This window comes from Capsicum annuum, chromosome 10 (assembly GCF_002878395.1).
Source record: "Capsicum annuum cultivar UCD-10X-F1 chromosome 10, UCD10Xv1.1, whole genome shotgun sequence".
In the NCBI taxonomy this organism is placed as follows: Eukaryota; Viridiplantae; Streptophyta; class Magnoliopsida; order Solanales; family Solanaceae; genus Capsicum; species Capsicum annuum.
The window spans coordinates 42,480,379-42,624,557 of record NC_061120.1 but is presented as its reverse complement, the minus strand read 5'-3'; the positions used below and the strand labels follow the sequence as shown (position 1 = coordinate 42,624,557).

Here is a 144,179-nt window from a genome sequence, read left to right as displayed (position 1 = left end):
TGTAAAGGATCCCTTCCATCCTTGGAGTTCAAGAAACCATTTTTTTAAAGCTTAGATAATCATGTTCATGTTGTGGATTGAAATTGTATCCATGTTGTTGATTTGTATGGTTTCCGTAATGGAATCTTTATGTATTCCTTTATATTATGTTAGTATGTGGATTGAGTTTTATGAAATTAAGTTGATTAAAGTATCCATGATGTAATTGTTTAGTATTCATGCCCAAGCCTATGTATATGCATCCTATGTGTTTGATAAAATGCCTAAGTGAGTAGAATTGTGTTTTATGACCCTTTGTTGATCTAAATGAAGAAATTAGGCTACAACTAGATGTTCAAAATGGCCCCTAAGCTAAATATCTATGTCTTATAGTTGTTTGACGGAATGCTTATGAGACTCGAATTGTGAAATTATGATATGTTTGAATGCATTCCTATCCATGTACAAGATTATGAATATCAAGTACTTCATGAAATCCCCCAATGATTGTATTGTGAATTGTGGCCTATGGTTATGTATTCAAAGAAGTGTCATGTCTTATTAGTTTTATGCTATCAAGTCCTGGGGGTACTTGTACCTGACAATTTAGCTGTGATCCTAGAGCCAACATCAGTTTTCAATATACTCACAGTTAAGCCATGATCCTTAGAATTCAGTCAGTCACATGACTTAGGAAAACTCAGTAAATTTAGTATTAGTCTAGTCCTTCACAATACTCAGTAATCTCAGTTAGTTATCAAATCTCAGTAGTATTCCATCAGTCAACGAAACTTAGTAAAATCAATACAGTTCAGTCAGTAACACGATTAGTGACAGCCCAAGCAAGCCTAGTATGAACTAGGAAATCAATTTAGTGTCTATTCAGTTGGGAGTAGGATTCAACACTGAGTGAACCCAGGGATGATGGCTCACCTATCAGCCAGTAAAGGGTGTGATCTTTAGAAGCAATCCTTGCATTCTAGAACTATGTAGCCAGTGTAGGTTGAGATTGATAGCCTAAAGGATATGAACACATGAAAATGGTTACTAAAATGTAAATTTCAGCAACCAAATAAAGAGAAAACAACACAAAGAATGGAGATGAAGAAGAAGAATGCTTGAAATTAAAGGATAGATAGAAAAACCCTTACTCATATTAAATGATTAGCACTAGAAGATGTTTCAAAATATTTAACACACCTCACAAATAAGAGTTCAAACCTTCCTCTTAGGTGACCCAAAGGAAACACTCTTCCTCAAGTACACCTTTCTTGCCAAATTATCAAAAACAAGTAAAACCCTAACTTCAAATATTCTTGGATGAATTTTCATATTCTAAGAGATAAAACTAGAGACTAAAGCTACACTATAAGATTAATATCCAAATTTCATCAAAGTCTAATGAAAAGAGAAGCAAAATGGTCTATTTATACTATTACATGCCAAATGACAAAACTACCGTTAATGAGCTAAGGGAATTGGGCACCTCTTGAGTGTTTCCTTGGAGTGAAAAATGTCTTCATTAACCTTCAGTTGAGGCATCTATTGAGTGCATAAGTTTCCCTCCTTCCTTCTCTTGACCAAGGCTTCAAAATACTCTGAACAGTCTTCAATTGCTTGCTAATTACGAAGCCTTGAGCCCTTAGATAATTCCTTATATTTTTAATGCTCCTTGTGCTTGTATCATCCTCTCCATCTTGAAGGAATTTGTCCTCAAATTCAGATCTTGCAAAAGAAACCAAAGAGAGAGCAGAGCAAACATACAATCCTCTTGGTAGGATGGTTAGTATTAGTAACACACTCATATCATCAACCCATGGTTGCTCACACTTGACATATACCCACATATCCTTAGTATTTGACATGAAAAGCTTAGCATAAATAAAACCAAAGACATGAATAGAATTAATATCAAAGATAAGGGAGCATGACCGGAAATTATAACCTTCACACCTCAAGAGTATTGCGGGGTCAAATGGGATCCAAGAATAAGGACTTAAGCCGAGATGGCCCACTCCTTTCCCTAGGTTACCAAGCCCACGATAATTTAAAGCATTATCCACCACTTGTACAAACACAATGCCACAATGAACAAGATATTTATAAGGGATTTTATCACACAAGTTCAAAGGACCATAATCAATATCAAGACCATCATTACTAGCATCAACACTAACTTAAAAGTTTTTAATCACACCCTTCTCATGTTCAAGTAGTGAAATAGTTTAAAGAGAAAGTTGATCATGGTACAAATTAAGGAAGATATTAAGAGAATAAGAATGTGCCCTTATGTCAAACATACCCGAACCCAACACACTAGAGGGCATCACAATATTTCAAGCTCAAAGAAGTGCATGGACTAGCCTTAGGAGTTTTGTTCACAACTAAAGAGCTACCAAGTAAAGAAGAATGCACTTTTAAACCCATCACCACCTCACAAGACACTAAATCACAACATTTTAAGTTCAAGGAAATTTAGGAAGTAGTGATGTTACCTTAGGTTAGACTTGGGCAGTCCACTAGTTTGGAGCTTTTGGCCAATGGTGCCTTTGGAACTCCCACATGTTTGGAATGGAGTTCTTTTGAATTGTACCTTGTAAATATATATTCTTGTACCAGCAAATAAGAAGAATCAATGCTAGGAAAAATGCTAGAACTTGGGTTAGTGAGTAACAAAGGTTCTTTGTGGACAAGATCCACAATCAAGCATTTTGCTTCCATCCTAACTTTACTACCCACAACTTCCCTTTTATTTTCCCTATTTTCTTCATATTCTTCTTGCAATTCACCATCTATTTTCTCTCCATGTTGAGGCTTGGCCTTATTCTCTTTGGATTCTCTTTTCTTCTCTTCTTTTACTTGGATGAAGGGAATTTGATTTAGTGTGGTTTGGAGAGGTGGTATCAGTTTTGGTAGTGGAGTTTGAGTTCTAAGTCCCTCTTGTTGGACTTGGTTCATTTGGGAATGTAGTGGTATTTGTAGGGTTCGGTTAGGAGAGGTTTGGGGTGGGTTTAGTGGTTGGTTTTGAGGAGCTCTTAGAGGATTAAGCATTTAGTGGAGGGTTTCGGGGGTTATAGTCATGGAAGAGTTATTGTCTTAGACACTAGAGGATGTATGGTAGGGAATAGGAGTAGAAGGTCGTGAGTTCCTCCTACTTTCAACACGATCAAGTCTTCCACTAAAAGTGGAAATTTCAGTCCGCATAGCATCTATATCACTCTTCATGTCTCTTCTCAAGGCATCATGACTATCTTCCATTCTTTGAGCAAAGTCTCGACCCAAGGCATCAATTCGAGCAATCAAGGATCTAATAGCATCATTTCCCAATGGTTAAGAAGTAGTACCTTTGGATTCCATGGAAAATGTACCTAAAAAGTGCAAAAACAGCAAGCAAACAACCTACAAAATGAGCAAACATGTTAGTTCAAAAGCCTCACTTTACTCACTCTCAATCTCACCTCATACTTGGCTTCACAAGCGTTGGAGAATCGGCAATACTTGGAAAGTTACTTGAGAGTTGAGAAGCTTTGACTTAGAATTGATCTTTTTTTGAAATGACTCAAAATAAGTGATGCACGAACTTGAACCAACAAAATACTACGACTTGAAAAATGAGAAAAGCACACAAAAAAACGGAGACACAAATAAACGAACACTAAACTAATTACCAACCTAGTAGGTACTTACTAGTTTGATAATTAGTGATAGAATTAACTTAAAAGAAACTATAATCAAAAGTTAGAAACTAATAAATCTACCTAAGAACTCAATTTGGCCTATTAGCTAGTGATGATGTGGCAGCTTGTGATTGGACGTTGAGTTTTCAAATTTTTCAACCCTAATTCTCAAGTCTTGGCCTAGAACCCCTTTGTTAAAGAAGAATTTCATTTGATAGGGAAAAATTAAGGTTTGAAAGCCTTTTTGGAGCTTCAAATGAATTCAAAAACAAAATGGTCCTCCTCTTTGTACTTGGAATGTACTTGATTTTGTACTTTGATTATTCCTTTCTCTTCTTTCTGTGGATGACAATGAATATGCCAAGGAATATTCATTCACAAACACTAAGTACACTATCTTTATTCTCCTTTTTTGGATCAAACACACTCTTTGAATATTCTTCTTTAGCAAGACTTGATGAACATGAAAGAACAAGATGAATATTTAAGAGTTGATCAAAGTTTGACCCCTAACCAAATGAACTGCAAATCTGATTTTTTTTGTAGATCTAGGTTCCTTAGGTCAAGGTGAGCTCAAATAATAATAAATCACAACCAAACAACGTCCACAACATAAAACCACACGGATCTAGCTTCTTGAAGCTTCAAAATGCCATAACCATGCTGGATCTAGCTCAAAATTGACCAAATCTGGTTCCAAATGTAGATCTAGACTCCCTAGATGTTAGAGAACAAGAATCTAACACAAGAAACCTTTAAAAAAAAAAGTAAAATATTGTAGATCTAATACTCTAAATTCGGATCTAACACAAGACAACACTTGACACCATTTTTTTTTGAATTTTCTAATTTTTTGACTCTTTTTTATTGAGATTTTCGAAATAAGAACACTAAAACCAAGATTTAGGGATGTTGGGACAACCCTAACCAAGGATCTGATACAAAATAATAGCCTAATGGATATGAACACACAAAAATGGTTGCTGAGATACAAATTCCAGCAACCAACTAAAGAGAAAACAACATATAGAATGGAGATGAAGAAGAAGAATGCTTGAAATTAAAGGATTGATAGAAAGACCCTTACTCCTATTCAATGATTAGCACTAGAAGATGTTTTAAAATATTCAACACACCTCACAAATAAGAGTTCAAACCTTCCTCTTAGGTGACCCAAAGGAAACACTCTTCCTCAAGTATACCATTCTTGCCAAATTATCCAAAACAAGTGAAACCCTAACTTCAAATGTTCTTGGACAAATTTTCAGATTCTAAGAGCTAAAACTAGACACTAAAGCTACACTATAAGATTCCAAATGTCATCAAATTCTAATGAAAAGAGAATCAAAATGGTCTATTTATACTATTACATGCCAAATGACAAAACTACCCTTAATGAGCTAAGGGAATTGGGCGCCTCTTGAGTGTTTTCTTGGAGTGCAAAATGTCTTCATTAACTTTCACTTGAGGCACCTATTTAGTGAATAAGTTTCCCTCCTTCCTTCTCTTGACCAAGGCTTCAAAATACTCCGAAAAGTCTTCAATTGCTTGCTAATTTCGAAGCCTTGACCCCTTAGATAATTCCTTGTACTTTTAATGCTCCTTGTGCTTGTATCAGAGATGTACTCCTACGAGTCTAGGAATTATACAACTCATTTGAGTTTTCCTACTATGAGTGGTTGATAGAATAGCACCCTGTCAGAGAAGGTTAACTCACAGCTTGTCTTTACCCGTGGCATAGTACTAATATCCTTCCAACTGGGATTACTGGTTAGAGCCCACTAGTTCAGATTTGGGAAATGTTGGTTAGATGATTACTTCCCACATTCTCAGTCTTAGTCTCAGTAAAAGAACTCAAATAGTTCTTCAAATTCAGGACTATCAGATATAGTCACTTAGTTCAGTACGAAACTCAGCTAGTTCCATCAGAATCGGGACTGTCAGACACAGTCACTCAGTTAACAGTATGTCAGTTATATGAAACTCATGTTATTAGTATTCAGAATCGGTAGTCAGTATTTTCATGATCTCATTTATAGTTACGTATTCATGCACATATTCTCACGTTCATATTATTTAGTCAGTTGGTAGTGTTCATGCATATGAATCCCATACATTCAGCCTACCTCACTTAGCATACCAGTATATTCAGACGTACTGACGCATACTTTTATTCTGTGCTATGATGTTTTATACCATAGGTTCGGACGCTCAAGTTCTCGATCACACTTAGATTCAAATTCAGCCAACACTAGTAGATTTATAGTGAGTTCTTATTATTCGAGGATAGTATGATTATTTCATTACTTTATTATTTCAATTTTAGTAGACAGAGTTAGTTGGGGACATGTCCCATCAACTCCACATTTTTTAGATAGTTTAAAGGATTTCAGACGAGCATGTTCAGACGGTTTATTTCAGTTTTGGTATTGATATACCATAATTCCAGATATTATGTTTTATCAGATATTTGAACTTTATGGCCTTACAACCTTTTATTTTGCATTTATACAATATATTATACATTTCTCAGGTACAGATATCAGTCATGGGTTAGCTTGTGGTCCTTCGGGGTCATGAGCACCGTGTAGCGTTCCAGATATCAGATTCGGGGCATTACACATTCTCATCCCCTACCCCCCTCCATTTTTTTTAACTTTTTAAAAGTTTCAAAAAAAAATTCTTAACCCCCCCTCTCCCCACCATCACGTTAAAGAAATAATTTTTTTACATAGTTTTTTTTCTAAAATAAATTTCAAATTTTTTTCTTATCCCACCCTCGACACCGAACCCCCACTCCACATACCCCCTCCCCCAAATTTTGTATAAAAGAAAATCAGATTTTTTCATACTCCACCACTTATCCTATTCGTTCTCATTATTTTATCTTATTCGTTCTCATTATTTTGTGTTAAATATATGCAAATACTTTTAGAATATAATTTTCTAGTTGGGTAACGAACACAAAAGATAAGTAAGAAATGACTTATTTTTCTATAAATATTTTTTTATGAAAAATATTTTCCTCTATACTGAACACACTCGTAGCATAAATAGAAGGTAAATTCAAACTTTGTACTTGTCGTTGGTGGCATGTCTCAAAATATCCAAAAAAAATTATTGCTATTAAAACTGATTATATTTATTTTGCTCTACTCTTTTATTGATTTTGTTATAATTTTATATGAATTTAACAACTTATTATATTTACATGACATAATTTGTGATAAATTAGCAAGAATATAATTATTTTAAATTGTTTTTATTAATAATTAATGATAAATTTTAACATTTATAATAATGAAGGACATTTTAGTAAACTTACCAGTTATGATATAGTACCATACCAGCAAATCGAATAATAAAACTATTATTAAAGAACAATTAATAATACGGTCTGTCCAAACATTATATCATACTATATTGCATAACACAATACTATACCATACAGTACCTTGCATTATGAAACCACCATCCAAACAAAGTGTTAGGATCCATTTTCCCATGATAATATTTTACTCCCTCCATTCAAAATACAAAAATAATTTTTGAATTTGTGGTCTTAAATTAAGGTTATGTTAGATGTACCAAAATATCATTTAAACATGTATTCTTAAGCATGCTACGTGAAATATTGATATAAAAGTGTTGCCAAAAAAGGAAAAGGTTCATTTCTTTTGAAACATACCAAAAAGAAAAGTAGGTCATTCTTTACAAAACGGATGAAGTATTTTTATAATTTTATTACTTTCAAACTCATCCATAATATAAGGGACTTTTTTGGAAATGGTGGGCTAAGTGGAGTTTCGAATCTCTGTCTAATCCATTAATAATTGAGTGTTGTCACTTAATCAAGAGTCTTCTTCACTTATGTGAAATTATTTTGTACTTTATTAAGTTAAAATTTAAAAAGTAATGCAAATAAGCTAATATGATGATAAAGTTATAATAATAAAACAACAATATATTCATTATAAATTCACAAGTAAAATTAAAAAGGGTAAATTACATAATACTATACATTAACTTATCATTATTATCTAAAATTCCAACCCCTTAAAATACTTAAATAATCTCTTCTTACACTTTCTTTTTCCAAAACTTTAGATACATCGCATATTCCCATCTTTCCCAGCTAAACCTCCTTCTTCATCATCATTCTCCTCCCCCCCCCCCCCTAATTTTCCTTTCTTTAACTATCACTCTCTAAATTTATCATAATTTCTACCATGAAACTCATCACCAAGCTCCTAAAAAAGCTCTTTAAATCCAAAAAACCTCGATCTGTTTTCTGATAAGATAATTCTTTATTTGGATCTACAACAACAACAACCTTTACCTCGTCTTCGTTCAATTTATTATTCACTCCAAAAAGTGTGTTACAAAATGACAAGTGAAAAGTAAACAAGGAAGAACTCGAGGCGATATTGACTCAAGTTGGAACCAAACCACTAAGAAATAAGGAAATATTATTGATAATGAAGGATTAGAGTGGATGATGGAAATCAGAGATTAGTCAATAGATGTTGAAGATGATGATGTTAATAGAGATACATAAATGATGTATATGTTACGAAAGTTCAAAGACACATACTGATGTTTCTTGTTGAAAAGAACAAAAATATACATCACGCTATCCTCCATCAAATGTACAAACGTTATGTATCTTACTGACTATTACGTTATAGATACATTAAAAAAAATCTTTGATTAAAGATAAGACAAACACCATGCATCAAAATGCTTTTTGTGCTATTGATACCTAAACTTGTATATCTAAATGTATCACTACTTATGTATCAGTCCATTAGTTTGGTACTTATGTAGCATGTGATGTATCACGAAGGAAAAATCAATATTTTTGTAAATATCAAAACAGTCGGGCTGGAATGTAATTAGTACTAGACAATCTAGATTTATATTGTTTGTCCAATTAAAAAATATTATACTATCCAAATAATTTTAGGCTATTAATATATATAAGTTAGAATTCAAGTTGTTTTCATCATTTTGAATTTTTACCCTTGAATGGCAAAGCAAATTTTGGCATCATAACTGCCAATGTTTCTTACTCTATGTTTTTTAATTTATGTGAGCCAATTACATTGATTATATAAGAGTTAAAAGAGAAAGAATTCTGAAACTTGTAGTTATTTTGTGTTGCTATGAACGCTTATCATTGAGGGTAAAATGAGAAATTCAAATTAAACTATTTTCAAATTAAGAAACAAATTATTCTTTTCTAAAGATTTTTTTTCAAAATGGTGTCACACAAATTGAAACCAAAAACTTTAATAGATAAGTAAATTTTAATGTGTTTGTGGCATTCAAGATTTAACTAGCTTTAAAGGAAACCACTATACTCCATAATACTTTCCCAAAATAGAAACAAAACTTACATGATATGGAATGATCAAATAAAATGATCCTTTCATCCTTATTGAAAATAATTGTGGTAACAGAGTAAGAACCTTGCTCATCATAAGTTATGGGACCAATTATTTAGCATGTGAGTGCATTAGACATGTACTAAGGTCATACAATACCCCTAGCACTAAGTTACATTGAAAGGGTTTACAACGATTAAGTTTCGAGCTAAGTTTAAACTAGGATCAACTTCAAACAAGCATATCTCCTACACTATAAAGATTTACAGGTCTAAATACCAAAAAAATAAAAGATATTTGAGTCTTCTTTCTAATGCATCTGACCATTCATTAATCTTCTTTCAGAGTAAACAATTATGACCATTTTACTAAACATTATCCAAGCTAAGAAGTTAACCGCTGTAATGGTAACTGATGTCTCCCAAACTATGCCCTTCAAGAAGATACAATGCGGTCACTGTCAAATTATAGTAACCCAACTAAGTTTTAGTTGATCCACATAAAATAGGTCAAATCTATCTCTTGAACTTGCTGAAGTAGCCAGAAGCGCAAGAAAGTACATTGGGAGGGGGGATTATAGAAAATAGTAAAAAGTAACAAGTCGTGAATGTTTTTAGTTGTAAATAATCTAAGATGAAAACTAAGACTATGTTCCCCTAGAGCCCGAACTCTGTAAGTTTCTCGTGCTCAATACGTCTATCTCACTGCCACACAAGCAGAATCTGATAAGATTCCAAATGACTTATGAATACTTTGTTAAATCTCAGCCTTCACCTTGAGAATATCAGGGTGGAGCCTTACAAAACCTTGCCTTTGATCCCAGTTTAACAATTACCTTATGGATCTCAAGTTATTAGACGAGTGTTGATAGCCTCGAACCACTATTGTAATCTTCTTTTCCCAATCTTAATCTCTATTCTGAGGACTATCTCGAATATAGATGGGTTCTCAGCATTGTCCATCACTAAGAAAACAATTAAGACGAAGGACATCACAATGCAAGTATAAACAATAATCTAGAAGAACCTCACACTTCCCCTACTTTATTATTCTGTTAGGGTTCCCAAAACCCTAGCTAAGGGAATTAGCTGCTAGTAGTTGCAAAAAAATTCATGGAATTCACTAAAGAAACCATATGAACAATCTCACCATAATTGAAGAGTAAAACCCAAATTCAAACTTATTAATCAACCAAAAACTAAGAACATGAGGAATTCAAAATCAAGTCAATCTTAGAATCAAGTATATATATTTGTGAATCGTGTGAGTGCATGAATTGAATAAAAAACATCAAAAGAGTATTTATAGAGTATATAAAAATCCTAGAAATCGAAACCAAAATGTACAGGGAAAACTAAGTCGGTGGCCATTTACGGGCAGTAAGTGGTATCTACGCCACGTAGGTGGCTATCGTAAGTCTAGTCTTCACTAATTTGCAACTTCTTCTCTTGTACTAGTACCTACAGGGTGTAAGTGGTACTTACATCCCATAACTTGCCTCATCATAGGTACCAGAAGACTTATTCCAAAATAAACTTCTCTGAACCTCAAATCTTTGAATTGGTACGGGAATTTACGGTGCCATAGATGGTACCTAAGGGCCGTAAGTAACCCATGGTAACTTGCAGGAAAAATATTTCCAACTTCTGATTCTCTAAAGTTCCATCTCTGACACTAATGACAAATACCTATACTACGTAAGTGTTATCTACACCACGTAGGTAACCTCATAGTTGGGATTTTTCTGCAAACTTGGCTCTTTTTGTTCATGTTAAGCTCCAAATCCTAGTTTTCTGCATAATAGAGACAAAAACACATCGTATCTATCAAAATAAACCTAAGTACTTGCATATTTTTTGGTTTTAAGCACCGAAAGTATCATGAAACTATGACACATTAACACTCTCAACTTAGAACGTTGGCTTGTACTTAGGAAACAAAAATACAACAAGACACAACATGATACTTAGCCAAGAGAAACTTAAGATACCTGATCTGAGGTAGATTTATGCACCTTAGTGTTGTTATCTATACTCATATATCTTAGTTTTGAGGACTTCGTGTGTGTATAATGAGTGGTTAGTGATATAAATAAGAATTTAAGGTTGAGAAAATAGTACTCTTAGCTTGAGCTATGTTCTTTTCTAGTTCAGCGTGTTGGATTCAATGGTGTTTTAGACTCTAAATTGTAGTGTTTGATGTCATAGAATGCTTGGTCAGTTTATCAAGATGATAAATGGATAATTCACAAGATAGAGTTCAAGTAGAAACAACACCACAAAACTTGGATTAGAAGGACAAACACATGGGATAAACATTGTGCAAAGTTGGACGTTTCGGAGTTATTGGTGTTCCATGCTGCCTAGATGCCACGTTAAGGTAGTGTCACACCCTTGGATGCATATAATATACAATTTCCAGTATCACACCATAATTAGGCCAATCCACACTGCCTAGACGGCGCAATATTGGTGTGGCATGCCCCTAATATTAATTAGACAGCTTTCTCCTCCTATAACTAGGACACTTAAACTCAATTGTAACAACCTCGGACGACCTTAGGGCTTCAACACATGATCAAGGAATATGAAAATAGGGTTTTTATCACTTTGCTTGATTTTTTATGGATTTTAACCTAGACCCATCTATTGTGATTATGTGCATGTCCATGAGCGGCTAAAAGCCTTTTTTTGGGGTAAACGCCAAGAACAAAATTGCTATTGTTATGAATTGAATTGGTTTTGGTTTTTTATCATTGTTTGTTGTTTATTTATCCTTGTTATCACTATTTTAAGGATCGGTGACCCTTATATATATGCTTAACTTTATTATAAACCCAGAAGGATGAATTATAGAGTAGAACATAGGATAGATAGAATAGGATTGTAATTTCACCTGAATAATGTTATGATTTGAATTTAGGATAGGAATATACCTAATTACCCTATTTGGTTAAATTTTGGGATAGAATATGAATGCATTTAACAAAGTTCTCACATCCCTACTCAATGATATAGTTGTGGGGCTATGTTAGATAATAGATTAGAGGTTCAGAAGGTTGTAGTCATAATATCGACCGCGTGAACAAACAACCACGATAGTTAACCTAACCTAAGAAGTTATATAGCATAGTATGCTTATTCGTAGTGCCTTAACCCTGGGTTTCTCCCTATTGATTGTTCAAGAATCATACTTTATCGCAATGTTTTAGTTTATGTTTAGTTGTACTTCTCAACTTTAGTGGTTACGGTTGTGCTTGTCTAATCTTAATAGCTGAACTGAAATTGGATAGTTTCTTAACACTAGTCCCTGTGGGTTAAATAGTTTTCTTTAAGGCCATTATATTACTGGGGTGGACCAGTACACTTGCGTGTGCGCTTGGGCGTAATAAGTGTTTGGCGTCGTTCTCGGGGACTTATAATTTGGCAACTGATTTAGTTTTAGTTTTGCTTTTTGATTTCGTGAGGTCTGTTCACTTGATCTTAGCCTCTTGATTTGTAGACATAGGTTTCAAAAACTAGTAAGTTGGCAAAGGATAGGGAGTTGGTTGAAACAGAACCCGAACCAGAGCAATGTTTACACCAATAAATGAGAGAAATAGTACTTCTCTACAAAATTTCTCAAATTCAAAAAGAGGAAGATCATCCTACACCTATAGTGGAAGATCCACCAGCTGGCAGGACCGTAAGCGAAGTGGTAATCCTACTCTTAAACAATGTGACCTCCGCTATTCGAAGACCCACGACCGGAGGTAGATTTGGGCTGAAACAGAACATGGTGCAAATATTGCACAACAACAGGCAATTTATCGGCTTATCGTATGAGGATCCATAGGTTCATACCCACTGGGGTATCTACTGGTTATGTGAGGCTGACACTCTTCCCTTCTCAGTTTTGGAGAAAGCTAAGAAATAGTTGAATGTTGAACTGGCAAGTTCTATCGCTACATGGGATGACTTGGCTCAGAAATTCCTTATCCATTTCTTCCCATTAGGTAAGATAGTGAGTTTACGTAGTGAGATTTTAAGGTTCAAGCAGAAGATGGATAAGAACCTTTATCATTCTTGGAGGAGATTCAAGTCTCTACTTCGAGACTACCTATTATGACCCAATTTATGAGTCATGGTGGCACCTACTAAATCCCGCAAATGGGTAAGCTAAAACATAACCCAAAGCTAATGCAATGGGTTAATTTGTTGAAAAATACCTAAATTAGGCGAATTTCAAGAACACAATATATAAATAAACCAAATATTCTAAATAGATGAAAACAGTTAATACAATATACCATCCCATGACCTGGTAGAGCCAGTACAAGAGCATCTAATAATAATAATAATACAACTCAATGTTCAAAGATAGTCAATATATCTATCTTGACTCAAAAGAGTAAATATAAAAGATAGAGAAAAATAGGCAACTCAGACTCTAAGAGCTCACCCTATCTCCAAAATCAATTACCACATGAAAATCGATCAATAGTGACAACTAGTGCTCAAATCTGCACCAAAAAGGTATAGAAGTGTAGTATGAGTACCAAAGCAATGGTTACTCAGTAGGTATCATTGGTTGATTGAGCTAAATTATATTATAAGTATGATAAATGCAAGATAACATAACTAAGTCAAGAAACATAAGCAAACCTGAATCATCTTCAATACCACTGTCCATAATCAATAAGTAACCGTAATAATAACACAACGCAGCATAATATCCCACAAGCAATCATAAACTATAAAATTGCTCCCATAAGCCAATTGGTGCAGAAAAGTAAATAACTTATCACAGTCTCCCATATGCCTGGAGAGTACACTCAAGGATAGAATAAAGAAATCAACCAACATTATAACTAACCTTCAATGTCATTTAACCATATGTTCCACAATTACCAATATTTCATAATGTACCTACATTCCATAATGCTACCAGTATTTAACAATTATTCACTACATATTCGATAGTATCCATTTATTAGATAACCATAATTTATCAACTAGTCATTTTACTACTAAAGTCTATTTATGCCATGCCACATTATAATCATTTCCTTATTTTTCGGACTTAGCCAATTTTCTACCTTCAATATCACACCCCGATATCATTAATCATGAGAAATATATCATCATAGCATAATATGCATATTCGGACTTGAATTGATAAATATAATCAATAGCAAGACTTGAACCAATAAATAATCAATAGTCGGACTCAAACCAATAAAAATAATCAATAGCCAATGTTGAACTGATAAATAATCAATAGCTGGACTCGAACAAGTAAACAAAATTAATAGTCAGACTTAAGCCGGTAAATAATAAACTACATTATCATCTTTAGAACTCAAAATGGATATATAAATATAATCAACATTATAAATAGTATCATCAACATCCATAAATAATAGCATAATCAATAAGGGTTAGTTCCCACATTAACCAACATAACCATCAAGTATGAAGATTTCTCAATATTACCTCAGTACATATTTCTAAGAGTCTAATAAGCGTACAAGGTTTTACCAATGATAACATGTGTCATAGCCTAAAGTTGTTTAAAATTCCACTTCTAATCCTCGAGTACCATTTTAGGCAAATTTCTATCCGAACTACACTTAAGGTATCTAATATCCACTTTTAGATGTTACTCGATCTCAATTAGCCCTAAGATAGGAAATTCTCCCTAATATGAGCAACGAGGTCAATTATGCCTAATTTGAGTAATCTAAGGCATTCTCATACCAAACATGAGGAATAAAGTTCAATTCACCAAAGGCATAAAGAAACAAGCTAAGTGCTCAACTATACCATTTCAATATGGCCTAAACGGTCCAACTATCCTAAATCTTGCATTTAATCAATCCAACACCTAAAACACGTCCTAAATCTAACACAATATTATATGAATACTATGAAATAACTTGATCTAATAAAGGATAAACCTAGCCTACATAGACACCGAAGAAAGCTCAATGAACCGCTAAAGCACCACTTTTCCCTTTTGAGAATCGTCATTAAGATGCCAAGCTATCAAAAATACATCCCACTCATCAATACAAGAATATCGACATCCATATTGCACCATTGTGCTTCAGGTTTGAAAATCACCTCAAAATCCCATATGGGTCCCGCTTATGGAAATTGCATTTTTAAAACTATCCCAATATTTATAAAACTCCAGGAATCATTACTCTAAAAAATTGGTAAAAACCAAGCTAAATTGGGGATAAAATCAAGCCCTAAAGGTTTAGGGGTTTTGAGTAAATAATCAAGAAATTTCACCAAAAAAAGGGTGAATTTTTTCCCCAAATCATAAGTTAATCGCAAAAATAAATGTTAATCTAGCTTCGTAATCTCTAATAAGCTTCAATTTTAAGCTCTCGCATTATTTAGGGTTCTTAGCTCTAAAGGGAGTGATGAAAATGGCCAAAATCATGGAAAAGAGGTCCTTTTATACCCATTCTAGGTCATTGACAGTCGTTATCATGACCTTTTGCCTCGCAATCTCACCATCTCTAGTCTTCCATAAGACTCATGATTGAACACCCCTTTGTGATCATAGCATCTCTTCTACAAAGAGAGTCGTGATTGTGGTCCAAAGTGTCACTATTGTGGTGCACCAGATTTTTTAAGTCTAAAAATAGGGTCAATCGGGTGCTTGAGATTTGTTCAAAATCTTGTATGCACAAATGAAGTGTGTAACCATACCAAATTTGATGTTTCAGACTCAATGCTACAATTATATTTTCCATCTGAGGTCATTTCGACCAATTATGGGTTCCACACCATATTTTAGTTTTTTAACTTTTTGACCAATAGGTCAAAATGAGCTTGGGTGCCTCGAACCCTAAACTAAGGGTCTACCTATTCTAAAATCGATATTCCAGAGCTATTGGCATAGTCAGAATTTGCATACATGATTGTTGTGCTAAATTTTTTTTCCAACGGTCATTTGGAACTAGCAAAGACTTCTAAATAGGGAGTTGACTCCTACAGACAAAGGAATTGCCTGATAAATGAACTGTAAGTCCCGGCAAGTCAGAAATAACTCGGGGCAGGTATGGAAAAGCTCTAATAGAAAAAATATGCTGAAATATGGAAAATAGCCAAAAGGATCATTACAATATCCACTACTAAAAAAACTTTTGTCTGTGAAAGTTAAGGATTAGGATATACTTAAAGTCTCAAATAGGTGAGGATACCGGGTATGCATATTGCTCTCGATCTCCCAGGTAGCCTCCTCCACTGGGTGGTGCCTCTACTAAACCTTAACTATAGGAATCTCTTTAGTGTGCAACCACCTGACATCACTAGACAAAATGAGCACTAGTTTCTCTACAAAAGTCAAATGCTCATCTAACTGGACTAAGTCCCATATAAGCATATGAGAAGGATTAGCAATATATCGCCGCAACATAGAAACATGGAATATCAAATGAACAACAACAAAATCTAGAGGTAGAGCTTACTTATAACTCACCTTACCAATTATGCGAAGAATCTCAAAAGGTACAATATATCTAGGGCTAAGCTTACCCTTCTTCCCGAACCTTATGACACCCTTCATGGGCGACACACAGAGAAATACACGATCACCAACTCTAAATCTCAAGGCACAAGCCTACAATGTGCATAGACCTTTTTCCTGCTTTAAGCCTCTCTTAACCTATCCTGAATTGCCCTGACTCTATCTAATGACTCTTAAAGCAAATCAGTACCATGGACCCTAACCTCGGACGTGTCAAACATCCAACCAGAGAATGACATCTCTTACCATACAAAGCCTCAAAAGGTGTAATCTGAATACTCGAATGCTAGGTGTTATTATATGAAAACTTTTCCAAGGCTAAGTGCTCCTCCCAATGGCCTCCAATATCCATAACATAGTTACGAAGTATATCCTCACGGACTAGAATAGTCTGCTCAAACTGACCATCTGTCTACAAATGAAAGGCTGTAATAAAATCCACATGAGTGTCCAAATCCTCCTGAAATGCTCTCCAAAATCTCAAAGTGGACACAAAACCAGTCTAAAATAATAGAAATAGCCACACTATGAAAACGAACTATCTCACAAACATAGATATGGGCTAACCTTTCAGCACTGAAAGACATCTTAATAGGAATGAAATATGCTAACTTGGTCAAATGATATATGATAAACCAAATAACATTAGAACCACAGGAATTGCGAGGCAAACCACTAACAAAATTTATGGTTATCCACCCCCATTTCCACTCAGCTTCTGAATCAAACTACCTGGTCGCTGATGCACGGCCTTTACCTATTGACAATAGAGACAACGAGCTACAAACTTTTCCACATCTCTCTTTATCCTAATCAACTAATAATGTTTTCTGAAATAACTTTATATCTTGGCTGTGCCGGGATAAATAGAATATGTGGAGTTGTGGGCCTCATGCAACATCAGTAGAGTTAAGTCATTGATCCTCGAAACATAAATATAGCCATAAGAGTCAGGTACTGCTGTTGCGGTCTTCTAATCGTGATTTTGGCAGTCAAGAAAAAATCATTCAACTGTGATCTTAGAAGTTATCCGCGATCACGTAACCACGGTCGCAGCCAGACCCATATGATCGCGGCTTAGTAGAACAAATTAGCCCAAGGGAAAAACTAGAAATGCACATGACTAATCCCAATTTTTACAAAAAGACTTAAACCCTAGCATCATGTATCATATTCTATCTTCCCCAATTTTTAGGTTTAGCTCTTGAATTGATAGCCTCCATTTTTGGAGAAGAAAATATTGTATAACTTTTGGGTGAAGAATACATTGGAGACTTTCTAAATGGAAGATTAGCTCACTTCCATTGTTGATTTGTGGGAGTGCCAAATTTTAAGTAACATTCACTGAAGCCTTAATAAATCACTTCAACGAAGATTATGGGTATATCTATGCTTATTTATCTTATGTGTAGCTAGATATCCCTCTTGGGGTTGTGTGTAAATAGGGGATAAAGTGTGTATGGGTTGTTATTGATTAAGTTCTATTTAGTAGTTCATGTTTATGGGTTTTATCATTGCTACGCTAACTTGGTTGGGTTTTGATAGGTCAAAGCCCCAAATACCCACATGGGTATGATGAGTGAAGGCTCCATGCTCTAAAAAACACGAAGCCATCTTTGAAGAAGGGTTTTGCGTGAAGTGTAGGAATCCATATCATCCTTGAATGAGAGATGTGGATACCAAAGCAATGATAGACAATTGTGTGTGTATTTTGATAAATTTTAACTACATTAGACATAAGGGTGAATGTAAGATTGATTATACCATGGGTATCATCCTAGAAATAGATATGCCTAGATTGAGGTTGTGGTTACCAATTGTTGAAAACACCTATTAGGTATTCAAAAGAATAAATGGGTGAAAGTTTGATGTTTTGTTGAAAGACTCACAACAAAATCTATAACGAAACTTGCCCATATTTGACATACTAGATTGATGTTGATTACTAACATCCACATATCTGTCCCTCAGTGCTGCATAATCCCAAGATCCGTTCATACTTGTTAAAACTCTAGTTATTCGTAGCCCCAAATTTATACTAGAAAAAATCCAAAAGATACCTATCTCCCTCATTTTTACCTTCTTGTAACATTGGTTTGTATTTAACTTGTATATATTATTTTGAAGTAACTTATTTTCCACTCATATTGTTCCTCGTGGATATGGTACCGATTCTAAAGTTGGGTAAATATATTGACAACGGTCGCCTTGCACTTAAATTGATGTGTAAGTTACGCTTTATCACATAGCAGTTACATGCCCATTGTTACCACAAACCTCCCACCAACCTACAGTCTGTTAAATTTCATTGACTGTGGCTACAGGCTATATAACCCCAACTTCATATTGCTTATCTTATTTTTTAGTGCAGAAATTTGGGAGGAGATAGTAGTAAATTGGTGCACCTCCAATACACCTGCAACCTTTTTTGTGGAATTTCTTGAGTCCGAATGCCACTCGAGATTTCCTTATGTAATCCTGTTCAATAAATTATAAAGCTTATCATAAGTCAGCTCCACAGATTGACCACCTGCAGCTAAATCTTGCAAAATTTTTGTGTTATGGCCAAGTGCCTTAACAAATGTGTGAGCTAATAACAATATTAGACTATTGATAATGTGGAAAATCCTGAAGAAGAGATTTGAATTGCTCCCAAGCATGATATAAATTATCATTTGGATTTTGTTTGAAGCACACAATCTCACTACCAATCTCACAATCTTGCCAGATGGAAAGAATCGGATAAGGAATTTTCGGACTAAGTCATCCAGTTTGTGATTGAATTTGCCGACTCAGCATCCAACCACTTTTTCATTTCCCCTATTAGTCAAAAGGGAAATAGTGTCAGCCTTACATAATCAGTTGACACGCCCTTCAGGATGAATATGTCACTGATATCCAGAAATTTTTGCCGATGGACTTGTGGATCTTCATGTGAAAGCCCTATAAACTATCCACTACTGATCAAAAGTTGCACCATGTTCTGTTTTATCTCAAAATGTCCTCTAGCAGCCGGGTTCTAAAAATGGGAGGTCAAATTGGTTGGAAGTGGGATTGCCACTTCGCGAACTATCCTGCGGGCAAGTTATTCTTCATCCATGAGAGCAAGATCGTCTTGTTCCTTGTGAAAATGTGAGAATTATTGGGGAAGTTATGTTTCTCTCCTTAATTGATGATGTTGTTGCTTAGGTTTGGGGTTCAGTTCGATCAATTTTCTATCCCATGCTAGGCTACTAATTAGTCAACCTATTTACTGTAAATTCAATACCAAAGAACAAGCGTAAAGCACCAAAGAAATCTACAAAGTAAAATTAAAACAAAAATAGTTTCAAATTTACAAGTCTCCGGCAACGACGCCAAAAACTTGTTGCGCGCAACCTCACACGCAAGTATATGTGGTCGCACCAAGTAATACAGTGGCCTTAAATAAAGACGAATATCAATCCCTCAAATACTTATGTTAAACAACTATCCAATTTTAATTTAAATATTGAGATTCATTAGCGCAACGTAACCAAGAAAGAGTTTGATAGTTATAACTAGAAGTAAATTAAACAATGTGTAAAAGTAATGACTTTGGACAATCAGTGAATAATGACCAAGGGTTAAAGCACTAGGAACAGTTATACTATGCATTCAAACTTCATCGATTAAGTTATTTATCTTGGTTTATGATTCACGGGGTTGATTTTATGATCATGGTCTCCCAACCTCTAACCACCTATCTAACTTAGACCCACAACTACATCATTGAGTGGAAATGTGAGCACTAAGCTAAACACATTTGTATTTCATCCCTTAGTGAACCAACAAAGGCTTCTAGGTATATCCCTATCCTAGATTCTAATTCAAATTCCTTATTTCATAAATTAATAAGAATCTTACTCTACTTACCCCACGTTCTATCATTACATTCCCTCTCCCGAGTTCACAAAGATGATAATAAGTATACTCCAAGGGTCACAAATCCTTATGCTATTGGTAAAAAGGGTAAATAAACAAAAAAATAGGATTAATAAAGAAACCCAATTCAATTCCAAGCAATAGCAATCATGTTCTTGGCTTTAACCCCAGAAAGGGGGCTTTTAGCCGCTAATAGACATAAGCGAAATCAAGTTATATGAATAAATGATAAAATTAGAAAGCTAAAGTAAAGTTATAAAAACCCTAATTGAAGTATTTTCCAACCCCTCTAAAATTTTCAAGGTCGTCCAAGGTATATAACATCAAGTACAAGTGTCCTATTTATAGCAGGACATATAATTGTATTTTTTCACTAGGCTGCGTTGTAGGGATAATATTGCGCGTCTAACTGAACGACGTGCCCTTATACTTTACACCCACTGTATTATGTCCCTTAGAAAGACAAACATGTATGTAATAATCCTTGGGACCTTTTTTATGGTCCTCCACGCGCCCTGAACTTCGAAGAGGTTCAATGGACGTCAAATTGGGTTTTGTGCTTTTGTTGATCCATTTGAAGCCTTTTTGTGTTGTTTTTACTTTATTTGAAGCTTGTATATCCCTCATATATTATTGTAATCAGATAATAAAGCATACTATATAATTAAACACATCGTATTAGAGCTCAAAATAACATAACATCCAAGACGACAAACTAGAAACTTAAGCTAAGAATACTAGTTTTGCCCCTTTGATCTTAAACTTGGTGTTGACTCTTGGCTTGATTCAATTGTAATTTGAACACTATAAAAAAGTTTTTCCACACATAATTACACTATAAAACCATTAATAACTCATTCAACACATTAGAATCCATTGCGATAGACTAGAACATCACCTAGCTTAAGCTAGTAAAACTAGTTTTCTCGTCTAGACTCTTAATGATCAATTTGAACCCAAACAAGTTTGAAAACACCTTTAAACATTGTAATCACATACATATACACTTAGATTATTACTTATATCATCATTAATACATAAATAGCACATATTTTCCTCAAAAAAAGGCTAAAAAAACCAAATAACAACACTAAAGTGTAAAAATACAGCTCACATCAGTAGGCTAGGTTGTAAGTCCTTGAGGCTAGTTTGTCAACAAAGCCTCAAATAAGTCACTCATTGACCTGATCGAGTACCTAACTAATGTTTCAATTAATTCCACCCAACACCTCAATTGGGTATCCCTATTTCTAGGATGATACCTAAGGTATAGTCAACATCATGATTACCCTTATGTCTAAGATAGTGAAAACTAGCAAACTATGCCCATAAATTATCTACTATTGCCTTGGTTCCCAGATTCCTCTTTTAAGAGTGAGGAGGTTTCCAAAAGTTCCCCTAAATCCCTCTTTTAAGTACAATTAGAGCTTTCAAGAGTTTGGAATTCTCACCCACAAACCCATGTGGGTATTTGGGGTTTTCACCCACAAATCCCAACCAATTTAATCAAGAAATAGTAGAACCTATCATAAAAAAATAGCATATATACAAATTAATTACAACCCCCACACAATTACTCCCTATTCTAGCATAATCGCAAGAGGAAGAACTAGCTATACATAAGAGTAATAAGCAAGGTATACCCAAAAATCTCTATCAATTTGATTTGTTGAAAGAAAAAGAGAAAGCAAATTTCAAGTTTTGGGATCCAACAAATCTTCAATTGAAATTTCCAATCCTCCACTTTAAAGCGACTCTAATGTATTCTTCACTTAAGAATTAGTACAATAGTTGTCTTTTCAAAAATTGGAAATTAGATGGTCAAAAAATTCAACAAAAATCGGATTCTCCTCTATGGGATAGGGTTTGAGCCTCTTAAGAGAATTTGGGAATCAGCTGTATGCATTTACAAATCTGCCCCAAGGCATTATCCCGCTTCATTGCGATCACTGCTTCCTCGACCACGATCAGAACTCGTGTTCACGGTATGTTAACCTGTCTTGATTGGCCGCGATCGCGATAACTGAGGATTGTTTCTGCTCTAGCTCTTCCAGCTACACTTCTTTTCTCTCTTTTGATCCTTTTTAGATCAAGTCCACATCTTTCCATCTCATAACCTGTATGCCTATAAAATGTGAATGTTAGTGCATTTAATCACACATATGTCTCATTTATACACTTTAATCATGGTAATACGCACGAACGTTGAGTGCAAATAAGTGGTGAATTTAGCACTCATCAATACCCACAACTTATTGCTTTGCTTGTCCTCATGCAACATTAATTCTTACCATGAGACAATGGATATTTATGACTGAATTTAATGACCCAATGATCACAATTACTTTAAACTTAGTTACTACCACAAGTAGCTATTCAAACATGGGAAAAGTTATTCTAACGACACCCCTCAACATAGAATGTGATCTTTCAAGGAAGCAAGAGACTTTAAAAAACAACCATGACACAATCACTAAAACTCAAGAAATGACTCTCTTTTAACCTCAAATACAATATACTCCTTTTTGGCTCATTTTGCGGGAGATGGCAAAATCACCCACCTCGACTTGTTTACATGCCTCTTCACAAGAAAGAAAATTCCACATACTAAGTCATCAATTATGCAACAAGGACTTTAAGTGTAAAACACTCTCTCTCTTAACAACTCTCAATACTAATAAATTTCATGCCATAGGCTTTCCCCTATTTTCAATCGCCACTATAATGAAAATACTTGGTTAGAAATCACGAAGGGATTTTTGAGCTTGTAACATACATTAGGGGTAGGGTAGGATATAATATAGGAACAATAAGGCTATAACCTCCTTGAATATCTACATCACCCTATTCTATCAAACTTTTGAACATGAGCCACTTTTTTTTGTTTTCACTTTTTACACATATGACTACATTTATTTCCTCGGTCCATCCATTTTTTTCTTTTCTTTTTCTTGCACCCTTTGTGCTTCTCTTTCCTTTTTGGATCTTAACTTTTTTCTTATTCATTTGTTCTCAGAACTTAATTTTATTAGCATACACTTACAACTTTGTGGCCCAAAGTTTCCTCTTCCAATTATCACCACCCCTAACTTAGGCTTTTAGCCTCAAGTTGCAATTGCAAGTTCAAGTATGGTAGGGTTCAAAAGAGGGATAAAAATTTAAAGGCTCATGGCTTGCAATATGTTTGCAATGTGTTTGCCAAATAAAAGTATAAAGGCTCAAAGTGGGTGCCTATGGTGAACATCTATGCAAGGGTAGGCCTTTAGGCTAAAGTGGACTTCCAATGTCACAAAGATGACCTAAGATCATTTCACCAATTAAGTACAATCAAAATTAGCCTTGAGACAATAACGAGGTAAGTTTTAGATGGTACAATTACACATGAGATTTGGAAAAATAAGCTCACCAAACATGGCATGAAAATTCACCAAGGAGGCTCAATTGCACCTTCTGCTAGAGACAAAAATGAAGTATCAACCAATTTTCACAAACCATAATTTTTGGAGTCACAAAAAGAGAAAAAGAATTGTTACAAGGTTGATCATAACCATGCCCTCGATTTTTGAGAAAAATTTAGATGGAGGAGGTGTTTGCTTTTCAATTGCACCATGCATAATTTGCTAATATGGCATCAAACTAAGCCTCTAGCTCACATTGTGTCTTTCATACGGGCAAACCAACCATATGGATACTCAATTTTTCCCATACGTATGAATGTGATCCAAAATCTAAAATGCCATAGGCACTTAGATTTCCCCTGCATTTATGACTTTGATGCCACGAGTACTCAGACTTTCCCTACATCAAAGCTCAAAACCCAATTACAATGCTTTTTTCTTAAGAATGTTGTCACCTAATATATCATAGGGAAAATTTCATCCAATATCATCATAAGTAAAATAAAGATAAAGTAAAACAGAAAATCTAAAAACAAACCAAATAAATAATCAATGAAACATGGGCACCATCAGAGTGCCCAAGTGTAGCAACCAAAAAATAGAAAAAAAATCATCCAGAACATCATCAAAAACAACCTCCAAAAACAACAATCAAAACATCCCAAAATATCAAATTAATACAACTCCATGGCCAAGCACCCCCAATAAAAAGGAAAGCAGGGTCCTCAATGCATAATGAATATAGCACAGTAAGGAGAAAAGGGTGCTCCCTAAAACATCATCAAGAGCTTCTCTCTCCTATAGACTCTGCATTATTTCCATCAACATCAACACTAGACCACTCGATAGGGGCCTCATCACCACTCTCTATCGGGAAGAATGTAACTTCTCACAGGGTTTCAGGACTTTCTATAAGCCCTTAACACCTTCCACATCTTACTAAAAAACTTGTCTCACTTCTTATCCCTCTTCTTCATATTTATATGGGAGTACCAAAGCTCTCTGTGAGACTCTTCCAATGCTGAGTATACCCTATCGAGTCTTGTAACGGTGATGCTTTGTGACTCTTGGTCCTTACAATATATCTCATAATCTACGCGATATAAATAAGAGTGATGCTTAGTGAAGGGCTTTCCTAGCCCCTGAGGAAATCCTGAAACTAGCTCCTTGATGACCCTAATATCCACATTAATGTCTTTCAGAGGCCCAGCAGTGGATTTTCTACACGACTTTAACTCCTCAGCTGTCGACTTGCCCAAGTCAATCTTTCTCTTTTTGTTCTACTCGGGTGCACCCTCACCCTAAATATTTAGTAGGAAGATGTGGGGGGTTTCACCTAGGTATCTGTAGGATTCTCTTCTACTTCGGCCCTCCTGCATAATTTAGTAATAAGAGAGGGAAAAAGAAGAAGTGTTCCACCCTTACTCTTGAAATGCCTCTATTCTGAAATTATAATCTGTCCCACATTCAGAGCAATGTTAGATAAGATACATGCCACCATCCGAGCTCATATATTAGTGATAGCAGTCAAATATGTGCATGGAAAGACCCAGTTACAGATGATATTTAACCAAATCCTAACCTTTTTTGTGAAATTATTTAGGGATATCCCTCTCTTGGTGGCATCCTTGGGAACCTCTTTGCCAGGGCACGGTATGTTAGCTATCCAGGTCCCTGTCCCACACCCCTTAGCTTGGAACTCAATTATATCTGCATTTGGGAGAACATATAAGACATTAATCTACTCGGCTCCAAAATGCACCTCTTTTCCCCTAATTTTCATTATTGAGTTTCAGAATGAGACTACATAAAGATTTGCATAGAACTCTCTTACACAATGCTCATTAGTAATCTAGGGTTCCAATGCAAAGCATATCCACCTGGTAGCAATAAGCCTATTGAATAATTTTGGTAATTTCTTCATCACTTTATCCATGCAAATACCCCTCTACGGGAGTAGCTTTATCTTTATGACGTCACTATAGTAAAGGTGGTGACACTCTAGAGCCATGAAATAGATATGGTCATAATCTCCTATTTTATGGCTGAGTATCTATAAGCAATACAACATAGACCATCATTGGCAGTTCCACACCAAAACCATGCTAGGTAAACCTTATAAACTCTTGGGGAAGTGTCATAGTTGGTTGTGGGATGAAAACTAGACATGCAAAATTTTTGGTCTCAGCAGAAAACTACTCTCAGCTGTAGCCATCTCAACCCTTGACCGTGATCATGATACTATGATTGCAGCCCCGATGAACAAAATTACAGTATCTGAAACCAACTTTGACCAGATGTTTTACTTTACAAAATATCCAATTCCATCCCTAATTTGTGTTCTAACTAACCATAATTGTCATTCTTATGGAACTTAAACCCTAAGTGCATAATTATGCTCTTGAAAAGTGAAGAAATCTATAATGGGTTTATTGGAGCATTCAATCAAATACATGGTGAACACACTAATTACAACCTATTTATACCAAATTTTGGGTACTCAAGACTTCCCCATCGGTGTGCATACCAACTACAACAGGTAACCACACAAATAACCACACAGAGGCATAGATTTAGCATAGGAAACAATATTTTAGGCCTATTCTTACAGTAAAAATTTCAAGCCAACAAAATATGTAATTAAAGGGAGTTAAAACATATATCGTAGAGTAGGATGCAAGGATGATGCAATGAATTACTTGGATGCACAAAAATTTTGAACTTTTGGGTGCAAATTTGAGAGAAAAATGGAGAATGAAGTGTGGGGAGTTATGGGCATCCAGATGGTCTTTTAAACTTATTTGGCAGTGATCGCGGCAATATTTATGCAATTATAGAAACTCAACCACACAATCATGGTGACACAGGACCACGATCGCAGTACCTAAGACCAATTTTTAGGCCCTCTACACTCCCCTACTCAATCCAACATACCATACTTTCACACTTTCCTTTTTTTTAATGTCAATCAACACTCCTCATAGCACTATTATGCATACATAAATATAAAATATACTCTCTCATACTGAAATAAAAGGATACATGCCACTTTCATGGTATGATAGGTTGTTTCCCATATTTTGTGGCAAGACACCACTCCAACTATCAGTTGTGTTTCCATTTAAAAGATTTGAATCTCCATCCAAAATTTCACTCACTATGCATTGAGTGGTAAAGTGACAGAAGATTCAAGTCTTCCAAGATAAAACATGATAGAAATAAGGACATGGAGCAATACCTTCTATCTCGACAGTTTGAAGACTTGAAGTTATTACCTAATTTCACATCAAATTTTAGATTCAGCTCCTTAGGTAATGGTGGGAATAGTTTACTAGTTTAACATTGAAAGTTGAGCTCCTTGGCCTTCAAATGCAGGGTTCTTATATGCTCTTTTGGAATGTGAAACTCAAAAATACAGCGATGGTGCTCCTTCTCTCCAAAATCCATCATTTTCTTGGGTAGGTGGACTCGCATTACACTCATAAGGCACAATGTTGAAAAATGGTTTGAATGAGGTCTATCCCTTAATTCTGAAATTGCATCCCTATCAGCATTCTTACCCTGAGTTAGGCTAGAGTCTTCGAAAGGGTTATCTTGGGTTCTTCTTTTTACTCTAGAACCATTTTCTCAATTTTTACATCTTTAACTATGTTAGGTTTGGTTGGTTGGGAAATCACCGAGGACTCTTCGCTACTAAGATCATCATTTGCCACAAAGCTTGGTTTTTCTTCTGGATCCTTCTCATGTCTAAAAATAGGCAAGGTAATGGTATTTAAAGGGTTTGTTTCCTTTTCTATTTCCACTATCTTGATACTCTCCCTTTTAAATGCCTCATTAGATTAATACAAGTCATGCATGTCCTTCTTCAATGTAGTTACTCGATCCAAAAGAGTTTGCAGCATTTCTTAAAATATTTTGTACCTGACATATTGTTCTTCCTTTATTTCATCATGGTACCTATCAAACTCATAAGAAGAACTAGTATTTGGGTTAGCATAGAAAAGGGAGAGAGTATTCATATAATCACTCCATTGCCTATCTCACCTACCATATAAAGAATAGTCATACTCTCAATAAGATCAAGATGGTAGCTCGATCTCTCTCCCAAGAGCATATCTATAATCTTTCCAAAAGTGGGGTCTATCACAATATGGACATGGATCATCATGATAGGATTTCCAACTACTAAAATCATATTTTTCCCAAGATTCCATAGTGATAAGAAAAATAAAATAAAAATCTACCTAACATAAGAACAGAACAAAATCGTAAACAAATATTTATAAGGTTGAACCCAAGCAAGTAAGCTAAAATTCCAAATTAACTCAATAACCAAATTGTTCCCTAGCAATGGCATTATTTTTATAACGCTCAACTTACATGTCAATTTTAAGTGCAATACGGTCATAGTTAATATAATTACCTAACATTGAGTTGGGGTAGAATCCATGAGGATTAATGTAAGTGGAGAGTAATTACCTAACATTGAAGTTACTTGCTAAACTCAAACCTAAGATAAAAGTAATCGGGAGATTTTAAACTTTTCAAAGATATGATTATTTTTGAACTTCTAAAGGACTAACTCGGGGCTATGAATAATTAGAGAGTAAATAATTAGAAATAGATCTTGGGATTATGCTTTCCTAGGGGAAAATTATGCATGGAATCTTGATAATTCAGTGTAAATTCTAGTTGTTAGTGATGTGGTAGGCTATGCTGTAAGTCCTTGAGGCTAGTTTATCAAAAAAAGCCTCAAACATGTCACTCATTGACCATTTTGAGTTATTAATGAGTGTGTCAATTAAATCCACCTAACAGCTAAATTAGGTATCCCTATTTCTAGGATGATACCCAAGGTATAGTTAACCTCATAATCACCCTTATGTCTAAGATAGTGAAAATTAGCAAACTATGCCCATAAATTATCTACTATTGCCTTGGTTCCTATATCCCTCTTTCAAGGATGAGATGGATTCCAATAGTTTACCTAAATCCCTCTTTAAGGATGATTTGAGCTTTCAAGAGTTTGGAATTCTTACCCACAAACCCATGTGGGTATTTGGGCTTTCACCCACAAATCCCAACCAATTTAATCAAGCAATGTAGAACCCATCATCAACAAATTAGCATATACACAAATGAACCATAACCCGCACACAATTACTCCCTATTCTAGCATAATCTCAAAAGAAAAAAGTAGCTACAAATATGAGTAATAAGCAACGTATACCTAAAAATCTCTATCAATTTGATTTATTGAAAGATAACGAGAAATAAAATTTCAAGTTTTAGGATTCGAAAAATCTAGAATAGAAACTGACAATCCTTTACTTGAAAGCTACTCTAATGTATTCTTCACCTAAGAATTAGTACAGTAGTTATCTCTTCAAAAGTTGGAAACTAGAAGGTGAAAAAATTCCATAAAAATCAAATTCTCCCCTATGGGATAGGGTTTGATCCTTTTAAGGGAATTTGGGAATTAGCTGTGCACATTTACAAATCTTTCCCTGAGCATTATCCCGTTTCACCGCGATTTCTGACACTTGTTTGTAATTGTGGCTATCACGCCTGCAATTTGAACTTGCAATCACGATATGTTTACCTCTCTTGACTATCCGTGATTGCAGTGCTCAGTCCATGATTGCAGTAATTGAGGCTTTTTTCTTCACTAGGTCTTCTAGTTGCACTTTTCTCTCTTTTGATCCTTTTAGCTCAAGTCCATATCTTTCCATCTTATTACCTATATTCCTATAAAATATGGATATTAATGCATTTAATCACACATATATCTCATTTATACACTTAAATTATGGCAATGGGAATGAAGGTTGAGTACAAATGAGTGGTGAACTTACCACTCATTACATACTTCTTTGGAGGTTAGTTTTGGGCGACATGAATTATTTGCCTTGATATGTTCATGATGGTTGTTGTGTGCCTTGTTATTGAATTCATGATTATATGACTACCCCCATGGTTTATTTCTGTTAGTAGTGGATATAGTAGATCTGTATTGATATTTTCTCTCTATTGTTGTGCTTTTAGGTTTGAGTCCTATTTACCTTGGCATATTAGCCTTCTTATGGCCCTTGAGTTGTACTTACTATTAATGTTCATTTTTAGTACCACATATTCAGTATATTGATGTTTATATTGATGTCGTTATTACTGTCATTGCTTGTTGTTATTGATCCTTATTGGGTATCTATTTAGACTAGTGATATCTAGTTAGAATTCCATTCCTTTTAGTTCTTATTTGTTGACTTGAGCAGCTATATCTTGATTTGATTATTTTTTTCTATAGAAAGATGAGGTTGGTTGTTTCATCTTTCGTTGGCTATGCTTGATTTATTATGGAGCGGACTATAGTATTAAAGATAGGTTGAACTTTTGTGGCTCTATTATGATTTTAGAGTTGGATATTTAATTATGTTACCCATTCTTGAGTTTGGGATTCTTAGACAAGCCTCCTAGGTTGCAAAAGTTTCTGCATTGGATACACTTCTCTATTTAGCCCATTTTTTAGGTTGACTAGTTTAAGGTCTGTTCTATGCTTATTTTTATTTCATCGCCCGATAGTGGTTTTGATATTAATATCGAGGTAACCTTGATTCATCTATTAAATTTATTAGATTCATATCCTAATGATGGTTTTCTCTTGGTAATAGGGAGGAGTTTAGATGCACCTTTCTTACCATGGTATAGTTTTCATATAAAGTGGAGTTAGAGAATTATAGGTAGTTAGTCTATCTTGTGATTACTTCTTGAGTGGGAAAATTGAAAATTCTTTATCTTGAATTACTTGGTTCTTTTCTCTGTAGTGGTCTTAACCTTTACATTAATGTCGAGATTGGTATTTTCTTCCTCGGTAAGATAATTTATGGTTTGTTGGAGTTATGATTGTCCTACTTGGGCAGATTCAGGAAATCTCCATTTAGAGTTAGTTTAGCTTAAAGAGATTTGGTGGAGTGCTTCTCCTTGATAATATTTGCCTATGAGTATTCTTTGCCAAGATGGAGTATTGGACTGGTTACTTTTTGGCTAAAGTTGCATTTCTCTAAGAGGCTAAAGTTTTTGATATTACTAGCATGAGTTACATCCTTGGGAGTTTTTAAGCATGATTGATAGTTCATGCTTAATTTCTTTAGTTTTAAGCATGTGATTTATCATTTATGGTGATTGTGTTCTTCAACTATGTTTTGATTTTAGCTCGGTATGATTTGGCTCAGATGTATTATATTTAGATACTAAGGTCTATTTGAGTAGTTGACATATAGACTTATTGACTCAATTTTGAATTGATGCCTTGAAATGACAAGTTGGAAATTATGATAGATTTGGAGTATAAATGCCTACCCATCTTTAGCTTTGGTTTTGGTATTTAATATCAAATGATTTAGCCTTGGGGTTGAGATATCAACTTAGAGTTGTAGAGGTTGAGTGCAACCATTGTTTTAGATTTGTCTCAGTTTGAATTTTATCTATAGGCTGATTGACCCTACTATTAGTTTACCTATTAGGCCTTCTTAACTTTGGAGGGATTATAGTCAATAGGTATTAAGGTAATAGTCCTTGGATTAGATATTGGTTCCTTCATATCCTTGGATCTTTAGTTTTATTTAAAAACTTTTGATGATATAATCAGTGGGAGTAGTATACTTGATTTGCATTCCACTTGGTTTTATTCTTGATTGATGGAATATCCTGTAGTGGATCGTTTAGTGATAAGTAGTAGTTATGCTTTGAACTTCTGAATTTCAATTTCAATTACCATCTGAATTAACTGTAGCATTGTAAAAGATTGCATTCCTTGATTATCTCTATATTTGTTCCCAGATAGCAACTTATAGGCTTATTCTCATATTTGCCATACAAACTTCCAGTGAATCAGCTTTAGTTCTTCGAGTTCTCTATGATGAGATTGCGCAAATAGGACTCAAGTGATTTTCCTCATATTTTAGAGTGGATAGTAGGGGTGGAATGGTAAGGGAAGGTTATATTTGGATTTAAAGTTAGTTGTATAACCCATGCCTTGGTTTGCCTTTGGTTGGAATAAGCCCTTTACTGGATTATGCTGGTGTATCAGTGTGTGGTGTTTGGGATTTGTATGCATCATTATTTTTAGATTAAGTTAGAGGACAGTTGGTGGTTAAGGGTGAGTTTTGGTTGTTTGGAAGTGAATTGATAGAGCTGGTTGAAAAAGAGATACTTGTGGCAAAATCACTTAGACGTGTTCTCTCTATGTGGAGGTTATCTGGGAAGACATGTTCAGAGCATGTAGGCCACGTACCTCATCCTTTTGAGCTTTTAAGATCTTTCTATCCATTAAATTTCATGGACGAAAGTCCTTTTAGTAGTGGATATTATAATGACCCTGTAGGTAATTTCCTAGATTTGCATGCGTTTTTGAGGTTTTAAGCCTTCCCACAATGGCTACAGGTCATTTATGACTTGTCATAACTATCGGTTTGGTGATCGGATAGTTTATTTGGATATTAGGCTCATTTCCTTATTTTGGAGCTTTCGCTGTTTAGGAATTGGTCTTAAACCAAAACTCCTAGTAGATGACCTTGATGAAAATTCTGATAGCTTCATCAGCTCCCGAGTGTCAATTTTAGGCTAGGTGAACTCTTAGTTTGAGTCCTAGGGCACCTATGTTTATTTTGACCTATAGGTTGAAAAGTTAAGATATTGGAATTAGGTGTGAGACCCACATTTGGTTTAAATGACCTCGGATAGAAATTGACTATGCCATTGATTTTAAAACATCGAGTTAGGTGTGGTTACATAGTTTGTTTGCATATACTAGATTCTGGATGAATCTTGAGGGCTTGATAGATTCCAAGTCTCAACGGTCATCAGGTGCAGCTGTTATTGCAAGCCAAGGGAGATGATTGCAGTACACTTGTTAGGAAAGTTGTTGCGACGTGGAAGAGATGTCACAGTTGTGACAAGTGTGGCAGAAGGAAAATAGTGTGATCGTAGTGCATTTTAGTGATTGTGACTTGTTCAGCCAGTCGAAGAATGGTGCGGGCATAGGTCTGAGTCTGTGATAGTGGGACCCGAGTACCTTATATGGGACCCTTAATTTGCAAAACTAGCTATCTCCACCTATGTCTCGAGATCCTAAACACTAAAGACTAAGATTAAATGGGATTGAAGCTTGTGGATGATTTGGGGAGGTTGTTATGATTTTTCTTTGAATTCTTGGTAAGATTCCTTCAAGTTTTTGATAAATTCTTAAAACTTAGGAATTTTAATTCCTAAACTTCAAGTGTTAATTTGAGACCCGATTTGTGTTCCATTTGTTCTCAACTTTTAAACACAAATTCCTTATCCTTCAATGGACCTTGTAATGGGTCCAATTTTTGGACTCCATTAGCTGCCTTCGCAGGAGCATTCTTGACCTAAAATTTAACCCGAACTTTAATATAGAAATATAGATCTCATTTTACTCTTAATGATGCGTAGATTAAGTTTGATAGCTTAGTAGAATTTGAGATTGTGGAATGAAGATGATCAATTTGGGCATAATTTAAGATTTACAATTTGTCTTTGAGGTAGGATTTTATCTACTCTTCATCATAATATGATGTGTTTTATATGTTGCATGTGAATGAATACTAAGATTATGGGTAGACTACCATGACTTAATATTGATTATTGAACTTTAGGGATTAGATGAGGGGTTTGACCCCTAAGGTGAAATACTTACAATCTTTCTAGGATCTTATCACCCTAGGTTGTTAATATATTAGTTATAGTCGAGACTAATAAATATTTAAAAAATGCCTTTTATATTACTTGGTGGATTGTTATGGTTTTCCCCTAATTATAATGTTATGATTATGTCGGATATACATTGGGGACTAAGACCATGATTATAATGTTGGAGCTATTTTCAGATATATTCTTGGGCTGGAGGACATGTTCATGAACTTGATTGCTTGGGTTTTAGGAAGTATGACATCCTTGTATAGAAAATGGTCATGGTTTATGGATATATTGAAACACCCTGAGTTTGGACCCTTAGAAATTTTCCTGAGTTTGGGCTTTCTGATTATCATAAAACTCATGCTTACTTGTCATATGATATGGGTATTATTTAGAGGTCTTGGTGGTAGTTACTCAGTGTTATTTTGGGTTGTTTTCTGTACAAGGAATGACAAGACACCATAGGAGTCGTATATACATGATATGAGAAGTATAGTGCCAAACCATTTGTTGTTCATTGTATAGCCTTAACATTCTGCTTAAGGTACGACTTGAAGGGTACTAGTCATATAGTAGGGAACAATTTAGGCTAAGTAGTCGTATGTTGTACGGAATGCGGTGTCAAACATTCTGATCAAGGTATGAGTGAAAGGTACTACTCGTATGATATAGGTACGAGTGGAGGGGTCAAACCATCCACACTGGTGGAAAATTTTTATAGTTTAAGTTGGGGATCTTCTAGACAATCACCCTCATAAGTTATTTTTGCCCCACGAGTTAAAACACTCTTGGGACTTCATTAACCTACTATACCCAAATAAAACACTCTTAAATCTCTCACAATTTCTTGGTTTTAAAAAAGTCTAGGGTTTCTTCAAGGTGGTCAAGTAAGGCTTTCAAGGGTGGTTTCTCTCCGTCTTATTTGGTATCTAAGGTATGTTACTACTCCCTCATTACTAGTTAAACTAAAATCATGTTTATTTGAATGATTCTAATGGTGATATTGTGATGATGTTTGGGTTTAGATATCTATGTTGGGGGTTTTGGTTATTCTTGGTTGGATAATGTTTTCCCATGTCTTTCTTGTTGTTTTTATGTTATAATGGTGGTTAGAAACATGTGATTGCATGGGAAGGGCAAATATGCTCTTGATTTTGGTTTAGGAAACTATATGCCCTCAACATGTTTGTTAAAATGCTAATGAAAATGTTTTGTTACATATTTTGACAATCATTGAAAACCTTGCATTGCATAAGATGGCAATAGAACCTAAATTGGTTTAAATGATTTTAAATGGATTAGAAAGGCCATGGTGGCCCTGGCTTGGTTTAATTAGACTACTTGTAGGGTACATGGGAATCCCCTAGGTATTGGCTAATGACATTTCTTTCAAGCTATAGTTGGTATGATGATACCACTTCATAATACCTTGGTAATAAACTTTGGAATTGGTGGTTTGGTTATGTGCTAAAGGTTTTAAATTGGGTAATAAGCATGGGTCGTGATTGCTAATTATAAAGGTGCTAGTCCAATGGACGGACACTGGAAAATTTATGTTCGCCGATATGAGGGTTGGTCGTGGTGACCATATATTTATGGGGTACACAGGAATCCCCTAAGTTTATACTTGTATATATGTATCATGAAGGGCGAAGCTTACATCGGAATCCCAGCCCCTATGATATCTCTAATTTATATGGTTATATATACTGGGGCCCATTTAGGGGGTAACACTAGACCCATATAGCTTATGGGTGATTTTAGGTTGGTCAAGCTACACATCCTAGGTTAAAGATTTAAATGCATCATAAACTCGGTTCCCTTTCCCAGCATAATATATATATGTGGATGAATGTGATTGCATTTGGATATTTACTTTGGCTTTGAATAATAGCATTACTTAATCCTTATTCGGGAGTACATGCTAGCATTCATATACTAACCTGTCTTCAGGCGTTGTATCCCCACGTAATTTAAGAATTGGCCATACTACTCCTCCTACTCAGTGACTTAGATATGGGAATAGTATTAGTATCAGACCGAAGTGGTAAGCTTCCATACTCTGAAAGAATCCATTTAATATTGTGGATATCTTTCCATAATTTTGGTTATTTCTTGGACTTTGGTTTTGGATATGGTTGGGGGCATGTCCCAACCAGATGTTCTTTGTGTTCGATTAAAGGCTTTGTGTGACTAGTATGTGCATGGGCAGTGTTGGTATTGGTGTCAGCCTTGCCATTGGTATTGAGGCTGACACTGGTTGGATATTTGATTGGATTGTTGGTTGGTATAGTTATGAATTTTATTATTGTCTTTGATTATTTATTTTCCTATTTTGTTATATGTTCGAAATTCGTCCAACATAGGATGTTGGGCAGTTATGGTTAGGTATTAGGGGTGGTTTCTAGTCCCGATTGGACTTGAGGCACCCGACATAACTAGGCCCTGGTTCTAATCTTGTCAGATTGATATCAGAGCCGTAGGTTCATGGTCAATTAGGAGTCTTACAAATCGTGTCAAGTAGAGTCTCTTTTAAGGATGTGTAGCATGCCATACTCATAAGGGAGAGACTACAAGGCATTTATGAATATTTCTCTTTCTTGTGTGTTGTTTTCAAGATATAGAGTCAAAGGTCCTGAATTCTACTCTAATCCCTATTTGTTCGCCTTTTAGATCATACCTCCTCGATGATTTAAAGATCATGGAAACTCCTCTATCCTAATTAAGGACAATGCTGATGGAATCCATTCTACTTATTGGGTCAAAACCTGATCTAGGGGTCCAATTATTGATTTTCCTCCTGGAGTTTCCTTGGTTCCCTCTAGTCCATCTAAAACTCCCCAAGATAAAGTAACGAACACTGAGTTTTGTCAGTCCATTCATATGTTGGCATAGTTGGTAGCTTCTTAATCTGAGCATGGTGTTCTTGCTACTCCATCTTCTGAGGGCACAAGGCTGGCAAGTTCATGAGGTTGAACCCTTCAACCTTTACTAATGTTTCGGTGGAGGATAATACTTAGGGCTTTCTACATGATATGGAAAACATCTTTCGTGTTATGCATGCAATAAATATAGAGGGTGTGGAGTTTTCTTTCTACCAACTAAAAGATGTGGCATACCAATGGTACGAGGAATAGGATCAGTCAAAGGGTGACGGTGATGAGTCAGCTCTATTAGAAGGTTTCTCTAATTCTTTCCTAGATAGCTTCTTTCCTTAGGAGTTGAGGGAAGCTAAGAAAGAAATGTATATTAGTCTGAATCAAGGTAAGACATCTGTTAAGGAGTATGCCTTGAAGTTTCACCAGTTGTCTCAGTATTCTCTGGAGACGGTATCTTGATTCGAAGATGGTTTCTAAAATAAGGGGTAAAATAAGAAAGATTTCTTTTGGCTTGTCTAGAGAGTTGATATTGGAGAGTAAGTTTCACTTGTTAATCAAGAACATGGATATGTCCAGGTTAGTTATGTACATACAGTAGGTAGAGAAAAAAAAAGTAGGCTAAAATAGGAAAGAGGCAGGGCAAGAAGTGCAGGTTCTTTGAGTATAGTGGTGGCCAACAGCAGAGTGGCAGGTATGGTGGGAAATGGCCCAAGAAAAAGTGGGGAAATTCTGAGTCTTACTTGATGGCTAGTTCTCACTACCCAAGTGTATCGAGTGATAGGTGTTTCCATGGTGGCGATAACTTTAGGGAATAGAGTGCCCAATCTCAGGCTAGTGGGGCTCAGTTAGCTCCATCATATCCTTTCTACAGGTTTTGTGGTATATTGCATTGGTGCTTCAGTGATAAAAAGAGGGACAGGTGCATCAACTGTGGTCAGCCAAGGCATATGCTTAGAAACTATCCTATTAGTAAGGTTGCTTTGGGGGCGAACAAAGTTCCAGTTGCTTCATCATCAGGTCCAACATAAAAGGGTGCTCCATCTAGTTTTGGCACTGGTCATAACTATTTTTGTTCTCTTTCTACCTAATAGGAGTCCGAGGCATCACCTGATATCGTGACTGGTATGTTGAAACTCTTTTCCCATGATGTGTAATTTACTTAATCTGGGGTTCACTATCTCTTATGTGATCCCCTTTGTGGCTGTGCATTTTGGTTTTGGTCCTGAGTTACTATTTCTACCTTGGTAGGTGACTTTATGATTCCTAGAAGAGTATATAAGAGATGTGTGGTATTTTTTGGTAGTAAAGAAACTTTGGTGTATTTATTTGAATTAAACATGGTGGATTTTAATGTCATATTAGGGATGGATTGGTTTCACTCATACTATGCATCTCTAGACTATCGTACCCGTAAGGTTGTCAAGAAATTCCCTAATGAGCCAGTTATTTAGTGGGATGGTGAATCCCTAGCTCCTTAAGGGAAGTTCATACCATATCTTAGAGCTCGGAGATTGATCTCCAAGGGGTGTCTCTATCATCAAGTCCAGGTTAAGGATTCTAACACGGATGGTACTTTTTTGCATTTCATCCTTGTCGTAACTGAATTTCCCAAGATCTTTCTTGTGACATTCCTAGTGTTCCTTCAATAGGAAGATTGAGTTTGGGATGGATCTTATTCCAGAAACTCATCCAATTTCTATTCCCTAATATAGAATGGCTCCAACTGAGTTGAAGGAGCTGAAGGAACAACTCAAGGATCTTTTATATAAGGATTTCATCTATCCTAGTGTGTTCCCGTGGGATGCACCGGTGCTGTTCTTGCATAAAAAAGATTGTTCCCTTCGGATGTGTATTGATTATCAACAGTTGAATAAGTTGATGGTAAAGAATAAGTATCCTCTTCCAAGGATAGATGATTTGTTTGATCAGTTGCAAAGTGCAAAGTTTTTCTCTAAAATATATCTTCGATCCGAGTATCATTAGTTAACGATTAGGGAGGTGGATATCCCTAAGACTTCCTTCCCTACTCAGTATGGCCACTTTGAATTTCTGGTTATGTCTTTTGGGTTGACCAATGCCCCGATGGCATTCATGGATTTGATGAATAGGGTCTTTCGTCAGTTTCTAGATTTGTTTTTCATTGTTTCTATAGATGACATTTTGGTGTACTTTAAGAGTGAGGTAGATTATGTGAATTACCTATGCATTGTATTGCTGACCTTGAAAGAGTAGTAATTGTATGCGAAATTTTCAAAATGTAAGTTCTGGTTGAACGTTGTCACTTTTTTGGGTCATATCATTTCTAGTGAAGGGATCATAGTGGATCTACAGAAAGTAGAAGTGGTGAAGAAGTGGCCTAAACCCACAACTCCAATTCATATTCGAAGCTTCTTGGGTTTAGCTAGTACTATAGGAGGTTTGTGGAGAGTTTTTTTAACTGTAGCTTCCTGTTAACTAAGTTGACTGATAAGAAGGTAAAGTTCCAATGGTCTGATGTGTATGAGGAGATTTTTGAGAAGCTCAAGGATAAGCTAACTTTGGCTCCAGTTTTAACTTTACCTAAAGGAATTAGTGGGTTTGTGGTCTACAATAAAGCATCCCGTGTGGGACTATGTTATGCTTTGATGCAGCATAGAAAGTTAATAGGTTATGCCTTTATACAGTTAAAGGTACATGAGAGGAATTATCCAACTCATGACTCAAAATTGTTAGTTGTGGTGTTTGCATTGAAAATCTGGCATCACTATTTGTATGGGGTGCATATAGATATCTCTGGTCATAAGAGCCTGAAGTATGTGGATAGTCTTAAAGAGCTTAGCCTCAGGTAAAGGAGGTGGTTTGAGCTTCTCAAGGATTATGACATGAGTCTTTATTACCAAACAGGTAAAGCTAACGTGGTTTTTGATGCTTTTAGTAGGTTATCCATGGGGGTCTAGCTTATGTGGATAAAGAGAAGCAGGAGTTGGTAAAGGACATTCACCGCATGGTTAACCTTGGAGTTTGCCTCTTAGATCCGAAAATAATGGTGTGTTGGTGCAGGAAGTGGTGTGGTTATCTATTGGTGCTGAGATCAAGGAGAAATAGATGTTACATCTTTTCTTGATGAGAATCAAGGGTGATGTAGGTGGTCAGAAGGTGATGGCCTTTGACATTAGTGGTGATGGTACTTTACGGTACCAAAGAAGGTTATGTGTTCCTTATGTAGATGGTTAGCGTGAGAGAATCTTGGCTGAGGCGCATGAGTAACGCTATGTTGTGCATCCTGGTTCGACAAAAATATATCATGACCTTAAGGAGATGTATTGGTGGAACAATATGAAAAGGCATGTGTCTTATTTTGTGGCCAAGTGGATGGTGTGCCAACAAGAGAAAGATGAGCACATGAGACCAGGAGGATTGTATCAAGAGATTGAGCTTCTTGAATAGAAATGGAAAGTGATCAACATGGATTTTGTTATTTTTGATTTGTTTTGGGTCATCATGGATAGGATGACAAAGTTGACTCACTTTTTTCCATTGAGGACTAACTTCTCGGCTGAGGATTATGCAAAGTTATACCTATAAGAGATAATGAAATTTCATAGGGCACCTATTTCTATCACCTCCAAGAGATAGATTCTGGTCCACGATTTCATTAATATTATTTTCTTTGGCTGTGAGAGATTCTGACCCTTTCTACACTTTTATAATGATTTAGTCCCAAAGATTACATCAGGCAATGGATTTATGGATTCACACTCTTTTTACGCACGACTTAGGTCTGTACACCTATTGTATATCTAAATACACATCTCTCCAGTATGGGACAAAAGAGGATGATGGTATTAGTGATTTAAATTTTGGGTAAATCCTAATAATTGGTGATGTTTATGATATTGATTATATATTTATCGATTCAAGTCTAGAGATTAATTATATATATATTTATCAATTCACGTCTAGAGGATAATAATGATATTGATTATATATTTACTGGTTTAAGTTTGGATATTGATTGTATATGCACCAATTTGAGTCTGGATGATGATTATGATATTAACGATAGTATGATGGTTGGTATTATGGATTATATTTGGCATTCATACTTGCATGTGCATCGCATAGCACCAGTATGCGCCTATATTTATCAGGCTTATGGGGGTTGCATAGATATGGATGATTAGTATGGCTTGTGATGTATTGTATGTTGATACAAAATTTTGAACCTGGGGCAGTGGGAGTTCGTGAAAGGCTCAATTAGGCATTGTTTGTCTAGTCTAGACAGTTACTCACGTTGTCGTTGCTATTGCTATTATTGTTAATATGATCATTGTTATAGCTAATTTGTAGCAGCTTGGTTAATGATCCAGCATTGAGATTTGAGGTATGATTATAGATCTTTTACTTTATAATTATATTATTATTCATGATTAGATGAATGGATTAAGAACCCTGAGTATATGCAACACCCCAGATTTCTGTTCCTTGAAATTTTTTGAAATTTTATCCTCACTACCTAGACTACAACTCTCCATATGAGTCGTAAGGAGTCTTGGTAGGTCTTAAGGACCCAATCGTAGTTTGGATAGTATGTTGTCTTGGATATTCTTCAATGGCTACAATTAGCGGATTCGAGTCATAAGACTCAAATCGAGTCATATTGTGTCTTCTGTAACCTAATTAGTGCGATGCCCAATTGTTTCTTCTTTGACAATGACTGGACCATACGATTCATAATGACTGAGTATGAGTCGCATGTATGACTCGTATCCAAGTTAGTATTGGTGATCGTAGACACTGTCCAGACTTTGGGTGGGACATTGCAAGTCAAAAGGTGACCCTACGAGTCGCAGGGTCACTCGTAGCGACTAGGTGGTCAATTTTCAGTCTTTTCATTAAGGGCATTCTTGTCAATTTTCCTTTTCCCTTACTTAGACCCCACATCCATAAAGCACTCAAGGGAGTTATTTCTCATTCATAACATAATCTAAACACACTCTCTTCTCTCAAAACTCTCTACAGTCAAGATACTTAGGGTTTTAGAGAGGTTGTTCATCTAAGGGATCAAGGGTTGAATTCTATCCATAAATCTTGGTATTTCAGGCATGTTAATCTTCTCAAATTCTCAATTTATGAAAATCATGTGTTTTATATGGTTTAAACTGTATGGATTTGAATATGGGTTTGATGTGGTTGAGGGTTTGACATGGTTTATTCTTAAATTTTTTTCCCATGATTCATTATGCATGGTTTATACTTTAATAATGGGTTTGAACTTGTGGGGTGCATGGTAATAGTGAATAACTAAGGGGCCATGATTTTCCCCAAATTGATATTTTTAGATTGGAATTGGTTTTGAATAATTGTGTTCCTTTAGCCCACTTGTGTAAATGGCTTTGAATTGTGAAATTGTCACTTGGTTTGACTTACCTAATTGTATTGAACAAATGATTAACCAATGAATATGGATTTTGAAAGTCTTTTTAGCTAGATTTGATTTACTAAAAAAAGGGTGGTCGAGGCATTCCCCTAAGTTAATATGATTGTTATGGCATAGAGACAAGCTTAAAAGTGCAAGGGTATAAGATACCCATGGTGTGCCTTGAAGGTTGGTTCATTGGTTAATAAATGGGTTATATGAAACTTGATTTAAATTAGGCTTAATGGGTATTATGTAGCGATGCCATGAAGTTGTGGGTATTAAATGACTTACACTGGAAATTCATGTTTGCCGACGTGAGGTTTGGTCTTGATAACCTATGTGCCTAGTTCACACTATTGATATATTATATCTTGGATTAACGTGGAGTTGGGGCATTCCCTGGGATTTCTTGATACCTCTGATTCATGCGGCTAACACGCACCAAGACATTTAAGCAGGAAAGCTGAACCCATATAGCCTATGGGTGTTTGTTTATGATGGTTGACCTATATAGTCCAAGATAAAGTTTACTTCATGCTAATCCTTGTTCCCTGTCCCGGTATGACATGTTTACATATATACATATGATTGTGTGCATTGGTTTTGAATAATTTTGAAATGTGGATCATGGCATTATTTTACTCTTTTTCCCTGAGTTATATGCAAGTGCTTAACCCACTAACCATATCCGAATGATATATCCCCACATGATGTAGGCACCAAAAATACTTTTACTTTTCCTGTGCAGTGTTAGGTGGATTAGCTTAGGTCATTAGTCATTGATGGTGAAGTGATGAGCTTCCATTCTTTGGAAGACTTGATCATTTCATCAGTTTCCTTTCTTGGAATAGAATTGAAAAGTTTACATCATCATTAATATTATCATTGTCATTGTTAGTGTCGGGGAAATCTCTCGACTTAGATTGGGTTTCGGTATTGATTATAGACTTTGTAGATATTGTTGTGGACTTGGGTGGTTTCGATTATTTGTTGTTGGATATTTAGTTATCTTGTATTTCTTTGAGATTTTATATCTTATCTTGTTATATGTTCGGAATTCAACCTCTGTTGGTCATTGTGTTCAGTTTGACTAGGCAACGGGGGTGTGTTCGGTCTTTGATGTACTTGAGATATCGGTCACGGTCAGGCTTTATTTTAGGTTATGATAATTTACTAGTACTAGTTCCTGCTATGATTATGAAGTCTAAAGATGCTAGTCTGATGAATTAAGTTGTACCTTGAATTGACCTCATTTATACATATATGTATATCTATTTATATGTAGCTATGGTATTATCGTATATCCCTTCCTTCCTTTATTTATTTTGATTGAATATTCATTCCTTGGCCTTGTATATTTTTATATATCCTTCTTTCTCCCTTTATTCTTATATTGGTCGGTGATATATGGTATAGTGTTTAGATCCCTGAGTATGGTTAGTATAGGATAGTTCATCCTTAATACTTCCTTAGCCTTGTTATGTTAAGTTAGTGGATATGAGTAGGATAGTTTGCCCTTCCTATCTCACAAGATTTATCATGTAGTTGCTGGACATTTGGGTTTAAACTCCATTTTTGTTTATATGTTGTTTATATTTGCATTATCTTTGGAGCTCAGTCGACAGAAGCTTACTAAGTACTATGTGTTTGGTACTCATACTACACTTTTGCATCCTGCAGATCATAGTACGGGTTACCGTTATTGTTGTGCGGTTCATGCGAAGCTAGGGTGAGATCTTGATGTTCGGAGTATTAATTCCCTCCCTATTATGTACTAACTAGTCACTATGTTGCATTCAGATATGGTCGTATCTGTATATTCATTTATTACCTCATTTGTATCTTTATTATTCTAGAAGCTCTTGTACTGATTTCACAAGGTTTTGGGATTATCTTCTGTATGTTAGTCTTTTATTACATATGATCCGTATTCTTCTCTTCATGCTTTTAATAGTCCGTTACTCGCTGTTCTAGACTATGTATTGGCTTGCCTATTGGTGGGTTATAGCAGGCACCATCATGACCTGAGAAATTGGGTCATGATACTGGCTAAGCAACTACCGATTAAGCAACCACCGGCATAGGAGGGGCCTCAACTCTAGAAGCCACAGCTATAGGCTATGCCCCCACCTCAGTACCACTCTGGTCCATAGACTGTGCACTATCAGAAGGTGCACCACTAACTAAGTCCAAAAGCTTAATCAATGCATCTCTAAGCAGGGAGGAAGAAAAAAATCCCGATGGCCTGGGCTGGTCCTTTGCCCACCACTGGCTAGGGCGGAAGAATCTATGGCTCGGGAGTAGTAATGTGGTCTAGAAAAGGGCCCCTATCCTAACCCCTAGTTGGGGAAACATCTCAAGACTGTCCACGACCTCTAGGTCATCCACGAATAGAAATAGGATCTTTAGGCTCATCTTAGGACCCTCGTCTCATGTAGCGGTAGCACATGTCCTAGTCATCTGTGAAGAGTGAAATCAAAGGAATTCCTTAGAAACCAACTTAAACTCTTAGCATGATATAAGTGAAAGAGTGAAGAACTCCTAAGAATGTTCGAGAGCCTCTCAAAGATAAGAAACAGACGTCATTATTCCGATCCATGAGTCTCTAATAGACACTTGTTGTTGTACCAACAATACTGGCAAGCCTGGGTATGATACCAATTTTTCATGACCTGATTTATGAGTCGTGATGGAACCTACTATATCCTACCAATAGGTAAGACAATCCATATCTCGGAGCTATAAGTCATGGGTAAATTTGGTAGAAAATGGCCTACGAGGTCGAATAAATGTATATAAGACTTAAAATAATAACAAGACAATAAATATAATCCAAAAGATAGGTAAAGCATAGACAACCATCCCACGATCCAGTAGTGTCAGTACAAGAGCAACTACAAATATACTATAATTTCTAAAATATTCAATATAAGTTGTCTCCGAAATAAAAGACTAGACAAAGATAAGTGGAACGAAAAAAGAGTAACTTTAACTCCAACAGATCACTCAATCTATGAAATCCAATCACAGCATGATCTCGAATCAGTGGTGACAACTAGTACTCGGATCTATATCAAAAAGGTACCGAAGTGTAGTATGAGTACCAAAACTATAGGTACTCGGTATGCATCATTTGCCAACTGAGCTAAATCATGATAAGGATATGATAAAAGGCAAGATAAAATAAACTAAGTCAAGGTAAAAGGACAAACCTGGAAATAAACTCCAACACCATTGTGCATAAATGAATTAATAAATCTGAGATAAGAACATAGAGATCACACGATTATATCTACTAAATCGACCCCCATAAGCCAATAAGTGTGGAAAAGTAAATAACCTAATACATGCCCTATAAGCCTGGAAGGTACAATCATTGAAGAGTATATAACCGGGTAACCATAATCTACCTACTCTCGTACCATGACAAAAAAATCCAACCATACCAAATCATATCATAACCAACTCTAAATTACCATACTAAATTGGTGCTCATATCATCATTATCATAATCGATTGTTGGACTTGAATCGGTGCTCATATAATCAATGTCATAATTAATTATTGGACTTGAACTAGTGCTCATATCATTAACATAATAATTAAATTACTAGGTTTTACTATAAATTGCATCAAATTTGAAAATCAAACCATTAAGTATCTAATTTCCTCAATCTCATAATAGACATTTCAAAATGCAAAACAAGCGTATAAAGGTATACAACTAGCTTAGATATTGGCCTAAGGTGGGATGGAGGGGCCCACTTCTAATCCCCAAAGTCCATTATAAGGAAAATTCTACCTTGAAATAGGCTAAGGTATTTAAATCCACTTATAGACATTGAACAAACCTTAATTAGCCCAAGGATAGAAATTCTACCTAAAGCATGACCAACTAAGTCAATTACACTTTAAATTATGATTTGAAGATAGCCTAAACAATTCAACTAACCCATATATTTAACAGTCACATTTCCAACACCTAAATCTCATCACAAACCAAGCATAATACCATAAGAATACTACAAAAAAGCTTAATCTATAAAGAGGTTAAACCTAGCCTACCTGGACAAAGAAGAAAAGCCTGAAGAGTCTGCTAAACCATTGATTTTCCCTTCCGAGAAGCTTTTGCAAGGTGTCATACAATCAAAATCACTATCTACTCATCAAGATGAGAATAATGATACCCATATTGAACTATTGTTCTTCAAGTCCAAAAATCACATAAAATCTAATATGGGTGTTGTTTACGGAATTGCATAATCAAATTTGACACAACATCTCCCTATGCTGAAGGAACATTTCCCTAAAAAATGGGTGAATTTTGAGCTTTAATGGTGCTAAAAATTAATCCACAAAGCTCTTAGGGATTTTAGAAGAAAAAGAAAGATTTAATCCTAAATTAGATGGAAGCTTACCACTAATTCTAAGAAGGAACACGTAAATGATCTCCACCCAAGATCTAAAATAGTCCATAATGTTTTCCCCCAAAGTTTTCTCACTCTTTAGGGTTCCAATATCTTAAGAATGGATGAAAATGGAGAAAAATGGGCTAAGTTGGATATTTATACCCTTTCCAGGTGCACGAGCATTACTTAAGCAAACTCCAGATTACTTATGTGATACTTGTAATCTAGCACCCATATTTCTTACGTAATCATCCTTGTTTATGTGAAATTTCGCTAAATGAGTAGACGTCACATATGCAACAATAGTATCGCTTAGGCGATACTTGCTCCACTGCCAAGCCTACCACTTAAGTGAAACATACTTTGACACTTAAGAGATATTTTCTGGGGTTTCCCAGATCACTTATGTGATCAAAGGCATCACTTAAGAGATACACCAGCCGAGGCTAGGAGAAATTCCAAGTCTCCGCCAACCCCTCTGGATTTATTTGAAATCTCATATAGACAAATGGACTATGCTACCCTCTCAAATTTAATGTTCCAAGTTTAATGACGCAGTCAAAATTTCCAATTGAGGTCTTAATGAAAAGTAGGTCCTACACCCATTTACCATTTTGCTTAACTTTTGGCTAATAGCCCAAATGAGTCTGAGATCCTCGAGACTTAGACTGAGGCACCACCTAGCCTAAAATTAATGTTTCAGAGCTGTTGGAGTAGTCAAAATTAGCATACAAGATTTTTTGGTTAAAGTTTTGGCCCAGTAGCCAATTCGAACCAGCGAAGGCTTCAAAATAAGCAATTGGCTCTAAAAATCAAAGAACTGCCCGATTATCGAATAGTCAGTCCTATCAAGTCATAAATGAATTTAGGTAGCTATAAAAAATCTCTAAATGGTAAAAATATGGAAAATGACCTAAAGGAAAGTGCTATTGTTGTTCTGAATAGATACCCATCCATGCATTGTATTATATTCACTTTAAAAGTTATCTTAGTGGTTGAAATATTAGGATCCCGCCTAGATTATTTCTAATTATTCCAAAAGAGGAGTAGTGACTAGGAAAAGATAATGACAGAAGTAATTTGAAATTTAGTTGTCGATCCACGTTGCTAGGGATTATTTAAGTAAATGGTTAGCTTTAATCTAATAACTAGAGACTCAAAAGGTAATATTTAACTGGGACCAAGATAAGGGATAGTAAGGCGACTTCTTGAGACTCAAAAGGTAAAGGGTGAAATTTGTCAGTATGTCTAAAAGATTGTTGATGGTACATAAATTATCGATTCTACATGCAAGGTATCGGGTAGGTTCAATAGAGCATGATAAGCCAACAAAGTTGAGAGGCTAGGGGAACACAATCCTAGTGTTCACCTACGACTTATTACAAACGAAGTTGAAGTTGATATTCACCACTTGTTCTATGTTTCTACTCAAAACCCACTATTTACTTTTCCAGTCTTGCCCGTTGATTACATTAACAGAGAGTCATGAATCCATGTATTCCTTTGGGACTCCACCCTAACCATTATTGGGTTACTATATTTGGAAGCGACCGCATCATCTTCAGACTGGAGGTATAGTTTGGGCGTCACTAAATTCTGACACATGTGGTGGCCGCATGCGCCCAGCCTCAGGCCGCATGTGCCACATGCGCCCAAGGCTAGGCCGCATGTGGACACTACATATGGCCACCAACTTTTTTCCTCCTTTTTTGTTTGGGATTTAGTTTTGGGGTTCCCTTATGTTCTATAAGTACCTCTTATGTGTTTTTTCATAGAAATAACACACTTTTGATACTTAAAAACATATTTAAATTTTGAGATTTAATTTTTGTCCTTGAATTCTTTTATATTAAGTTTTGTTGATTAATTCAATTATGATTTTGGGTTTTTAGTTATGATTATTGTGATTTCATCTTCTGCTTTCTATCATGAATGTTGCTGATTACTTCACAAGCATGAGCAACTAAAAACCCTTAGGTAGGGTTGTGGAAACCCTATTGGATTAGTGAAGTAGAGAAACTGCTATTGTTGTTCTGAATTGATACCCATACATGAATCGTATTATCTTCACTTTGATAGTTATCTTAGCGGTTGTAACTATTAGGATCCTGCCTAATTTATAGCTACTTACTCTAAAAGAGCAGTAGTGACTAGGAAAAGATATTTACAACAATAATTTAAAGTTTAGTTGTCAATCTATGCTACTAGGTATTATCTAAGTAAGATGGTTAGCTTTCATCTAATAACTAGATACTCAAAAGGTAATAGTTAACTGGGATCAAGATAAGGGATAGTAAGGTGACATCCTGAGATTCAAAAGGTAAGGGATGTAATCGGTCAGTGATATACACAAATTACAACTCTCGTTAGAGAGTGTAAGCAGTCTTGTCAAATATAGAATCCAACTGGGTTGGGTGTCGAATCCCACAGGGAATACTATGTTCACTAAGTATTGTGGTTTTTACTAGACTATTGATCGAAGGTTCCAGATTAGAAGGGGATTTTGATTTATCATTTATATTCAAATGTTTGTCATAGAAAGTAATCCAACTGTAGGTTATATTCCTAATAGTAATTCAATAAGAGAAGTCAAACTAGAGTTATGGTTACCAAGCTTCTTAAGCAGCTAGGCTTGTGAACTATTTTGGATTCCCAATAAACAATTCTTATTGCAAGAGTAATTGAATTCTTTGGTTTACCCATTAGTTTCTCAACCTAGATGAGTGACTTATCCCTTAATTCTTTCAAACTTAAGGAACATAGTATTAATTCAACTATAATCTTACATGGGTTGATCCTGTTAAGGAATCTACCCTCTATCCAAAGGTTAAAGCCTTTAGATTTATGTAAACCCTTTCTTTTCCCAACAAGAAAAGTCGAAAAGTCATTACAGTGAAGAAGAGTTTATGCAATATCAATTACTCATGGGAATCTACTAGATTCACAATCTAAAATCAGTTTTTCATATCCAGGCTCCCATAACCCTAGTTATCAGGACTTAGCCAGATATTTCCACCCAAGAAAGAGAAAAAACCATTTTCTTATTCATAAATTAATTCAAATTTTACTTACAAAAGTCGCAATTGTTGTTCTTTAATATTCAATAGAAAGTATGATAAAGGAATCTAGATCCACAAATCTCCAATGAATCTTAGAGAAAGACTATGTAACAATGTATTTTCAGTGTGGAAAAACCCCTAATAAAAGATAAAAGAGACTTGACAAAATAAAAAATTGGGTATTTATATGTTCCTGGCCAAAAGGAATTTTAAATTTCAACTTTAAAAAATCACATCAAAAGTGATGTCCAAAGTTGTAGTCCGTCGTAAGGCTGGCGTTCCTCCACTTGGTCGGTCGCTACTAATCCTAGAGAGTCATTGTATAAGACTACCGGTCAAAGTGGTGGTCTGTCACAAGACTGACGGTTGACCATTTTGACCTTCGCTGATGATCCTTGAGAGTCATGTTGTAGATAGTCCAAACGGCAAAAGTAGTGGTCCATTCTAAGACCAATGGTTCACTATCTTGGTCGTAGCTGAGTATTTCAGGATGCCTGGTTTTGTTTAGCGCTGACGGCCGAAGTGGTGGTCTATCGCAAGACCGACGGTCCACCATGTTCGTCGTCGCTAGGTCTTCTAAAGTCATGGCTTCTATTTGGACCTGACAGCTGAGTTGGTGGTCCATTGCAAGACTGACGGTCCACCATTTTGACCGTCAAAAGTGTTTTTCTACTAATTCTCTGAGTCTTTTCCTTCAGCTAGCTCCTTACCTGGAAACACTAAAAACCAGCATTAAATGCAACCTTGGTTACTTGAAAACATGCAATTTTCCCAAGAAAAAGATAAAAAATATTCTGTCAAAAGCCAGAGCATCAACGTTCTCAACTTAAGATAATTGTTTGTCCTCAAGAAACTCAGCACCAAATTGCAAATATGACCATTCACTTGTCATCCAAATCATATGGTTTAGCATGTCAGAGTCTATAACCAGCATTGTTTCAAATTCAATTCATCTACACAATAATGATATAGGAATCTTCATAGATCAGCCAAATTAAGTATGACTCAGGTTGCCCTCATAGACAAAGAGATCCACCACTTAGTATATTTTGTGTATACAAATCAAAGCCCTCTCACTTATCAAAGAAGTAACCAACATAGCACATGCACCCATAAGTTTGCCTTTATCATCTAATGCACCCCTTATAGCTGAGTTCCAAGATCAAGTAGGTCTTTTCTAGGCTAGTAATAAAGTATCAAGCTACGTTAGGAAGGAATTTTGGGAAAAAGTGACTAAGAACTAGGCTTTAACTCTCTTTGCCTTCAAATTCTCCTTACCAAGGCTATTTTTTGTGAGCTCACTTACCCGTTTCTCATTCATTCATGCTTTAACATAATAACCCCCCCTTTATATATATATATATATATATACATATACATATAGGCATCAGCCACCCTCAACTTGGGTTGATGCCATAAGTCAATGTGCACATTGTCTTAACTACACCAGGGCCAAATGCTCTAATTCAAATTCTAGACTAACATTCCATTAGGTAGTTAACAGTCGTACAATAGTCACCCTCAACTTAGGTGTTTTTCCTAAGTTTAGGTACACATTTCCCATTACTTGTTCAGGGCCAGAGCTAGGAGTCAACATCTGAAAGAGAGTTAATTATAATACTTGGTGATGAAAAAAATTAACAAATACTCAAAGAAGGGTTCAAACATTAAAAAATTATTTTTGGTGGGGTTAATTACTTTGGCTAAGTGGACTAAAAGCTCAAGGTGGCCTACCATCACTTCTTATCCGATCAACTACAGAACAACATCAGTTAAACCAGACAAGTTCTAGGTACTATACTATGTCAGAACTAATACAAATACTCGCACACACAGCGGCAAATGAGTCACACTCATTCTAATATTCTTAATATTTTCATCACATGTCATGTATATTTATAGGTTAATGCCAACTACAGAATCACTAACAGTCGAGCACATATCCTAGGAGACAAATAAACAGTCACATGGAAATAGTCCTAACTTTGTGCCAACATCATTCATCGTCCATATTTACAACAAGATACTAACACAAACAACACTTTTATTCCATGGACCAACATTGACAACATAACAAGACTTAAAAACAAGAAAAATACAAATCTGAAGTTAAACCTAGACAATAAAAATACAAACTTAACATCGCCCTAGACAAGCCGATTCTACTAGATAGCACATGGTAGGGTTCATAATATTGGCAACGCAACCCCCCATGATACAAGTACACCACCCTAACATAAAAATATATGCATTATCCTCAAAGAATTAAATTGAAGTACAAAGGAATGGATATACTCATTTTACCTCTTATTCATCTGAGGCATCTGTGAAGTGTGGTGAGGCTCCTGTGACCTCACCTGGTGTAATGTTAGCCCCTATGGTGGTAGGGACACTCAAAACCTCACCCTCGTGGATCGGAGGAAACATCTCTCAAATTGATGCTGAACTTTACCCCCTTGCTGAGGCTGCACTAGTAGATACTCCTACTGCTTCATCTTTCTCTTTATTATTTCTCTTTTATTTATCGTTCTTTGATTTCATTAGAGATCTCTTCAAATCATGTTGTTCTTTTTTGGTCCGGTGTCATTTCTACTCTCTTTCTCCACTTTTCAACTTTCCTTATAGCTCGTTCATCCATGTTTTACTTTTTTTCATCTTTCACAGGTCTTCCCATTAGGTCCACAATGCCTTCATAATCATCACTCATCACTAAGGCTCGGTAAAAAACAATTTGTTGTGCTTGCCTTCCCTTTAACTCTGCTATATCAGCCTTCACCTGCTCAAATTTAACCATAAGCTTGGCAAGATCAGGGAGGGACAATGCATCTAATGTTTTGTTGATATGGTGCTCCATGTTATCCATCCCAGCTAGAATAGTCTAGAATGGATGGATTACCTCATCTACAATTCCATTAACAAAATGCTTAAATTCTGACGCCTACTATCTAACTTTCTCTGAAACCTCTTTTACAGCTTTACTGATTTTACAAAATTTTCCTGCGTCAACCTGTATTTGGCAAAGTCTGATCCACCCATAGATTGTGAAGAACCCTACCCTACAAAAGTACTTGGAGGCACATACTCGGGTGGTACATAAGTGGTGATGGGTAAAGGCATACCTGCAAAAATTTCTATAGCATTAGGAACTGGTGCAGACTGAGTTTGATAAGCTAGAGGCTTGGTGACATAAATCTCAAAATTTGAGTTATATTTTGACTTATCAATGTCCTATGCATGTGTAGCTAGAAGTTCATTGTCAACTCCACGAATCAGGGGCACACCATCCTATTTGCATAACTCAGTGATTAAGCATGGGAGCGACAATGCACTGGTTGTTTTATATGCCCTCACGAACATCTCATCCAAAATTATCTGGCCGAAGTCAACTTGCAACCCTAAAACTAAGCTTTCCACCAAAATGGCTCGGTGTTTATCCAAGTTTCCATCACCTTTTGTTGGCATCAACTTTAAGCGAATAACAGCCCACCAAAACTTATCCTTGAAGCTAATGGAATATTTTCCAAAACACTCCCATTGATTATTCAACCTAGAGGGGTTACAATTATCAGTCAATAATGAAGCCACCCAAGGCCTCTGAGTGGATGTAGTTCCCAGCTTATACTTAGAATCAGGTATAGCAGGGAGAGCCTCGTATTTGGCCTGAACAGCATCCTATTAATTGTTCAGGATGAAATATTAATAGTGACTCCTCAGATAGGTACAGGCTCTTTATTCAGCAAGCTTGCAACTAGCGTCCCCTTTGGAAATTCCTTTTCTACTTGTGCAAGATAATTGGCAAAGAATTCTCTTATCCAATTCGGTTGATACTCTTCTAGTAGCCTGCTCATACATGCTAGTTCATACTCATTGAAATGGCATTCCACTTCAGGATATTCATGTAGCTCTATTGTCATAATTTGATGTTTCTCTACGAATGGCCTTTTTATCCCTCTTGCTGTAGGTGTCAATCCGTCATAAAATTTCTCCCGTGCTCCCTCTATTTGCCTTTTAATCGCATCTCGAACTTGAGGATCCTTATTCTTGATAAAGTTAGAATACTCAAGTTTAGTATCTACATTAGTCGCTTCCATTTGTCCTCCCATGTTAGCAGCTCAGTTTCACCCTCAACAGGCTTGGGTTGATTTGTAGCTTTCGTTGCCTCATCTAGGCTTAAGTTAGTACTTCTTGTGCTACTGTTGCTCTCTTTTTAAGACTGGGAGAGAGTGGGAATTTACCTTTCATGTTGCCTAGTTTTGTAAGCAAGTGCAGATTTACCTCAACCCCTTTCAGATCTTCCTTCTCTATTTTGTGGGAGTTTGCGAGCCATAAGGCTTGGAAAAATAGTAAAGACCTAGTTTATAATACAAAAACATCCTAACAGGGAAAACTTAGACTTGACGGACACACTGGTGGTCTTTCAGGTAACTAGTGGTCCACTAGGTGGGCTGCTAGGTCTTATCCAGAAGACCTAAAAATTTAGAGAGTTGCGATGGTTCATATAGTGGTCCATCATAAAGTTGACGGTCCACCACTTTGGCTATTGCATCTTAACCAGTGGGTTTCATTTTAAGGGTTCTTCTGACGGTCTATTTGGTGGTCTGTAACATCATTGATGGTCCAACATTTCAATCATCATACCTCCTTCTTCATATTCAGGATTCAAGTCGGTATTTTATTAAAGATATAGAATACAACCCTGATTTTTGTGGAAAAAATTGATACCAACTTCATAATTATGCAAATAATTTCAGACTTTTGAGCATACGGGTTACTCAGACTTCACCCACATAGAATATATTATCGTTCCAACCTCAAAACAAGTTAAAGAAAGAGAAGAAAAACAAGATGTGCTTTTATCGACTAACCAATTATTCATTTCATATCTTTGCAATTCAAAAAAATATGAACAGGGTGGTGCCCATACCTTGGTTTTGCAGTAGCTTTTTCTTTTACTTGATTGAAAATTACAATGTCAAGCTTCACTTAAAACTATATATTTTCTCTCAAGGTTGTTTGTGCTGAAAATAAAGAAAACAGGTGGTCACTTAAATAGGGAAAAAGGGAGCAGATAGAGAGTCCCAGGAAGAGCAAATGCCTTAAGATGCTTTGAATCCAAAGGAATTTGGTCAGTTGAAGAAGTTGAAATGGGTACAACGTATGTAACCGCTCTTCTACATCTTTAAAATCAATTAGGCCAAATATGGGTCACTTAAATAAAGAACTATTTTAACCTAACCCAACCCAGTGCTAGGGTAACAGCAATGGCTGCTACGACGGTCCATCAGAAATGTAACGGACCATTATTTGGGTCGTCGCTCCTTACCAGAACAAGGTCACATCAGTTTCATTTTGACGGTCCACCAAATTTATGACGGTCAACCACTTTGGCCATTGAACCTTACCAAAATATGGTCACCTCAGTTTAATTTCGACAGTCCAAGTGATGGTCCACCAAATTTGTGATGGTCCACCACTTTGGCCATCGCACCTTACCAGAACCTGGGAAACTCATCTTTATTTTGATGGTCAGTGTGGTGGTCCACAAATTTAGTGATGGTCCACCACTTTGGCCATCAACTTTTTCTAGTAAATGAATTTTTCAACCTCTTTGCTACGGTTGAAATGGTGGTCCGTCAGGTGACTGGTGGTCCACCAATTCGGTCGTCACTTTTATTCCAGTAGCTCAGATTTTCAACCCTTTTTCCAATTGTACTACTCCTTTTTTCTGCATTTTAAATCCTGTACACTTCTCAAACACATCAAAAATGCACTAGAACAACAAAATAATTTAACTAATGCTTTACAACAACACACAGCGGGTTGCCTCCTACCAACGCCTTATTTATAGTCACAGCATAACTTAGCTATCTTGATTTCTCAGACTTCATTGAGATAGATAGTATCAATACTCCTTATTAAGTCCATTGGACTGATATACAGTTTCATACACTGCCCATTTACCTTGAAGACACTTCTGTCTTCATTTTCAAGTTCCACTACTCTAGACGAGTAGACTTGACTCACTTTAAATGGGCTAGACCATGTGAATTTGAGCTTAACTGGAAACAGTTTGAGTCTAGAGTTGAACAAAAACACGTCACCTTTCGGGAAATCCCATTTTTCAAAACTGTGGTCGTGGTACTTCTCCATTCTTTCCTTGTATAGATCAGCCCGATCATAAGCTCCAAGATGGAACTCGTCCATCTTATTCAGCTGCCCCAGTCTCATATTCGCTGCCTTATTCTAATTCAAGTTAAGCCACTTTAGTGCCCACAAAGCTTTATGCTCTAGCTCAATCGGCAAATGACACGCCTTTCCATAAACCAATTGGTATGGCGACATGCTAATAGGTGTCTTGAAAGTCGTTCGATATGCCCATAAAGCATCATCCAGGTTCCTAGACCAGTCCTTCCTACTAGCATTTACAGTCTTGGCAAGTATAGCTTTAATTTCCCAATTAGAGATCTCTACCTGCCCACTGGTTTGCGGGTGGTATGGTGTGGCCACTTTATGCTGCTTAACTCCATATTTTGCCAAGGCAGCTTTCAATATCTTATTGCAAAACATGATCCTCTATCGCTGATGATGGTACGTAGTACCCCAAAGCGAGAGAAAATATTTTTCCTCAATAATGCATCAACTCTTTTCCCTTAATTATCTGCTAGAGCCACTGCCTCAAACTATTTTGACACATAGTCAACGATAACTAATATGTACTTCATCCAAAATGAGCTCACAAAGGGCCTAATGAAATCAATGCCCTAGACATTAAATACTCTACCTCCAACATTTTAGACATTGGTATCTCATGGTGCTTTGAGATGGACCCTAGCCTTTGACATTGGTCACACCTCTTCATGAACTCGTAGGCATCTTTGAATAAAGAGGGCCAATAGTAGCCACTCTGAAGCACTTTCCTTGTAGTCCGATCACCTGCAAGGTGACCTCTAACCAAGGAAGCATGACTTGGTTCTAGTATACTCAACATATCTACTTCTGGGATGCACAGTCTAATAATGCCATCTGTACACCACCAAAAAAGATATGGCTCATCCCAGAAGTAATGTCTCACATAATGGAGAAACTTTTTCCTTCGATGAAAGGAAAGATTCTCTAGTATTACTTCACTCACCATATAATTCACAAAGTCCGCATAAAAGGTACTATTTTTAGCAATACAACTAATATTTTCTTATCTGTAAAGGAATCATTAATTTGTAACTCATTCTTGGCTGCCTGTTTGCCTTCGAGTCTGGATAGATAATCTGCTACCTGATTCTCACTTCCTTTTATATCCTTGACCTCAAAATCAAATTCCTAAAGTAGTAATACCCACCGTATCAGCCTTGGCTTAGCATCCTTTTTTGCTATTAATCACCTTAAGGCAGCGTGATCAGTGTGCACCACTACCTTGGTACCCAACAGATATGCCCGAATCTTTTCAAAAGCATACACAACTGCTAGAAGTTCCTACTCAGTCATGGTATAATTCTTTTGGGCCCTATTCAAGGCCTTGCTTGCATAATATATCAGATGGAACAGTTCCTCTTTCTTTTGTCCAAGAACAGCTGCAAGTGCCTTTTCACTGGCCTTACACATAATCTCGAATGGTTTTATCCAGTCAGGAGAAACAATAATTGGAGCCACCACTAGTTTCATCTTAAGACATTCAAAAGCCTTTCTGCAGTCATCATCAAAAGTGAACTTAACCTCCTTCTCCAGATGTTTGCAAAGTGGGTTTGTAATCTGTCAAAAGTCTTTTATAAATCTATAGTAGAATGTCGTATAACCAAGAAAGCTATGTACCTCTTTAACTGAGATAGGGGGAGGTAGTTTCTCAATCACTTCAACCTTTGCCTTATCTACCTCAATACCTGTAGCTGAAATTTTGTGACCAAGGACAATGTCTTTCTTCACCATGAAGTGGCACTTTTCCCAGTTAAGGACAAGGTTGAACTCTTCACACCGCTGCAATGTCCAACTAAGATTAAGAAAGTAGATCACAAAATAATCACTGACAACTGAGAAATCATCCATAAACACCTCCAAGGTGTCTTCAGCCATATCAGAGAATATCGACATCATACACCTCTGAAAATTGGCAGGTGCCTTACACAACCCAAAAGCCATTCTCTTAAAAAAAAAGTGCCAAATGGGCACGTGAATGCTATCTTCTTCTAATCTTCAGGAGTAATATAAATTTGGTTGTAACTAGAATACCCATCTAAGAAATAGTACCAACCCCTTCCCACTAGTCGATCAAGCATCTGATCTATGAAAGGCATTGGGAAGTGGTCCTTCAGTGTCCGTGAGTTGAGTTTTCTATAATCCATACACACCCTCCACCCATTAACAGGCCTAAGTGGGATAAAATCATTCTTCTCATTAGCGAGAACTATCATGCCCCCTTTCTTAGGCACATACTGAATAGGACTCACCCACTTACTATCTGAAATGGGATATACTACTCCTGTGTCTAGCTAATTGATGATTTATTTCTTTATCACCTATTTCATAGGTTAATTTAGATTACGCTGATTCTCAATAGTCAAAACACAATCCTCCTCTAGCTGAATCTTATGTGTATATATACAGGAAGGATACTAATGATGTCTGCAATTGTCTATAACTGATACCCTTCTTATATCTCTTAAAAATAGAGATGAGAGCTTCCACCTATTACTCAATCAGATCAGCAAAAATAATCATACGTAATGTATTCCCACTTCCTAGGAACACGTACCTTAAATAACCGGGCAACTCCTTCTGCTCCAAGGTAGGTGGCTCTTCGATAGAAGGCTTAGCAGGTGAACTTGGATGATTTTTCAAGTCCAAATCCAACTTCTTGGGTGTATATGAATAAGACCCATGCCAATTAAGGCACACATCATCTTCTCATAATCTTCAATACCGTTATGATCAAAATTCATCAATACATCAGCTAAAGTCTCCACCGCAATTTTTTATTCTATAGACACTTCCTGCTTCTCCTCACAATAAACATCCATAATAGAAAAGACGCTCATGTTTTTATACTATTTCATGGATTGAAATACATCAAATTGAACTACTTTATTATTTAGCCTAAATAGTAGCTCATTTGCCTTCAGATCAATGAGTACACTCTCAGTTGCAAGGAAAGGTCTACCCAAGATTATGGGAACCTCGAAGTCCACCTTACAATTGAGAATGATAAAATTAGCTGGAAATATAAAGCTGGACAACTTAACTTATACGTTATATAGAATCCTCACAGGCCGCTTCACAGACCTATCTTCCATAACTAATCTCATGTTCATGGGAGTAGGATCCCCCAAACCCAGTTTCTTATACATAGAAAATGGCATCAAGTTTATACTGAATCCCAAATCACATAGAGCTTTTATGAAATCAAGAGGCCCAATAGTGCATAGAATAGTAATGGCTCCTGGGTCTGCCTTCTACTGCATTAAAGACCTTGTAGAGATAACACCATAATGATGGATATTATCCATTGGCTCATAGCTAACTATCTATTTCTTCATGACAAGGTATTTCATGAATTTTGCATACCCAGGCATCTACTTTAATGCTTCCATTCATGGCACAAATTAATTGTCAACTGCTTAAGCATGGCCATAAACTTTCTAAACTGTGTCATCGGCCTTATTTGTCAACCGATGGGGAAATATAGGGGTGGTTTTGGCAGTGTAGTAACTACCACTTTAGTCTTCTTTCCATTCCTCTTCTCCAACTCATCACCTTGCTGATGAGTGGATGGTGTATTATTAAAAACTTCATCCAGTCTCTCAGACTCCACTAGATAACTTTCTTCATGCTCAATATCCTCTTCCATTATGTCTTTACTCATATCTTTGCCCATAGACGGGCCTAGTAATATCTTACCACTTCGTGTGGTAATTTCCATAGAAGAGCCATTTTTTTAAGGTTCTAAACTGTACCACTTGGCAATGTTCTACTCTTTTTCTGATTCAATACTGCTGAGAGTTGGCTCAGTTACTGCTCTAACTGTCTGATAGAAGTAGAGTGTGAGTTTACAAACTAGTTACAACATTATCTCTACTTCCAATAGGTACATATAGTCCACTCCGATCATTCTTGCTCTTCTAGTTCCCTTGATATCTATCCTTGCAACCAGTTTTGTCATAATAGTTCCGACTTTAATTTCCTTAGCTATTGCCTTAGAACCCCCTGATAATTTAGATAGTTCACCTCTTCTTCTGAATCAAAGTCAGCTCTTCCTTGGGATGCAATAGGTTTTACCTTCTCTGTTTTTCCAGATAATAAATGCTTAGTCAGCAAATCCATCTGTTTCTTCAAGTGTACCATGTCCTAGTCACGTTATTCCTCTTTTTTGCACTGCTTTACAGTCATACTACCAGACACAGTAGGGCTTTCTACCACAGAATCCCTAGTATACCAAGCTCTACTCTATTTGGTCATCCGATCAAGCATTTCCGAAGCCTTTGGAAAAGTAGGGTCAATAAATGACCCTCCTGCAGCATTATCCACGACTGGCTTTATGATATATTTAAAATCCCGATAAAGAAACTCTGTCAAGTGAATATCCATCATGTTATGGTTTGGGCATTGCATCAGCTTCTTTTTAAACCTCTCTTAGGTCTCATGAAGTGCTTCAGTAGGAAACTGTCGGAAGTTACTAATCTCTCAACTGTACCTTCCTAGAAGATGGAAAGAACCTTTCTAGGAAAGCCTCTTTCAACTGCCTCCAGTTAGTTATAGAGTAAGGAGTCAATCTATTTAGCCAAAGTGTTGCCTCCCCAGACAGAGATAATGAAAAAAAATACAGGTGGATAGCATTCTGACCCACTCCTGGATTTTTAAAAGACTTGTAAATGATGATAAAGTTCACCAGATGTATGTTTGGATCATCTTTAGGAAGACCACCAAATAACCCCTTAAGATAAAGGAGTTGAATCATCGTACTGGTAATATTAAATTTAGCTTCAGGTGCTAGAGGTGGAGGAATGATAACTCCAATTGCACTTACTCCATCCATTCCATCTTCATCATCATTAAGATCAAACTGCACTGGTTGATGCTTTTACCTTGCCCTAAAGGGCTGATTTTTATTTACATTGCGGGTTACTGGTGCAGCCATATTCTCCACAGGCCTTGAATTAACAGGGTCTAACAAATCATCATCCTATAAATCATCATCATTAGGATTAAGAAGACTTGCTGATTGGCCATCATTCTATTGATTAAGTTGAGCTCTAGCCAGAGCGGCTAGTCTTTCAGCAATTTGGGGGTCTGCTATTCTGCCAATTAACTGCAGTTCCGGATGTATTAGTGATAATAGCGCACCTGATCTCCATTTACTTAGCATACACAAAACTACCCTACACAGAACAAAAACAATAAATAAAAGTAAAATTTAGGAAACTTGACCAAAGGTCAATTAACAAACACAAACTTAATTACAACCGTATTCCCCGACAATCACACCAAAGTTTGATACACCAAAATTACAACTCTCGTTAGAGAGTGTAAGTGGTAAATATCAAATATATAAGTTGGGTGTCAAATCCCATAGGTAATATGTGTTCACTAAGTATTATAGTTATTACTAGACTGTTGATCGAAGGTTCCAAAATAGAGGGGGATTTTGATTTATCAATTATATTCAAATATATATCATAGAAAGTAATCCAACTGTAGGTTATATTGCTAATAGTAATTCAATAAGAGAAGTCCAACTAGAGTTATGGTTATCAAGATGCTTAAGCAGCTAGGGTTGTGAACTATTTTGGATTTCCAATGAACAATTCTTATTGCAAGAGTAATTGAATTCTTTTTTTTACCCATTAGTTTCTCAACCTAGATGAGTAACTTATCCCTTAATTCTTTCAAACTTAAGGAACATAGTATTAAATCAACTATAATCTCACATGGTTTGATCCGGTTAAGGTATCTACTCTCTATCCAAAGGTTAAAGCCTTTAGATTTATGTAAACCTTTTCTTTTCCCAACAAGAACTTTTCTATTTGAACAAGTGTTGTTCTTGGGCTCAGTTTTCAAGTTTTCAATGAAGAAAAGTCATTAAAATGAAGAATAGTTTATGCAATATCAATTATTCATGGGAGTATACTAGATTCACAATCCAAAATCAGCTTTCATAACCAGTCTCCTATAACCCTAGTTATGGGGCCTTAACAACACATTTCCACCCAAGAAAGAGAAGAAACCATTGTGTTATTTAATTCAAAATTTACTTACAAAAGTCATAGTTGTTGTTTTTGTATCTTGAATAGAAAATATGATGAAGGAATCTAGATCCACAAATCTCAATGAATCTTAGAGAAAGACTATGTAACAATGTATTTTTAGTGTGGAAAAAAACATAATAAATCATAAGAGAGACTTGATAAAACCTAAAACTAGGTATGTATATGTTCCCAGCCAAAAGGAATTTAAAATTCAAACTTTAAAAACCCGCATCAAAAGTGACGGCCAAAGTGGTGGTCCGTCTCAAGGATGAGTCCACTTGATCGGTCGCTACTGATCCTGGAGAGTCACTTTTTCGATAAGACTGCCGGTCAAAGTGGTGGTCCATCACAAGACTGACGCTCCACTATTTTTACCATCACTGATGATCCTTGAGAGTCATGTTCTGGATAGTCCTAACAGCCAAAGTGGTGGTCCATCGCAAGATCGACGGTTCACTATGTTGGTCGTTGCTGAGCAATTTAGGTTGCTTGGTTCTATTTAGAGCTGATGGCCAAAGTTGTGGTCCATTACAAGATCGATGGTCCACCATGTTGGCTGTCACTGGGTCTTTTGAAGTCATGGCTTCTTTTTGGACTTAACGGTCCACCATTTTGACCGTCAACAGTGTTTTTCTGCAAATTCTCTGAGTCTTTTCCTTCAGCTAACTCCTTACCCTAAAACACTAAAAACCAACATTAAATGCAACCTTGGTTTCTTGAAAACATATAATTTTCCCAAGAAAAAGATGAAAAATATTCCGTCAAATACTGGAACATCAGTCAGCTCATTCAAAAAACTATTGATGGTACATAACTTTTCAATTTTACTTGAAAGGTATCATGTTAGTTCAATAAAGCACAATAAACCTAATGAGTTGAGAAGCCGTAGGGAACGTAATCCTAGTGTTCACCTACAACTGATTACAACCGAAGTTGATATTCGTCACCAGTTCGATATTTATACCTAAAGCTCGTTAGTTACTTTTCAAGTTCTACCCTTTGATTAAAATAATTGAGAGCCATGATTCCATGTATTCCCTTGTGAGTTAACCCTAACTTTTGTTTTATTACTATATTGGACAGCAACCGTATTATCTTCAGAGTGAAGGTGTAGCTTGGATGTCACCAAATTTTAGTGCCGTTGCCAGGGAATATGGTGTTAATTCATGAATTAAAGTTGTTGAAGTTTATGGATTTTTACTTTTGTTTTTGTTATTAATTGGGTATGCATTGGTGTATACCTAACACATAGAGTAGAGGTAATCCCTTTTTTACAGTGAATCCAAATCTAGAAAGGATCCTAAAAACACCTAGTAGGATGATGGAACAAAAAAGATACGATATTCCTAAGGGGGTTTCTGATGATATACCTCCTCCTCCTCCCAAAGAAGTTTAGGATATCGTTGATCAGTAGATAGGAGTGCTTTTAGAATAAGTCGTTAATAAGATGAAGGCAATAGAAGAAGCTTAATAGACAGCTAGGGAGGCAAAGTTAGCTGAGCAGAGACAAGAAGAAAACCATCAAGCAGTACTTGGTGAGAATCAAAACAGAGCTAAAGGTGCCCTTGTTCAAGATCTAGAGTACATTGAACTAGTAGAGACTGGAGCCATTATCCCTCCTATTTTATTCCCAGGCATTAAGTTTGACATAACGATCGTAATGATCAAGATTTCAAATATAAAATGTGTATGTTCTGGTTTGCCTACAAATAATGCAAACATGCATCTTGTAAATGTCATCAATATCTGAAGTTGGTACACCATTCCAGGGGTGAGTTTGTAAGTTCTTAGACTGAGGTTGTTCCCCTTCTTACTTACTAGAGAAACATCATTATGGCTAAATGAACTACCAAGAGAATCTATCACTACCTGGAATAAGTTACGCAGGTAATTCTTGAACTGGTTCTTTCTTTCATCTTGGATGTTATCGCTTAAAGATGAGATTTTTTCCATCATATGACTCTTTCCTTGAGTCGTATGCACAACATACAAGTGGTATTTTGAAATCATATCCAAATCAGTATGGCATGGTGAGCAATCTAATAAAGGTATGACTTAACCCTGGGAGTCGTCAAGAAGTGTACAAGTCGAATAAGGCCAAGTCATGAAAAAATTAGTAATGACTTCTTAATAATCTATACAAGATACGAGTAGGGGGTTAAGATTCGTGTGAACATTATATGAGTCATAGATTAAACTCATAGGTTGATCAGTGTGTGCCCTCCTAGAGACTGCCAAGTTTACGAGTCATGGAGGTTAGTTGTACCATTGCATACGAGTCATAGGGTAGACTTGTAAAGACTGAAAAGTAAATTCAGAGAAGTTAAGGGTCTTTTTAGTCTTTTCCACTTATAACTCTCAACCCACGACCCTATACTAAGGATAGACGTTACTTTTCCCCTCTTTTCCATCGATTAAACCATACAAAATCTCTCATTCCATTCTTAAGAAAAAGATTAGGGATTCTCTCAAGATCATCTCCCAAGTCTCAAAGATCAAGTTTACTTCACCAAGCCAAGAACTTCGAGGTATGTAGTGTTTATGAACAAGAATATTCTTTCATCCTTGTGCCCAAACCTTATTTTAAAGTTAAAGTTGTATGATTTACAATTAGGGTTCATACCTAAATTATATTGTCTTGATATTATGAAATTATTATGTGATTGAAGTATTAAAGTGCATACATGTTGTCATCTATATATGTTTCGACATGAAGATTTTCTATAATGATTTGAATATCACAAGTCTGATTTGAAACATTGATTAAAGATTTTCAATTGAGTTTTAAGTAAGATATTGTATTACAAGTTATATAAAAGAAAATATGAAATTTAAGACTTAAGTATAAGCACTAAGTTTACAAGAAAGTTTGATCTATTGATTCAATAACAAGACTTGAAATTCACAATTGTTCATCTTGATTATGATTTAAAGTAAAGAAAAGCATAATTGGTTTCCAGTATATAAACTCTTATTCTATTTTAAGGTAGATTTATTAAGTAAGACCACATATATGTATATACTTAAGGAGTAACATTTATCATAGAGAAGGGAATGCGAATGAGTGTATCCTAAATTTCCAAAAACTATGAGCGCATGTAGGTTAAGTTTTTTCCCAATATAGATGAAGTTAAGGATGGTGATCACTAAATTAAGGTTCTATTCTGATGGCAAAGATAGAATAGCTCTCCCCTATATGGATAAGTTGTTGGGCTCCATGGTAGCTCACATAGTTTATGTCGGTTAGAAGAATCTCCCATGAAAAGGATTAAAAGTAAAGATTTTGAGAAACTAAGCATTATGGCTCACTAAGTTATTCATATGCTTCATGATTTAAGATTTATGATCTTAAATTTTTAAGTTTTACTCAAGTCTAAGGTGAGTCATTTACGTTTATCTTGCATCATCTAAAAATTTGTAAATTTATTCAGTTATTGTCTTAATGGATCATCCCCACATGCTCAGTATATTTTAGAGGTACTGTTCCACATATAAGTTTGTGTGCTGCATTGTTTGATAATGTAGGTTCTGGTGCGCGTTTACAGCAGCACGATTAAATTTAGCATCATTAATTACATTCCTCATTGTGGTGAGTCCTTATTTTCTGAGGGACCAATTATCCAATTTCCATTATGGATAATAGAACTTAACCATTTTATTTCATTTTTATGTTCGGGTCTGTCCCAGTGGCTCTTTAGTCATTAGTAGAGGCTTGTCTGATAGTGAATGTTTAAGTTTAAAATAAATAACTTTGTGCAATGATTTCCATGTTAAAGATTAACTTTAAGTTATAATATTGCTTATTTTTATGTTTTTCCATATGATAGCCATCCTAATTACATGAGTTTTTAAATGAAAAAATATCATGGGTTAGCTTGGGCCTATTCATAGACCTTAGCACCATGTGATGTCCAGGGGGTGCTCTCAGGGAATTACAGGAAGCCAGGTACCTTGCCAAACAATACTATCCAAAATCTAAAAAATACAGATCATGTTCATTCCATTACCACTAGGAATAGTATGACTACTATGGATCCCCCATTACCTATTGTGGAAGCACTAAGGCATGAGGAGTCTCCAATTGATAGGAAACTTGTGTTGGTCATAGAAAAGGCAATAGGTGGTAATGATGCAGTTGGTAAGGAAAAAGGTAAGGGTCCAATTGTTAAGAAAGAAATAAGAAAGATTCCTAGACCACCCCTACCTTTTCTTCAATAACAAAAGTAGAAAAGAAAGAAAGGAAAATTCAAGCAATTCAATGAGATATTAAATAAATTGAGCTTGAATATTCCTCTTCATGAGGTGTTGGAGTAGATTCCTAGATATGCCAGGTTTATGAAGCAATTGGTCACAAAGAAGAAAGGAGCTATAATCGAGAATGTTGATCGCTTTTACCACTGTAGTTCATTCACTACTAGGTCGCTAGCCTAGAAAAAAAAGTGATCCTAAAGCATTCACTATACCATACACTATTAGGTCATCCAAATTAAAAAGAGCTTTATGTGACTTAGGAACCAGTATAAATTTAACGTCACTAGCTGTATTCAAGCAATAGGGATTGATCCCTCCTAAACCGATTGCAATGCACCTATTGATGGTTGATCGCATGGTGAAGAAACATGTGGGCATTTTATTTTCTGTGATTGTGAGAGTTTATAACTTTATCTTTCCAGCTGAATTTGTTCTTCTAGACTGTGAGGTTGACATCGAGATGCCCATCATATTGGGGAGACTATTTATAGCCACAGAAAGCGCAATAGCTGATATGGAAAAAGAATATTTGAAGTTCAGATTCAACGATGAAGAGGTCATGGTACTTGGGTCCAAGAGAGGTCACATAAGAGACTTACAGGATCTAGATATGCCATATGACTAGGCCCTTAAAAGGGCCAGACAATTCGATGTATATTACTGTTGTTGAGAGGTAGAGGCATACAATGATAGAAGCAAGTGCATCTTCTAGTAGTCCAGCGCCACCACCATTGCCTCTGCTAGTTGATATGCCCCCATTTGGGGATGCTTATGACACGGACTCCTAGTGCATCCCAGGTATGTTCTTACTTCTCTTTGTTTTATATTATTTTAGCACATTGAGGAAGTGCATAGTTTATAGTTGGGGGTAGGGTATACCTAGCCACTGTGAGTTTTTTTTATCATGCTTCTTTACTTGTCGTCTACAGTAAAGTTGTAAAGCTAGCATGTCTAGGTTAATTTGTATCGTATTGTGTTTTGTTTTGTATTGTGTTGTATTTTTGTGTAACTAGGATTTAAGTATTTAGGGTAGTAGTCATGTTTTGATTAATTTTTGAGAAAAATGATACCCTTCCAAAATTGTGTTTTAGAACTATGTGAATGTACATATATGTGGACATTATGGATCATGTTATGGCATTAGGATTAGAGACATGATAATTACTTACTAACAATTGCATGAACCGAATAAGTACTAGTTTGTAATATTGACTCTAGCCATGCGTGTATGAGGTGATACTTAGTTCCCCTTGTGTGTTGAATTCTGAACTTTCCCAATTAGTCTTGCCTATGTTGAAGGATAGGCGATTAGGAAAGGATCATAGGCCATTTTTTTTATTTTAGTCTACTTTTAGCCTAAATGGTCTTCCCTATATGAAATAGTATTCCTTGATCCCTATTTTGAGCCATATACCCTATATTTCTTATTTTACCATATCACCTTCCCATTTGTATTGTTTAACCTATTATGGCCCTAGTTCTCCTAAGATATTGTGCACCTCAACTCAGGCAAATCTCCTAAGTTGATGGTGGCTATCATAAGGGTATGCAATGTAAAGTGGGTATGTAGAAGGTTAAAATAAGACAAAAAGTTAGCAGACTTAGGTGTGGTTGCAAAAAGAAAAGAAAAAGAAAAAGAAAAGAAAAATTGTGAAAAAGAAAGAATAAAAGACCACACCCAACCTGGATGTGCTTTAAAATAAAAAGAGTGAAATAAGGGTGGAAATAAAGTGAAAATTCGCTAATAAGTGGGATCCCAAATGTTAGTATAGTACCAAGGAGGATTAGTCACTTAATATGTCCATATGTACCATACCAGCCCCCAAGCCTACATTACAAGCCGAGAAGGATCCTATAGTGATCCCAACTTAATTATCTGAATACTAAGGTACAGAAAATAAGGGCAAGCTAATGGTATTTCATGCATATTGATTGGAACTTCTCTTCTGAGTGTGAGTGTCTCTTGACTGTCCCTGTATTGATATGCATTATTTTATATGAGTGAATGGGATATCTTTGTTGTAAAGCTATATAAGACATATTATTAGCTGCTTAAGTGTTTGGGTACTGTAGCTAGTACATATGGATGGTTGTCTGTTGCTAATGTAATGCCATACCTTGATCCCATTATGTCACACTGTTGTACTTCATATTTATACACAGTTGGTTTGAAAAGGGAGATAAGAGGGGGTGTTGTGATTTAAGCTTAAAGGTTGATTGACTGTCTTGAATAGCTTAGAATCTCCTAGCTAAGCATCATGTTTTGTTTTATTGTATTATGTTTTGTTTCCTGAGAATATGCAAACATTCTAAGTTGAGGGTATTGGTGTGCTATAGAAATATAGCACTTTCAATGCTTAAAATGAGGAAAATATGTAAGTTTCTGAGGTTGTTTTGTTAGATATGATGCGTTTTGGGTATGTTTTACAGAAAACTAGTTTTTGAATGCTATGTTCATGAAAAATATGAAATAAAGTATCTTCGACTACTTATGTGATTAGTTATGGGTGTTCATTACACTTTTTGGATTATTCATGACTAAAACATGTGCGGAAATTGAAGAACGGCTAAAAAAAGACTTTCGACACCTACTTAGGTCAACAAGCGGACCGCATATGGGTAAACCATGTGTCAGAAGTCCAAAATCTCAAGACCAGACCTATAGGAATTTTCGGTCTGAGCACATGCGGTGGCCACATGCGCCCAGCCTCCTGCCGCATGTGCCATATGCGCCCAAGGCCAAGCTGCATATGGACACAACATATTGCCACCAACCTTTTTTTCTCCTTTTTCATTCGAGCTTTGATTTTAGGGTTTCCACATGTACTATAAATGCCCCTTATGTGTTTTCTAGTAGAAATAACACACTCTTGATATTTACAAATATATATTTATTTTGAGATTAGATTTTAGTCTTGGAGTTCTTTTATATTGATTTTGATTGATTAATTCAGTTATGGTTTTGGGTTTTTTCTTGTGATTATTGTGATTTCATCTTCTGCTTTCAATCATGAATATTGTTGATTTGGTGTTGGGTTTCTTCTTGTGATTATTGTGATTTCATCTTCTGCTTTCAATCATGAATATTGTTGATTACTTCACAAGTATGAGCGGCTAAAAACCCTTAGCTAGTGTTGTGAGAACCCTAGAGGATTGACGAAGTAGAGAAAGTGCTATTGTTGTTCTTAACCAATACCCATGAATGCATTGTATTATTTTTACTTTAATACTTATCTTAGCAGTAACAAACATTAGGATCCTACCTAGATTATTGCTACTTACTCCAAAAGAAGAGTAGTGACTAGAAGAAAATAATGACAATAGTAATTTGAAGTTTAATTATTGATCCATGCTACTAGGTATTATCTAAGTAAGATAGTTAGGTTTTATCTAGTAACTAGAGACTCAAAAGGTAATAGTTAACTGGGATCAAGATAAGGAATAGTAAGGCGACATCCTAAGACTCAAAAGGTAAATGGTGAAATCTGTCATATCCAAAAGATTGTTGATGGTAGATAACTTATCGATTCTGCATGCAAAGTATCGAGGTAGTTCAATAAAGCACGATAAGCCTACGAATTTTAGAATTTTGGGAGAACACAATCCTAATGTTCCACCTACGACTAATTACAATTGAAGTTGATATTTTCCACTAATTCGATATTGCTACTCAAATCCCCCCATTTACTTTTCTAGTTTTACCCATTGATTACAACAACTGAGAGCCCTGATTCTACGTATTCCCTTAGGACTCGACCCCAACCTTTGTTGGGTTACTATATTTACCAGCGACCACATCATCTTCCAAGTGGAGGTGTAGCTTAGGCATCACTAGGATATTGTTGAAATCATTGAAATATGTGTTGCACTCCATAAAAGTAAGAGAAGGTGTAGTGTCAGCATGTAAAAAACCAACAGTGTTCTAGTAGGGTCATTTGGACAACCCAAGATGAGAATATAAATACTTAACCATAACGTAGTACAATAAGTTAATGCATGCTCGTCTTAACTACACCTTAACAATAAGCAATATTTAGAGTAGTTTAGAAAGCAATAAGTCAATATATCTATAAGTATGCTAACCAGTCCAGTCAGGTCAAGCAAATACAATAACATATATATATATATATATATATATATACAATGCCCAGTTCACTCATGGAATCGTCAAACTCACTTGTACCTTATATAGATACATTAAGGGTATTATAACCACTCTCTAGTCATGACCAGTAGAGGACAAGTCTCGTCCATGTACCTAATCCCACACACGTGCTTGATAACCTTGTTCTACCAATATCCCATGAGAATATCCAATTAATAAAAAAATCCATAATTAACAATGGAATATAGCAAATCATATACAAAAAAAGATATTAACCAACACTTGTAATGTCCACAAGCTTTACATATAAGTTTATTTAAAAATTAACTACACTAATTAACTTGAACTAACAAGAAATTCTAAGAAATGGTTAACATGCACATATAACACAAATTGGATTAAACTGTGTAACCATCACCTACCTCAATCCAAACTTGTACAACTCAACTAAGCCTAAGCCTTACTTTTTTGTGTAAATACTGCATTCTTTTAGTCTAGCAATAAATGCAAAACACAAAATCAATGAAATTACCTTCCCCATGGGGATTATAACTCAATCCCAACCCCTAAGGCCAGGTTCATGATCATTCCCTCTTTGTCCTAGCACTTTTCTACCATAATTCACCTAAAACTACCAATTTCATCATTAATTTAGTGAAATAACAACATGCAAGAGTAATTTTAACAATACAAAACCCAATAATTTTATACCTAAATTACTTTTTTGAACTAAAACCCAACGACAACCACCCCTTAACCCTCCCCAAACTGCGTAAATAGCAATTTTAAGGCTAGATTGTTAATTTACTAGTAACGAGGAGTGAATACTTACTTTAACGGAAAATGATGGAAAACGGATGATTTTCTCCAAAAATACTTTTTAAAAAAGCAAATTATTTTAGGGGTGTTTTATAATAAGGCAACTATTTATGTCGCTATAACAATATACTTTGTTATAATGTCATTGCTATAGCGACACATGTTGCTATAGCAACCTAATCATTATAGTGGGACTTTTTCTGCTTTTGAGCATGTTGATATAGTGCATGCACGTTGCTATAGCAACATCGATAGGACAGACTATCTAGTTTCCTCTAAATATCTCTTTTTTTTTCACAACACGCCTTAAATCCAAGACATCTCAAATAATACCCTTTACACTAAGATCAATTTTTGAAGTTCTACTTGCCTGAATTCAATTACATACAATCCTATGGGTTCCTTATCGGCTTAGTTAAATATAAATCAAAACAAACATTGCCACACTTAGTTAATCTATTCTCCAATTGCCCTAAACCATACCTCACCAGATTTTGTTTGAGACTAACCTAGCTTCAAACTTATAACTTCAAATTTAGAAAGAGCCTTAGCCCAAATTCTTAAATGAGAGATTTACATATAACGACGGAAAGGGTTATTATAGGATAATGCCTAGATTTATTTTCTAGTCAACACAATTTGGGCCTTCTAATTTGTTTTGATTGTAAACTCAAGTAAGTAGGTTGAACGAAGACATAACTAATTTAAGATATTTAAACATTAAATAGATCATCAGTTATGTAACAAGCCTAGTTAAATTCAAGGTGTAATAATTCTTATTGTGATTTTAGACTCTTGTTATATTTTGACCATTTTATCCCTCTTCATAGTAACATTTTGATATTTTTTATTTTTAGGAGTAGGTGACATGGTTTCTAAGGTAGTTGGTTGAGTATTATGTTAGTTTACATTTTGGAAGGTTAGAAAATTGATATGGTTGAATTCAGCCAACATTGAAATTAGATATGGCTAAAACATATAACAAAGTTTCATGGTTTTTCTTGATGAAGCTGCTGAGGAAAATGGGTTTTCTAACAGGGTAGTGGATGTAACTTGGAGATTGATCTCTAATAATTAATATTCTATCTTGTTAAATGGGCAAGCTTTTAATTTTTTCCACTCTACTAGAGGGGTTAAACAAGGGGATCGATTATCTACCGCTCTCATTATATTATCTGTAAAGGTGTTGATAAGGGATCTGAATAATTTATTTGAGGACACTTGTTATGTTGGATATGGAATGCCTAAATGGAGCTCTAATATTAATCATCTAGTATATGCAGATGATAACATAATTTTTGCTTTCTCTAATGAATACTCTCTTGAGAGGATTATGCAGATTTTATAGGAGTATGAGCAACAATCAAGGTAGCAGGTAAACAAAGACAACTTTTTTTATATGCATTAAAATACTGGTACTAATATGGTGCAACAGGTGGAGAAATATACAACAATGAACAAGGGATCTTTTCCTCTGAAATATCTTGGTTGTCCTATTTCCCATACAAAGAAGAGTAAAGAGCCCTATACAGATCTATAAGACAAATTTAGAGGAAAAATAAAAGCTTGGAAAGGTACAATGCTCTCATATGGGGGAAAGGAAGTTCTTTTGACAAGTGTATTGCAAAGCATACAAATATACGTCCTATCTGTAATTGTTCCTCCAAAGTGTGTTATTAAGGAGTTGCATAGGATATTTGCAAAGTTTTTTTGGAGTACTAAGGAAAATGGTAGGAGCAAGCATTAGTCTACATGGGATAAGGTGTGCTTGCCAAAGAAGGAACGGGGCTAGGTTTTAGAGCCCTGAATGATGTCTCTAAGGCCATGTATGCTAAGTTATGGTGGATATTTAGGGCTCAGAGTAACTTGTGGACTAATTTCTTATGGAACAAATACTACAAGAAACAAATACCAGCTTTAGTCTAATGGAAAAGTGGTCCACAGGTATGGAAAGCTATGCTGGAAAACAGGGAGAAAATTGAAAATTCAAATGGTAGGAGCCTAAAAGTGGTACATCTACAATTTGTTTTGATAATTAGAAAAGCACAGACCTTTTGTTTATGAAGCCTTCTAATGTACAGACTTGTTATTCCTAAAGGATGTAGGAGATTTCTTAAATAATGAAGGGTGGAACTTTGAGAAAATATAAGAAGTAGTCCTAGAGGAAGTGGTTGGTCATATCAGAACTAACATGAATTTAGTCTAATTTGAGAGTAAAAGTGACAGACTTTAGTAGAACAAAACCAATAGTTGAAAGTTCACTATTAAGAGTGCTTGGGAGATTTTATGGAAGAGATATGAAATTTCAGAAAATATGTAGGATATTTGTGTCAAGGTATTCCTTTTAAATTCTCTTTTGTTACTTGGAGGGTCTGGTTGGGAAAGGTACCAATTGCAGCTGTTATGCATCACTGGGACCCTAACATGTCCCAGGATTATGTATTTTGTAATTCTTCAACAAGGGAAACTATTAATCATTTTTTTCTAAAAGGAGAGGTAGCGGAGAAAGTGTGGCAGCATTATTATGAAGTAGTAGGAATAATTGATATTAGGTTAAATATAAAACAATGCGTAAGATTATGGAGGGATCGAAGTGGTAATGCTACAGTTAAAGTTTTCTATTAGGCGATTCCTATAATTATCATATAGTTTTTATGGAAAAGAAGAAATAACAAGATACATGGTGGGTCTTATAGCTAGAGAAAAATTTTCTAGGAGATAAATGACTCAATTGCAAAATTTATGAAACTCAAATTTAAAGTGGAGGTTGTAGGTAAGGATTGGCCTTGTATGATGCATGTTCTACAGGGCTATAGACCTATGTACTTGACAAGAATTGTTAGGTGGTGTTCACCCCTTCAAAGCTGGTTGAAGGCCAATGCTGATGAGGTTTCTAGGGGTAACCCAGGCTCTAGCTCAGCTGCGTTTTGTTAAAGGGATGCATGAGGTAATTTTTTTTATGCCTAACTTATTGCAGAAGCCATTACATTCAACATCTAATTTTGGAATCTGATTCATGGAGTATGTGTCAAATTATTTAGGGAAATTGGGAGATACCATGGTGTGTGATAATGGAGGTCAACATCATCAAGGATTTCATGGAAAAAATGTTAGTAAGAGTATTACATTCCCTTCGAGAAGGTAATACTCTAGCTAATTTTTTAACTTACCTAGTATTTGATTTTGTAGGGAATTATATATTTCATAACGTATCAGAAATGACAGCAAAATGAACGAGCATACTTGAATTGGATAAAAAAGGCATACCATATATTCGGAGAAGCATTCAGCATAACTAAGGCAAGATCAAAAGGGTTCTACATAACTTGAACAAATAAGAAAACAAGCATTGAGGAGCAGATGAGTCAAATACATAGATATACCAAAGTGAAAACATTTGTTCTTTATATAGAAGTACCTCACCTGGTGAGAGCTTAGGGGTGACGATTGGTGTGAATATCCATACTTTGGCATGGTAGTTTAGATTTGTCTGCACTTCGAGCTTAGTTAGAAAAATCAATTTCAAGTTGTCAAAAACAATTCAAAAATTGGTATTATGGACTTCTGATTTCTCAAATCTGATGGTAGTATTAATCTCTATCGATGTTCACTCCATCGATATGAGGAAAAGGAATAAATAGTATGAAAAAAATAGAGGAGCTTTTCTTTAATGGTTTCAATGAAACTGAACTCTTGTAGATTAAAGAGAGGAAATATGTAGATTGTAGAAGCTTCAAGCTTTCAAGAAAATGGAACATCGATTGAGAAGAAAATGGAGAAACTTTCCTAATCTTGATCTTTGACTTATTTTGTGTCTAAGACTGACTTTTTGGGCCAAACCTTTTTTATTTGTTTGCATTGCTTTTGGTCTTAATAAATGGGTTGGTCCCCACCTTTAATTTTTAAAAAAAGTCAACATTGATATAAGTTGAGATTGTATTAGAATTTTATCGTTGTCATAAGTTCTAGAATGTGATTTTGAGTGAGTTGGATTATTGGTTTGGTTTTTGAGGAATTTAGATGAGTTTTGGAAGAGATTTTGAGTTTTGAAAGTTAAGAACTTAAAGAGTTGACCAAAGTCAATGTTCAAGGTTAGAAAGATAATTTTTAAGTTTTGATAATTCTACTAGGTTTAAAGGGTGATTGTAGTTTAGTTGAAGATTTGGTTTAGTTTCCAAGGCTATTGGATGAGTTTTTAGTAGTGGTTTAGGAATTTGGAGATTTCTAAGTTAAGAGTTAACTAAGCCAACATCTGGTTAAGATGACCTTGTTTCGGTGTTTCGATGATTCCATTAGGTTTTGAATGTAATGTACACCTATAACACATACATGTCATTCCTTTGAGACTAGGATCAGCATATACGCCTAGACCATATGGATTTTATGTCTTTGAGGATAAGATCAAAGTGTACACCTACACCACATGTATTCATGTATTTGAGGCTAGGATCGTGATGTACGCCTACACTATATATATTTATGCCTTTACGTCTAGGATCAGGATAATTCCCTATACCATTTGAGTTTCATGCCTTTGAGGCTAGGATCGGATCGTTTGCCTACACCACATGCATTTCATTTCATATGGTTATGTATTTTGACTTTTATTATTATTGTCGATTGCGTGAAGGGCCTTTAGGTCTGAGTTTGTTGTTAGCTCTATGGTGGTATAAGATGAACTGAGGACATGTAGATTTTTCTGTGAGTTGTTGGCAGTAGGTTAGATTATTTGAGGTTGCAGTTTGTCCTGTTCTGATTGTGTTCTGTTATATTGCATTTATTATCATGTGATTATGGTTGGCAACTATCAAGATTATGGGGGTCAGGATAGGTTGTTGTTTGATGGTTGAACTACTTGTTATTTGTGTGGTTTGCATTAGGAATAGGGAAAATAGATTATTGATTCTATGTAGATTAAGTATGTTGTATTGTGGTTTTAATTTCTGTTATGTTGTTTCTGTTATTATGTTCTCCTACATGTTCAATACATTATTTTGTACAGACATCCCCATTGTCTAGGGCTATTGCATTCATGTGTTTATATTTTCAGGTAGACAAAGATACTCATTATGTGTGTTCAGGTTCAGTTGATGGTTAGTATGCGTTGTTTCTTTTCGGATTTGTTGAGTTTGGAGTTGTCTTTTGCTTTATATAGCTAATTGGTAATGTTTGGGCCCTGTACTGACTAGCGTTTAGAGGCTTGTAGACATTTGTTGTGGGTCTTGTATTCAGTTGTCACCTTGTTAGTCATGTTGTTTGTTGTAGTTTCCCAACAATGACCTGGACGGACTTGTGGTAACCCTCATGTGTTGTTTGGTTCATTTTTAATCGGTACAATCGGTCAAGTGAGGCACCGGTGCTGGTCGTGCCTCTCCGGGTGTGAGACATTACTAAGATGCTAGAGTTGGTCTTTTTTATTATTGAGTTGTCATCTAAAATTGTTACTTGAAGCCTAGAGAATGTTGCTGAAAATCCTACACATTGTAGGTCATGGTTTTTACTACCTTGGGCAAGGAGGTTTTTCATGGTACATTTTTGGCTCTTTACTGTCTTTTTTAAGTTTTGTCGTTCAGCCCAGTTCAACAAACTCATAAATGTTATGTAGCAATTTAACTGGTTGTACGGTGTAAAAAGTATTTCAAAGTCTCATATTATTGTTGAGTTGGTGCCTAATTCATGGAAAACTTTTTCCTCCAACCAAATGGTAAAAAAAAGAGGGAAATCCTAATGTGTGCGCGGAACTCACACTTCATCTCTTCCATGACACTCTATCAACAATCGAGGGTACTAGTCCATTCTAAATTAGTAACTAGCTGTCGAGTCCCTCAAAATAAAATTATATGTTCAAACGCCCCTATTTTGGCTTGAACAACTTTTTGTCAATAGTTACGACAGGAAATCAAAGTGTATGTAACATTTTGCCCTTGCTTAGCTTTTACTTGCTATTTCTTTACAAGCCAACATTGAAGGACCTAGAGAATATGTACTAGAATTTTTATGAGAATACAGAGAGAATGAAATACTTTTTGAGAAATATCAATTGGTATTACTGGCTTAACAACATAACTTGTTTTGAGAGAAATGGCTAGTAGATAAAACAAATATTGGATCAAAGCAAATTCCTCGTTATCAATGTTCAACCCCTTTCATCACCACTCCACATGTCTTTAAATTTTGGACCTGTTGGTCTTTCCTCACCCAAAACCTCATTCGGTAGATCTCTTACAATTTTCTCTATAGCCTTTTTCATTTTCCCAATCATAAATCTCTCTATTTATTTGAGCTCTTTATATATCATAGCTAATTTTTGTACCCCATTCCTTTGCATAATTAAGCCATGGAGGTTCCACTATAGTTGAACCCAAATATTCTGCTGCTATTACAGAGAAGTTTGCTCCAATGTCCACCAACTTCCCCTTTCCTGTGTCATTTCTGATTCCTACATCCCTACTCCCTTGCGATTTCCTGGTTTTGGATAAGAAGCGTGTTCGTGCAATGATGAGTACACCACAGGTTTGTTACTACTTTGAAATTCAAGCTGAGAAGCACTTACCCAAATGCCTCCACTGTGTTGTCAAAAGTATACACCTTGTAACTCCCCATTGAAGTTGCTAATCCTTAATGTAATATGTTCCCAGTCTCTAACGTGCTCTCCAATTTTTCCCAAAGCAATGTTCATGAATTCAAGTTTAGCCTTTGCAGGTCCATTGAAGGGATAAAATAGCCATACATCAATATCAGTATATGTTGCACCAAACATTGGTTTAACGTGTAAGTAGGCGGTGGCACCCAGCAAATTGCCTTTGTTGACTTTACTTTTCGATGCATCATTAGTCGGGAGGTCCAACCAGTAATCACAATCATTTGAACCACCTTGAGGAAGATTTGAACTCGTGGGCTGAATACCAAAAGGCAAAGATTTTAGTCCTTTTGTATATAGATGAAAAAACTAAGTTACTGATGAGTTATAGTATTCCTCATCTGGATAAAAGTAAATCAGTGGAGAGTATGCTTTAACCAATGCTTGAACTTGGTTAAAATTTGGCATAGCAGATATATTAGCTTTGACGTTCTTTAAACAATCTAGTGCATCTGCAGCTCCATTGTTCTGAACCATAAAAGCACCTATTGGCACTCGCAATGCTTGCATTCCTCTGTCTCTAGGTCTGGATGAGTACACATTCAAGCCATTGGTGCCCCAAATACAATCATGACTTTCACATGCATCTGTGAGATCATCACGAACACAACGGACTTTATCTAGAGAAGGTTTCTGAGGCGAGGTTATGACAACATGACCTATTGCTTTATAAACCTCAGGAGGTATTGGAAGCCAGATATAGCCGAAACTATCCTGCTTGATTTTCAAGTTCTGACTACTCCATACAAGGGTGTAGTCCATTGGCATCTTGAGTGTACCACCTGATGTATCTTTCCCAGCAAGAGTCCATCCAAAAAGTGGCATATTATTAGGTTGGCTATAGGAACCAAACATAAAGAATCCATTTGGTAAATTTGTTGGTTCAAAGAATGTAGATCCAAGATCATCTGGTCCACCTTCATGGGCAGACCAAACTTTACTTAAGGATGATATTTGAGACACATGTAATCCTCCAAGATCAATGAAGCCACTTGCAAAGTATCCACCTAAAATTTCATAACACATTGTATTGGAAATGAACTTCACTTAAAAATCAAAGTTTGAAAATTGTGAGCAGAAACCATTATTTCCCATGATGAGATACTCCTCAAAGAAGCATTTCAATATAATTTCACCAGCATTTTAAATACTAAAAATACTATTGGACATAGCAACATTTGCAAATACTTATTTGAAATAATGAGGATGCCCAAATGAATGATAATTAACAAATAATCAAATATTAATCATGAGAAAGCAGGATTTACAACATTGATTTTGAGAAAGTACCTGAAGGCCAACTGGGCAATGGAGAAGGAAGTCGAAAGGCATTATCAGTAGAGAGTGACATGATGTTCTTTATTGAGGCATTATCCAGCAAAGAAGTTGCATTTAAGTTGTTTCCCATGGTTGAGTCTTTCAAGGGGAGATTTGAACAATGGACTTTTACAGCAAGTGCTGAGACTAAAATTATACAAGAGACAAGCATATTCTGCATGCGGTAGAGGAAGTTGAGACAATATATGTAAGACATACTTAAACTAAAATATCCCAAAATACATCAGCTAAGATGGTTGGTTAATCGTGAAGGGAGAGATAAATCTGTTAATTAAATAAAGCAACAACTTCTAGAGTTTATCTGCTTCACTTTTTGTGCAGTTACAATTAGCATATTGGGGAACTTCACATAATTCATAACATGTTCAAAAGTAAATTTAGGATGAGAGTACCATAACAGAAAAGGTCATTACATACCAATATAATTTAGGATGAGGGTAGCATAACAGAAAAGGTCATTACATACCATATGCAAAGTATTCGGTGCATTTTATTAGTAAAATAAAAATATTAAAGTGCATGACAATTAGTAGGCATAAGGTGGAGAAAGTGGTATCATTATTCTTGTAACTCACCATATTATCTTTTGATGTTAGTGGGTATAAATTGTGGTAAAAGATGATTGTTAGTTTTTGTAACTCATATGACCATTAGTTTCTTATAAGTCCATGCTCATTAGTTACATGTAACACATGTAACATCAAGACTATTTATCTACTCACATTACTACCCACATTATCCTATTCATCATATGGAAGAATTCTTAAACTATAAATAGAGGTGTTTCTTTCTTTGTTGTGGGATAAGAAAAAATGATAAGAGTAATATAATAGTGAAAGAGAGAGTTGAGACAAAAAAAAATTATTCTTAAGTGTTCAACTATATTCACTATACAAAAGAAAGTAAAATATAAATGAAAAAGAGAGTTGAGATAAAGAAAAATTTTTAAGTCTACAACTATATTCACTATACAAAAGAGAATTTAATATGTTGAAGGAAGGTGTTTTTGTGGTATAGTTTTGGACTCTTCAACTAATCCGGATTTACTTGATTTGTACATTGTTGATAGGTTGTTGTATCCTCGAGGGAACAAGTCAAGAGATATACTGCTAGATCGGTGTAGATTATGCCACTGTGGACTTGAATCTTCTTAAAGAATGTGAGATATCTGCATCTCAGTCTAGAAGAAGATTATTTTATTTTCTTTATTTTTTGTTTTATTTTATTTTCTTTATTTTTTTAACTATAATTACTGTAATTTGCATTACACCAAAAACTTTAAGAAGATCCATGTTTTGTTACTGTTTGAAAAATTGCAGATATCAAGATGAGAGATCTCAATATCTCAATGTTACTAGTCTCTTCAATAGATGGAAAATATGAAGAGTAAAGTATTTTTCTATTTGCTCAACTCAAGTGAAGGAAAAGATAAAAGAACTTTTCTACTTGTTGTGGAAGAAAGGTGAAAAAACATTCTACCTATTGTTTTAATAAATAAAGTGATATTACTTTTATGAACCTAGAGTGGTATTAAAATTCTTAAAATTGTGGGAGCTAATGAAATGACAAAAAAAATCACCATAAAAATGTGACATTGGCAATTTTGGGAATAAATTTAAAAAGTTTTACAAGTGCATATTTATTATTTGAATAAATCACATGTCATTATTAATTTGCATATGACTTGATGTCTTTAAATTTGGCTCTGACATTTTATCAAAGAAAAGATAAAAAATGTTGAGTAGCCATTTGACATTAAATAATTAGGTGAGATAAATTTCATTCAAGGAATGAAAAATACCCTAACACATATGATAAAACTTTTCTTGACAAATCTCATTATGGTGAAAACTGAAATTGTGAAGTACATTTTGTTGATTGTATGAGCCATGAAACTCCTTTTAATTCAAATTTATGAAAATGGTATGAGAAATAAAAAAAAGAATTTTGCTATCCTAATAAAATATGAGATATGTATCTAATTGCACTTGACCTGAGATTGAATAAAAGTACTTAAGCAGATTATACAAGCAAATTGAGTACATTTACTTTTAAAAAATTGTGGCTTGTTTTATCAAAATAAATCTTGTTGTATTTAAAAGTGTTTTTGATGCAAAATGACAAAAAGAAGAAACTTGATGCTATTTGTTGAAATGAAAAAGCAAATTATTATTTACTAACTCTATCGTGAAGGTTGAACTAATTATTTTAGGTTCAACTAGTGAAAAAGTGAATTAATCAATCACTTTATTTTGAAAAAGTAATTTCTCTAGTTTTGAGTTATTATGATAGCACCAATATTATTAATAAAGTTTGAAGCTGTTATTATATCGGTAAATTCAGACCTATGAGAATAAAATAATATTGTGATATTATATTTGACAAGTGGTACCACTAACATTGAATATGACAAATTATATGATATTTTCCAGATGAACTAAGCAAGGTCTTGGCATGATAAAGGGTCTGAATCACATCGAGTGGAAAGAACGAATCATATGATTACTTAGTGTGGGATGCACTATTGTTTAATCCTTTATACGATGTGAGTGCATTTTATTCTTGTAATGATTTGTGAAGGTTGAGTCTAAGAACTCTTAATAAAATTTTATGTCTCGCATTAGTGGGGTGTCAAAATCACAGGACCACCCTTAACAGATTTCACCTATGTGGATATGGAAGTAGGTTGCTTCCCCATGAGAACTGGGCTTATTCTCAAAAACGCTCATGAAAAATCAAAATAGCATATGGCCGTAATGTGTTGGCTATTAAAGCTTATGTCAGTACCTTGATTGTTGTGTGTAAGCAGTGATACTTTATTTTCCTGAAGCAGTCATGGTTGAAGTCTAAAATCACTGCTAACTCTGGAGTAAAGGTTACTGTTTACTAAGTTGAGGTTCAATGCAAAACACTCATTTATTAAAACGTGTTAAAAAATTGGTGATAACCAAATTAGTGATAACTCTCTTATAATATTAAAACGAGTTAAAAAATATTGATGCATTTTATTATTAAAATAAAATACTAAAGTTCATAACAATTAATAGGCATAAGGTGAAGAAAATGGTGTCATTATTTTTGTAACTCACCACACTATCTTTTGGTGTTAGTGGATATAAATTATGGTAAAATGTGATCATTGGTTCTTATAACTCATATGACCAATAGTTTCTTGTAACTCCATGGTCATTAGTTGCATGTAACATATGTAACATCAAGACTATTTATCTACCCACATTACTACCCTTCATTCATCTTATTCATTACATGGAAGAATTCTTAACCTATAAATAGAGGTGATTTTTCCTTTGTTGTGGGATAAGAAAAAAAATGATAAGAGTAATATAGTTGTGAAAGAGATAATTGAGACAAAAAATATATTCTAAGTCTTCAACTATATTCATTATACAAAAAAGAGTAACTATACAAGTGAAAGAGAGAGTTGAGACAAAGAAAATATTCTAAGTCTACAACTATATTCATTATACAAAAGAGGATTTAATATGTTGAAGGAAGGAATTTTTGTGGTGGAGCTTTGGAATTTTCAACTAATTCGGAGTTGTTTGAGTTGTACATTGTTGATGGGTTGTTGTATCTGTGAGGGGACAAGTCAAGAGATTTATTGTTTGATCGGTGTAGATTATGCCACAGTGAACTTGAATCTCTTTAAAGAGAGTGAGATATGCGCGCCACAACCGAGAAAAAGATTATTTTATTTTTTAAATATTTTATTGATTTTATTATTTCAACTCTAATTAGCGTAACTTGTGTAACTTGTGGTATATTACACCAAACACAATGTGAATGACAATTGATGAACAACAAGAGTATATAGGGGATAACTTTTTGGACCTTTTTGTTTTGAGATCTTTTTTGTTGAAAGTTTTTGGATTACTTCAAATTAAGTATTCAATTTTGCACGTCATATTCTTATAAAGTTGCAGGGCAATGAAGCATGATTTGAAAATGAGCTCTTATTAAGAATAACTTCTCTTTGTTATATGTTAAGGTTAATTGTATCTACTGTAATATCCTTCTACTACTATCTTCATTAATACATATATTTTCATTTTATGTTAAGGCTCAATAAACGCATTTATGCTTTTTTTTTTTAAATTTTTGACACAACTTGAGGTAGTGGTATGGTCTGCATACACTCTACTCTCCCCAGACCCCACTAGGTGGGAATACAGTAGGTATGTTGTTGTTGTAAAATTTTTGGAACAAGATAAATCACTATCATGTGGTTATATCGATAACAATTATGTTGTCAGTTCACCACTACAACCATAACTGCATGAAGTTATTATCTCCATCCTGTTTTATAAAACCCTATGCTATTTGATTTACTGAATCGGAATTTAAGTTGTTCGGACTTGAATGCAGGTGTCCGATATGGGTTATAAATTTAAAGATTGGATTTTTTATGATTTCAATTTAAAGATTCGGTATATGGAGGTAAGGATGAATAAGGGTACGGAGATTCGACATACAATAATTTAAATATCTAAAAGTAGAGTTATAAAATATAAATTATGAGATATTATATCCAAAACTTGAGAAAAAAATATTGTTCAAGAAGAAACTTTTGAACCTGTAATCAAATGTAGTCATCATTTGAAATGCAATTGAAAGATAATCATTTTATAGTGTCAAAATAAAATTGAAATAAAATTTTCATTTAAAACTCCATGAAAATTCCTGGAGTTTGAAAACTTCGAAAAATACCTGAGTTTCAGCTATGGCGGTTCCATGTCTTAGCTATAAGGGCATACTTGTCTGAATATTATTTCTGCATTAAAAACATATTTTCCCTGTTTCAAAATAATTGACCTTCTTATTATTAAAAAAATTTATTTCAATTTAATTTTCTCATTTATTATGTTCTCCTAAGATTACCACTACTATTAAATGACTACATAAAGTATATATACTTATATTTATACTTTTCAAGCATAATTAATAAGGCTATTTTATAAAATAGATGTCTAATTGATATTTTCTTAAGGGGAATGTCAAGTCAATAAGAGTCAACTATTTTGAAATTGAGAAAGTAAATTCTAGTGGTTTGGTTTATTCCCGAACCTCGAACATAGCGGCAGTTTTAGTACATCGAACTATTTTTCTTATAAAAAAATTCAAAACACCAAATATAAAAGTTCAAGACACTAGCTATACTCCCTTTATCTCAATTTATGTGACACTTTTTATTTTTCGCAAGTCAAATAATTTAAATTTGACCGTAATTTAGGCATGAAATTTTGAAGATTTTTTTGAAATATAATTATATAGTTGAAAACTACATAACTGTAAGTCATAATAACTGAAAATTTAAAATATTTAAAAGATATATAAAAAAATTATCATAAAAAGTAAATATATTTAAATCTCAAAATTCAAAATATATCACATAAATTAATACGGCCAAATATCAATTAGCAGTTCAAAAAATGGATATTTTTCCAAATCATTGGACGTGTGAGATTTAAAGTCATAAAATTGCATGTTTTGCCCTTTAGTTTTTGCCCCTGCTGAGACGTAAGTTTTTTAGAAACTAAAGTGATGTACCTACATAATTTCTGAGATATTATGATACACAAACATCAACTTCTGTCTCATAAAAATAGAAAAGTTATTTCCTTCATTTAAATTTATTTTATTTTACCTTTCTTTTTAGTCAACTTCAAAATGAAAGTCACTTTCCTCTTTCAATAACTCCATTTTAATTTTTTTGTCCTATTTTCATATTTCTTTTTTTTTTAATTTGTTGTCTTACTTTTTTTTTAATTTGTTTCAAAAAAACTTCTCTTCCTTTTTTTGGGAACTCTTTAATTAAAATTTTTATATGACATGTTTAAGACCACAAAATTTTAAAAAAAAATTGATATATTTTATATATATTTTGTTTAAAATCACTAAATTAAAAAATCTTCTTTACTTTCTTCTTCTTTATGTAAAGCCAAAACAGAACAATCAAATTGAAATGAAGAAAATACTTATTGGTAAAGTTACATAATTAAAGCACAAAATAAACAACAACAACAGACCCAGTGTATTCCCATAAAGTAAGGTCTGGGGAGGGTAAAATGTATACAGTCCATACCACTACCTCCGAAGAAGTAGAGAGGTTGTTTCCAATAGACCTTCGGCTCAGACTAGAGAAATATCAATTAATGACTATTAGACTTAGCTAATGTTTAAAATAATTACTTTTTGCAATTAAAATTTAGATTAAATAATTAAATATACATTTCATTTGTATTTGAGTACTTATATATTTTGAGACACATATATAAATTTCTAATTTCGATGAGGCGACTCTCTAATTTTAGGGCTCTTATACATTTATACTTATATACAAACTAAATTTCAGAATTCATATACAAATATCTAAATCAAATTTATATTTGTACATACAATTTTTAATTTATATATTTGGTTACTAAACTATTGCTAAATCCTATAATTAATTAGCTATAATGTCTCATTGTGTAAATATCAGTTATTTTATAAATTTTGTCTAAAATGAAGGTAAGTGTCAAGTCTTACTCCTGAGCATAACTTGTTGTTTGAAAACTCCTGAGTCAAGTCTTCCATTTAACACAAGAGTTGTAGGACATACCATATATCAAGACACAATAAGGTAGTGTCAACACTTGCCCATTGGGATTAAACTTTTTTTTTGGAGGTTTTTAGGCTAAGTTTTTTCTTAGAGACAAGACTAATAGAACATCTCATAAACCAAGACACAATATGATAATGTAAACTCTTGCTCGTGAAGTGCAACTTATGGACTAAGTCTTGTCTCTAAGGTCAGAGTTATAATTATCTCATAAATCAAGACACGATGGGTAGTGTCAGCCCTTACCCATTGAGCATAATTTGTTATTTGAAAGTCCTTGGACTAAATTGTGCCTCTAAGGCAAGAGTTATAGAACAATTCATAAATCAAACCATAATGTGATAGTGTCAACTCATATCCATGGCACATAACTTATTCTTTTTAAAGTTCATGATTTATGAAACATCTCATAAATTAAGATAGATGAGGTAGTGTCAGCTCTTGCCCATGAGGAGTAACTTGTTGTTTGAAAGTCCTTAGGTTAAGTATTGCCTCTAAGACAAGAATTATAGAACATCTCATAAAATAGAAAACACAATGTGGTAGTGGCAATACTTGCTCATGAGGCATAACTTGTTTCTTGAAAGTTCTTGGTCTAAGTGGTGTCCCTAAGAAAAGAGTTATAGAGCATCTCATAAATCAATACACAATGTGATAGTGTCAACTCTTGCTCATGAGGCATAACTTGTTGTTTGATGGTCTTTGGGCTAAGTCTTGCCTCTAACTCAAGAGTTATAGATCATTTTATAAGTAAAAAACACAATGTGGTTGTGTTAACTCTTGCCCAATGAACGTAACTTGTTATTTAAAAATTCTCAAGATAAGTCATGCATCTAAGACAAGAATTGAAGAATATCTCTTAAATCAAGACATAACGTGATAGTGTCAACTCTTGCTCATGGGGTATTACTTATTGTTTGAAAGTTCTTGGGTTAAGTCTTGTCTCTAACGAAAGAGTTATAAAACATCTCATAAGTCAATTCTTGCATATAGAACATAACTTGTTGTTTGAAAGTCCTAAATCTTACATCTAAGACAAAATTTATAAAATATATCATAAATCAAGATACAGTAAAGTAGTGTCAATTCCTACCCATAAGACGTAACTTGTTGTTTGGAAGGAATCGAGAAAAAAAAATAATAAAAGTTCCAAAAAAAAAATGAAGTCAAATATAAAAACTATAAATAAAAAAATATAAAATTTGAGAGAAGAAAAGGAAAAACATAAACGTTGATAAAAAATAAAATAAAATAAAAATAAAAATAAAGACTGAGAAATTTTTTTTTTTTTTTTAAAAAGAAAATAAAAACAAAGACTACAGAAAGTAAAAAAAAATAGAAATTGAAAGGAGAAAAAAGAAAAAAAAGTAAGAGTTGAGAAAAAATATGAAAACAAAAAGAAAAAAATAAAAAAGAGATGAAGATAAAAAAATAGAAGTTAAGAGGACAAAGAAAAATAAGTAAAAATCGAGAAAAACTAGATGAAAAAAACAGAAGTTGAATAATAAATAAATATAGAGTTTTTAGAAATATTTGAGATATAGAGGTGGAAATAGTGGTTTGCATTATGCATTAAAAAGAAGAAAATTTAATTTTATAGGATTTTTCTTATGAAAGATTTTTTTTTTTTAAAAGAAAGTCGCTTGGTTAATTTATGCACTTACTTAGACGCATGCCCATTAATACAGTTTGCTCATTCTGAGGGCATAGAATGGAATCTTCAGAAAAGAGTGAAAGGATAAAGTCATTGCTTCTTTCCTCAATCCTATTGCGAAATTCAAAAATAAAATACAAAAACACACCTTTGAATGCGTGAAATTCTTTTCATATTATGGTTGCACTACATCAAATCACTTAATTATATATTTACTCCATTTACTATAATTAAGTAAAAAAAATGTAAGTGTCAAATCGACAGAATGATATAAGAGAAAATTGGGTGTGTATATTTACCTTGAGAATATGAGAAGAAATGCATGCCATGGTGACCAGCGAGATTCATACACAACTCAACAGCTCAACAGCACTAGGTAGCTGGTAGCTACATTTGCAGTCTCATCTCCATAAGTTTCTGTAGGTGTTTTACTTGATGAATTAAATTAATGAAGAAGGAAGAGGTATGGGATTATACCTTTTTGGACAACATAAAGCTGATTGGTAGGGAGGGGGTGGGGATGGGAGGTTGGTTGGTTTTGTTGCTTGCTATTTTCAGCTTTGCATTTCTATTAATCAATTGTGGTTCAGCTTCCACAAGTGTTGTCGCATTGGGACATATTTCTTCGTTTTAAAGTGGTTGGTCCTCATTAACTTCATATTTTTATTAAGAAAATATTTATTAAGAGTTTATTTTATTAAATTAATCTTATTAATTATATTTTAAAAATATAAATTTGAGTAAATATATTTTGTTTAGTCATTTAATATTAATGATAGTTTGGAAGAACATAATAAAATTCGATTGATTCCATCAAAGAAAAAACTAAATTAATATAAGTATTTTTAAAAAGAAAGTCAACTAAAACAAAATAGAGGGACAACTAATTATCTATAGGAGGTAGTAAATGCATTTCTAGCCTCTTCTTACACTTTGTTTGGTCGTTTTCATCATATGGTATGATATATTTACTAAAATATCATGTTTATTTTGAATGTTTCTGAAAGTGTATGATATGATATGATTTGATAATTATAAAAATTATCACTTTATATAATCACCGAGTGATGGTATTCTATGATTTTCTTTTTTTTTTTTTAATTATGTCCTTACTTAATATTACATAATCTTATTTTACTATTTATCTTATATCATTTAACTCTACCCCTAACCCAACCTCCAACACCACTAGCTCCCCTCCCCCCAAACAAATTATTTCATTTTTAAAATTTCTTCATTAGAAAATTTTAAAAGAAAAATTCTTATCCTACCCCCTAACCCCGATCCAAACCCCAATTTATTTAAATTTTCTTTTGTAAGATTTCAAAATATTTTCTTAACCCATCCTGTAAGACACCGCAAAAATTTCTAAGCTTAATTCAGTCCTTTAAGCTTGTCAAGGGGGTCCCAGACTTAGAAAATTCTATCTAAGTTTCCAGACTTAGTTTATTTTTTGCCTTTGAAAGTTGGCAATCTCATTTCGCGACCTTAATGTCCTTTAATGGTCGGTAGTCTTGCTAATTCATGATCAGGGAGGTCAATAGGTGTTTTCGAATAAGTTTTAAATTTTTTGGACCTTGTTTAGACCATGTTTGGTGTCCCAAAACAGTGGACCAACGCGATCTTGGCGTGCCGCATCGCCTATCGGTTGGTTAAAATTGTTGCAGGTTTCCAGAGCCAAGAGTACTGAGGCTTGGAGCGATCATAGCACGACGCGTCGTGTATCGTGTCGGTGCCATTGAAGCACCGCTTTGTATAACGCATCGGTGCCCAGTTTTAGTCATTAAATGACTGGTCCTTAAGGGTAATTAGGTCATTTTCCTTGTCCTTTAGCCCTCATAAACACGAAATTTAGCCCTCTTTTGGCTATATACATTCCTTATTCCATAATTGCTCAAGAACAAGAAACCCTAGGTGATCAATTTCAAGCCAAGGATTCAAGCTTTCCTCCATCAATCTTCAAGAAACCATCCACCTAGGTATGTAAAGTATTCATACAAGTATCCCTTTCATCCTTGGAGTTCAAGAAACTATTTTTTAAAGCTTAAATAATGATGTTCATGTTGTGGCCTGAAATTGTATCCATGTTGTTGATTTGTATAGTTTCCATGATGGAATATTTATGTATTCCTTGATATTATGTTAGCATGTGGATTGAATTTTGTGAAATTGATTTGATTAAAGTAGCCATGATGTAATTGTTTAGTATTCATGCCCAAGCCTAAGTATATTCATCCCATGTGTTTGATAAAATGCCTAAGTGAGTAGAATTGTGTTTTATGACCCTATGTTGATCTAAATGATGAACTTAGGCTACAACTAGTCATTCAAAATGACTCCTATACTAAATCTATATCTTATAGTTATTTGGTTGAATGCTCATGAGACTACAATTGTGAAATTATGATATGTTTGAATGCATTCCTATCTATGTAAAAGATTATTAATATCAACTGCTTCATGAAATCCCCCAATGATTGTATTATGAATTGGGGCCTATGGTTATGTATTCAAAGAAGTGTCATGTTATGTTAGTTTCATGCTATCAAGTTCTGGGGGTACTTTATCCAATAATTTAGCTATGTGCCTAGAGCCAGTGTCAGTTTTCAATATATACTCAGTCAAGCCATGATCCTTAGAATTCAGTTAGTCACATACCTCAGGAAAACTCAGTAAATTTAGTATCAGTCTAGTCCTTCAAAATACTCAATAATCTCAGTCAGTTATCAGATCTCAATAGTATTCCGTTAGTCAACGAAACTTAGTGAAATCAGTCCAGTTCATTCAGTAACACGATCAGTTATGGCTTATTCAAGCCTAGTATAAACTAAGAAATTAGTTCAATGTCTATTCAGTTAGAAGCAGTATTTAGTATTGAGTGAACCCAGGGATGAGGGCTCACCTGTCAGCCAGTAGAGGGTGTGATCCTTAGAAGCAATCCTTGCTTTCTAGAACTATGTAGCCAACATAGGTTGACATGTACCCCTATGAGTCTTGGGATCATACATCTCATTTGAGTTTTATTACTAGGAGGGGTTGAAGGGTTAACTCACAGCTTATCTTTACCCATGGCACGGTACTGATACCCTTCCAGCTGGGGTTATAGGTTAGACCCAACCAGTTCAGATTTAGAAAATGTCGGTCAGATGATTACTTCCCACAGTCTCAGTCTTAGTCTTAGTAAAAGAACTCAGATAGTTCTTCAGATTTAGGACTATCAGATACAATCACTCAGTTTAGTATGAAACTCAGCTAATTCCATTAGAATTAAGACTGTCAGACACAGTCTCTCAGTTAACAGTATATCAGTTGTATGAAACTCATGTTATCATTATTCAGACTCAGTATTCAGTATAATCACGATCTCATTTATAGTTATGTATTCATGCATGTACTCTCACGTTCATGTTATTCAGTTAGTTAGTATTGTTCATGCATATAAACCCCATGCATTCAACCTACCTTAATTTCCATACCAGTACATTCAGACGTATTGATGCATACTTTTCTGCTCTATGGTGTTTTATACCATAGGTTCGGACTCTCAACTTTCTAATCGCACTTAGTTTCAGATTCAGCCAGCAGCAGTAGATTTGTAGTGAGTCCTCATCTTTCAATGATAGTATGATTATTTCATTAGTTTATTATTTCAGTTTTAGTTGACGGAGTTAGTTGGGAAATGTCCCATCAACTTCACAGTTTTCGGATAGTTTAGAGGCTTTTAGACTAGCATGTTTAGACAGTTTATTTTAGTTTTGGTATTGATATACCATAATTCCAGATGTTATGTTTTATCAAATATTTAAGCCTTATGGTCTTTCATCCTTTTATTCCGCATTTATACAGTATATTATGGAGTGCTCAGGTAGAGATATTAGTCATGGGTTAGCTTGTGGTCCTTTGGGGTCATGAACACTGTGTAGCATTCCGGGTATCAAATTCGGAGTGTTACAAACTTGGTATTAGAGCCAAAGGTTCAATAGAGTCCTAGGAAGTCTGAAAAGCCACATCTAGTAGAGTCTTGTGCATGGGTGTGTTGCGTGCCACATTTACGTACAAGAGGCTATAAGAGGTTTGAAGAACAATTTCCCTTTTTTTAGTACTCATGTTATGCCAGTGAGCATGAGCTCAAATTTAATTCTCAGTTTAATCTATTTCTCCCTTAACGTTTATAGAACATGCCTCCCAAAAGAAGAAACAAAAATTAGTCAGCCCCTCAGCACGTTCAGGAAGATCCCCTGGACGAGCATGTCTTCCATACAAAATTTAGGACTTCATTCACTACTCAAGACAAGTCAGTCACAACTCAGAATGAACAGCCAGCTGCTGTTCCGGCCAACTTAGTGGCCAATAATTCTGTAGCCAGGATTTGGGACTTCACCCAAATGAATTCTCCCCTATTCTTAAGTTCTAAATCTTAAGAGGATCCACAGGAGTTTCTTGACCAAATTTAGAAAGTCACAAATATCATGGGAGTGACTTTCAGTGAGAGTACTAAGTTAGCCGCTTATCAGCTATAAGATATAGCTCATGCGTGTTTTAAGTAGTGGAAGGTAGACCAGGGTATAGATGTAGAGCCCATAGAGTTGGAAAAGTTTTCTACTGCCTTCCTAGACTGAGTCTTTCCCCTCAAAGAGTGTGGCAAGTATCATAACGGGGTGTGTACAGTCGAAAGTGATGTGTGTTTCGGATGTAGCGAGTCAGGTTACAAGGTCTGACAATATCCTAAACCTAACCCTCAAAGTCATCACGGTCGTCCTTCATCCCAGTTTGGTTGCCCGAATCAGTAGGGTGTAAATTCCAGTACTATCAGTAGGCAACGCCCAAATAGACACTATGCTCTTCAGTCCCAACAGAATCAGGAAAATCCTCCTGATGCAGCCACTGGTATATTACTGATCCGTTATTTACATGTTCACGTTTCTTTAGATTTAGGAGTTTCTTTTTATTTTGTAAATCTTTACATAACAGTCAACTTTAAAGTCAGACCAAATATTAACAGGACCTTTCTTAGTCTCCACTCATTGGGTCAGCCCATCATAGCCCGGCAGGTATACAGGGACTATCCGGTTATGATATCTCAGAAAGTCAGGCCTTCAGGTTCTAGTAGTAATGCCTGTATATATTGGAAATCCATAAGGAAAGATGATTCTTGGCCCATTCCTACCTCAGTCCAAAGTTTTATACTTCAACCATCACGGTACTTACGCATGCTTTACATTTCAGTCCCATGAATGCAGCTTATACCCATACTCTTGTCATAGAATAATATGTGTTTCAAGTTCCTAGTATGAGGAGTTCCAGTTCACCCAGTGTTACGAATCATGTCCCATGAACACAAAAATTCAGGGCTCAGGTTATGCAGCTCAAGACTCATGCTTCACTCCTAATGATCAGCCAAACTCAAATTATGTCACGTAAACTCTCAATTTTGATCCCTCGGTGAATCCATGGTGTTGATGCTTTATCCTTCAGGCCTCAGTTATAGCGTTAGTTCGGTAATCAATATTCAGTAAGAAACTCAGATAGTCCTATAGGACCATGGCTTTTAGGTATCAGTTACTTAGCCATCAGAATTTAGTACTTTAGTACAGTCTAAACCTCGGTTATCAGAAACTGTAATTCAGTTTGAGTTACAGTCTTGGTTATGGTTACAGTCTCAATTACCATCTTAGCAATAATCTCAGTCCCAATCCTAGACCAGTAATCAGTTCAGTAACTCAGTTTAGTTTCATGATTTCCCAACCATAGCATATGGCCATCAGTTACTTAGTTATTAGTAGTTTAGTACCCCAGTTTACAAAATATTTCTGAAATATGTTAGACGCCTGATCTTGCATTCTTAAGGTAATATAATTTTCACTCAGTCATGTTAAATTACCTCATGTTACCCAGTTAGTCATTATCTTCTATGCATTATACTCTATAGTTTTAGTCTAGTTGTTCAGACTGAGTTCAGTTAAGGCTTACAGACCCAACATTCAGTTATCAGTCCTTTAGTTAATCAGATAAGCAGTATATTTAAGCAGTCATGCTCAATGCCTATTTGAATATTTTCGGTTGTCTCGAGTGATGTATTATAATAAGGTGGAGAGTATAGTTGAAAGAGTGCCAGGGAAATACTTTAGTTAAGTATAATTTTTTAGTATGAGTTAGTTTAAGCAACTAGTAATTCAGTTTAGCAGTCAGGCAAACAAGTTCAGATGGTGTGATTTCCCTTCATTCCATCTAGTTGCACTATCCAGATTCCTACGAATGTGATTATTCTAAGATGGACCAACCAGGTATTTGTATGCTCAGCTTAGATCATGTATCATGTCTTAGTTTTAGATCCCAGATATTCAGTTATAATTCAATTCATAGGTGCCTTGTGCATTGCCCTAGTTTTCCTCAGTATCTCAGCAAAATCAGTATTCTTCAAGGGACCTAGTGTCCCAAGGAGGATATATACTATAATCCCCCCAACTTTCATGACATAAATATGCCACTCTCTCTCCTCATAATGAATACAGTTAGAAGTAAGGGGTGCTTATAAGTTGACCCTCAAACTCCGACCTCAGTCGAAAGCGACGTACTCAAGTTTCTCAGTTCAGGTCATGATATTCAGTTTATATACAACATTTCAGGCTCAGATATGTTTTTATGTTCCTATTTACGTGTGCCCAGTAAGTGATCTCTTGTTCATCAGTATTTTCGGTTTAAGGTAACAGTCTTCCACGAATTCACTCAATTCCATGTTAAGATTCTATTACAAATTTAGTATTCAGTTTTATTCTCAAATTCCTATTATAAACTTGGTATAAATTACCATTGCACATTCAGTCAAATATACATGTGCCAGTTCAGTTATGTATTCACGCATCAGATATGCATGCTTAGCTTGATAAATTCAGCTTACCAGTAATCCTAGTTATGCATTCATTGAGTCAACTATTCATTCATCAGATATGTATGTTCAGTACAATACATTCAGCTTATCCATCATCTCAATGATGTACTTATGTTTCAATTGTTCATGTTTAGTATGTACTTCAGATTCTCATTTCTCCCATCTCAGTCAGTCCTATTCGAGGATGAATGTTCCCAAGGAGAAGATATTATAAGACCCCACAAAAATTCCTAATCTTAATTCAGTCCTTTAATCTTGTCAAGGGGGTCCCAGACTTAGAAATTCAAAGTAAGTTTCCATACTTAGTTTATTTTTGTCCTTCCAAAGTTGGCAATCTCATTTCATGACCTTAATGTCCTTTAATAATTGGTATTCTTGCTTTTATTTTTACCTTCGAAAGTTGGAAATCTTATTTCATGACCTTAATGTCCTTTAATGGTCGGTATTCTTGCTAATTCATGATCAGGGAGGTCAACAGGTGTTTTCGGATAAGTATTGGATTTTTCGAACCTCGTTTAGACTTCGTTTGGTACCCCAAAATAGTGAACCAATGCAATCTTGGTGCACCGCATTGCCTATCCTATTGGTTAACATTATTGCAGGTTGGCAGAGCCAAAAGTACTGAGGCTTGGTACGATCATGGCATGACACGTTGAGTATCAAGTCGGTGCCATTGACGTGTCACGTCGCTCAACGCGTCGGTGCCCAATTTTATTCATTAAATGACTGTGTCCTTAAGGGTAATTAGGTTAGTTTCCTTGACCTTTATCTCTCATAAACATAAAATTTATCCCTCTTTTGGCTAAATACATTCCTTATTCCACAATTATTCAAGAACAAGAAACCTTAGGTGATTAATTTCAAGCCTAGGATTCAAGCTTTTCTCCATCAATCTTTAAGAAATCATCCACCTAGGTATGTAAAGTGCTCATTCAAGGATTCCTTCCATCCTTGGAGTTCAAGAAACCAGTTTTTTAAAGCTTAAATTATGATGTTCACGTTGTGGATTAAAATTGTATCCATGTTGCTGATTTGTATGGTTTCCGTGATGGAATCTTTATGTATTCCTTTATATTATGTTCGCATGTGGATTGAATTTCATGAAATTGAGTTGATTAAAGTAGCCATGATGTAATTGTTTAGTATTCATTATATGCATCCCATGTGTTTGATAAAATGCCTAAGTGAGTAGAATTGTGTTTTATGACCCTTTGTTGATCTAAATGATGGACTTAGGCTACAACTAGATGTTCAAAATGACCCCCAAGCTAAATCTATGTCTTATAGTGGTTTGATGGAATTTTCACGAGACTAGAATTGTGAAATTATGATATGTTTGAATGCATTCCTATCCATTTACAAGATTATCAATATCAAGTGCTTCATGAAATCCCCTAATGATTGTATTATGAATTGTGGCCTACGGTTATGCATTCAAAGAAGTGTTATGTCTTGTTAGTTTTATGCTATTGAATCCTGGAGGTACTTGTACCTAACAATTTAGCGGAGTGCGTAGAGCTAGCGGCAATTTTCAATATACTCACAGTCAAGCCATGATCCTTAGAATTCAGTCAGTCACATAACTTAGGAAAACTCAGTAAATTCAGTATTAGTCCAGTCCTTCACAATACTCAGTAATCTCAATTAGTTATCAGATCTCAGTAGTATTCCATCAGTCAATGAAATTACTAAAATCACTACAGTTTAGTCAGTAATACAATTAGTAATAGCTCAATCAAGCCTAGTATGAACTAGGAAATCAGTTCAGTTTCTATTCAGTTGGGAGTAGGATTCAACAGCGAGTGAACCCAGGGATGAGGGCTTACCTGTCAGCCAGTAAAAGGTGTGATCCTTAGAATCAATCCTTACATTCTAGAACTATGTAGCTAGTGTAGGTTGAGATTGATAGCCTAATGGATATGAACACCCGAAAATATTTACTAAGATGTAAATGTCAGCAACCAAATAAAGAGAAAACGACACGTAGAATGGAGATGAAGAAGAAGAATGCTTGAAATTAAAGGATAGATAGAAAGACCCTTACTCCTATTAAATGATTAGAACTAGAAGATGTTTCAAAATCTTCAACACACCTCACAAATAAGAGTTCAAACCTGCCTCTTAGGTGACCCAAAGGAAACAGTCTTCCTCAAGTACACCTTTCTTGCCAAATTATCCAAAACAAGTGAAACCCTAACTTCAAATGTTCTTGGATCAATTTTTAGATTATAAGAGATAAAACTAGAGACTAAAGCTACACTATAAGAGTAATGTCCAAATTTCATCAAAGTATAATGAAAAGAGAAGCAAAATGGTCTATTATACTATTACATACAAAATGACAAAACTACCCTTAATGAGATAAGGGAATTGGGCGCCTCTTGAGTGTTTCCTTGGAGTGCAAAATGTCTTAATTAACCTTCACTTGAGGTTCCTATTGAGTGCATAAGTTTCCCTCCTTCCTTCTCTTGACCAAGGCTTCAAAATACTCCAAAAAGTCTTCAATTGCTTGCTAATTCCAAAGCCTTGACCCCTTAGATAATTCCTTGTACTTTTGATGTTTGTTGTGCTTGTATCATCCTCTCCATCTTGAAGGAATTTGTCCTCAAATTCATATCTTGGAATAAAAAAAAAGAGAGAACAAAACAAACACACAATCCTCTTTGTAAGAGGGTTAGTATTAGTAACACACTCATATCATCAACCCATGGTTGCTCACACTTAACATATACCCACATATCCTTAGTATTTGACATGAAAAGCTTAGCATAAATAAAACCAAAGACATGAATAACATTAATATCAAATATAAGGGAGCATGACCTGCAATTATAACCTTCACACCTCAAGAGTATTTCGGGGTCAAATGGGATCCAAGGATAAGGACTTAAGCTGAGATGTCCCACGCCTTTCACTAGGTTACCAAGCCCACGATAATTCAAGGCATTACCCACCACTTGGAAAAACACAATGAAATAATTAACAAGATATTTATAAGGGATTTTATCACACAAGTTCAAAGGACCATGTTCAATATCAAGACCATCATTACTAGTACCAATACTAACTTGAAAGTTTTTAATCACACCCTTCTCATGTTCAAGTAGTGAACTAGTTTTAAGAGAAATTTGATCATGGTACAAATTAAGGAAGATATTAAGAAAAGAAGCACGTACCCCTATGTCAAACAAACCCGAACCCAACACACTAGAGGGTACATCACAACATTTCAAGCTCAAAGAAGTGCATGGACTAGCCTTAGGAGTTTTGTTCATAACTAAAGAGCTACCAAGAAAATAAGAATGCAACTGTAAACCCATCACTACTTTACAAGACACTAAATCACAACATTTTAAGTTCAAGGAAATATAGGAAGTAGTGATATTACCTGGGTTAGACTTAGGCAGTTCACTAGTTTGGAGCTTTCGGCCAGTGGTACCTTTGGAACTCCCACATGTTTGGGATGGAGTTCTTTTGAATTATCCCTAAGAAATATATCTTCTTGTACCTGCAAGTAAGAAGAATCAATGCTAGGTAAAATTCTAGCACTTGGGTTAGTGAGTAACAAAGGTTCTTTGTGGACAAGATCCATAATCAAGAATTTTGCTTTCATCCTAACTTCACTACCCACGACATCCCTTTCCTTTTCCCTAGTTTCTTCATATTATTCTTGCACTTCACCATCTATTTTCTATCCATGTTGAGGCTTGGCCTCATTCTCTTTGGATTCTCTTTTATCCTTTTCTTTTACTTGGATAAAGGGAATTCAATTTGGTGTAGTTTGGAGAGGGGGTATCGATTTTGGTAGTGGAATATGAGTTCCAAGTCCCTCTTGTTGGACTTGGTTAATTTGGGAATGTAGTGGTCTTTGTAGGGTTCAGTTAGGAGAGGTTTGGGTTTTAGGGGTTATAGTCATGGAAGAGTTATTGGCTTGGACACTAGAGGATGCATGGAAGGGAATAGGATTAGAAGGCCGTGAGTTTCTCCTACTTTCAACACGATCAAGTCTTCCACTAAAAGTGGAAATTTCAGTCCACTTAGCATCTATATCACTCTTCATGTCTCTTCTCAAGGCATCATGCCTATCTTCTATTCTTTGAGCAAAGTCTCGACCCAAGGCATCAATTCGAGCAATCAAGGTTCCAATAGCATCATTTCCCAATGGTTGGGAAGTAGTACCTTCAGATTCCATGGAAAATGGACCTATAAAGTGCAAAAACAGCAAGCAAACAACCTACAAAATGAGCAAACATGTTTGTTCAAAAGCCTCACTTCACTCACTCTCAATCTCACCTCACACTTGGCTTCACAAGCGTTGGAGAATCCGCAATGCTTGGCAAGTTACTTGAGAGGTGAGAAGATTTGAATCAAAATTGATCTTCATTTAAAATGACTCAAAATAATTGATGCACGAACTTGAACTAACAAAATACTACGACTTGAAAATGAGAAAAGTACACAAAAATCAGAGACACAAAATAAACAAACTCTAAACTAATTACCAACCAAGTAGGTACTTACTAGTTTGCTAATTAGTGATAGAATTAACTTAAAAGAAACTAGAATCAAAAATTAGAAACTAGGAAATCTACCTAAGAATTTAATTTGGCCGATTAGCTAGTGATGACATGGCAGCTTGTGATTGGACATTGAGTTTTAAAATTTTTCAACCCTAATTCTCAACTCTCGACCTAGAACCCCTTTGGTAAAGAAAAATTTCATTTAGGAGGGAAAAATGAAGGTTTGAAAGCCTTTTTGGAGCTTCAAATGAATTCAAAAACAAATGGTCCTCCCCTTTGTACTTGGAATGTACTTAATTTGTACTTTGATTATTCCTTTGTCTCTTCTTTCTTTGGATGACAATGAATATTCCAAGGAATATTCTTTCACAAACACCAAGTACACTCTCTTTTTTCTCATTTTTTTTGGATCAAACACACTCTTTGAATATTCTTCCTTATCAAGACTTGATGAACATGAAAGAACAAGATGAATATTTAAGAGTTGACCAAAGTTTGACCCCTAACCAAATGAACTTCAAATCTGATTTTTTTGTAGATCTAGGTTCCTTAGGCCAAGGTTATCTCAAATAATAATAAATCACAACAAACCAACGTCCACAACATAAAAACCACACGGATCTAGCTTCTTGAAGCTTCAAAATGCCATAACCATGGTGGATCTAGCTCAAAATTGACCAAATCATGTTCCAAATGTAGAGCTAGATGCACTAGGTGTTATAGAACAAGAATCTAACACAAGAAACCTTCAAAACAAAGTAAAATCTTGTAGATCAAAGACTCTAAATTCGGATCTAACACAAGACAACACTTGACACCATTTTTTTTTTTGAATTTTCTAATTTTTTGACTCTTTTTGGTTGAGATTTTCTAAATAAGAACACTAAAACCAAGATTTAGGGATGTTGGAACAACCCTAACCAATGCTCTGATACCAGATAATATCCTAATGGCTATGAACACACAAAAATGGTTACTAAGATGCAAATTCTAGGTAACAAATAAAGAGAAAACAACATATAGAATGGAGATGAAGAAGAAGAATGCTTGAAATTAAAGGATAGATTGAACCCTTACACCTATTCATTGATTAGAACTAGAAGACGTTTCAAAATATTCAACACACCTCACAAATAAGATTTCAAAACTTCCTCTTAGGTGACTCAAAGGAAGCACTCTTCCTCAAGTACATCTTTCTTGCCAAATTATCCAAAACAAGTGCTTCAAATGTTCTTGGACAAATTTTCAGATTCTAAGAGCTAAAACTAGAGACTAAAGCTACACTACAAGAGTAATATACAAATTTCATCAAAGTATAATAAAGAAAGAAGGAAAATAGTCTATTTATACTATTACAGACCAAATGACAAAACTACCCTTAATGAGCTAAGGGAATTGGGCGCCTTTTGAGTGTTTCCTTGGAGTGAAAAATGTCTTCATTAACCTTCACTTGAGGCACCTATTGAGTGCATAAGTTTTTCTCCTTCCTTCTCTTGACCAAGGCTTCAAAATACTCCAAAAAGTCTTCAATTGCTTGCTTATTCCGAAGCCTTGACCCCTTAGATAATTCCTTGTACTTTTGATGCTCATTGTGCTTGTATCAGAGATGTACTCCTACAAGTCTAGGAATTATACACCTTATTTGAGTTTTCTTACTAGGAGGGGTTGATAGAAGAGCACCCTGTCAGAGAAGGTCAACTCACAACTTGTCTTTACCCGTGGCACGGTACTAACACCCTTCTAGCTGGGGCTACTAGTTAGACCCCACTAGTTCAGATTTGGGGCATGTCGATTAGATGATTACTTCCCGTAGTATTAGTCTTAGTCTCAGTAAAAGAAATCAAATAGTTCTTCAGATTCAAGATTGTCAGATACAGTCACTTAGTTCAGTATGAATTCAGCTAGTTTTATCAGAATAGGGACTGTACTATCAGACACAGTCACTCAGTTAACAGTATATAAGTTATATGAAACTCATGTTATCAGTATTCATACTCAGTAGTCAGTATTTTCATGTTCTTATTTACAGTTATATTCATGCATGTATTCTCATATTCATGTTATTTAGTCAGTTAGTATTGTTCATTCATATGAACCCCATGCATTCAGCCTACCTTACTTGGCATACCAGTACATTCAAACGTACTGACGTATACTTTTCTGCTGTGCTATGATGTTTTATACCATAGGTTCAGACGCTCACATTTTTTATCGCACTTAGCTTCCGATTCAGGCAGTAGCAGTAGATTTGCAGTGAGTCCTCATCATTCGAGGATAGGCATGATTAATTCATTACTTCATTATTTCAATTTTAGTAGACGAAGTTATTTGGGGACATGTCCTATTAACTCAATAGTTTTCAGATAGTTTAGAGGCTTTTAGACTAGCATGTTCAGATGGTTTATTTAAGTTTTGGTATTGATATATCGTAATTCCAGATGTTATATTTTATCAGATATTTGAACCTTATGGCCTTTCAGCCTTTTATTTCACATTTATACAGTATATTATGCATTTCTCAGGTACAGATATCAGTCATGGGTTAGCTTGTGGTCCTTCGGGGTCATGAGCACGGTGTATCATTCCAGATATCAGATTCGGGGCGTTACACATCCTCATCCCCTAGCCCCCCTCCATTTTTTTTAATTTTTTAAAATTTCCAAAAAATATTCTTAACTCCCTCTCTCCCTACCATCACCTTAAAGAAATAATTTTTTTACATAATTTTTTTTCTAAAATAAATTTCAAATTTTTTTCCTATCCCACCCTCAACACCGACCCCCAACTCCACATACACCCCTACTCAAATTTTTTATAAAAGAAAATCAAATTTTTTCATACTCCACCACTTATCCTATTCGTTCTCATTATTTTATTTTATTCGTTCTCATTATTTTGTGTTAAATATATGCAAATACGTTTAGAAGATAATTTTCTATTTATGTAACGAACACAGAAGATAAGTAAGAAATGACTTATTTTTCTATAAATATTTTGTATGCAAAATATTTTCCTCCATACTGAACAAACCCGTAGCATAAGCAGAAGGTGCATTCAAACTTTTTACTTGTCGTTGGTGGTCATGTCTCAAAACATCAAAAGAAAATTATTACTATTAAAACTAATTACATTTATTTTGCTCTACTCTTTTATTGATTTTGTTAGAATTTTATATGAATTTCACAACTTATTATATTTACATGACATAATTTGTGATAAATTAGAAAAAATATAATTATTTTAAATTATTTTTATTAATAATTAATGATAAATTTAACATTTATAATAATAAAGGACATTTTAGTAAACTTACCAGTTACGATATAGTACCATACCGGCAAATCGAATAATAAAACTGTTATTAAAGAATAGTAAATGATATGGTCTATCCAAATATTATATCATACTATACTGCATAATACAATACTATACCATACAGTACCCTACATTATGAAACCACCATCCAAACAAAGTGTTAGGATCCGTTTCCCCATGATAATATTTTACTCCCTCCATTCAAAATATAAAAATGACTTTTGAATCTGTGGTCTTAAATTAAGGTTATGTTAGATGTACCAAAATATCATTTAAACTTGTAGTCTTAAGCATGCTACGTGAAATATTTAAATTAAAGTGTTGCCAAAAAAGGAAAAGGTTCATTTCTTTTGAAACAGACCAAAAAGAAAAGTAGATCATTCTTTACAAAACGGATGAAGTATTTTTATAATTTTATTACTTCCAACCTTATCCATAATACAACGGACTTGTTGGGAAAGGGTGGGCTAAGTGGGGTTTCGAATCTTTGTCTAATCGATTAATAATTGAGTGTTGTCACTTAATCAAGAGTCTTCTTCACTTATGTGAAATTATTTTGTACTTTATTAAGTTAAAATTTAAAAAATAATGCATACAAGCTAATTTGATGATAAAGTTATAATAATAAAACAACAATATATTCATCATAATTGGACAAGTAAAATTAAAAAGGGTAAATTACAAAATACTACTATACATTAACTTATCATTATTATCTAAAATTCCAACCCCGTAAAATACTTACATAATCTCTTCTTACACTTTCTTTTTCCAAAACATTAGATACATCGCATATTCCCTCTTTTCCTAGCTAAACTCCTTATTCATCATCATTCTCCTTCCCCCCCTCCTAATTTTCCTTTCTTTAACTATCACTCTCCAAATTCATCATAATTTATACCATGAACCTCATCACCAACCTCCTAAAAAAGCTCTTTAAATCCAAAAAACCTCAATCTATTTTCTGATAAGATAATTCTTTATTTGGATCTACAACAACAACAACCTTCACCTCGTCTTTGTTCAATTTATTATTCACTCCAAAAAGTGTGTTACAAAATGACAAGTAGAAAATAAACAAGGAAGAACTCGAGGCGATATTGACTCGAGTTGGAACCAAACCACTAAGCAATAAGGAACTATTATTGATACTTAATGAAGGATTAGAGTAGATATTGGAAATCAGAGATTAGTCAATAGATGTTGAAGATAATGATGTTAATAGAGATACATAAAAATGATGTATGTGTTACGGAAGTTCAAAGATATACAATGATGTTTCTAGTTGAAAAGAAAAAAAATATACATTACGCTATCATCCATCAAATGTACAAAAACTATGTATCTTACTGACTATTACGTTATAGATACATTAAAAAAAATCTTTGATTGAAGATAAGACAAAAATCATGCATCAAAATGCTTTTTGTGCTACTGATACCTAAACTTATATATCTGAATGTATCACTACTTATGTATCAGTCCATTAGTTTGGTACTTATGTATCATGTGATGTATCACGAAGGAAAAATTGACATTTTTGAAAATATCAAAATAGTCGTGATGGAATGTAATTAGTACTAGATAATCTAGATTTATATTGTTTGTCCAATTAAAAAATATTATACTATCCAAATAATTTTAGGCTATTAATATATATAAGTCAGAATTCAAGTTGTTTTCATCATGTTTAATTTTTACCCTTGAATGGCAAAGAAAAATTTGGCATCATAATTGCCAATGTTTCTTACTCTATGCTTTTTAATTTATGTGAGCCAATTACATTGATTATATAAGAGTTAAAAGAGAAAGAATTTTGAAACTTGTAGTTATTTTGTGTTGCTATGAACGCTTATCATTGAGGGTAATATGAGAAATTCAAATTAAACTATTTTCAAATTAAGAAATAAATCATTCTTTTCTAAAGATTTTTTTTTTACAATAGGGTCACACAAATTGAAACCAAAAACTGTAATAGAAAAGTAAATTTTAATGTGTTTGTGGCATTCAAGATATAACTAGATTTAAAGGAAACCAGTATACTCCATAATACTTTTCCAAAATAGAAACAAAAGTTACATGATATGCAATGATCAAATGTAATGACCTTTTCATCCTTATTGAAAATAATTGTGGTAACAAAGTAAGAACCTCGCTCATCATAAGTTGTGGGACCAATTATTTAGTATAGGAGTGCATTAGACATGTAATAAGGTCATACAATACCCCGAGCACTAAGTTGCGTTGAAAGGGTTTATACCGATTATGTTTCGAGCTAAGTTTAAACTAGGATCAACTTCAAACAAGCATATCTCCTACACTATAAAGATTTATAGGTCTAAATACCAAAGAAATTAAAGATATTTGAGTCTTCTTTCTAATGCATCTGGCCATTCATTAATCTACCTTCAGAGTAAACAATTATGACCGTTTTACTGAACATTGTCCAAGCTAAGAAGTTAACCGCTGCAACGGTAACTGATGTCTCCCAAACTATGCCCTCCAAGAAGATACAATGCGGTCACTGTCAAATTATAGTAACCCAAATAAGTTGCAGTTGATCCACATGAAATAGGTTAAATCTATCTCTTGAACTTGCTGAAGTAGCCGAAAGCATAAGAAAGTAAATTGGGAGGGAGGATTATAGTAAATAGTAAAAAGTAACAAGTCGTGAATGTTTTTAGTTGTAAACAATCTGAGATGAACACTAAGACTGTGATCCCCTAGTGTCCGAACTCCGTAAGTTTCTTGTGCTCAATACGTCTATCTCAGTTCCACATAAGCAGAATCTGATAAGCTTCCAAATAACTTATGAATGCTTTGATAAATCTCAGGCTTCACCTTGCGTATCTTGGGGTGGTGCCTTACAAACCCTTGCCTTTGATTCCAGTTTAACAATCACTTTGTGGGTCTCAAGTTATTAGACGAGGTTTGATAGCCTTGAACCACTGTTCTAATCTTTTTTTCCCAATCTTAATCTCTCTTTTGAGGATGATCACAAATACAGACAGGTTCTCAGCGTTGTCCATCACTAAGAAAACAATTAAGCCGAAGGACATAACAATGCAAGTATAAACAATAATCTAGAAGAACCTTACACTTCCCCTACTTCATTATTCTGTCAAGGTCCCCAAAACCCTAGCTAAGGAAATTAGCTACTCGTAGTTGCGAAAAAATTCATGGAATTCACTAAAGAAACCATATGAACAATCTTACCATAATTGAAGAGTAAAACCCAAATTTAAACTAATTAATCAACCAAACACCAACAATACAAGGAATCCAAAATCAAGTCAATCTTAAAATTAAATATATGTTTGTGAATAGTATGAGTGCATAAATTGAATAAAAACATCAAAAGAGTATTTATAGAGTATATAAAAACCTTGGAAATCTAAACCAAAATGTATAGGGAAAACCAAGTCGGTGGCCTCTTACGGGAAGTAAGTGGTATCTACGCCACATAGGTGGCTATCGTAAGTCTAGTCTTCACTAATTTGCAGCTTCTTCTCTTGTACTAGTACCTACAGGGTGTAAGTGGTACTTACATCCCATAGGTTGCCTCATTGTAGGTACCAGAAGACTTATTCCAAAATAAACTTCTCTGAACCTCAAATCTTTGAATTGGTACTATAATTTACGGCGCCGTAGGTGGTACATAAGGGTCGTAAGTGACCCATTGTAACTAGCAGGAAAAATATTTCCAACTTTTGATTCTCTAAAGTTCCATATCTGACACTAATGACAAATCCCTACACTATGTAAGTGCTATCTACACCACGTAGGTAACCTCGTAGTTGGGATTTTTCTCCAAACTTAGCTCTTTTTGTTCATGTTAAGCTCCAAATCCTCGTTTCCTGCATAATAGAAACAAAAACACATCGTATCTATCAAAATAAACCTAAGTACTTGCATATTTTTTGGTTTTAAGCACCGAAAGTACATGAAACTATGACACATTAAAACTCTCAACATAGAACGTTGGCTTGTCCTTTGGTAATAAATATTAAACAAGACACAACATGATACTTAGCCAAGATAAAATTAAGATACCTGATCTGAGGTAGATTTATGTACCTCGATGTTGTTATCTATGCTCATATAGCTCAGTTTTGAGGACTTCGTGTGTGCATAATGAATGGTTAGTGATATAATAAGAATTTAATTTTTTAGTTATGTATTTGTAGTGTTTAAGGTGTGTTCATAATGAGTTTTGAGTCATAACACGAAGTTAAAGTTCAAACGAGAAAACTAGTACTCTTAGCATGAGCTATGTTCTTTTCTAGTTCAACGTATTGGATTCTATGGTGTTTTGGACTCTAAATTATGGTGTTTGATGTCATATAATGCAATGATTGGTGAGTTTATATAGATGATAAATGGATGTTTCACAATATGGAGTTCAAGTAGAAACAACACCACAAAACTTGGATTAGAAGGATAAACACATGGGATAAACATTGTGCAAAGTTGGACGTTTCGGAGTTATTGGCGTGCCACACTGCCTAGATGTCGTGTTAAGGTAGTGGCACACCCTTGGATTCATATAGTATACAATTTCAAGTATCCCACCATAATTAGGACATTCCATACTGCCTAGATGGCGCAATATTGGTGTGGCATGCCCCTAGTATTAATTGGACAGCTTTCTCCTCTTATAAATAGGATACTTACACTCAATTGTAACAACCTCGGACGACATTAGGGATTCAACACATGATTAAGGAGTCTAAAAATATGGTTTTTATATCTTTACTTGTTTTTTTTATGGATTTTAACCTGGAACCATCTATTGTGATTACGTGCATGTCCATGAGCGGCTAAAAGCCTTTTTCTGGGGTTAAGGCCAAGAACATGATTGCTATTGTTATGAATTGAATTGGTTTTGGTTGTTTATCATTTTCTTTTTGTTTATTTATCCTTTTTATCATTATTTTAAGTATTGGTGACCCATTAGAATATATGATTAACTCTATTATGAACCCGAAATGATGAATTATAGAGTAGAACATAGGATAGATAGAATAGGATTGTAATTTCAACTGAATGATTTTATGATTTGTATTTAGGATAGGAGTATACCTAATCGCCCTATTTGGTTAAATTTTGGGATAGAATATGAATGCATTTAACTAAGTTCTCACATCCCTGCTCAATGATGTAGTTGTAGGGCTAAGTTAGATAATTGATTAGAGGTTCAGAAGGTCGTAGTCATAATATCGACCCCGTGAACCGACAACCACGATAGTTAACCTAACCAACGAAGTTACATAGCATAGTATACGTATTCATAGTTCCTTAACCTTGGATTTCTCCCTACTGATTGTTCAAGAATCTTACTTTATCGCAATGTTTTAGTTTATGTTAAGTTATACTTCTCAACTCTAGTGGTTACGGTTACATTTGTATAATCTTAACAGTTGAACTAAAATTGGATAGTTGCTTAACACTAGTCCCTGTGGGATCAATACTTATCTTTCTTTAAGGCCACTATATTACTAAGGTAGACCAGTACACTTGCGTGTGCGCTTGGGCGCAATAAGTGTTTGGCGTCATTGTCAGGGACTTATAATTTGGCAACTTATTTAGTTTTAGTTTTGCTTTTTGATTTTGTGAGTGCTATTCACTTGATCTTAGCTTCTTGATTTGCAGACATAGGTTTCAAAAACTAATAAGTTGGCAAGGAATAGGGAGTTGGTTGAACCAGACCCCAAACCAGAGCAATGTTTACACCAATGAATGAGAGAAATAGTACTTCTTTACAAAATTTCTCAAATTCAAGAAGAGGAAGATCATCCTGCACCTATAGTGAAAGATCCACCAGCCCGCAGGACCGTATGTGAAGTGGTAATCCTACTCTTAAATAATGTGACCTCTACTATTCAAAGACCCACGGCCAAAGGTAGATTTAGGCTGAAATAGAACATGGTGCAACTATTGTACAGCAGCGGGTAATTTATCCACTTGTCATATAAGGATCTATAGGTTTATACCTACTGGGGTATCTACTGATTATGTGAGGCTAACACTCTTCCCTTACCAGTTTTGGAAAAAGCTAAGAAATGTTTGAATGTTGAACTGGCAAGTTCTATCGCTACATGGGATGACTTGGCTCAGACATTCCTCATCCATTTCTTCCCATCAGGTAAGATAGTGAGATTACGTAGTGAGATTTTGAGGTTCAAGCTGAAGATGGATAAGAACCTTTATCATGCTTGGAGGAGATTCAAGTCTCTACTTTGAGACTGCCTATCACGACCGGATTTACAAGTCATGGTGGCACCTACTAAATCCCACAAGTAGGTAAGCTAAAACATAACCCAAAGCTAATGTAACGGGTTAATTTGGTGGAAAATGCCTAAAGTAGGTGAATTTCAAGAACACAATATATAAATAAACCAAATGTTCTAAATAGATGAAAACAATAAATACAATATACCATCCCATGGCCTGGTAGAACCAGTACAAGAGCATCTAATAATAATAATAATAATACAACTCAAATATTCAAAGATAGTCAATACATCTATCTTGACCCAAAAGACTAAATATAAAAGATAGAGGGAAATAGGCAACTCGGACTCCAAGAGCTCACCCTATCTTCAAAATCAATCACCACATGAACGTCGATCAACAATGACAACTAGTGCTCAGATCTGCACTAAAAAGGTATAGAAGTGTAGCATGAGTACCAAAACAATGGGTACTCAGTAGGTATCATTGGTTGACTTAGCTAAATCATATTATAAGTATGATAAATGAAAGATAACATAACTAAGTCAAGGTACATAAACGAACCTGAATCATCTCCAATACCACTGTACATAATCAATAAGTAACAAGAATAATAACACAACGCAACATCATATCACACAAGCAATCATAAACTACAAAATTGCTCCCATAAGCCAATTGGTGCAAAAAAGTAAATAACTTATCACAGTCTCCCATATGCCTAGAGAGTACACTCAAGGATAGAAAAAAGAAATCAGCCAACATTATAACTAACCTTCAGGGTCATTTAGCCATATGTTCCATAATTTACCAATATTTCATAATGTACCTACTTTCCATGATGCTAACAGTATTTAACAACTATTTACCACATATTCAGTAATCTCCATTTATTAGATGACCATAATTTATCAACTAGTCATTTTACTACTGAAGTCCATTTATGCCATGCCACATTATAATCATTTCCTTATTTTTATGACTTAGCCAATTCGCTACCTTCAATCTCGTACCCCAATATCATTAATCATGAGAAATTTATCATCATAGCATATTAGCATATTCGGACTAGAAGCAATAAATATAATCAATAGCCAGACTTGAACCAATAAATAATCAATAGCCAGACTCAAACCAATAAAAATAATCAATAGCCAAAGTTGAACTGATAAATAATCAATAGCTGGACTCAAACAAATAAATAAAATCAATAGTCAGACTTAAGCCGGTAAATAATAAACTACATTATTATCTTTAGAACTCAAACTAGATATATAAATATAATCAACATTATAAATAGTATCATCAACATCCATAAATAATAGCATAATCAATAAGGGTAAACCAACATAACCATCAAGTATCAAGATTTCTCAATATTACCTCAATACACATTTCCAAGAGTCTAATAAGCGTACAAGGTTTTACCAATGATAACATGTGTCATAGCCTAAAATTTCTTATAATTCCACTTCTAATCCTCGAGTACCATTTTAGGCAAATTTCTATCTGGACTAGGTTTAATGTATCTCATATCCACTTTTAGATGTTACCTGACCTCAATTAATCCTAAGATAGAAAATTTCCCTAAATATGAGCAACTAGGTCAATTATGCCTAATTTGAGTAATCTGAGGCATTCTCATGCTAAACATGAGGAATGAAGTTCAATTCACCTAAGGCATAAAGAAACAAGCTAAGTGTTCAACTATACAGTTTCAATATGGCCTAAATGGTCCAACTATCCCAAGTCTTGCATTTAATCAATCCAACACCTAAAACACGTCCCAAATCTAACACAATATTATAGGAATACTATGAAATAGCTTGATCTAATAAAGGATAAACCTAGCCTACCTAGACACCGAAGAAAGCTCAACGAATCACTAAAGCATCATTTTCTCTTTCGAGAATCCTCCTTAAGATGCCAAGCTATCAAAAATACATCCTACTCATCAATACAAGAATATCGACATCCACATTGCACCATTGTGCTTCAGGTTTGAAAATCACCTCAAAATTCCATATGCGTCTCGCTTATGGAAATTGCATTTTTGAAACTAACCCAATATTTATACAAGCTCAAGGAATCATTACTCTAAAAAGTATCGCTATCGTGGAGCTCCAGAAACCTGGTGCACTAGATTTTTTAAGTCTAAAAATAGGCTCAAGCGGGTGCTTGGGATTCGTTCAAAATCTTCTATGCACAAATGAAGTGTGTAACCATACCAAATTTGATATTTCAGACTCAATGCTACAATTATATTTTCTATCCGAGGTCATTTCGACCAATTATGGGTTTTACACCATATTTCATATTTTTAACTTTTTGACCAATATGTCGAAATGAGCTTGGGTGACTCGAACCCTAAACTAAGGGTCTACCTAGCATAAAATCGACATTCCAGAGCTACTGGCATAGTCAAAATTTGCATACAAGATTGTTTTTCTAAAGTTTTTTCTCAAAGGTCATTTGGAACCAGCGAAGACTTCTAAATAGGGAATTGGCTTTTAAAAACAAATGAATTTCTCGATAAATGCACTGTAAGTCCCACCAAGTCAGAAATAACTCGGGGTAGCTATCGAAAAGCTTTAATAGAAAAAATATGTTGAAAGATAGAAAATAGCCTAAAGGATCATTACATATCCACTACTAAAGAAACTTTTATCTATGAAAGTTAAGGATTAGGATATACTTAACATCTCAAATAGGTGAGGATACCGGATAAGCATCTCACTCTCGATCTCCCAGGTAGCCTCCTCTACCGGGTGGTGCCTCTACTAAACCTTAACTATAGGAATCTCTTTAGTGTGCCTCATCCAACTGGATTGAGTCCCATATAAGCACATGAGAAGGATCAGAAATGTATCATCGCAACATAGAAACATGGAAAATCGAATGAACAACAAAAAAATCTAGAGGTAAAGCTTACTTATAAGTTACCTTACCAATTATGCGAAGAGTCTCAAAAGGTACAATATATCTAGGGCTAAGCTTACCCTTCCTTCCAAACCTCATGGCACCCTTCATGGGCAACACACAGAGGAATACATGATCACCAACTCTAACTCTCAAGGCACAAGCCTATAGTGTGCGTAGGCTTCTGCCTGCTTTGAGCCTCTCATAACCTATCCTAAATTACCCTGACTCTATCCAACGACTCTTGAAGAAAATTAGTACCATGGACCCTAACCTCAAACATCTAAAATATCCAACCAGCGAATGACATCTCCTACCATACAAAGCCTCAAAAGGTGTCATCTCAACACTCAAATGCTAGGTGTTATTATATGCAAACTTTGCCAAGGCTAAGTGCTCCTCCTAATGGCATCTAATATCCATAACATAGTCACCAAGCATATCCTCAAGAACTAGAATAGTCTGCTCAGACTAACCATCTGTCTAAAAATGAAAGGCTGTAATAAAATCCACATGAGTGTCCAACTCCTCCTGAAATGCTCTCCAAAATCTCAAAGTGGATACAGAACCAGTCTAAAATAATAAAAATGGGCACACCATGAAAATAAACTATCTCATAAACATAGATATGGGCTAACCTTTCAGTACTGAAGGATATCTTAATAGGAATGAAGTACGCTGACTTGGTCAAACGATATATGATGAACCAAATACCATCAGAAGCATAGGAATTGTGAGGCAAACCACTAAGAAAATTTATGGTTATCCTCTCCCATTTCTACTCGATAAAGAGCAGCTTTTGAATCAAACTACCTGGTCGCTGATGCACATCCTTTACCTGCTAACAACAGAGGCAACAGGCTACAAAGTTTGCCATATCTGTCTTTATCCTACTCCACCAATAGTGTTTTTTGAAATACCTTTACATCTTGGCTGTGCCGAGATAAATAGAATATGTAGATTTGTGGGCCTCATGCAAAATTAGCTGAGTTAAGTGGTTGATCTTAGTAACATAAATGCTTCCATAAAAGTCAGGTACCGCTGTTGTGGTCTTCTAATTGTGATTGCGGTAGTCAATAAAAAATCATTCAACTGTGATCGCAAAAGTTATCCACGGCTGCATAACGACGGTTGTATCTAGACCCACGTGATAGCGGCTTAGCAGAAGAAATCAGCCTAAGGGAAAAACTGGAAATGCACATGACTGATCCCAATTTTGACAAAAAGACTCAAACCCTAGCATCATGTATCATATTCTATCTTCCCCAATTTTTAGTTTTAGCTCTTGAATTGATTGACTCTATTTTCGAAAAAGAAAATATTGTCTAAATTTTGTGTGAAGAATACATTGGAGACTTTCTAAGTTGAAGATTTGCTTACTTCCATTGTTGATTTATGGGAGTGCCAAGTTTTAAGTAACATTCACTTAAACCTCAATAAATCACTTCAATGAATATTATGGGTATATCTATGCTTATTTATCTTATGTGTAGCTAGATATCCCTCTTGAGGGTATGTGTGAATAGACGTTAAAGTGTGTATGGGTTGTTATTGATTAGCTTCTATTTAGTATTTCATGTTTATGGGTTTTATGATTACTAACATCCATATATCTATCCCTTAGTGCTACATAATTCTAAGATCCGTGCATGCCTGTTAAAACTGTAGTTATTTGAAGCCCCAAATTTATACTAGAAAAAAATCCAAAAGGAAACATTAGTGTAAACACCTATCTCCCTCATTTTTACCTTCTTGTAACATTGGTTTGGATTTAACTTGTATCTATTATTTTGAAGTAACTTAATTTCCACTCATATTATTCCTCCTGGATATGACACCGACTCTAAAGTTGGGTAAATATATTGACTATGGTCGCCTTGCACTTAAATTGACATTTAAGTTGAGCTTTATCACATAGCAACTGCCTGCCCATTGTTACCACAAACCTCCCACTAACCTATAGTCTGTTTAATTTCATTGACTATGGTTGCAGGCTATATAACCCCCAACTTCATATTGCTTATCTTATTTTTTGGTGCAGAAATCTGGGAGGAGATAGTAGTAAATTGGTCCACCTCCAATACACCTGCAACCTTTTTTGTGGAATTTCTTGAGTCTGAATGCCACTCGAAATTTCCTTATCTAATCCAGTTTAACAAATTATAAAGTTTATTATAATTCAGCTCCACAGCTTGACCACCTGCAGCTAAATCTAGCAAAATTTTTATGTTATGGCCAAGTGCCTTAACAAATATGTGAGCTAATAACCATATTGGACTGTTGATGATGTGGACAATGCTGAAGAAGAGATTTGAATTTCCCACAAGCATGATATAAATTATTATCTGGCTTTTGTTTGAAGCACGCAATCTCACTGCCAATCTCGCAGTCTTGCCAGATGGAAAGAATCGGATAAGAAATTTTCGTACTAAGCCATCCAGGTTATGATTTAATTTGCTGACTCAGCGTCCAACCACTTTTTCATTTCCCCTAATAGTGAAAAGAGAAATTGTATCATCCTTACATAATCAGTTGACACGCCCGTTGAGATGATTATGTCAATGATATCCAAAAATTTTTACAGATGGACTTGTGGATCTTCATGTGAAAGCCCTATAAACTGTCCACTACTGATCCAAAGTTGCATCGTGTTCTGTTTCATCTCAAAATGACCTTTAGCAGCCGGTTTCTAAAAATGGGAGGCCAAATTTGTTGAAAGTGGGATTTCCACTTTGCGAACTATCTTGCGGGCTAGTTGTTCTTCATCCATGAGAGCAAGATCGTCTTGTTCCTCGTGAAAAAGCGAGAATTGGTGGAGAAGTTATGTTTCTCTCCTTAATTGATGATATAGTTGCTTGGGTTTGGGGTTTAGTTCGATTAATTCCCTATCCCATGCTAGGCTACTAATTTTTCAACCTATTTCCTGTAAATCCAATACCAAAGAACAAGCATAAAGTACCAAAGAAATCTACAAACTAAAACTTAAACAAAAATAGTTACAAGTTTACAAGTCTCTGGCAACGGTGCCAAAAACTTGTTGCGTGCAAGCTCACACGCAAGTATATGTGGTCGCACCAAGTAATACAGTGGCCTTAAATAAAGACGAATATCAATCCCTCAGATACTTATGTTAATAACTATCCAATTCTAATTTAACTATTGAGATTAATTAGTGCAACATAACCAAGAAAGAGTTTGATAGTTATAACTAAAAGTAAATTGAACAATGTGTAAAAGTAATGACTTTAGACAATCAGTGAATAATGAAACAGGGTTAAAGCACTAGGAACATTCATACTATGCATTCATACTTCATTAGTTAAGTTATTTATCTTGGTTTATGATTCACAGAGTTGATTTTATGATTATGGTCTCCCGATCTCTAACCACCTATCTAACTTAGACCCACAACTACATCATTGAGTGGGGATGTGATCACTAAGCAAAACACATTTCTATTTCATCCCTTAGTGAACCAATGAAGGCTTCTAGGTATATCCCTATCCTAGATGCTAATTCAAATTGCTTATTTCATAAGTAATAAAAATCTTACTCTACTTACCCCACGTTTTATCATAATATTCCCTCTCCTGAGTTCACAAAGATGATAATAAGTATATCCCAAGGGTTGCGATCATTATAATATTGATAAAAAGGGTAAATAAACAACAAAATAGGATAAATAAAAAAATCTAATTCAATCCCAAGCAATAGCAATCATGTTCTTGGCTTTAACCCCAGAAAGGGGGCTTTTAGCCCCTAATAGACATAACCGAAATCAAGTTATATGAATAAATGATAAAATTAGAAAGCTAAAGTAAAGTTATAAAAACCCTAATTGAAGTATTTTACAGCCCCTCTACAAGTTTCAAAGTCGTCCTAGGAATATAACATCAAGTACAAGTGTCCTATTTATAGCAGGACAAAATAATTATATTTTTGCACTAGGCCGCGTTGTAGGGATAATATTAAACGTCTAACTGTATGGCGTGCCCTTATAGTTAACACCCACTGTATTAGGTCCCTTATAAATACAAATATGTATGGAAGGAGCCTTGGGGCCTTTTATATGGTCCTCCACGCGCCCTAAACTTCGAAGAGGTTCAATGCACGTCAAATTGGGTTTTGCACTTTTATTGATCCCTTTGAAGCCTTTTTGTGTTGATTTCTCTTGATCTGAAGCTTGTATATCCTTAATATATTATCATAATCAACTCACAAATAATCCTGTAGAATTAAACACATCGTATTATAGCTCAAAATAACATAACATCCAAGACGACGAACCAGAAACTTAAGCTAAGAATACTAGTTTTACCCCTTTGATCTTAAACTTGGTTTTGACTCTTGGCTTGATTCAATTGTAATTTAAACACTATAAAAAAGTTTTCCCACACATAATTATACTATACAACCATTAAGAACTCTATCAATACATTAGAATCCATTTTGAATGACTAGAACATCACCTAGCTTAAGCTAGTAAAACTAGTTTTCTCGTCTAGACTCTAAATGATCGATTTGAACCTAAACAAGTTTGAAAACACCTTTAAACATTGTAATAACATACTTAGATACTTACATTATTATTTATATCATTATTAATACATAAATAACACATATTTCCCTCAAAACAAGGCTAAATAAGCTAGGATAACAACACTAAAGTGCAAAAATACACCTCACATCAGTAGGCTAGGTTGTAAGTCCTTGAGGCCAGTTTGTCAACAAAGCCTCAAATAAGTCACTCATTGAACTGATCGAGTACCTAACTAGTGTGTCAATTAATTCCATATAACACCTCCATTGGTTATTCCTATTTCTAGGATGATACCCAAGGAATAGTAAACCTCATAATTATCCTTATGTCTAAGATAGTGAAAACAATCAAACTATGCCTATAAATTGTCTACTATTGCCTTGGTTCCCACATCTCTCTTTTAAGAATGAGGTGGTTTCCAACAGTTCCCCCAAATCCCTCTTTTAAGTATGATTATAACTTTCAAGAGTTTGGAATTCTCACCCACAAACCTATGTGGGTATTTGGGGTTTTCACCCACAAATCCCAACAAATTTAATCAAGCAATAGCAGAACCTATCATTAATAAACTAGCATATATAAAAATTAATCACAACCCCCACACAATTACTCCCTATTCTAGAATAATTGCAAGAGAAAGAACTAGCTACACATAAGAGTAATAAGCAAGGTATACCCAAAAATCTCCATCAATTTGATTTGTTGAAAGATAAAGAGAAAGCAAATTTCAAGTTTTGGGATCCAACAAATCTTCAATTAAAATTTCCAATCCTCCACTTCAAACCTACTATAATGTATTCTTCACTCAAGAATTAGTACAATAGTTGTCTTTTCAAAAGTTGGAAATTAGATTGTGGAAAAATTCCACAAAAATCAGATTCTTCTCTATGGGATAGGGTTTGATCCTCTTAAGAGAATTTGGGAATCAGCTGTGTGCATTTTCAAATCTGCCCCAAGGCATTATCCCACTTCACTATGATCGGTGCTACCTCGACCATGATCAGAACTCGTGATCATGGTGTGTTAACCTGTCTTGACTAGCTGCGATCGCGGCCCTCAGACCGCGATCACGATAACTGAGGATTGTTTCTTCTCCAGGTCTTCTAGCTGCACTTCTTTTCTCTCTTTTGATCCTTTTTAGATCAAGTCCATATCTTTCCATCTCATAACCTGTATGCCTGCAAAATGTAGATATTAGTGCATTTAATCACACATATGTCTCATTTATAAACTTTAATCATGGTAATGTACACGAATGTTGAGTGCAAATAAGTGGTGAATTCAACACTCATCAATACCCCCAACTTAAACCTTTGCTTGTCCTCATGCAACATTACTTCTTACCATGAGACAATGCATATTTATGCCCAAATTTAATGACCCAATGATCACAATCACTTCAAACTTAGTTACTACCGCAAGTAGCTATTCAAACATTGGCAAAGTTATTCTTACGACACCCCTCAACATAGAATGTGATCTTTCAAGGAAGCAAAGAGACTTTAAAAAGCAACCATGCAACAATCGCTAATACTCAAGAAATGACTCTCTTTTAACCTCAACTAGAATATACTCCTTTTTGGTTCATTTTATGGGAGATGGCAATATCACCCACCTCGACTCGTTTACATACCTTTTCACAAGAAAGAAAATTCCATACACCAAGTCATCAATTATGCAACAAGGACTTTAAGTGTAAAACACTCTCTCTCTCAAGAATTCTTGATGCTAATAAATGTCATGCCATAGGCTTTCCCCTATTTTCAATCGCCACTACAACAAAAATACTTGTTTAGAAATCACGAGGGGATTTTTGAGCTTATAACATACGTTTGGGGTAAGGTAGGATATAATCTAGGATTAATAAGGCTATACCCTGCTTGAACATCTACACCACCCTATTCTAACCAACTTTTGAACATGGGCCACTTGTTTTTATTTTCACTTTTTACACATATGACTACATTTATTTCCTTGGTCCATCCATTTTTTTCTTTTCTTTCTATCCATTTTTTTCTTTTCTTTTTCTTGCACCCTTTGTGCTTCTCATTCCTTTTTTGGATCCTAACCTTGTTATTCATTTGTTCTCAAAACTTAAGCTCATTGGCACACACTTACAACTTTGTGACCCAAAGTTCCCTTTTTCAATCATCACCACCCCCAACTTAGGCTTTTAGCCTCAAGTTACAATTTCAAGTTCAAGTATAGTAGGGTTCAAAAGAGGGATAAAAATTGAAAGGCTCATAGCTTGCAATGTGTTTGCCAAAGAAAAGTATAAAGCCTCAAAGTGGGTGGCTATGGTGAACATCTATGCAAGGGTAGGCTTTTTAGGCTAAAGTGGACTTCCAATGTCACAAAGATGGCCTAAGATCATTTCACCAACCAAGTACAATCAAAATTATCCTTGAGACAATAATGGGGCAAGTTCTAGATGGTATAATTACACATGAGATTTGGTTTAATAAGCTCACCACACATGGCATAAGAATTCGCCAAGGAGGCTCAATTGCCCCTCCTGGTATAGACAAAAATGAAGTATCGACCAATTTTCACAAACCATAATTTTTGAGTCACAAATAGAGAAAAAGAATTGTTACAAGGTTGATCATGTCCATGCCCTAAATTTTTGGAAAAAATTTAAATGGAGGGGGTGTTTGCTTGTCAATTGCACCATGCATAATTTGCTAATATGGCGTCAACCCAAGCCTCTGTCTCATATTGTGGCTTTCATACGAGCAAACCAACCATATGGATACTCAATTTTTCCATACATATGAACGTGATCCAAAATCTCAAATGCCATAGGTTCTTAGATTTCCTTTGCATTTATGACTTTGATGCCATGAGTACTCAGACTTTCCCTACATCAAAGCTCAAAACCCAATTACGATACTTTTTCCTTAAGAATGTAGTCACCCAATATATTATAGGGAAAAGTTCATCCAATATCATCATAACTAAATTAAAGATAAAGTAAAAAAGAAAATCTAGAAACAAACAAAATAACTAATCCATGAAACATGGGTACCATCAGAGTGCCCAAGTGTAGCAATCCAAAAATAGAAAAAAATTATCCAGAACATCATCGAAAACAACCTCCTAAAACCACAATCAAAACATCCTGAAATATCTAAATAATACAACTCCATGGCCAAGCACCCCCAACAGAAAAGAAAGCAGGGTCCTCACTACATAATCAATATAGCACAGTAAAAAGAAAAGGGTGCTCCCTAAAATTTCATCAAGAGATTCTCTCTCTAATAGACTCTGCATCATGTCCATCAGCATCAACACTAGACCACTCGATAGGGGCCTCATCATCACTCTCTACCGGGAAGAAGGTAACTTCTTATAGGGTTTCAGGACCTTTCATAGGCCATTAACCCCTTCCACATCTTACTGAAAAACTTGTCTCACTTCTTTTCCCTCTTCTTCATCTTTTTATGGGAGTACCAAAGCTCTCTGTGAGACTCTGCCAATGCTGAGTATACTCTAACGAGTCTTGTAACTATGCTTCTTTGCGATTCCTGGTCCTTACAATATATCTCATAATCTACGTGAGATAAATAAGAATGACGCCTAGTGAAGGACTTTTCTTGCCCCTGAGGAAATCCTGAAACCAGCTTCTAATGACCCTAATAGCCACATCAATGTCTTCCAGAGGCCCAACAATGGATTTTTTACACTATTTTAACTCCTCAACTGTCGACTTGCCCAAGTCGATCTTTCTGTTTTTGCTCTACCCGGGTGCACCCTCACCCCAAAATTTAGTAATAAGATATGGGGGGTTTCACCCAGTTATCTGTAGGATACTCTTCTACTTTGGCCCTCCTGTATAAATTAGTAATAAGAGAGGGAAAGAGAAGAAGTGCTCCACTCTTACTCATGAAATGCCTCCATTCTGAAATTATAATCTGTCCCACATTCAGAGAAATATTAGATAAGGTACATACCACCATCCGACCTTACATATTAGTAATAGCAGTCAAATATGTGCATGGCAAGACCCAGTTACAGATGATATTCAACCAAATCCTGACCTCTTTTGTGAAATCATTTAGGGATATCCCTCTCTTGGTGGCAACCCAGGGAACATCTTTGCTAGGGAATGTTATGTTAGCCATCCAGGTCCAGGTCCCACACCCCTTAACTTTGAACTTAATTATATCTGCATCTAGGAGCACATATAAGCCATTGATATGCTCGGCTCCAAAATGCACCTCTTTTTCCCTAATTTTCATTACTATGTTTGATAAGGATATTACATTTAGATTTGCATAGAACTCACTTACCCAATGATCATTAGCAATCCAATGTTCCAATACAAAACATATCCACCTGGTAGCAATAAGCCTATTGAATAATTCTGGTAATTTCTTCATCATTTTATCCATGCAAATACCCCTTTTTGGGAGTAGCATATATTCATGAGGTCACTAAAATAAAGGTGGTGACACTTTAGAGCCATTAAATAGATATGGTCGTAATCTCCTATTTTATGGCTAAGTATCTATAAGCAATATAACACAGACCATTATTAGCAGTTCCACACAAAAACCATGATAGGTAAACTTGATAAACTGTTAGGGCAGTGTCATAGTGGGTTATGGGATGAAAACTAGACATGCAAAATTTTTTATCTCAGCAAAAAACTTCTCTCAGCTGTAGCAATCGCGACCCTTGACCGTAATCGTGATACTGCAATTGCCACCCCGATGAATACAATTGCGGTATTAGAGACCAACTTTGACCAGATTTTTTACTTTACAAAATACCCAATTCCATCCCCAATTTATGTTCTAACTAACCATATTAATCATGCTTATAGAACTTAAACCCTAAGTTCATAATTGTGCTCTTGAAAAGTAAAGAAATCTACAATGGGTTTATTGGAGCATTCAATAAAACACATGGTGAACACACTAATTACAACCTATTTATGCCAAATTTTGGGTACTCAAGACTTCCCCGTCGGTGTGCACACCAACTACAATAGGTAACCACACAAATAACCACAAAGAGGCATAGATTTAGCATAGGAAATACTATTTAAGGCCTAGTCCTAAAGTAAAAATTTCAAGCCAACAAAATATATAATTAAAGGGATTTAAAATATATAACGTAGAGTAGGATGCAAGGATGATGCATTGAATCACTTGGATGCACAGAAATTTTGAACTTTTGGGTGCAAATTTGAGAGAAAAATGGAGAATAAAGTGTGGGGAGTTATGGGAATTCGGATGGTCTTTTAAACTGCTTTTGCAGTGATCGCGGCCCTATTTTTATGATTATGGACACTCAACTACCAAAATTGTGGTGGCACAGGACCGCGATCACAGTACCTAAGACAAATTTTTAGGCCCTCTACACTCCCCTACTCAATCCAACACACCATAATTTCACACTTTCTCTTTTTCAATTTCAATCAACACTCCTCAAGCACTATAATTTCATGGATTATGCATAAACAAATGTAAAATCTACTCTCTCATGCTGAAATAAAAGGATACATGCCACTTTCATGACATGATGAGTTGCTTCCCATCTTTTGTGGCAAGGCACCCCTCCAACTATCAGCTGTGTTTCCACTTAAAAGATTTGAATCTCCATCCCAACTTTCTCTCACTATGCATTGAGCGGCAAAAAGATAGAAGATTCAAGTCTTCCAAGATAAAACATGATAGAAATAAGGACATGGAGCAGCAACTTATATCTCACCAGTTTGAAGACTTGAAGTTTTTACCTAATTTCATATCAAATTTCAGATTCAGCTCCTTAGGTAATGGTGGGAATAGGCTACTAGTTTAACATTGAAATTTGAGCTGCTTGGCTTTCAAATGCAGGGTTCTCATATGCCCTTTTGGAATGTCAAACTCAAAAATATAGGGATGGTGCTCTTTCTCTTCAAAATCCATCATTTTCTTGGGTAGGTGGACTCGCATCACACCCACAAGGCATAATGTTGAAAAATCATTTGAATGAGGTTTATCCCTTAATTTTGAAATTGTATCCCTATTAGCATCCTTACCCTGAGTTAGGCTAGAGTCTTCACAAGGGGTTAGCTTAGGTTCTTCTTTTTACTCTAGCACCATTTCCTTAATTTTGACATCTTTAACTGTGTTAGGTTTTGTTGGTTGGGAAATCACCGAGGACTCTTCTCTACCAATCTCATCATTTTCCACAAAGCTTGGTTTTTCTTATGGATCCTTCTCATGTCTAAAAATGGGCAAGGTGATGGTATTTGAAGGGTTTGTTTCCTTTTTTATTTTCTCTATCTTGATACTCTCTCTTTTAAATGCCTCATTGGATTAATACAAGTCACGCATGTCCTTCTCCAATGTAGTTAATTGATCCAAAAGAGTTTGAAGTATTGCTTAAAATGTTTTGTACCTAACATATTGTTTTTCCTTTATTTCATGATGGTACCAATGAAACTCATAAGAAGAACTATTATTTGGATTAGCATAGCAAAAGGATGGCGCATTTGGACAATCACTCCAATGTCTATCTTATTCCACATAAAGAATAGTCATACTCTAAATAAGATCAAGATGGTGGCTTGATCTCTCTCCCAGGAGCATATCTATAATCTTGCCAAAAATGGGGTCTGTCACAATATGGACATGGATCATCAAGATAGGATTTCCAACTACCAAAATCATATTTTTCCTAAGATTCCATAGTGATAAGAAAACAAAAATAAAAATCTACCTAACACAAGAAACAAAAGAAAATCGCAAATAAATATTTATAAGGTTGAATCCAAGAAAGTAAGCTAAAATTTCAAATTAACTCAATACACCAAATTGTTTCCTAGTAACGGTATCATTTTTATAACGCTCAACTTACACATCGATTTTAAGTGCAATACAGTCATAGTCAATATAATTACCTAACCTTGAGTTGGGGTAGAATCCACGAGGAACAATGTAAGTGGAGAATAAATAAGTTCGAGATTGAAGTTACTTGCTAAACTCAAACCTAAGATACAAGTAATTGGGAGATTTTAAACTTTTCAAAGATATGATTATTTTTTAACTTCTAAAGGACTAACTAAGGGTTACGAATAATTAAAGTGTAAATAAGTAGAAACAGATCTTGGAATTATGCTTTCCTAGGCAAAAATTATGCATGGAATCTTGATAATTCAGTGTAAATTCTAGTTGTTAGTGATGTGGTAGGATAGGTTGTAACTCTTTGAGGCTAGTTTGTCAAAAAAAGCCTAAAAAATTTCACTCATTGACCCTTTTGAGTTCTTAATAAGTGTGTCAATTAAATCCACCCAACACCTCAATTAGGTATCCCTATTTCTAGAATGATACCCAAGGTTTAGTAGACCTCATAATCACCCTTATGTCTAAGATAGTGAAAATTAGCAAACTATGCCCATAAATTATCTACTATAGCCTTGATTCCCATATCCCTCTTTCAAGGATGACATGGGTTCTAATAGATCACCTAAATCCCTCTTTTAAGGATGATTTGAGCTTTCAAGAGTTTGGAATTCTTACCCACAAACCCATGTGGGTATTTGGGGCTTTCACCCATAAATCCCAACCAATTTAATCAAGCAATGTAGAACCCATCATCAACAAACTATCATATACACAAATGAATCACAACCCCCACATAATTACTTCCTATTCTAGCATAATCCCAAAAGGAAGAACTAGCTACAAATATGAGTAATAAGCAACGTATACCCAACAATCTCTATCAATTTGATTTATTGAAAGATAATGAGAAACAAAATTTCAAGTTTTAGGATCCAACAAATCTTTAATGGAAACTGACAATCCTTCACTTGAAAGCTACTCTAATGTATTCTTTACCCAAGAATTAGTACAACAGTTGTCTCTTCATAAGTTGTAAACTAAAAGGTGAAAAAATTCCATAAAAATTGGGTTCTCCCCTATGGGATAGGGTTTGATCCTTTTAAGGGAATTTGGGAATTAGTTGTGCACATTTACAAATCTTCTCCTGTGCATTATCCTGGTTCACCGTGATCGCTGATACTTGTTCATGATCACGGCTACTGCGCCTGCAATCTGACCTTGCAATCACGATATGTTTACCTCTCTTGACTGGCCGCGATTGCAGTGCTCATGCCATGATCACAGTAATTGAGGATTTTTTCTTCTCTAGGTCATCCAGTTGCACTTTTCTCTCTTTTGATCCTTTTAGCTCAAGTCCATATCTTTCTATCTTATTACCTATATGCCTATAAAAGATGGATATTAGTGCATTTAATCATGCATATATCTCATTTATACACTTAAATTATGGTAATGGGTATGAATGTTGATTCCAAATGAGTGGTGAACTTACCACTCATTACATACTTCTTTGGAGGTTAGTTTTGGGCAACATGAATTATATGCCTTGATGTGTTCATGATGGTTGTTGTGTGCCTTGTTATTGAATTCATGATTATATGACTACCCCCATGGTTTATTTCTTTTAGTAGTGGATGGAGTAAATCTATATTGATATTTTCTCTCTATTGGTGTGCTTTTAGGTTTAAGTCCTATTTACCTTGGCATATTGGCCTTCTTATGGCCGTTGAGTTATACTTACTATTGATGTTCATTTTTAGTACCACATATTCAGTATGTTGATGTTTATATTGATGTCGTTATTGTTATCATTTCTTGTGGTTATTGATCCTCATTGGGTATCTATTTAGACTAGTGATATCTAGTTAGAATTCCATTCCTTTTGGTTCTTATTCGTGGGCTTGAGCAGCTATAGCCTAATTTGATTATTTTTTTCTATAGCAAGATGAGGTGGGTTGTTTCATCTTTTGTTGGCTATGCTTGATTTATTATGGAACAGACTATAGTATTAAAGATAGGTTAAATTTTTGTGGCTCTATTATGATTTTAGAGTTGGAAATTTAATTATGTTACCCATTCTTGAGTTTGGTATTCTAAGACAAGCCTCATAGGTTGCAAAAGTTTTTGCATTGGATATACTTCTCTATATAGCCCATTTTTTAGGTTGACCAGTTTGGTGTCCGTTCTTTGCTTGTTTTTATTTTATCGCCCGATAGTGGTTTTGATATTAATATCAAGGTATCCTTGATTCATCTCTTAAATTTATTAGATTCATATCCTAATGATGGTTTTCTCTTGGTACTAGTGATGAGGTTAGATGTACCTTTCTTACCATAGTATAGTTTTTATCTAAAGTGGAGTTAGAGAATTAGAGGTAGTTAGTCTATCCTGTGATTACTTCTTGAGTGGAAAAATTGAAAATTCTTTATCTTGAATTGCTTGGTTCTTTTCTCTGTAGTGGTCTTGACCTTTACATTAATGTCGAGACTGGTATTTTCTTCCTTGGTAAGATAATTTATGGTTTGTTCGAGTTATGATTGTCCTACTTGAATAGATTCAGGAAATCTCCATCTCAGAGTTGGTTTAGCTTAAAGAGATTTGGTGAAGTGCTTCTCCTTGATGATATTTGCCTATAAGTATCTTTGCCAAGCTGGAGTATTGGACTGGTTACTTTTTTGGCTAAAGTTGCATTTCTCCGAGAGGCTAAAGTTTTTGCTAATATTAGCATGAGTTGCAGCCTTGGTAGTTTTTAAGCATGGTTGATAGTTCATTCCTTCTAGAAGATATGGAGTTAATTTCTTGAGTTTAAGTAGGTGATTTATCATTTATGGTGATTGTGTTGTTCAGCTATGTTTTGATTTTGCTCGGTATGATTTAGCTCAGATGTGTTAGATTTAGATACTATGGTCTATTTGAGTAGTTGATATATAGACTTATTGACTCAATTTTGAATTGATGCCTTAAAATGACAATTTGGAAATTATGATAGATTTGGAGTACAAATGCCTATCCATCTTTAGCTTTGGTTTGGGTATTTAATATCAAATGATTTAGCCTTGGGGTTGAGATATTAACTTAGAGTTGTAGATCTTGAGTGCAACCATTATTTTAGATTTGTCTCAGTTTCAATTTTATCTGTAGGCTGATTGACGCTACTCTATGTTTACCTATTAGGCCTTCTTAACTTCAGAGAGATTATAGTCAATAGGTATTAAGGTAATATTTCTTGGATTAGATATTTGTTCCTTCATCTTTGACTGTAGATCTTTAGTTTTCTTTTAAAACTTTAGATGATATAATCAGCTGTTGTAGTAGATTGATGGGATATCATGTAGTCGATCATTCAGTGATAAGTAATAGTTATGCTTTGAACGTTTAGATTTCAATTTCAATTACCATCAGAGTTAATTGTAGCATTGTCAAAGATTGCATTCCTTGATTATCTCTGTATTTGTGCCCAGTAGCATCTTTAGGCTTATTCTCATATTTTCCATACAAACTTTCAGTGAATCACCTTTAGTTCTTCGAGTTCTCTGTGATGAGATAGCAAAGACAGGATTAAGCGATTTTCCTCATATTTTGGAGTGGATAGCAGGGGTGGAATAGTAAGGGAAGGTTATATTTGGATTTAAAGTTAGTTGTATAACCCATGCCTTGGTTTGCCTTTGGCTGGAATAAGCCCTTTGATGGATTATGCTGGTGTATCAGTGTGTGGTGTTTGGGATTCGCATGCATCATCCTTTTTGGATTAATTTGGAGGACAACTGGTGGTTGAGAGTGAGTTTTGGTTGTTTGGAAGTGAATTGATAGAGCTGGTTGAAAAAGAGATATGTGTGGCAAAATCACTTGGAAGAGTTCTCTCCATGTGGAGGTTATCTGGGAAGACATGTTCAGAGCATGTAGGCCACGTACCTTATCATTTTGAGCTTTTAAGATCTTTCTATCCGTTGAATTTCATGGACGAAAGTCGTCTTAGTAGTGGATATTGTAATGACCTTCCAGGTCATTTCTTTGATTGGGATGCATTTTTGGGGTTTTAAGCCTTCCCACAATAGCTACAGGTCATTTATGACTTTTTCAAACTATCGGTTTGGTGATCAGATAGTTCGTTTGGATATTAGGCTCATTTCCTTATTTTAGAGCTTTTGTTGTTTAGGATTTGGTCTTGAACCAAAACTCCTAGTAGATGACCTCGGTGAGAATTCTGATAGCTTTATCAGCTCCCGAGTGTCAATTTTAGGCTAGGTGTACTCTTAGTTTGAGTCCCAAGGCACCCATGTTTATTTTGACCTATAGGTTAAAAAGTTAAGATATTTGAATTAGGTGTGGGACCCATATTTGGTTTAAATGACCTCGGATAAAAATTTTTATTGTACCATTGATTCCGAAACATCGAGTTAGGTATGGTTACATAGTTTGTTTGCATATACTAGATTCTGGATGAATCTTAAGGGCTTGACAGATTCCAAGTCTCCACGGTTATCAGGTGCAGCTGTTATTGCAAGACAAGGGACATGATCGCAGTACCCTTGTTAGGAAAATTGGTGCAACGTGGAAGAGATGTCACGATCGTGATAAGTGTGGCAGAAGAAAACTAGTCTGATCACAGTGCATTTGCGTGATTGTGACTTGTTCAGCCAGTCAAAGAATGGTGTGGTCACAGGTCTGAGTCTGTGATAATGGGACCCGAGTACCTAGTATGGGTATAAATAGAACCCTTATTTTGCAAAATTATCTATCTCCACCTATGTCTTGAGATCTTAAACACGAAAGACTAAGATTAAATGGGATTGAAGCTTATGGATGATTTGGGGAGCTTGTTGTAATTTTCCTTTGAATTCATGGTAAGATTCCTTCAATTTTTTGATAAGTTCTTAGAAATTAGGGATTTGAATTCTTAAACTTTAAGGGCTCATTTGAGTCCCAATTTGTGTTCCGTTTGCGCTCAACTTTTAAGCACAACTTCCTTATCATTCAATGGACCTCATAATGGATCCAATTTTTGGACTCCATTAGCTACCCTCATAGGACCGTTCTTGACTAAAAATTTGATCCGACCTTTAATATAAAAATATGGATCTCATTTTACTCCTAATGACACATAGATTAAGTTTGATAGCTTAGTGGAATTTAAGATTATGGAGTGAAGATGAACTATTTAGGCATGATTCAAGATTTGCAATTTGGCTTTGAGATAGGCTTTTATCTACTCTTCTTCAAAAGATGAAGTGTTTTATATATTGCATGTGAATGAATGCTAAGGTTGATTATGGGTAGAATACCATGACTTAATATTGATTATTGAAGTTTGGGGATTAGATGAGGGGTTTGACCCCTAAGGGGAAATACTTACAATGTTTCTAGGATCCTGTCACCCTAGGTTATTAATATATTAGTTATAGTCGAGACTAATAAATATTTAGAAAATGCCTTATATATTACTTGGTGGATTGTTATGGTTTTCCCCTAATTATGATGTTATGATTATGTCGGATATACATTGGAGACTAAGGCCATGATTATGATGTTGGAGCTATTTTTGGATATATTCTTGGGTCGGAGGACATGTTCATGAAATTGATTGCTTGGGTTTTAGGAAGTATGCCATCCTTGTATAGAAAATGGTCATAGTTTATGGACATATTGAAGCACCCTAAGTTTTGACCCTTAGATATTTTTCTGAGTTTAAGCTTTCTGATTATGATACACCTGATGCTTACTTGTCGTATGGTGTGGGTATGATTTAGGGGTCTTGGTGGTATGTTACTCAGTGTTATTTTGGGTTGTAGTCTTTCCAAGGTATGACAAGACTCCATACGAGTCGTATGTACATGATACGATAAGTATAGTGCCAAACCATTTGTTATTCATTGTATAGCCTTTGCATTTGCTTAGGGTAAGACTTGAAAGGTACTAGTCATATAGTAGGGTACGATTTAGGCTAAGTAGTCATATGTTGTGCGGAATGTGGTGTCTAACATTCTGATTAAGGTATGAGTGAAAGGTACCACTCGTATGATATGGGTACGAGTGGAGGGGTCAAACCCTACACAACTGTGGAAAATTTTTATAGTTTAAGTTTGAGGTCTTCTGGACAATTCCCCTCTTAAGTTCTTTTTGGCCCACGACTTTAAACATTCTTGGGACTTCATTAACCTACTATACCCAAATAAAACACTCTTAAATCTCTCACAATCTCTTGGTTTAAAAAAAGGCTAGGGTTTCTTCAAGGTGGTCAAGTAAGAATTTCAAGGGTGGTTTCTCTCCGTCTTCTTTGGTATCTAAGGCATGTTACTCCTCCCTCATTGTTAGTTAAACTAAAATAATGTTTATTTGAATGATTCTAATGGTGATATTGTGATGATGTTTGGGTTTAGAAATCTATGTTGGGGGATTTGGTTATTCTTGGTTGGATAATGTTTTCCCATTTCTTTCCTATTGTTTTCATGTTATAATAGTGGTTAGAAACATGTGGTTGCATGGGAAGGGCAAATTGGCTCTTGGTTTTCATTTAGGAAACTATATTCCCTCAATATGTTTGTTAAAATGCCAATCAAAATGTTTTGTCACACATTTGGGTAATCATTGAAAACCTTGCATTGCATAAGATGGCAATAGAACCTAAATTGGTTTAAATGATTTTAAATGGATTAGAAAGGCCATGGTGGCCATGGTTTGGTTTAACTGGACTACTTATGGAGTACATGGGAATCCCCTATGTATTGGCTAATCACATTGCTTCCAAGCTATAGTCGGTATGATGATACCACTTCATAATACCTTGGTAATAAACTCTAGAATTGGTGGTTTGGTTATCTGCTAAAGGTTTTAAATTGGGCAATAATGGCAGCTTGTGATAGCTAGTTATAAAGGTGTAAGTCTAATGGACAGACACTAGAAAACTTATGTTTGCCAGTATGAGGGTTGGTCGTGTTGACCATATATTTATGTGGTACATAGGAATCCCCTAAATTTATACTTGTCTATATGTATCATGAAGGGCGAAGGTTACATGGGAATCCTAGCCCCTATGATATCTCTGATTCATACGGCTACATGTACTGGGCCCATTTAGGGGGTAACACTAGAGCCATATAGCTCATGGGTGATCTTGGATATTTACTTTGGCTTTGAATAATAGCATTACTTTATCATTATTCTTGAATACATACAATCATTCACCCGATAAACTATCTTCAGGTGTTGTATCCCCATGCAATACAGGAATTGGCCATACTACTCCTCCAACTCAGTGACTTTTATTTGGGAATAGTATTAGTGTCTGACCGAATTGGTGAGCTTCCATACTCCAAAAGACTCTATTTCATATTATGGACATCTTTCCATACTTTTGGCTATTTCTTGGACTTTGGTTTTGGATATGGTTGGGGGCATGTCCCAACCAAATGTTCTTTATGTTTGGTTAAAGGCTTTGTGTGACTAGTATGTGCATGGGCGGTGTCAGCCTTGACATTGGTATTGGTATTAGGGCTGACACTGGTTGGATATTTGATTGGATTATAGGTTGGTCATAGTTATGGATTTTATTATTATCTTTGATTATTTATCTTCCTATTTTTTTATATGTCCAAAATTCATCCAACACAAGATGTTGGGCAGTTAGTGTTTGGTATTGGGGTGATCTCTAGTCTTGATTGGACTTGAGGCACTCGATACGACTAGGCCCTGGTTCTAATCTTGTCAGATTGGTATCAGAGCCCTAAGTTCATGGTCAATTAGGATTCTACCAAATCGCGTCAAGTAGAGTCTCTTTTGAGTATGTGTAGCGTGCCACACTCATAAGGGAGAGGCTACAAGGCATTTAGGAATGTTTCTCTTTCTTGTGTTTTGTTTTCAAGATGTAGAGTCAAAGGTCCTGAATTCTACTCTAATACCTATTTGTTTACCTTTCAGATCATGCCTCCTTGATGATTTGAAGCTTATGGAAACTCCTCTATCCCAATTGAGGACAATGCTGATGGAATCCATTCTACTTATTGGGTCAAAACCCAGTCTAGGGGTCCAGTTCTCAATTGGCCTGCTGGAGTTCCCTCGGTTCCCTCTAGTCCATCTAAAACTCCTCAAAATAAAGTAACGAACACAGAGTTTTGTCAGTCCGTTCATATGTTGGCACAGTTGGTACCTTCTTAATCTGAGCATGGTGTTTCTATTACTCCATCTTATAAAACTACAAAGGTTGGCAAGTTAATCAGGTTGAACCCTTCAATGTTTACTGATGTTATGGTGGAGGCTAATCCTTAGGGTTTTCTATACGATATAGAAAAGATCTTTTGTGTTATGCATGCCACAAATATGGAGGGTGTGGATTTTTTTGCCTACCAACTGAAAGATGTGGCATACCAATTTTACGAGGAATAGGATCAGTCAAGGGGTGATGGTGATGAGTCAGCTCTATTGGAAGATTTCTCTAATTTTTTCCTAGACAGCTTCTTTTCATAGCAGTTGAGGGAAGCTAAGGAAGAAGAATATGTTAATCTGAATCAAGGTAAGACATCTGTTAAGGAGTATGCCTTAAAGTTTCACCAATTGTCTCAGTATGCTCCGGAGATGGTTTCTTACTCCAGAGATGGTTTCTAAATTGAGGGCTAAAATGAGGAAGTTTTCTTCCGATTTGGCCAGAGAGTTGATATTGGAGAGTAAGGTTGACTTATTGATTAAGAACATGGATATCTCCAGGTTGGTTGTTTACATACAGTAGGTAGAGAAAGAAAAAGAGAAGCAGGCTGGAATAGGAGAGAGGTAAGGCAAGAAGTGTAGGTTCTTTGAGTATAGTGGTGGCCAACAGTAGAGTGGCAGGTATGGTGGAAAATAGCGCAAGAAAAAATGGGGAAATTCGGGGTCTTACTCAATGGCTAGTACTCCCTACCCAAAGGTATCGAGTGATAGGTGTTTCCATAGTGGCAATAACTTTAGGGAAAAAAGTGCCCAATCTCAGGATAGTGGGGCCTAATTAGCTATATCATATCCTTTTATAGGTTTTATGGTATATTGCATTGGTGTTTCAGTGATGAGAGGAGGGACAGGTGCATTAACTGTGGTTAGCCAGGGTATATGCTTAGAAACTGTCCTATTGGTAAGGTTGCTTCGAGGGCGAACAAGGTTCCAGTTGCTTCATCATCAGCTCCAGTATAAAAGGGTACTCCATCTAGTTTTGGCACTGGTCAGAACTATTTTTAAGCTCTTACTACCTAATAGGAGCCTGAGGCATAAACTTATATCATGACTGGTATGTTAAAACTCTTGTCACATGATTTGTAATTTACTTGATTCGGGGTCCACTCTCTCTTATATGACCCCTTTGTGGCTGTGCATTTTGGTTTTGCTTCTAAGGTTAATTTGGGCCCTTTTTCTATTTCTACCTTGGTAGGTGACTTTATGATTCCTAGAAAAGTCTATAGGAGATGTGTCGTATTTTTTGGTAGAAAAGAAACTTTCGTGGATCTATTTAAATTAGATATGGTGGATTTTGATGTCATATTAGGGATGGATTGGTTTCACTAGTACTATGCGTCTCTAGACTATCGTACCCATAAGGTTGTCTATAAATTCCCTAATGAGCCAGTTATTGAGTGGGATGGTGAATCCCTAGATCCTTAAGGGAAGTTTATACCATATATTAGAGATCAGAGATTGATCTCCAAGGGGTGTCTCTATTATCTAGTCCGGGTTAAAGATTAAACTTGGATGGTCCTTTTTTTCATTTCATCCTAGTGGTAAATGAATTTCCCAAGATCTTTCTTGTGACCTTCCTGGTGTTCCTCTAATAGGAAGATTAAGTTTGGGATAGATCTTTATCCAGAAACTCATCCAATTTCTATTCCCTAATATAGAATGGCTCCAATTGAGTTGAAGGAGCTTAAGGAACAGCACAAGGATCTTTTATATAAGGGTTTCATCCATCCTAGTGTTTTCCCATGGGATGCACCGATGCTATCATTGCATAAAAAGTATTGTTCCCTTCGGATATGTATTGATTATTGACAGTTGAATAAGGTGATGGTAAAGTATAAGTATCCTCTTCCAGGGATAGATGATTTGTTTGATCAGTTGCAAAGTGCAAAATTTTTCTCTAATATATATCTTCGATCCGAGTATCATTAGTTAAATATTAGGGAGGTGGATATCCCTAAGACTTCCTTCCCTACTCGGTATGGGCACTTTAAATTTTTGGTTATGTCTTTCGGGTTGACCAATGCCCCAATGGCATTCATGGACTTGATGAATAGGGTCTTCCATCAATTTCTGGACTTGTTTTTCTTTATTTTTATAGATGACATTTTGATATACTTTAAGAGTGAGATAGATTATGTGAATCACCTATGCATTGTATTACAGACCTTGAAAGAGCAGTAATTATATGCCAAATTTTAAAAATGTGAGTTCTGGTTGAACGTTGTCACTTTTCTGGGTCATATCTTTTCTAGTGAAGGAATTATGGTGGATCTGCAGAAAGTAGTAGTGGTGGAGAAGTGGCCTAAACCCACAACTCCAATTGATATTCGGATCTTCTTGGGTTTAGCTAGTTACTATAGGAGGTTTGTGGAGAGTTTTCTAACTATAGCTTCCTGTTAACTAAATTGACTCATAAGAAGGTAAAGTTCTAATGGTCTGATGCGTATGAGAGGATTTTTGAGAAGCTCAAGGGTAAGCTAACTTTGGCTCCAATTTTGACTTTACCTAAAGGAATTAGTGGATTTGTGGTGTACAATAAAGCATCTCATGTGGGACTACGTTGTCCTTTGATGCAGCATGCAAAGTTAATAGCTTATGCCTCTATACAATTAAAGATGCATGAGAGGAATTATCCAACTCATGACTCATAATTGTTAGTTGTGGTGTTTGCATTGAAAATCTGGCATCACTATTTGTATGGGGTGCATATAGTCTTAAAGAGCTTAACCTCAGGAAAAAGAGGTGGCTTGAGCTTCTCAAGGATTAAGACGTGAGTCTTTATTACCACCTAGGTAAAGCTAACGTGGTTGTTGATTCTCTTAGTAGGTTATCCATGAGGGGTCTAGCTCATATGGATAAAAAGAAGAGGGAGTTGGTAAAGGACATTCACCGTTTGGTTAACCTTGGAGTTTGCCTCTTAGATCCGAGAATAATGGTGTGTTGGTGTAGGAAGTGGCGTGGTCATCTATTGGTGCTGAGATCAAAGAGAAGTAGATGTTAGATCTTATCTTGATAAGGATCAAGGGTGATGTAGGTGGTCAGAAGGTGATAGCCTTTGACATTGTGGTGATGGTACTTTGCGGTACCAAAGAAGGTTATGTGTTCCTTAGGTAGATGGTTAGCGTGAGAAAATCTTAGCTGAGGCGCATGAGTCACACTATGTTGTGCATCCTGGTTCGACAAAAATGTATCACGAAAATGTATTAGTGAAACAATATGAAAAGGGATGTGGCTAATTTTGTGGCCAAGTGGATGGTGTGCCAACAAGCAAAAGCTGAGCACATGAGACCCGGAGGATTGTATCAAGAGATTTAGCTGCCTGAATAGAAATGGAAAGTGAACAACATGGATTTTGTTATCAGTCTTCCTCAGTCTCAGAATCAATTTGATTTGGTTTGGGTCATCATAGATAGGATGGCAAAGTCGACTCACTTTTTGCCAGTGAGGACTAACTTCTCGGCTGAGGATTATGCAAGGTTGTACCTATAAAAGATAGTGAAATTTCATAGGGAACCTATTTCTATCACCTCCAAGAGATAGATTTCGATCTACAATTTCATTACTATTGTTTACTTTGGTCGTGAGAGATTCTGACCCTTTCTACACTTTAATGATTTAGTCCCAAAGTTTACATCAGGCAATGGACTTACACTTTTTTTAGGCATGACTTAAGTCTGTGCACCTATTGTATATCTAAATACACATCTCTCCAGTATGGGACAAAAGAGGATGATGGTATTAATGATTTAAATTTTGAGTAAATCCTAATAATTGGTGATATTTATGATATTGATTATATATTTATTGATTCAAGTCTAGAGATTGATTATATATCTATTTATCGATTCACGTCTAGAGGATAATTATGATATTGATTATATATTTACTGGTTCAAGTTCGGATATTGATTATATATGCACCAATTTGAGTCTGGATGTTCATTATGATATTAACGATGATATGATGGTTGGTATTATGGATTATATTTGGCATTTATTCTTGCATGTGCATCGCGTAGCACCAGTATGCACCTATATTTATCAGCGTTATAGGGGTTGCATAGATATGGATGATGAGTATGGCTTGTGATGTGTTGTATGTTAATTAAACCTTTTGAGCCTGGGGCGGTGGGGGTTCATGAAAGGCTCAATTAGGCATTATTTGTCCAGTCTAGCCAGTAACTCGTGTTGTCGTTGCTATTGCTATTATTGTTGTTATGATCATTATTATAGCTAATTTGTTGCAGCTTGGTTGATCCATCATTGAGATTTGAGATGTGATTTTGGATCTTTTACCATATAGTTACATTATTATCCATGATTAGATGAATGGATTAAGAACCCTGAGTATATGCAACACCCCAGATTTTTGGTCCTTGAAAATTTTTGAAATTTTATCCTCACTACCTAGACCATGACTCTCTGTATGAGTCATAAGGAGTCTTGGTAGGTCTTAAGGACCCAATCGCAGTTCGGATAGTAGGTTGTCTTGGATATTCTTCAATGGCTACAATTAGCGGATTCGAGTCGTAAGACCTAAATTAAGTCATATCGTGTCTTCTGTAACCTAATAGTGCGATGCCCAATTGTTTATGCTTTGACAATGACTGGACCATGCGAGTCATAATGACTAAGTATGAGTCGTATGTACGACTCATATCCAAGTTAGTGTTGGTGATCGTCGACACTGTCCAGACTTTTAGCGGGACCTTATAAGTCACAAGGTGACCCTACGAGTCGCAAGGTCACTCATAGCGACTAGGCGGTCAATTTTTAGTCTTTTCATTAAGGTCATTCTTGTCAATTTCCCTTTTCACTTACTTAGACCCCAAGTCCATAAAGCACTCAAGGGAGTTATTTCTCATTCATAACACAATATAAATACACTCTCATCTCTCAAAACTCTCCAAAGTCAAGATACTTAGGGTTTTAGAGAGCTTGTTCATCTAAGGGATTAAGGGTTGAATTCTATCCATAAATCTTTGTATTTCAGGCATGTTACTCTTCCCAAATTCTCAATTTATGAAAAGCATGTGTTTTATATGGTTTAAACTATATGGATTTGAATATGGGTTTGATATGGTTGAGGGTTTGACATGGTTGATTCTTAAATTGTTTTCCCACGATTCATTATGCATTGTATATACTTTAAGAATGGGTTTGAACTTATGGCGTGCATGGTAATAGTGAGTAAACTAAGGGGCCATGATTTTCCCCAAATTGATATTTTGAGATTGGAATTGGTTTTGAATAATTGTGTTCCCTCAACCAACTTGTGTAAATGGCTTTGAATTGTGAAATTGCCCCTTGGTTTGACTTACCCAATTGCATTGAACAAATGATTAACCAATGAACATGGATTTTGAAAGTCTTGTTTCCTATGATTTGATTTACTAAACAAAGGGGGTCGAGGCATTCCTCCAAGTTAATGTGATTGTTATGGCATAGAGACAAGCTTACAAGTGCAAGGGTATGACAATACCCATGGTGTGCCTTACAGGTTGCTTTATTGGTTAATAAATGGGTTATGTGACACTTGCTTTAAATTAGGCTTAATAGGGATTATGTAGCGAAGCCATGAAGTTGTGGGTGTTAAATGACTTGTACTGGAAACTCATGTTGGCCGACATGAGGTTTGGTCTTGATGACCTATGTGCCTAGTTCACACTCTTAATATATTATATCTTAGATTAACATGGGGTTGGGGAATTCCCTGGGATTTCTTGATACCTCTAATTCGTGCGGATAACACACACCAGGCCCTTTGAGCAGGGGAGCTGAACCCATATAGCCTATGGGTGCTTGTTTAAGATGGTTGAGCTATATAGTCCAAGATAAAGTTTACTTTATGCTAATCCTTGTTCCCTGTCCTGGTATGACATGCTTATATATATACATATGATTACGTGCATTGTCTTTGAATGATTTTGAAATGTGGATCATGGCATTATTTTATTCTCTATCCCTGAGTTATATGCAAGTGATAACCCACTAACCATATCCGAAGGATATATCCCCACGTGATGTAGGCACCAAAAATACTTTTACTTTTCTTGTGCAGTGTTAGGTGGATTAGCTCATGTCATCAGTCGTTGATGGTGAAGTGGTGAGCTTCCATTCTTTGGAAGAATTGATCATTTCATCAGTTTCTTTTCTTAGACAAGAATTGAAAAGTTTACATCATCATTAATATTATCATTGTCATTGTCAGAGTCGGGGGCATCTCTCAGCTTAGATTGGCTTTCGGTATTGATTATAGGCTTTGTAGATTTTGTTGTGGACTTGGTTGGTTTCAGTTATTTATTATTGGATATTTAGTTATCTTGTATTTCTTTGAGCTTTTATATCTTTTCTTGTTATATGTTTGGAATTCAGCCTCTGTTGGTCATTCTGTTCAGTTTGACTAGGCAACGGGGGTGTCTTCGGTCCTTAATGTACTTGAGATACCGGTCATGGTCAGGCCCTAGTTTAGGTCATGACAGTTTACTAGTACTAGTTCCTATTATGATTATGAAGTCTTAAGATGTTAGTCTGATGACTTAAGTTGAACCTTGAATTGACCTCATTTATACATATATATGTATATCTATTTTATGTAGCTATGGTATTTTCGTATATCCCTTCCTTCCTTTATTTATTTTGATTGAATATTCATTCCTTGGCCATGCATATTGTTATGTATCCTTCTTTCGCCCTTTATTCGTATATTGGTCGGTGAGATATGGTATAGTGTTTAGATTCCTTAGTATGGTTAGTATAGGATAGTTCATCTTTAATACTTCCTTAGCCTTGTTATGTTAAGTTATTGGATATGAGTAGGATAGTCTTCCTATCTCACAAGCTTTATTATGTGGTTGCTGGACATTTGGGTTTAGATTCCATTTTCGTTTATATGTTGTATATATTTGCATTATATTTGGAGCTCAGTCGACATATGCTTAGTAAGTACTATGTTTTTGGTACTCATACTGCACTTTTGCAGCCTACAGCTCATAGTACGGGTTACCGTTATGGTTGTGCACTTCATGCGAAGCTAGGGTGAGATCTTGATGTTCAGAGTATTACTTCCCTCCCTCTTATGTACTAGACTAGTCACTATGTTGTATTTAGATATGGTTGTATCTGTATATTCATTTAGTACCTCATTTGTATCTTTATTATGCTAGAAGCTCTTGTACTGATTTCACTAGGTTTTGGGATTATCTTATGTATGTTAGTCTTTTATTACATATGATCTGCATTCTTCTCCTCATGCTTTTAATAGTCCATTACTCGTTGTTCTAGACTATGAATTGACTTGCCTACTGGTGGGTTATAGTAGGCACCATCATAACCTGAGAAATTGGGTCATGATACTGGCTAAGCAACTACCAATTAAGCAACCGCAGGCGTAGGAGGGACGTCAAGTCTAGAAGCCACAGCTACAGGCTATGCCCCCACCTCAGTACCACTCTAGTCCATAGACTGTGCACTATCAGAAGGTGCACCACCAACTAAGTCCAAAAGCTTAACCAATGCATCTCTAAGAAGGGAGGAAGAAATAAATCCCAATGGGGCCTGGGCTGGTCCTTTGCCCACCATTGGCTGGGGCGGAAGAATCTATGGATCGGGAGTAGTAATAGGGTTTTGAAAAGGGCCCCTATCCTGACCGTTAGTTGGGGACACATCTAAAGACTGTCCACGACCTCTAGGTCATCCACGAATAGAAATAGGATCTTTAGTCTCATCTCAGGACCCTCGTCTCATGTAGCGGTAGCACATGTCCTAGTCATCTGTGAAGAGTGAAATCAAAGGAATTCCTTAGAAACCAACTTAGACTCTTAGAATGAGATAAGTGAAAGAGTGAAGAACTCCTAAGAATGTGCTAGAACCTCTCAAATATAGGAAACAGACGTCATTATTCCGATCCATTATACTCTTATAGACACTTGTTGTTGTACCAACAATACTGGCGAACCTGGCTATGATACCAATTTGTCATGACCTGATTTATGAGTTGTGATGGAACCCACTATATCCCACCAATAGGTAAGCCAATCCGTGTCTCGGAGCTATAAGTAATGGGCTAATTTTGGTATAAAATGGCCTATGAGGTCGAATAAACATATTTAAGACTTGTAATAATAACAAGACAATAAATATAATCCAAAAGATAGGTAAAGCATAGACAACCATCCCACGATCCAGTAGTGTCGGTACAAGAGCAACTACAAATATACTATAAGTTCTAAAATAGTCAATACAAGTTGTCTCCGAAATAAAAGACTAGACAAAGATAAATTGAAGGAAAAAAGAGTAACTTTAACTCCTAAATATCACTCAATCTACTAAATCCAATCACAGCACGATCTCAAATCAGTGGCGACAACGAGTACTCGGATCTATATCAAAAAGGTACAGAAGTGTAGTATAAGTACAAAAACCACAGATACTTGGTATGCATCATCTGCCAACTGAGCTAAATCATGATAAGGATATGATAAAAGGCAAGATAAAATAAACTAAGTCAAGGTAAAAGGACAAACCTGGAAATAAACTCCAACACCATTGTGCATAAATGAATTAATAAATCTGAGATAAGAACATAGAGATCACACGATTATATCTACTAAATCGACCCCCATAAGCCAATAAGTGTGGAAAAGTAAATAACCTAATACATGCCCTATAAGCCTGGAAGGTACAATCATTGAAGAGTATATAACCGGGTAACCATAATCTACCTTCTCTCCTACCATGACAAAAAAATCCAACCATACCATATCATATCATAACCAACTCTAAATTACCATACTAAATTGGTGCTCATATCATCATTATCATAATCGATTGTTGGACTTGAATCGGTGCTCATATCATCAATATCATAATTAATTATTGGACTTGAACTTGTGCTCATATCATTAACATAATAATTAAATTACTAGGTTTTACTATAAATAGCATCAACTTTGAAAATCAAACCATTAAGTATCTAATTTCCTCAATCTCATAGTAGATGTTTAAAAATGCAAAACAAGTGTATAAAGGTCTACAACTAGCTTAGGTCTTGGCCTAAGGTAGGATGGAGAGGCCCACTTCTAATCTCCGAAGTCCATTATAAGGCAAATTCTACCTTGAACTAGGCTAAGGTATCTAAATCCACTTATAGATGTTAAACAAGCCTTAATTATCCCCAAGATAGAAATTCTACCAAAATAATGACCAACTAAGTCAATTACACCTAAATTATGATTTTGAGATAGCCTAAACAGTTCAACTAACCCATATTTCTTACGCAATCATACTTATTTATGTGATATATGGCTAAAGAGTAGACGTCACATATGCAACAATAGTATCGCTTAGGCAATACTTGATCCACCGCCAAGCCTATATCTTAGACAAACACACTTTGACACTTACGAGACATTTTTTGAGGTTTGCCAGATCACTTAGGTGATCAAAGGCATCACTTAAGCAATACACCAGCCGAGGCTTAGAGAAATTCCAAGTCTTTGCCAATCCCTCAAGATTTATTTGAAATATAATATACACAAATGGACTATGCTACCCTCTCAAATTTAATGTTCTAGGTTTAATGGCGCAGTCAAAATTTCCAATTGAAGTCTTAATTAAAAGTGGGTCCCACACCTACTTGCCATTTTGCTTAACTTTTGGCTAATGGCCAAAATGAGTTTGAGAGCCTCGAGACTTAGACCAAGGCACCATCTAGCCTAAAATTAATGTTTCAAAGATGTTGGAATAGTCAAAATTAGCATACGAGGTTGTTTGGTTGAAGTTTTAGCCCAGTAGCCAATTCGAACCAGCGAAGGCTTCAAAATAAGAAATTGGCTCTAAAAATAAAAGAATTTCCCGATTATCGAATAGTCAGTTCCATCAAGTCATAAATGAATTTAGGTAGCTATAGAAAATCTCTAAATGGTAAAAATATGGAAAATGACCTAAAGGGTCATTACAATTATTTAGCATCCTTCTTTAATAAAAAGGTCACAAACTCAACCCAATTTGTTTCACGATGCCCATCTTATGGAATCGCTCATAACAATTAATATTAAACTTAAAAGAATCCTCAAAATTAATAACCCTGGAATGTTGGAGGTTTCATCTACAAAAACTTGGTCATTAGCTCGTGTTTAGTACCAGACATCATAGAACCTAAAACCGAATAAGGAAAAGCATCTATCCTCGAAGCCTCATCCATTCTAAGAGACATAGATCTAGTAGGATAAGAACCTAGATCCTGAATAGTCAATATAGTAGGAGTGTCTCTAGTGCCAGCCAAACTACTCAGAAAAGATAACACCTATTCAACAATCCCGACAGACTTAGGGGTAAGCCAATACTTTAAGCTAGAGTCCCCACCTCTGGCCCCATTACCTGTTTCTCTACAGCTTTTATTTCCTCTAAATGGTCTTAAAGTGGGGAGGTGATAGTAACCTCTCATGATCCTAGATAGCAACTCTTTGAGCTCAACTCCTTATGGGTGTAGATCTTTCTCTTCCTCTCCTACCTTATCCTCTTACTCATCTCTTTTCTCATATGGCTGGCTCTATAACTGAAGCCGTCAGTATAGTGGCGGTTGATCTAGTTCCATTCGACCTAATAGTCAATACCTGCAAAAACAAAATGAAGATTATTAGATACTAATTTGGATTGATAGTACCAGTTGGAATCAAGTTAAATAAAAAAAGACTGATATTTTTTTAAAGTCATATAGCCTCCTAAAGAAAAGTACAAATGTATTTGTATCACTCCGTGAGACTCTACTGGGCCCATTTGGGTACAGTAAGATTGACAAACCTAGGATTTAATACCAACTTTGCCACGACTCAAATGAATGTGAGTGGCACCCATCCCATTCTTCAATGGGAGAATCAACTAGATGAAAGACAAAACTAATGATCAACACTTAACCAAATAAACAAAACTAATCCATAAGCACAACTAAAATGTAAAACATTGTTCATAACAAAATAGCCACCCCTATGACCCAAAAGTCATTTGTACCAGAACTACTTGAGATTGTCAAGAAAGAGGATACAACCCTAAAAACTAAGGAAACTAAAAGAGTCCTAAAAAGGGACTATATTATAATAGAAGGATTCATGGTAAATGATAATATGTTTCTCACCCTTGAATTCTGAGTTAAACACTAGAATCACAATAGGGATATGATGTCCTATATAGATATAGCACTTTCAACACTTAGAATAAGGAAAATATGCAAGTTTCTGAGTTTGTTTTATTAGATATAATGCATTTTGGGTATGTTTTGCAGGAAACTAGGTCTTGGATGTTAAGTTCGCAAAAAAGATGGAAAAAAAGGTGTTTTCAGCTACTTATGTGATCAATTATGGGTGTTCGTGATACTTTTTGGATTGTTCATGACTAAAGTATGTGCGGGAATAAAAGAATAGCTAAAAACAGACTTCCAACACCTACTTAGGTCAATAAGCGGACCGTATATAGGAAAAGCATCTGTCAAAAGTCCAGAACCCCAAGAAAAGACATGCGAGAATTTTTGGTCTGAGCACATGCAGTGGACACATGCACCCAACCTCTGGCCGCATGTGCCACATGCACCCGAGACCAGGTTGCATGTGGACACAATATGTGGCCACTGACCTTTTTTTCTCTTTTTTCATTCGAGATTTAATTTTAGGGTTTCCTCACATACTATAACTACCCCTTATGTATTTTTTTAGTAGAAGTAGCACACACTTGATACTTATAAATATATTTTGATTTCAAGATTCAATTTTGGTCTTGGAATTCTCTTGTATTAATTTTGGTTGATTAATTCAATTATGGTTTTGGGATTTCACTTGTGATTGTGTGATTCATCTTCTTCTTTCAATTATGAATGTTGCAAGCATGAGTGGCAAAAACCCCTTAGCTAGGGTTGTCGAAACCCTAGTGGATTGATAATATAAAGGAAGTGTTATTCTTGTTCTGGATCGATACCCATCCATGCATTGTATTATATTCACTTTAAAAGTTATTTTAGTGGTTGAAATATTAGGATCCCACCTATGTTATTTCTACTTACTCCAAAAGAGGAGTAGTGACTAGGAAAAGATAATGACAACAGTAATTTGAAATTTAGTTATTGATCCACGCTGCTAGGTATTATTTAAGTAAATGGTTAGCTTTCATCTAATAACTAGAGACTCAAAAGGTAATATTTAGTTGGGACCAAGATAAGTGATACTAAGGTGACATATTGAGACTCAAAAGGTAAAGGGTAAAATTTGTCAGCATGTCTAAAAGATTGTTGATGGTACATAACTTATCGATTCTACATGCAAGGTAGCAGGTAAGTTTAATAGAGCATGATAAGCCAAAAAAGTTGAGAGGCTAGGGGAACACAATCCTAGTGTTCACCTATGAATATTACAAATGAATTTGATATTTACCACTTATTGTATATTGCTACTCAAAACCTCCTATTTAGTTTTCCAGTCTTACCCGTTGATTACATTAATAGAGAGTCATGAATCCACGTATTCCTTTGGGATTCCACCTTAACCATTATTGGGTTACTATATTTGGAAGCGACCACATCATCTTCAGACTTGAGGTGTAGTTTGGGCGTCACTAAATTCTGACACGTGTGGTGGCCATATGCGCCCAGCCTCAAGCTGCATATGGAACATGCGCCCAAGGCTAGGCCGCATGTGGACACCACGTATGTCCACTGACCTTTTTCCTCTTTTTTTGTTTGGGATTTGGTTTTGGGCTTTCCTTATGTTCTATAAATACCCCTTATGTGTTTTTAGTAGAAGTAACGTACTCTTGATACTTCAAAACATATTTAAATTTTAAGATTTAATTTTGGTCCTTGAATTCTCTTATATTAAGTTTGGTTGATTAATTCAGTTATTATTTTGGTTTTTTACTTATGATTATTGTGATTTCATCTTCTACTTTCAATCATGAATGTTGTTGATTACTTCACAAGCATGAGCGGCTAAAAATCCTTAGCTAGGGTTGTGAAAACCCTATTGGATTGATGAAGTAGGGAAAGTGCTATTGTTGTTCTAAATTGATACCCATACATGCATCGTATTATCTTCACTTTAATAGTTATCTTAGCGGTTGCAAATGTTAGAATTTCGCCTAATTTATTGGTACTTACTCTAAAAGAGCAGTAATGACTAGAAAAAGATATTGACAACAATAATTTAAAGTTTAGTTGTCAATCTACGCTACTAGGTGTTATCTAAGTAAGATGGTTAGCTTTCATCTAATAACTAGAGACTTAAAAGGTAATAGTTAACTAGGATAAAGATAAGGGATAGTAAGGTGACATCTTGAGACTCAAAAGGTAAGGGATGAAATCGGTCAGTGATACGTCAGCGTTGACAGCTGAAGTGGTAGTCCATCGCAAGACCGACATTTCACCATGTTTGTCGTTGCTAGGTCTTCTAAAGTTATGGCTTCTGTTTGGACCTGACGGTTGAGTTGCTGGTCCATTGCAATACTGACCGTCCACCATTTTGACTGTCAAAAGTGTTTTTTTGATAATTGTCTGAGTCTTTTCCTTCAGCTAGCTCCTTACCTTGAAACACTAAAAACCAGCATTAAATGCCACCTTGGTTGCTTGAAAACATGTAATTTTCCCAAGAAAAAGATTCAAAAAATTCCATCAAAAGCCGGAACATCAACACCCTCAACTTAAGATAATTGTTTGTCCTCAAGCAACTTAGCACCAAATTGCAAATATGAATAATACAACGATG

General features: G+C 35.3%; 1 protein-coding gene across 1 annotated transcript; it reads right to left on the bottom strand.

Moving 5' to 3' along the window:
• Positions 1 to 77,309: 77,309 nt before the first annotated feature.
• On the bottom strand, positions 77,310 to 143,935 carry LOC107844366. Its single transcript, XM_047397633.1, has 5 exons — positions 143,792 to 143,935; positions 97,869 to 98,112; positions 78,666 to 78,839; positions 77,694 to 78,382; positions 77,310 to 77,633 (listed from the first exon to the last, which is right to left on the bottom strand). Exons 1-5 carry the CDS (start codon positions 143,933 to 143,935, stop codon positions 77,310 to 77,312), a joined length of 1,575 nt encoding a protein of 524 aa, XP_047253589.1.
• Between the last annotated feature and the right edge of the window lie 244 nt (positions 143,936 to 144,179).

Bases quoted from the DNA above. Each gene is read 5' to 3' on its own strand.
- LOC107844366 (XM_047397633.1), bottom strand. From the start codon at position 143,935: ATGGTGGACGGTCAGTATTGCAATGGACCAGCAACTCAACCGTCAGGT. The intron at 98,113-143,791 runs GTATCACTGACC...CTCATTTTGTAG, and splicing joins CTTCAGCTGTCAACGCTGAC to GTTGTTTGCTTGCTGTTTTT. The intron at 78,840-97,868 runs GTAGGAGAAACT...GTATAATTTTAG, and splicing joins AAGACTTGATCGTGTTGAAA to TCTCAGCACTTGCTGTAAAA.